Source organism: Lactuca serriola, chromosome 2, assembly GCF_051521515.1.
Source record: "Lactuca serriola cultivar US96UC23 chromosome 2, Lser_US96UC23_V15, whole genome shotgun sequence".
NCBI lineage: Eukaryota > Viridiplantae > Streptophyta > Magnoliopsida > Asterales > Asteraceae > Lactuca > Lactuca serriola.
Window position 1 is genome coordinate 130450887 of NC_136409.1, and position 144179 is coordinate 130595065.

General features: G+C 38.7%; 1 protein-coding gene across 2 annotated transcripts; it reads right to left on the bottom strand.

Annotated features, from left to right (window-relative positions):
* Positions 1-66375: 66375 nt before the first annotated feature.
* On the bottom strand, positions 66376-69399 carry LOC145086803 (BEL1-like homeodomain protein 1). 2 transcript variants are annotated; one of them, XM_079024641.1, is made up of 5 exons: positions 69219-69399; positions 68107-68970; positions 67641-68008; positions 67474-67534; positions 66376-67190 (listed from the first exon to the last, which is right to left on the bottom strand). In XM_079024641.1, the coding sequence occupies exons 2-5, from the start codon at positions 68884-68886 to the stop codon at positions 66567-66569; spliced, it is 1833 nt and encodes a 610-aa protein (XP_078880767.1). In that variant the 5' UTR covers positions 68887-68970; positions 69219-69399; the 3' UTR covers positions 66376-66566. The 2 variants fall into 2 exon arrangements, with proteins under 2 accessions (XP_078880767.1, XP_078880768.1); XM_079024642.1 differs by lacking the exon at positions 69219-69399 and adding an exon at positions 69072-69212.
* Between the last annotated feature and the right edge of the window lie 74780 nt (positions 69400-144179).

Genomic DNA, 144179 nt, shown 5'->3' on the forward strand with positions numbered 1-144179 from the left:
CCAATGTCATCCCCAAATTAGTGTGCCGGTTAACCACACACGCTCCCCTAACGTTTGACAAGGGTACGAAGTGTAATTCCATGGTTTAGCATACAACTTCACATTTTGCCTAAAGTAACTATGATTTGGGAATTTGAAAAAGCATTTAGTTACTTTGTACTTCATTATACTTATAATGGAAGGTTTATGTCCTATCCTACCCGTTCGGCTAACGACCCTCCACTAGTCAAGAGTGCGGTGGGTAAGAGTGGATACCCATTCAATCGCCATTTTATAGGCAATTTCCTTAAACACCCCTTATAGACCAGCTTCGTGAATGAGGCCTACTAACGGTAAGACTGACTGTTTACTCATATATAATATTAGACTTTTAATGTTATATATAGTATAGGGTGTATTTTACACTTTTAAAATACTAGGTGGTTTAATTTAGTAAAATTATACTTTTAATTTAATTAAATGTAAACCAAAACTTTATGGGTTTATTAAATCACTTTTAATTATACACTTTAATTAATTAATAAAACCATAAGGGTGTGATTTGAACTTTTCAAATTACTAGGGTTTTAGAATTTAACATTTGGAAATTAAACTTTTAATCAACTTTTAAATTCCAAAACTTGAGGGCAAGTTTTGAAACATTTCAAAATATTAGGGATCAAACAACAAATAATTCAAATTAAACAATTAGTTTCATAATTATCTATATTTGACCTAATCTTATTTTAGTCACTAGATAATTAACAAATAATTTGAAATAATCCATATTTATCATATAAACAACCAATATTTAAAAGATTTGAAATCATCTATTGTTTTGGCAAGGATAGACATATAATTAAGATAAAATTCGGATTTTAACTTCATAAAACAATTTAAGCATCAAATCCAAGTCAAAACAGCAGCTAAATCCCGAAATACCCTCTGCCTGACGAACTGACTCGCCGAGTCAGACCTGGACTCACCGAGTAGGGCCAACTCGCCGAGTCCAGATACTGACTCGCCGAGTTGTGTCGGGCAGAGGCAAAAAACTCGTTTTTTCAGTAAATAATTCAACATAGCATCACATACAATTGAAACCAATCAAGGCTCTGATACCACTGATGGATTTTATGCATAAGAACAATCCTATGTGCTCATACAAACCCTAATGCTTGGATCTAGGTTTCTCTATTGTACATGCTTTGAATCCAAGACTAATAAACTTAGATCTAACATATTATAAACTGAATTAGGGTTTAGAGAATTACCTTTGATTGTTATATAGCAATAACAATCAATTCCTTGCTTGGATTGGCCTTAGAAAGCTTAGTGCCTCAAGTGTTGCACCTCTAATGGAGTCACAAACACCATATACAACTTGGATGAAGAGGAGAAGAAGAGAGGCTGCCCAGAAACGACTAGAAACCCTAGAGAATCAGTTGTCCACGTTTTTGGGGCCTAAGGGGTCCTTTATATACTTGTGTGGGCTGCTAGGGTTTCAGTCAAAACCCTAATGGACAACTTAAACTCTAAGCAGCCCATGGAACCTTCTGGATAAGGCCATGGACGAAAATATGATGGGCTTCCATCATAATTTCGTTCACCCCTTGATCCTTTAGCATTCCTTAGCCCAATAACTCAATTATCCAATAATTGCAGTCCAGTCCCCTAAGTTTAATTAATCTCTTTTAGCGACAAAATTAATTATCAATTAATTCTTGACTAATATTAATTAAACAATATGATTTCTCCTTTAATATATTATTCTCATAATATATTAAAAAATCATATTTAAACCTTTCTCTCCTTAATTCATCCTACATATTGCTATGGTGAAGGCAACCCAAAAGGACCATGCTCATAATCGGGTCAAGTACATACCAAAATAGTTATGGACTTAGACACTAATCCAACAAGATGAGTGTGTTGTGCATGTATTTCTTCCTCACTAAATTGTATTGGAGGGCCTCTTATCACGTGTTCGCCATTATAGTCCGAAAATGTTCTCCATAGATGGTCAACATCTAAGAACCGACGATGACCAACATATACGATTTATTTGATACTCGTATGATAGAGTATCTTCATTGCAAGTTGGACAAGGTTTTTACCATTGTCCGCTCCAACCGGATAAACTACTACAAGCTGGAAAGTTATTGTCCATTACAACATCACTTTCATATTGAAGAATGTATATGTTGCTGCATCTTTAGTACGTATGCTAAAAATCCAAAACTGCCTCAACTCATCCACCAACATAATAAGGAACACATCATAGTCGTTCTTGGGTGCTTTGGGGTTGGGAATCAACAAGGTTAACTTGAAGGAGGACTCTTTCATGCATAACCATGGTAGAAAATTGTAAGTGGTGAGTATGAAGGGCCATGTACTATAAGGATTACACATGTTACCAAACAGATTAAAAACCATCAGCAGCAAGCCCTAAGCGTACGTTTCGGGGTATCCTCGAGAAGTTAGGATACTTCATATTGAATTTTTTCCATGAAGTACCATCAACGGGATGAAGCATCGTACCATCTTTGGATCATTCGGTACTGTTGCAGATCATATCTTTAGTTGTGTGTCTAGAACAGTACAAACGTTGTAGTATGGGGCTCATAGGAAAGAATCGTAACACCTTATAAGCTACCTTTTTACCCTTTTATTTTCATCAACCCACCGACCTTTATTACAAACTGAACATTTTTGCAACAACTTGTGTTCTTTCCAAAAAAGAAAGCAAACGTTTTTACATACGTGTATCGACTCATAACCCATGCCGATCTTTTTAAGTTTCCTTTTTGCTTCATAATGTGATGGGGGGGGACCATGTTTCCTTGAGGAAATGCAGTTTGCAACAACTCAATAAGTTGATCGAATGAACTATCAGTCCATTTGTTGATCACCTTGATATGCATCAGCTTTGCTAAAAAGTCAAGAGTCAAAAACAAACATCCATAATATAATTTTAACAGCTTTTGAGATCCAGCATCGACACCACTACCCTCTATATCTAGGTTCCCTTTGTCGCGGTTGGTATCATTTTCAATCACACCCGTATAACATCAGCAATAACATCGGCCATCTCGTTACTACGAGTATGTCTACGACAACCGGATGAACTGTATTTTCGTCGTGATACTTCCATATAATATAATGTGGACTAAAACCATGTTGAAGTATATGGAATTTTATTATGGCTAGTAGTATAAATTTACTGAAATTTCATTTGTTACATACGCATATGATTTGGCCTTTGTTATCGACATGCGGTTTGGACCTCTCAAGAAAAGATTCGAGCCCTTCTTGAAACAAGCTAGAGTTACGGTTTTCAATAGTAGTCCAAGTTTTATCAATAGACATGTTGCAAATGAAACATAAGTTAGGTTTTAGTGTTTACTCTACAAGAACTAAAATTAGGATTGGATATTTATAAGGATTGAGTGACCAATCAATCAGATGGATTAGAAAACCGAACAATGGAAGAGTATTCACAAGGGTAGGCTTCTAAACCTAGTTTTTGAATACCTTACCTCATATGCAACTGCTTATTTCATGCGTGACTGTTTAAGAAAAATTCGGCAACATTTCCCCTTAGCTCCTAAATATAGATAAAATTATATACCCGATAAGCAAAAAGAAAATAACAACCAAATATTTCTTAAAGAATCAATCATGTAATATATATTCACATCCTAAATGAGGTAAAGTAATCAAAACCAATCCCAAAACGGGGACAATCCGAAATTAATTTCTAAATCAATTTCGGGCGAGTATTTCTAGGCTTTTGATGATTTAAATGGAAGAGACTTAAACTAAAAAAAAAACTTACTTTTTTCTTTCAACATTGTACTTTAAAAAATTCAGTTATTAAATTATAACTTAGTAGATTTAGCTTCTTAATTTTTCATTTTCATTTTTTTATTATAGCATTGTACTTTAAATGATCGTATATATTTGTTATTTATACCATTTTTTTTTTCCATATCTTGATTTTTAATATCAACTTATTTTTGTTTTTATTTTTCTGTTATGACTAAATTAGAACTTAGTAGATTTAGCATCTTAATTTTTCATTTTTATTTTTTATTATAGCATTATACTTTAAACAATAGTATATATTTGTTATTTATATCATCTTTGTTTTCCATATTTTGATTATTAATATCAACTTATTTTTGTTTTTATTTTTCTATTATGACTAAATTATAACTTAGTAGATTTAGTGTCTTAATTTTTTTCATTTTTTTTATTATAGCATTGTACTTAAACGATAGTATATATTTGTTATTTATATCATTTTTTTCAATATTTTGATTTTAATATCAACTTATTTTTGTTTTTATTTTTCTATTATAACATTGTACCTTTTCATATTTATTTTATTTATATTATCTTAGTTATTTTGTTTATTATTATAGTATAATACTTTAAAAAACATTGTAAATTATAACATCTTTTTTTTCAATTATAACATCCTATCATAACATACATTATACACACATATATACAATATACACATATTTATCATAACATACAATATACACACATATAAATACATTTATACACATATTTTCACACATATTTTTTCATACTTACAAATATATTTCATATACAAATATATATTCATTTCACATACAAACACCTACATTTCATATACATACTTTTTCACATAAAAATACCTACATTTCGTATACACACATTTTTTTCATATATATATATATATATATATATATATATATATACACATATACATACATTTCACATAGAAATACATTTATACACACATTTCACATACACTTTCATACATACATACATATAAATTTTTTCATACATACACATTTGCATATACATTTTTACATACATATTCATACATTTCACATTCCTACATTAAAACCAGAAAAAACAAAAAACAAAAACCTGCAAAATAGGAGTTGGCGCCAGAAAATAGAAGTTGTCGCTAGAAATTGAAGTTAGTAACGACGACTGTGGTGTTGTGGTGGTGGTATTCACAGGAGATTCCCTTAAGAGCACCAACATAATGTAATTAGGGTAAAATATTGGTAAGAAAACAAGAGAAAGAGAAAAGGGAAGAGAAAACACACGTTACTGGAGGATTGTTGTCGTCAGAAAAAGTCGGAAATCGCTGGAAAACACCATAAATCACTAGAAAACGAAGGCCTAGAAGCAATCTATGGTTGGTGGTGGTTTATGTTGGTGTATTACTCCGGCAAATCGAACCACATAACAATGGTGAACGTTATCGTCAGAGTTTTGCGAGAGGGAGGAAAAGACATAGGAAATGGGTCGTCCGGGACGAAGGGGGATCAAAAGGGGCTTTACCTTTAGCAGCGACACCGGAGCAATAGCGGCAAATTGTTGGAGGGAAAAACACATGTCTTTCTGCTGTGATTATTAACCGTCCGATCCAAAAATAAACGAGCAGCCAAGATTACATTTGTGCGGATCACCATCAATAGCGACGACATGTTGTTGTATTTGGTGTCGCCTCTACTACCACCCATGAAATTAAATGATAACTGATAGATCAATATAACAGCGTACGTTGAAGATCAACTTCCGTGTGGCATGAGAGCAATGTCGGTGGAAGGTCATTAGCGATGATACCTATAGCAACGATGGTAACCTTTAGCGGTGACATTTTTTGATGTCGCCACTAAAGACTATAGTCACTATAGGTGTTGTCGCTAATGGGCTTATTTCTTGTTGTGAACAAGTTGGTTAGGATTTTCAATGTGTTTGATATGTTTAGTCAAATGGTTTGAGTTATGGAAGAAATGACAAACTAATTTAAATTGGTTAATCCATAAAAATATAATAATTATTTATTTAATATTTATAATTGTTTTAAGAGTAAATTATAGGTTTGGTATTTTTGTTGTACATCTATATATGTAATTTATTCTAAGTTTTAAATTTTGACATGACTTGTCTTTGTGGTTTTGAAAAGTTGCACATATGGTCTTTGAAACTAACTCCATGAATTTTTATCTGTTACATGCATGTAACATAACCATTATACCCTTCTTTTTATTTTCTTAGTTATATTGACATTATTGATAACTCAAGGATCATTTTTGTAAATTATTGAAAACGATACAAACAATCTTTTAGCTCATCAAAAGAAAATTCAACCTTCCATGCATTCTTTTATTATCCCTCTTGGCATCTCCATCGTCGTAGAACAACCATCATTGAATTTGCTAACAACGACCACCTCTTTTTTTATCATTGGAAATTATCCCTTTTTTGCCTCTAGCAACAATAGAAAGAAGGAGGTGATTGTTCTCTTGCCTCCGAGAGTACCATGAAAATCACTCCTCTCTCTTACCAACAAACGACATCCAATATGAGACTTTCCTTCTTTTATTTGCTAATTTTGATTTAATTTTAAAGGTATGATTTTAACATACTGGTGTTGATAGTGTGGCACGCTACTATTTTCATTCTACTTTAAGGTTAGGGTTTTCATTTTAGTTTAGAGATTTGAACTTGGTGATAATGGTGATGGTCATTTGGTGGTAAGTAGGTTTGGTGGCAACAATGGTTATGTCGTAATGGTTTTAATGGTAGTGATGGAGATTGTGGTTGTTTTCTAACGATATATGATTGGTGGTGATATGGATCATTTATGAAACATGGGAATTAACTATTTAATAAATTAAATGTTGGTTATAGTGTGAGACTTCCATGTGGAGGGACATTCTTGCAAAATGCTTAAACTTTTAAAGTTAGATCACTATTCGTCTCCTCCCTCTACATTCAAACGGTTTCATCCCTTTTCTTATCTACATGAGTGAATTTCTTTCTCTAATGGTTGGTGGTTGAAGCTTGATCTTCTTCTTGAAACAATAGTCAAATATGTGCATAATCTAGCTTCTTGAAGGTAACTCCTTTCCTATTTATCATTGATTTTCGTTCTAGGTCTCATGTAGATATTCAAACTCAAAATCCCTTCTCATACATAGAGATCAGATGAGTTTAGATGGTAACTTAATATCTAGATCCATTTCCAAGCTACAACTAACAAATAGTTGAGAGATTTGGTAATTTGGTGTTGTTTGATGGGTTTTCTTAATTCTATATTATAGAATCCGAATTTGATGATTAATTTGAGAATACATGGTGTTTTATGTTCAACTAATGTATCTAATTCATTATCCATGGTTGGTTTGCAAATCCTAGTCTTATGTGAGTCTAACTGTGTTTTGATGAATCCTTATACCAAATTCTTACTGATTCCTTGATTAGTTTCTCATCTCTAGTTATGTTATTCCACCATCAAATGATGATTTGCATTTCTATCTATGCATCTAAGTGTCATATTTGGTCTCTCCATAATTTTTTAGCTTCCTTAAAGTCTATGAGGGTTGTATCTCAATGTTGATAGATGATTAAGGTCCCAATACTATATTACCTAATATTTTCTAGTGTTTTAGGTTTCATTGATGGTACTAGTTCCTTTTTTGTTGAATTCCATTAATCAGATATAGTGATTTATTAAAAAATAAGTTTTAGGTGCTCATTCAACTTCTAGGATAAGTTTGAAAGATGCTTTGATGTTTGATTTTTGATAGTTGGTGTCTATTCCAATGAGATGAAGCACTTGTGGATCCTTTATTATGTTAATTTAACTGTTAGAACATGTATTTGAAGATCCTTCAGTCATTTGATTCATAATTGAGATCCATAGTGGAATGTATCATTTATACAACCTTTTTGGAAAATTCTACAGAAAATGAGTGGGAATAATAAATGACATCGGGCGTATCATCTTAAGCTATCCCATGGGTCGTGTCATTCATGATATGGGAATGTCAAAACGACATGGGTCGTTTCAAGTGTTTTGACTAGAGATTATACTTTTGTTGTTATCTTGAGTGTTGTTCATTCTTTTGGTATCCGTTTGTTTGAAAAAATCATATTAAGATAAATAAGGAGAAATTGGAAGTATTATGCGACCCTATATAGGTATTTTAATCTTTTGACTACTCTTAATGTTGACATTAGGTGTTTCTTCAGAAACAATAGAGTTTGGAGAAGAGTAGTTCAAGTAAATAAGAGTGTGATGTTGCTAAGCAACGGATTGAGGTGAGTACAACCATAATACATATTCCATATTACTGTACTTGAAAGTATTTTTTAAGTATTACTTATACTTCAATGATTTTGAATATTATGTGACCTTATGTCATATGTGTACATGGCATAAAAATCAGTATTGGAATATGTTGTTGTCTGGGATATGATATACAGTTTGGAAATATGATTTTGAAGCATCCTTCCTTATGTATTGCATGTAGGATGGGTTTCGAGAGTCCGTGTAACTTATGATTCACTTAAAGCGTGAAATTCCATGGATTTTCATAGGATCTTGAATCCCAGACTTCTTAGGCTTTCCAATCCTAGTATATTATTTTGACATGGACTTATAGGTGAAAACAAAGCTTAGGGTAGTAAGCTTGGACATTTAGAAGGCCATGTTTTTACGGTTCATCATTACCCTAGTAATGATATAAATGGAACATTCCCTTACATAATTAAACTAAAATTCATGATTTAAATGTTTTGGAACCAAATTCAACATTATGATTTGCAAATAATTAAATGATTTAAAAAAAATATTTTCTACTAGCTCGAACCACGGGGTGTTACAAATGGTATTGGTGATATCTAGTGGTTGATGGTGGTGGTGGTGATTGGTGGTTCTTTTAGTTAATAATTTCACTAAAAATAAGATAATAACAAAAAGAAGGGAAATTTTGTCGTTTAAAATGCATTTTATGGAGCATCTAAGACGTCGAAATCCTTATGGACCACACATGCAACTTTTGAATGAGTCATGTAAAAAATCCAACAGTTAGACTAAAACCTCATATAAGTGTAAAGCACATACTACAAAATTTTAAGTTACTCTTATAGATTACCCTAACACAAAGCAATACATGATTCGCTTAGTTTAGTATTGCATTCTCATTCGGTGGATTCATGGCGTATCTAACATTTCAAAATTTTCAACTAAAATTAGAAGTAAAACAAATCAAACTAATTTCATAAATAGTTTAGGAAAAACATCCATCAAATCAAAACCATGAATCTTGTCAAATGAATATCATAGTTGTGGGAAAAAAATAACAATAGAATGTGAATATAGGCAAGTCACACCCTTCACTTTGTCTCTAGAAGAATCAAAGAAACATTTAATTGCAAAGAGTGAGCACAAAACTTAGTGAGTTCCCAAAATACTACATATTACATTAAACATACAATGCATACTACTTGATGGATCACGAGATCACATCGTTCTGCCAGACTTACAATCTCAGATTGTTTTGTCAACACTTGAGGACTCATGGCATCACGTCGATCCGTAAGACTCTCAATCTCACACTTTTCCATCAACATACCATACAAGTCATGAGAATGAATCATACGACCAAACAATAAACAAATAAACACCATACTGGTCTAAGCACACATTTGTACTCTAACAGTACTCAGACAAGCTACCAAACAATCACACGTAATGTTACAGATAGTATATTGTGAAAACTCCCCTGAATTTGAGAGCTAAAAATCGAATTCTCGCATGCTTGAAGGAATCAACTACACGAACCACCAAAATCCAACACAGACGCTAATCGTTTGTCTAATATATAAGTTGTAACGCCCGAAGATTCGGGCTAATCAATTTAGAGATAATAAGCATTAAAAATGATTTTTCTGATTTAATATTATTTAGAATAAATAATGTTAACCAAAGTATAGTATATGTCACAAGGATTTCGTACATATAAAGAACGCTGAAATCCAACTTATAAAAAAGAAGTTATGACCCGTCGAAGTTTTGCGACAAAACCGGGACGACTCCGCGTAACATAAAAAGTGAATTTTTGACGAAATACTTTTTAGCCTTTTAAATCTAAATAAAATTCTCTGTATATGTTAAACCGAGAACGTACATAAAAAGAATATCCAAATCTAACTGCGTTTGAAGAAGTTATGATTTATCTAAGATTTATCGTAGCAACACACAGTTCGGAAATCAAATTTTAGATCGATCGATTTTTAGCCAACACGGCCTAAATAAGAATTGAAGATCTCACTAATAGGAGCTCAACGATATAAAGATAGTCAAAAACCGGCGTCGGATGACAAATTATAAATTTTTAACGGACTTTAACTATCTACGACAGTTCAAATCTAACTTTAAAAATAAAGCTAAAATTAGCCAACGGAGTCTAAACAAAAGCTGTAGATCCTGTCGATACCTACGTTTAGATATCAAGAATGTAAAAAACGGAGCAAGTATGCGAAAGTTAAGGATTTTAGAAGATAATTATTTTTTAGAGTAATCTCCGAGTGACACGCGACGCGATCTAAGCCACTGCTTCCTCACCATGTCTTGCCACTAGATGGTGACACATGGCATGGGAACACCCAGCGTTCAGCAAGGTAACCCTTAACATTCGTTCATCAGACAACCTACAAATGGTGGCACAAATCACTTCATTTCTCCAAACCTTTCTAAGCTTTCTCTCCTGAATGCCCCCAAACCCTCTAGGGTTTTCCCTAGCACCTCCTAGGTGTTAGAAGCGAGTCCCGGAGCACCGTAAAGCCCCGAGAAGAAGAGCTTTCGGCTCAGAAGTTCTGCCTGCTCAGAGCCCGATTCTTCACTAAATTCCCTTATGAGTGAGTTATGCTTACCATAATTTAAGTATAACCTATGTTAAATTCATTATCGTTATTATGAACCTATAAACAAGATTTATCAGTGATTCCAAGTCGTTGTACTGATTGGTTTACTTACGAGAATGATGTCTAGGCTATGATTTAGTGAGGTGTTTAAATTGGGCTTTCCAAACAGTATACTGCGTATACCAAACGGACCCTACCTCCAATATGATCCTACCTGGTTGTTCCTTACTAGATAGATCATGAAAGTGGAAGTTGTGTTATTGATGAATCTGGACTAATAATTAGTCGCAATAAATATTAGACTAAAAATCTAGTCATAATAATACTAGGTTTCGTCGAAGGAAAAATTTGTTAGAAGCGAAGCGCTACCCGAATTTTGAGTCATCACTTTAATAACCGAGTGCATAACTACTTTCATCTTATACATATATATGAAGTATTTAATATTAATACATGCTATACATGCCCATTATATGTATTCCTGATATCTATGCTAGATGAACGACTTATACATGTTTTACTTGATTAAAAATGTATATGTATTTTTATACCTATAGATATATTGGGTAAAGATGGGTAGATAAAATAGGTTATGGATGGTGAGAGATGATATAGAAGTTGAGAGGTGTAACATAATGAGAAGCCTTGACTTTAAAGTTGATCGAGTCGTCTAGTAGAGTATAGATGACGACCACAGACTATTCTAGACAGTCAAGTGGAACGCCAACAGGCTTGCAACCAGTATGTGTTTGTGAACGACTTATTCACCAGATGTAGTGTAAAAACTCTGGCAGCTATGGACTTAGTGCCTTATGAATGGACGTTGGAAGATATGGATTTAGTGCCTTATATATGAACATTGGTAGCTATGTACCTAGTGCCTAATAGATAACATCAGCATCTTTGGACTTAGTGCTTGTCAGATAAACCGTGATAGTGATGAACTTTGTGCCTATTCCTTAGGAAAACCCTTAGGAATAAATATTGAAGAATAGATAATTCTTATGGTATATCCTTAAGAATAAAGAAGATAACGGGGATGGGTAATCGGGTTAGTTATTGGACATGAAGTATATGAAGAAAAAATTAACTATATCATTGTGGGTTGAAAACCCTATGTACTCACCAGGTTTCCCAACCTAGGCCACTTAGTTTATTTGTATCACATGTATCAATGCGAAGATACATTACACTAAGAGATTAAAGGAGATGTAAATCATTAGTGTAAATGAATGTAAGGTTTGTTTATGCTTATGTTTATGTATTGACGATGACATCCTAATGTTTTAATATAAATAAAATACATTTCTTTGAAAATTCTTTGATAATATATTTATCATATTTTTTGGGACAAATTCCACAAGGAGTAAGGATTTATTTCTCGACTTGAACATAGAATGTTAAGCAATGATCATGAGGAGTGTGTCTATTATATTTTAGGTAGTACACTTGAATTGACACAAACACTAGCTTAATTTAGGATGAGATTCTTAAATTGCTTTTATGTGCTAAATGATTTATGCTATAAGATGTCATATATATATATTTTAGGATGTTATTGTTTGATCGGATCTATGGTCTATTTCCGACCGCATCTGGAAATTTTATGTGTTCAAATTTTTAAACATTTAATTATGGTAATAGAACTGGCATGTAACTTTTTGGAGTAATAAGGAGGATTAAATGTCTAAACCTTATCTATATACTAGTCCCGATACAGTGAACGCATGCTTCCGAGAACATAATGTCAAGGTGAAGACTCATAGTGAACTCTGTAAATGGAGGAAATGAGAAGGCTTACGATAGTGAATGACACCTATCGGAAGATATCGTAAGAGTGATATCTTGCCTTTAGAATGCATCTATTAAAATAATAAACATCTAGAGGAGTATGGTACATCCAAATATACACATTTGATTTGCGGGATGATAGAACGATTGGTGTAACTCTTGAAGTTGTCCTATTGTCCGGCATGTCCACCATCAACCAAGTTGAATCAGAATGGTTGTTGAAGATATGCATGGAAGAAGTCCTACTAGAGTCTAGGGAAAATTTTAGATTATTTGGACACATTCGTATGTGTTAAATTGTTTTGTGATTTTAGGAAATAAGAACTTGGGGACTACGAGACAATGCTTGGGACGAGTATGAGTAGGTGTGAAAGGTAGTAGAAGCCTATACTACTGGAAGCACAAGACTCACACTTGGATCAGGGAAAGTCATAAGATTAACAAGGCACTAGGAATTGATTGATCTGCTTTGTTCATATCTATCGTTATCATCGTTTTAGTAATTACTAAGAAGATGATTGTTATTTTGATCCTAGCGGTCATATCAAATGAAGTCCGACTAAGATAAGTGTGTTACATGATTTAGAGAACCAAGTTCGATGTAGCGTTTGACTTAAGCCAGAAGATTGAAGTGAAAGATAATCGAAGTGATCAATAGAAGTATCATGATCGCCGTGAAAGTAAAAAGCTTGTAGCTAGAAGTGTTATATGCTAGAATGTGATTATATCACATTAGAACATGAATGGAGGTACATTCCATTCTGGAATCTCACTCAAAAGACCTAAGTCTAAGCATTACTTCATTCGATGAGAGGTCATTAGAACATGACCCATCGGTCTGTTACGGTAATCGAAGTAAATAACATCTCTTAAATTAAGTCTATTTAAGAAAGAGCAGGAGTCTCCAAAAAGCATTAAGTATGTAAGTCGAAGGTTACGATTAAAAGTCCAACATAGTACGAAGAGCAGATGCAAGATGGAGCACCGTCAACAGTCAAGAAGTCCAAGAGATAGATACTCATTTGAAAGGACAAAAGAGTTATGATTATTACCTAAGATGAAAAGATAACTTCTTCAGTCATTATACAAGCCATGTTTTGTTAATGATTCTGGGACGTAATCATCCTTGGGAGGAGGTAATTATACGCTCGCAGATTGGGGCTAATCAATTTAGAGATAATCGCTGAAAAGGACTTTTTCATAGAAGATTATCTAGAATAAATATTATTAACCAAAGTATAGTATATGTCACAAGGATTCCGTACATATAAAGAACGTTGAAATCTGACTTATAACGAAGAAGTTATGACCCGTCGAAGTTATGCAACAAAACCGGCACAGCTCCGCATAACGTAGAAAGTGAATTTTTGACAAAATAATTTTTAGCCTTAGCAATCTAAATGAAATTGTTGGTATATGTTAAATCAAGAACGTACATAAAAAGAACGTCCAAATCAAACTTCGTTTAAAGAAGTTATGATTTTTCTAAGATTTAGCGTAGTAGTACATAGCCCGGAAATCGAATTTTAGATCGATCGATTCCTAGCCAACACAACCTAAATAAGAATTGAAGATCTCACTAATAGGATCTCAACGATATAAACACAGTCGAAAACAGACGTCGGATGACAAAGTTATGAATTTTTAACGGACTTTAACTGTCTAAGCCTGTTAAAATATAACTTTAAAAAATAAAATCTAAATTAGCCAACGGAGTCTAAATGAAAGCTGTAGATCTCGTCGATACCTGCACGTGGATATAAAGAATGTCAAAAATAGATCTCGTATGCAAGAGTTACAATTTTAGAAGATAATTAGTTTTCGGAGTAATGTGCGAGTGACACGTGGCGTGATCTGAGCCACTACTTTCTCACCATGGCTTGCCACCATGTGGTGACACGTGGCATGGGAACACCCAACATTCAGCAAGGGAATGCTCAGTGTTCGTCCATCAGACAAACTATAAATAGAGGCGCAAATAACTTCATTTCTCCACACCTTTCTAACATTTCTCTCCCAAATACCCCAAACATTCTAGGCGTTTCCCTAGCACCTCCTACGTGTTAGAAGCAGGTCCAAGAGCGTCGGAAATCCCCGAGAAGAAGAGTTTTCAACTAAGAAGTTCTGCCCGCGTAGAGCCCGGTTCTTTATTTAAACCCTGGTAGCGATGGACTTCATACATATTCCTTATTAATAAATATTGAAGAATAGAAGATGATTAAGGTAGATCCTTAAGAATAAAGAAGATAATGGGGATATGTAATCGGATTAATTTTAACACATGAAGTATATGAAGAAACAAATTACCTATATTATTGTGGGTTGAAAACCCTATGTACACACCAGGTTTCCCAACCTAACTCGCTCAGTTTATTTGTATCACAGGTATCAATGCGAATATACATTACACTGTGAGATTAAAGGAGATGTAAATCATTAGTGTAAATGAATGTAAGGTATGTTTATGCTTATCTTCTGTATTGACGATGACATCCCAATGTTTTAATATAAATAAAATAAATTTCTTCGAAAATCCTTTGATAATATATTTATCATATTTTTGGGGACAAATTCCACAATAATATTCTTCAAAAAGGATACTCTGATTTTAAAATAAGCACAAATGAAATTTTTAAAATGACCGTGAATTTGGGGATGTCACATAAGTCAATCAAAGTTAGACCAAAAGTTAAATTGGTCAAAATGTCAATGGAGAACGGTCAAAATGTCAAGGCGCTATAGACAAAATCCTAGTCGTGTCACAATCACTAGGCAACTAAATAGTCATGAAACTAGTTAAATTCTTGTGTCGTGGACCTTCCTTGATTGCGTCACACTTTTTAAAGTAGAATCCTTATTCCCGTTAAGCACTTAATCCCTTATAGACTTGGAATTTTCCAAAACATCACAATGAGTCAAAAAGATCAACTAAGACCACCTATAGACTTGGAATTTTCCAAAACTCCATTGGGATCATGATAGAGAGGGGCCAAAAAAACTCAAAACCTAGATCTAGCATGCAAAAGCCTTAACGATGGAACTTGAATACTTATAGAGCTTGAGAAAGTTACTATCTTGTAGAAAGTCTTGGGAGTTTTCCTCACTTGACAAAAAACACTAACCAACTTCTTGAAATCCCACTCTAAGGCAATATAATCTAGGAAAGCAAGGTATAGAGGCCAGGGTTTTCTATTTGAGGGTGGAGACTGATGAGGAGAGAAAACATTATATGTTAGCTCCCCTAAATATGATCCAAATCCCGAAACTAGCATTTATGTGTAAATAACGGAACTGGGTCCAAACACAAACATGGTCACATCGCGCTTAAGGATTTTGCTTGGCACTATGACCAAACCTTGGTCGTGTCGCAAACTTGCTCCCTAAAAAATCAGTCTTACTTAATTACTTCAAATTAAATAAACTGATATAATTCGTACCTAGGAAATTAGGCGGTACAATTTTCCCACACTTGAATTAGATTTTGTCCCTGAAATCAACCTGAAAGAAGAAATTTGGATAGCTATAAGCAAACTAGCATGTTGGAAACCGAATGCCTCTCGTTTGCGGTTCTAGGAAATGGGAATGTAGAAAATAGGAAATAGGGAGTTGTGAATCAATAATTGAATCCTCATTCTCCATAATCGAAGCATCATCTACAGCAGCGGAACGCCTGGAATGTGTAATCGACAATGCCTCATGAATAGGCATCAGACACTAATCCAAGTATCACCACTCTCGTTTATCCGTTCTTACTTGCTTTTGTTCTCATTTTTCGTCATTCCTACATAAATCAGAAAACTAATTTAGCTATTAAAGAATATTTTTCCCTACCTTTCTCCCCTTCCCATTCGACCTTCTCGGATTCTCACTTTCTTGAATTACCACAATCTCGCCTTCGGCCTTCCCCTGTGTTGATATTTGAAGTTAATCGATTATATCATTTGAGGTATGTGCTTCTGATTTTTATTTATTGTTTTGTTTCTGATTTCTGAATTGATTATGAGTTTCTACATTAATTTCTAGTTCATGTTTATAATTTCTGAAATGATTTAGACTTTTTGAATTGATTTATTGATCTATGCTTCTGATTTCTAAATGGATTAATAGTTTTCAAACTGATTTTTTATTTGTGTTTCTATTTTCTAAATCGATTAGGAGTTCTGAACTGATTTCTGATTTCTTTATGGATTCAGAGTTTCTTAATAGGTTTCTAATTTTAGAATGGATTAGGAGTTTTTGAATTGATTTTTGATTATTATTTTTAAAATTTCTAAATGGATTGGGAGCTTCTAAGCTAATATTTGATTTGTCTTTATGATATTTTGTTTGTATATCATATTTCAAAAGTCATTTTCACCTTACAAAATGAGACTTAATGCTCTAAGTTTTAGATTTTTACTCAATAAGCTAAAATGTTTGTAGATTTTTGTAAGTAATTGTACAATTAGACGCTTTAAGTTCCAAATTTATTGCATGTAACATCTTATTAACAAATTTTTTTACTGTTGCATCTGCAAAGAGAAAGTGCAGATAGAAGATTTAGACAACTAGAGTTCTTGAAGAATTATTTAAGGCTATCAATGTCATAAGAAATGTTAAATGGTTTCACAATACTATCTATATAGAAATATATATTAGATAAAATTGATCTTGATAATCTCATTAATGATTTTGTATCAAAAAAGCTAGAAATTTTTTTTCTTTATATTAGTTGTTTTTGTAGTCGTTGTGGCTATATTTTGTGTTTTTTATAATATTATTAATGATTTCTATATTGATTTGTCTATTTTCGATGTTTTATTATATTTTTGTCTTTATGGGGCCCCTTTTTTCTTCTCGCCCTAAGCCCAAAATATATTTGGATCAGCGTTGTCCTCTAGCAACTATAAACGAGAGGAAACTCTCTAGACACAATAAATGACCAGATAAGGACTGATATACCTTCGTCGCAACTTGCCCTTTCTTATGAGCACAATATCAATGATCCCAAAGATATGTTGACCCACCTCTACCCAAGAAATCAGGGTCCTATAATTTCTTACATATAACATCTCAAAGGGATGCATAAAACTACTTGAATGATAATTGTTGTTGTAGGAAAACTCGGACAAATGAAGATACATAACCCACACTCCACCAAAATTAATAGCACAAGCACTCAACATATCCTCTAATGTGTAAATTGTACTCTCACTCTATATGTCAGTCTGAGGATGATATGTCATGATAAAATGTTGCTAAGTTCCTAAATTCTCATGAAATCTCTTCCAAAACTTGGAGGTAAAGTTGACATCCATGTTCGAAACCATAGAAACTGGAACACCACGCCTAGAAATCATCTCCCTGAAATAGATATTACTAAGCTTGTTTAACGAATAACTCTCCTGAATTCCCATGAAGTTGACACTCTTGGTCAGTCTATCCATAATGACCCATATCGTATCCATATCTCGATGAGTCTTCTGTAACGTGGTGATAAAATACATGATGATGTGCACCCACTTCCACACTGGGATGCCAAGGCTTTCCATGAGGATTCTGGTGCTCATCCTTGACTTTTCGACAAGTCTAACATTTCTTAACATACCATGCCACATACCGCTCCATGTAGGGCCACAAATAATCCTCTCGTAGATCTCTATACCTCTATGTCATGCTTCGATGAATATAAAACTTGGAATTGTGCGCCTCGGTCATCAATAAATGTCAGGCCCCACCCGAATTAAGAACCTATACACGTTCATACAGAGTCAACAACCCCCAAATATCCTTGAAAAAAAGTAGAAATTTGACTGATGAGTTATTAATTAACTATTTGATCAATTAGATCTTTGTATCAGGTATGTGATGAACGTAAAAACAGTAAACAAAACACAAGTATGAATCAAGATGTGTCGAATGATTAGATTACTTGATCCTCAGCAGAGCTCGACTAAGAACTTCCGCTGTAGAGGATTCTAGGGTTACAAAACAAGAACGATAAATTTTTTTTGAACAATAAATCTCTAATCATTACTTATCATCTTACGTTCTAGGATGCATGCAAGCATCTATTTATACTAAACCCTACAAAACTCACGGATGGACAGGCCCATACCGGAGATACAAATCGGACTAGCTAACGAGCCCAATAGACGCAACACAAAACGACCTAACAATCTCCCCCTTTGCCTCAAATTGGAGTGAGACTACTTCCTCTTCTTGCTTGGGCCAGTAGCGGGAACCTTCTTTACTGTATTGAACAGACGTGTGATAAGTGCAAAGATTGTCTGTCTGAACCGAATGTACCATTGAATCATATCATCAAAGTACTTTACATCATCCGCTGTGTTCTGCTTGCATCGATGGATGATCCCTAAAACGTGTTCCAAACATGTAGTGGTGTAGAGATGTTTGTCTGCCAAGGCGAAAAGACATTTTTGTCCTTCATTCCTGGTAAACATGACGGAGTTTCTCTTTGGGTTAATCTTCCCTATCTGCATCATGTTGAGAACACTGGCAGAGCCAACAGGAGATATGGTAGGTTTCTTCTTGAACACGCTCACAATCTCCTGATCCATCAAAGAAACTTCCATGATATAGCATACAAGCATCCTCTTAAAGTGGTCGATGATCGGACCATATTCAGCTTCGTTTGTAAAAAGGATGTTGTGCAAGATAATCCAATCATGGGGATTAAGGTTGGGAAGAACTGCAAGTGAGATGGCATGTTCGGTCTTGGCAGATCCCCGTAGTACCTTGAACCGAACGTTGGTGAAGTTGCCTTCCCTGAACAGCTTTAGGACCCGAACATTGATGATTTTCTGAGTGCTCCAAGTCTGGTATTGGGGTTGAGCTGCCCTCAGATAAAATTCGACTAAGTCTCGATCAACCTGTGGATGAGGATGGGGGAACTCAGCAATGTTGTCAAAGGCATGAAAAACAAACGCCTTTTGGGTCAGAGGCATATCGAGCTGAGAGTCGACAGTGTTAGAACAATCTAAAGAGATCACAGGTTCTAGCCACAAGATACTTGGTGTTTCGATGGCTTCTTTAATCAGCTTCTCAAGAGTCCAAGGAGGAAAAAGAGTTTTCTTGCTCACGAGAAGGTCGTGGGCTTCTTTCTGTCTTCTTTCGGCTTCTTCAGCCTCTCTAGCCACACGAGCACTGATGTCAGCCTCTTTATCTCGACCCTGTCGCTTCAAAAGGTCGGCAATAGTCTCCTTATCATCTTCATCGTCACTCTCCTCAGCAATATTCTTGCCTTTGTCTTTCACACCGGAACCTAAGGCTTGGCCTACTGGAGGAGGTTCGGTTGTGTGAGTTGCTGAAGTAGGAGGTGGTTGAGACACTTGTTCTTTTTCTCCCCCTTGTTTCAGAATGGACACGAAATCAAGGAGCCCCTCAATTTTGTTGAGTAGAGAAAGGGCGGGAGCGAGCTTCTCTGCAAGGTCACGCCTGATAGAATAGTTAAGGATTGGATCATGTGCTTCAAGGATGTTTGAGATAGCAGAGTGGACATCCGAAACACACAATTTAACCACCTCTCTTTCAGATTGAAGAGACTCAATCTCCTGTTGACAGTTGGAGAGTTGAATACTTTTGACCTTCAGAGCGGTAGTTTTCTTTGCGAGATCATCCATTAGAGTGTTCTTGGCAGCTAAGTCTTCTTGAAGCTTGGAGATACGTTCCTCAATGGTTGTTTTGAAAGCTGAGTTGTCGTCATAGATGGTTTGACGAAGCCAAGCGAACGACTTCAGCTCTGATGCGACTGAGATAGCCAGCTAGTTGACAATGGGTTCCAGCTTTGTCGAGGTGGCTTCAACGGTTTCCTGTAAATATTTTAACAAGAAAGAAGCATCAGTGAATAGTTTATCGACTTTTTCGGTCGCTGCCTCACAAGCTTTGGTTGAGGCATTTATGGCTGCAGTGGCGGAATCAAGGGAAACTTGATGAGCTTTGGAAAAAGCCTCAACAATTTTCTGAATTGCAGCTTTAGATATAGAGGACTGAGATGTGGAAGACGAAGCGATGAGCGAATCTATTTTGTCATGTAGCTCCTTGAGATGCCTCTTTGTGACAAGAGCATCGTCATCGTCGTCACTTTGAACTTGAAACGGACTGTAATAGACCGAATCAAAATTCATATTCTCCCCGCCAAGAAGAGGTTCTTCTTCCTCTGATGCATGAGCAGGAGAAGATGGTGGTGGTGAAACTATAGGTTCGGTAGTAGTTGTAGTTTCGGGTTGGGTGGTGTGTTCGGTTGTTGGTGTGGGTTCGGGTGCTGAGTTGGATTTTGGTGCGTCAGTATGAACCCCCGTATCAGATACGTTGGTTCTAACATCTGCAGTGGTGGTGGTTGGTGCTTCGGTAAAGATTGGTGGTGGTATTGGGATGGAAGTAGGTGGTATTTGAGTGGTGGAGGTTATGGGGGGAATAGAAAAAGGAATTGTAACGGGTGGAGAAGAGATAGGAGAAATAGAAATATGTATCTCTGGGGTTGGTGAACGAGGTGGAGTGTTGCCATGTTGAGATCCATCCGAATCAGAACCCTCGTCCTCAGATTCGCTTGAGGATGAAGCGATAATCAGCTTTCGTCTCGGTTGGGTTTTTCTCCTCTTCTGTCGTGGAGACTGAGCAACCTTAGTGGTTTTCCTTTTCTTGGGAGATAGGCCTTTTGCTCCCTTTGCCACCTGTTTTCCCTTATCAGCCTTCTTGCCTCTAGGAGCAGGCTTGTCAGCGTCATGAATTGATTTCAGCATCTCTGGAGTAAGATCCCTCGAACCAGAACGTTTGAACTCCTTGTACGTTCTGATAATCCGGCTGTCAGCAGGAACATCACCATACATCGTTTCCGGGATAGACCCATTGAAGGGAAATTTCGAAGCATCCGAGACAATGATCTTCGTGGTATGGAAAGTACCAATCGAAGACATTGGAGCACCAGCGACAATGGGGACGTGGTACTTGTCCATCACCCATTTCATGACAATAGTCCAGAACCGGGCATAAGAAATCTCTGAGTGTCGAGAGGTGGAAGAGAGACTCTGAATGAGTTGTTGCCATAGGACCGACCCGTAGTCCATGTTGATGCCATTGTAGATCCCGTACATGATTGAGAGAAACAAACGACTTTCCCCATCGGATCCAACACTTCTTTCAGATAAGCCCTTGAAAAGCACAGTGAACATCCCATTCCACTGAGGGGGCAGGCACGACTTTTTGAATTTCGTGACTGTAGTAAGCACCTCAGTGTACCCCATGTTGTAGAACATGTTGAACGAATGACCCATTGGAATGGTTTCATGATTAACCATCGAAGAATCAGGTTCAAACCCTAACAGCGTACAAAACCTTTGTTTAGAAATCGACGCCTTATGCTCAAAGACATCGAAGAAAATCCTGTCGACGACCTTGTCGTAGTGAGCTGTAGCAAAAATTTGTGACAGGAACTCCATTGGAACAGCTTCAGCCCTAGTAAGAGCAGGAGCGATTGGCGAGAACTTCAGGCATTCAATGATGGGAAACATGAAAGCGTCATATGCCTGAGGAGTAAGATCAATGATCAAACTCTGCTGGGGACGAATGGGCAAGATGTGAGAAGTTGCATGAACAGATGAAGAATCCGCCATTGTTGAGATGAAAGTGGGAGAGATGATGAACAGTAGAGGTTTAGAGGATTTTCTTGCTCTCTGGGAATATAGGTGCAGTAAAGAGGTAAACGGTGGATCACATTGCCTTTTATACTGTGGGTAAAGGAGAGAAAAAAATCTTACCCAAATCTTCGATTGAAAAACGAAGGGTTTTTCGGAGGTGACTGACGCGTGACAGTTGGGTGTGCCAATGATCATGCAGGAGAGAGAGTGTCAGTCCCTAATCACACGCCTTCCCATCAGGCACCATTTGGAGATGAAATGGTTCCTATTCGCACGCTTTTCCCTGTTGCACCGTTTGAAATCAAATCGGTTGGATTCCCGCCTGAGTCATCATTTCGTCATCTTATCCCTTTAGAGATTAACGACATCTTTAAAGTAAAATCCCCACATGGATCAATATTAACCATAACCTTTTATAACAACCAATCCAATTAAAATTCCTTAGAATTAATGAAACCAGAATTTTGGAAAATCAAAAAGATTTTCGTGCTGAGTGTGTAAAAGAAAAAGAAACAAAGCAACACTTTTGAGGGATTATGTGATGTCAATAAAGACACGAAACAATGGATCCCGGGCACGAATCTCTTCCTTCAAAGTCAAGAGAGACTTTAGAGTGTTTGTGTGGTTTCCCGTTGAATAATGATCAGACACTTATTAAGAAGTGTTGAAAGGCTTCTTTTAATTAAGCTTATGGGGTGGCTTTCGCTTCGATTCATAATTCCTGATTCTTGATATAAGATAGAAATTGAACGAAGTACTTGTGAGACCAGTGTAGTCTGTTGAACAAGTAGGTTGGAGATAATTTAAGTAGCAAGTTAAACTAATATATGTGAAATCTCAAAAAAAATTAAAACTGGATCCCAAGGGAAGAAATGTTATTGGATTTAACAATTTCATAGGAATCACAAAAAAGAAAAATAGAGATTTCATGTTGTACCCCCATGGATAAGTTCGTCAATTCATTAGTGAAAGCTAGAGCAAGCTAATTGTTCACCATCAATGCATAGTAGGTATTGAATTGTGGGTTTCACTTAGCACGTAGTGACACGAAGCTAAGATCATGAACACAGAAATTCTGTAACCATAAACCTCAGTGGTAATGTCTGAGAGTCTCAAGGGTTATGTTTGTGAAGCGAATGTGATGGTGAAAAGTAATGTAGGTGGTGTAAAGAAACCAAAGTACCTCTGCTATAAAAATAGGGACTAAACAGAAAACTCTTATCTCATGTGAGAAGAGAGTTAGGTAGCTCATGATTAGAATAAATATGAGAGCCTAATTGGGAAGACAGGGTTTGTTTGTACCAAGTCAGTAAGGCTTTTATTCAGAATCAGATGGGGCTTTGGTCACATACAGCAGCATGCTTCTAGGGACACTTAGCTAGTGAAATAAGTCACCGACAATAAAAAAAATATTTTTGGAATGTTTGATCGAAATAAATAAGACATAAAAAAAATACTTTTGGAGTTTCTGAATTTAAAAAAAAATAAAAAAATATTTTTGGAATTTTTGATAAAAATAAATAAGACATAAAAAATGAATAGAAAAAAAATGTTGGAACCGAACTCGAGCGTTCGGTTTATTTCGGTTGAGAAAACTTTGGAACCGAACCTGAGCGTTCGGTCTATTTCGGGTGAGAAAATTTTTGTAACCGAACCCGAACGTTTGGTCTATTTTGGTTGCCAAAAAAATTAAGAATGAAAAAGAAAAGAATTTTGACAATAAGAAAAATGAATTTGGAAAAATAATACAAAAGATTTACAACCAAGGAAACTACCTTTGAGTGATAAACGAAGATCAGATGATGCAACCGAACCCGAGCGTTCGGTCTATTTCGGTACACTAGAGCAAGACCCGAACCCGAGCGTTCGGTCCATTTCGACATACAAGAAACCCGAACCCGAACGTTCGGTCTATTTCGCTTCTTACTTTTAATCTTGAGAGGTAATTTTTGGTACTGACTCCGATTCCATCATTCCTAGCCCTTGTGGAATTTTGTTGAAAGAAGCTTCAGGAAGAGCTTTGGTGAAGATGTCAGCCAGTTGATCAGTGGTTCGAACAAAATGAATTTCGACGTTCCCATCTTCCACATGATCCTTAATAAAGTGATACCTCAGTGCTATGTGGGATCTTAATTGCACTCTCGGAGTCGCAATATAGTGGGATCTTTTTCATATTGAGTCCATAGTCCCGGAGTTGGCTTTGGATCCAAATCACTTGAGATGTACAGGACGCAGCTGCGATGTATTCAGCTTCAGCTATAGACAGAGATACACAAGTCTGTTTCTTTCATTGCCAGCTAACCAACTTCCCGTCAAGGAATTGGCAGCCTCCAGTGGTGCTTTTCCTGTCTAGTCCACAACCTCCAAGGTATGCATCTGAGTAGGCTTGAACAAAGAAACCTGAGTTTGATGGATACCATAAGCCGAGAGAGGTAGTTCGTTTTAGATACCAGAGTATGTTCTTCACAGCAAGCATATGAGGTTCACGAGGATTCGCCTGAAATCTAGCACAGTAACAAACAGAAAACATTATATCAGGCCTGCTAGCAGTAAGGTACATTAAAGAATCGATCATCTGGCGATATAGCGTAATATCGATTGCTGGCTTATCCAAGGATGGAGTGAGCTTGGTGCCGAACGCCATTGGAACTTTAACCTTTGAGTCTCCCATCATGCCGAACTTAGCAAGGAGAGTCTTGGTGTAGGCTTCCTGGTTAATAAAGATGCCTTCGGGTCCTTGTCTAATATTTAAACCAAGAAAGAAATTAATCGGACCCATTGAGTTCATTTCAAATTTAGTCTCCATCAGCTTTCTGAATTCAGCTGTTAAGCTAGGATTCGTTGAGCCAAAGATGATATCATTGACGTAGATTTGAACAATCATAAGGTGGTTACCTTCCTTCTTACGAAAGAAGGTTGGGTCAACCGAACCTTGTTTGAATTTGGACATCTTTAAAAACTTGGTTAGCGTTTCATACCAGGCCCTAGGTGCTTGTTTCAGTCCGTATACCGCTTTGTCCAGAATATAGCAGTGATTGGAGTATTTTTCATTCACGAATCTCGGAGGTTGCTCCACGTACACCGTTTCTTCAAGTTCTCCATTTAGAAATGCACACTTTACGTCCATTTGGTAGACCTCAAAGCTCTTGTGTGCAGCATAGGCAAGAAATATTCGAACAGATTCCAGCCTAGCTACAGGAGCAAAAGTTTCCTCATAATCGATTCCTTCCTCCTGGTAGTATCCTTTCACAACTAGACGAGCTTTGTTTCTTATTACATTGCCTTCCTTGTCCATTTTATTTCTGAGGACCCATTTGAGACCAACAACCGAGGCATCTTTAGGAGTTGGAATGAGGCGCCAAACCTTATTTGTTTCGAACTCATTAAGTTCGTCTTGCATAGCTTGAACCCAATCAGAGTGATCAAGAGCAGTGTTCACTGTTTTTGGTTCAACTTTTGAGACGAAAGAGTTAAACATGCAGAACTCTACTTTTGAGAATAGAGATGCTTGCTTTGCCTTCAGTTAAGATCGGGTCAGGACCTTTTCGGAGACATTACCCACTACCTGTGAAACGGGATGATCTCTGGTCCACTTCACAAGAGGTGGGTAATTTGGATCATAGGATGGATCCAATTTAGCATTTATCATTTCTTCTAATTCGGATTGACTGTCATCGACATAAAACATATCGACATTCTCCCCCTCGACTGATGAGCTTTCAGGGGTATCTTGACTTTCCGGTGCTACAGGAGTTTCGGGTGCATTTGAGCTTTCGGTAGCTATAGTACCTTCGGGTGCAGTAGAACTTTCGGGAGCAGATGGAGAAGAGTTTTCCCCCTCAACTTGTGAACTCGGCTGTTTTGAAGAAGATGGATTCTCCCCCTCAACTAAAGCACCTTGCTGAGAAGGTTTATTTGGAACTGATTCTCCTTCACCCAGTCGTTTGGCAGCGTCATCGATAATTTACTTCAAATGGTCAGCTTTGTTGTCTGCTGCATTGGCTTCTGAGAGAGTAGCCTTCTCCGGTTCATCAAATAACTCCACAAATTGCTCAAACAAATTTGCGATCGAGGCTGTGACTTGGCCTGTTTGAGAGAAGATTTCTCCCACTGATTCTTCTGTGGCCTTCAGCTTCTTGGCATAGCTGTCATCGAAAGTCACATAATACGTTTCTTCAATTTTCCTCGGATGCTTGTTTAAAACCTTGTATGCTTTCGAAGTGAGAAAATATCCCAGAAAAATCCCTTCATCGGCTTTTACGTCGAACTTCTTACGATGTCTTTAGAATTGAAGATAAAGCATCGTGAGCCGAATACGTGGAAGAATTTGACGTTTGTCTTTCTGTTGTTGATGATCTCATAAGGAGTAAGAGTGAAATGCTTATTAAGATAGGACCTGTTCTGCGTAAAACATGATGCAGCAATAGCATCAGCGCAGAAATATAGAGGTAGAGAAGCGAAACTTAGCATGGTTCGGGCCGCCTCACACAAAGATCGGTTTCGTCTTTCGACAATCCCATTCTGTTGAGGGGTGTATGGAGCTGAGAAGTTGTGACTGGTTCCTTTTTCTGCTAAAATGTCTTCAAATTCTTTATTCTTGAACTCCAGCACATTGTCGCTTCTGATGTTGCGAACGACTTTCCTCAGCTGCACTTCAACCTGCTTGATAAACATCTTTAGCTTGAGAGTTGTCTCAAATTTGTGCTTCAGAAAGAACACCCATGTAAAACGTGAAAAGTCATCAACAATAACAAGAATATACTTGCTACCGCCAATGCTTTCGATAGAAGATGGACCACATAAGTTAATGTGAATTAACTCAAGTGGTTCAACGACTTTAGTGTTTATTATGGATGGGTGACTTTGACGACTCTGCTTCCCCATTTCACATGCAGCACACAAATGTTCTCGATCAAACTTGAGCAATGGAAGACCCCGAACATGACCTCCTGTGACAAGTTTGTTGATATCCTTGAAATTGAGATGGGAGAGCCTTCGGTGTCACAGCCAGCTTTCGTCAGAATGTGCTTTGGATAACAGACAGATAGCTGGATTTCCTTTGATAGGTTTGAGATTGAGAGGAAACATTTCGCCTTTGCGCTCTGATTTGAGAATCACTCTTTTTGTTTTCTTCTCTATTATCTCCGAACCCTCATCGTCAAATGAAACTTTAAGACCGGTACCTCCAACAAGCTGAGGTACACTGATGAGGTTATGTTGTAGTCCTTCAACGTATGAAACTTTTCTAATCGTGAAGTCTCCATTTGTTATCATCCCATAACCTTTTATTGTGCCATATGAGTTGTTCCCGAACTTGACATTCCCGCCGTTTGGAAGAGATCGAAATTCCCTCAGCTCTTCCTTCCTTCCTGTCATGTGACGTGAGCAGCCACTGTCAATATACCATTCTTCGTCGAACTGCTCGTCACTGATAACCTGCAAAAATCAAGCAGATTTAGGAACCCAAAGTTTCTTGGGTCCACATGAGCCTTTCACAGGAACAGGAATAGTAAGAGAAATGTCAACAAGATATGTTCTTTTTATTAAAGTTGTTTCATCTTTCTTCTTAATAGTGAAAACTTTAATTTTGTTGGGATTTGTTACAGTCGGTTTGGATTCAGGTTCAGGCCTTTGGGCCTTGGAATGCTTTTGATCATTCTTGACTGAGGAAACCTTCGATTTTCCTTTCAAATCTGTTGAAGATTTTGAATTTTGAGTTTGAACAGAATTGGATTTAGAATGGGGTTGAGAAGAATTAGAATGAGAGAATTTAGACTGAGAAGTTTTCTTGACTTGACGTTCTAGGTGACCCTTTAGGTTTTGGTCATTAGTGGGACCGAACCTTGAACCTTGGTAGCTTTTGCTCTCGGAACCGAACCTATGCATTCGGTAGTTGGTGTTCTCTGAACCGAACCTTTCCCTTCGGTTGTTATTACTTTCTTGCAGTCTGACTGCTCTTCTCTCTGACTTTCTGTCATGATCAGAAAAATGGGCGTTTTGAGATCGCCAGAACTGTTTTCGCTATGAGAGATTCTTTTTGTATCTCAGATTCCTTTGCTGCTTTTGATCCTTTACTTGCTTCGGCTGTCGGTGGATGTTGGCTTTTTGCTTTTGCTTTTTGTCAGCTGGTTCACTTTGAACAGATGATGTTTCGCTTGAAGGAGTGACTTCTTCTACAGGAACTTCTTTTGCACCACTGGTACTTGGCACATCGAAGTTGTCAGGCTTGTTTAGTGGCTCTGGCACATATCTGCCTTTGGTTTTCCAGGACGTTCGCTCTGACAGACCAATGGTTTCGTCTGCATTATCTATAGGAGCGGACCAGAAAAACTCATCACAACCATCTGCATTATCTTCGTTTACTATGGCGGTGAGTTCGGATGTCTGATGTTCGGTTACTCCTGTGACCTTATACACCTGATTTGGTGTTGTTCTCACCTTTTGGGGCACCCCGGCCTTTTCTTCAAGAATTGGGGACTTATTTTGGGATAAACGAGCGAACTTCACAAAATTTTCGGAAATAAGATTTTTGTGGTTTTCGGGTTTGCTCTTGACAAACTCAGAACAGTTGACTTCATCCCTACAGAAATTTCACTCATATCATCATCCTCATTGAGCTTAGACGCGTTTTCAACATCAATTTTATTTTCTGAGCTCAAGTTGGCATTCAATGAGTCAAACTTTTGTATGGTATCGGTCCTTAGTTTCAGTTTATCGTTTTCATCCAAAAGGTTTTTCAACATGTCCTTATGGTCCTTGGACTTTGTAAAAGATTCGATTTTGTCCAGACCATACATATAAGTCGGATTCACATCATCAGACGAAACTACACTTTCATAATTATATGCTTCAGCGTCGATTTCATCTTCCTTAAATTCAAGGAAGGGCAAAATCATGCGATGAATTTTCTGCCTTATTTCACAGTTCAGATGAAGTTGAGTGATGTTAGCATAAAGACATTTAGCAATTAAACAAAAGACATTTCTTTGTTTCAAAAGTTTTAAATTGTCTCTTTGCAAATAAATGTTTTCATCTTTGGATTTAATCAGCTCCGACTCCTTCAGCTCTATCCACATCCTCCGTTCCTCACTCTTGGAAGACACCCTGCTTATTTGGTCAGTTAGGTTAGAATTGGTGACCTGTGTTTGAGTAAAACTGCTATCTAGATTTGAGATTCTTGAATTTAAGCTTTTTAATTCTTTTTCATACGAATTTTGTGGGACTTTAAATGAAACAAAAACGGATTGTACCTTCTTGATCAATTCATCTAGCTCATTGATCTGCACGCTGAGAGGTTTTGCTGTGAAGCATAGGTCCTCTCGCTCCTTGGATTCTTCATTCCCACCATCCGTATTGTATCCCCTAAGTTGAGATACATCTGTCACCATCAAACACTTCCCACCGCTTTCTTCACCTCTTGCAACGTATGCCTTTCCATGAGATGGCTTCCTGACCTCATCATCCTCTGAGTCGATTGACCAGACCTGCACGCCACCGAACTCATCATTCGCTGCCGAACCCTGCCCAATTAAAGCACTCATTGAAGGGTTAGCAGTAGCTTTCTTTCTCTTGATCTCTTCCAGCTTTTTCATCAACAAGGCCTCTTCATCTTTTTCCTCATCCTTCTCTGCCATTTTCTTTAGAACGCAGTCTTTGGCATAGTGGTTCTTTCCTCCACAGTAGTAGCAGTTCACACGTGAATCTCCTTCAACTTTCGCTTCTTTCTTTGGTTCCTCTGTCTTCGGTTCCTCTCTAACCTTTTCAGAACTATAGCTTCCCTACCAATTCCGGTTCTTATTGGTAGGGAACCTTTTCTTAATGAACCTCTTTGGATTCGACACCATCATTGCATAGTCTTCAGAAGTAAGATCATAATCTTCTAAGTTGAGATCTTCATCTTCTACCACACTTTTGCTTTTGGACAAGAGGGCCAAGGACCCTAAACTGGAGACCACATTTTTCTCTTGCAAAACAATCTTTTCTTGGGATTTCAAAATCCCCACTAGCTTTGCCAACGAATAAGATTTAAATTGCTCATGAGCTTTAATAGTGGACACAACCGCTCTCCACTCGGATCTAAGTGTTGGGTTTTGAGCATTCTAACACTCCTAAGTGTACATGCAACCCTAAATACCTTGGATCTATGTTTTCTCTATTATACATGCAAATAAGAATATCCAAGGTATTATCCTAATCTAGCATACAAACACAATGACTATAGCAAGATAGAATACATACCTCTTTGGAGAAGAAAGTCTTCATGAAGCTTGAGTGTCTAGTGCCCCAAGTGTGACACCTCAAATGGAATCACAATCATCAAAACACTTGGAATGACTTGAGAGAATTCTACACTCATCAAAATCGGCTAGCCCTTTTACTTCACACACTAGTGTGATTCTAGTTGCCAATTTTGCCAAGAATAATATCTTTATATAGTGTTACAATTAGGGCAAACCCTAATTGTCATGACTTTCCATTTCCTTGGATCCATGGGTTCAAATACACCATGGAGCATCCATGAACCATCCTATGGGTTTTAGCCCAACTTGATTATCCATGGAGCATTAGCCCACTATACAAGTATGGATGATTTACACAATCAACCCATATATATTTAATTAGTCTTCTTTTGATCACTTAATTAATCCTAGATTAATTCTTGATCAATACTAATTAAATAATCTTATTATTCTTATTATTAATATACTAGAACTTATAATATATTAATAACCATAAGTGTCTTATTTCTCTCATCCAAGTGCATGATGGTATGCAACCCAAATGGACCATGCCGGGTCGGGTCAAGTCTTACCAAATATAGTTATGGACTTAGACATTAATCCAACACTAAGGCCATTCAAAAAGGTTACTTTTTGTTCAATCAGCTTCCTTTCTATATCGTGTTTGATCATCTTGCTAAAAAGATTATTGAAGCGATCGAACGTCTGAGTAACAGTTTCATCAGAATTCTGCTTAAATTCACCAAACTCAGACAAAAGCAAGGTCTGAATAGAATGCTCCAAATCTTGATCTGTAGAATATAGCTCTCGCGGCCTATCCCATATTTCTTTAGCAGTGCTGCATGAACTCACTAGCCTGACTGTATCTGATTGCAGAGCGAATCGAATCAGTCTCAATGCTTTAATGTTGCATTGAAACTTTTCCTTTTCGTCTTGAGCAACATCCTTTACGTCCTTTAACAGATCATTGTACTCTTTCTTAGTTTTAATGATTTTTGACGTTCCAGAGTGAGCAAATGGTCCAGAAAAAATTGCTTCCCAAATAAGGTATCCATTGTCTTCCGATCCGATGACATAATCTTCAAAGTGATGTGCCCAGACTTCGTAATCCTGGGTGTAAAGAATAGGAATCTTCGTCGTCGATCCAATGTTGTTAGAGATGTTGATGGGATTAGATTGTGACTCGTCCATGCTTGATCATTTTTAACTCGATCCTCAGCAGAGCTCGACTAAGAACTTCCGTTGTAGAGGATTCTAGGGTTACAAAACAAGAACGATAAATTTGTTGAACAATAAATCTCTAATCGTTACTAATCGTCCTCTTTGTTTAAGATGCATGCAAGCACCTATTTATACTAAACCCTACAAAACTCACGGATGGACAGACCCATACCGGAGATACATATTGGACTAGCTAACAAGCCCAATAGACGCAACATAAAATACGACCCAACATTGACCCATAATCATCTCTTTCTCTCCCTCTCTCTCTGTCTCCCCCTCTTTCTCTGGTTATCAACCATGATCACCTCAGTCTGAGACTCTCTGATACTCTCTAGAAAAGGTACAACCGTTGTCATCCTCGAACATAACCCACAAAGAAATACACCAATCTTGTTCCGACGCAATGAATCAGCTACCATATTTTCTTTACCCAGAATGGTAAAGTATCTCACAATTGTAATCATTCACCACATCTAACCATCGCCATTATCTTATATTTAGACTCTAGTTATCCATCAAGTAATTCATAGCCTTGTGTTATGTGTATATGTTACACTTCACACTATAAATATAATGCCTATAGATCTTGAGAGAAAAAAGTACTACTCCCATCTCTAAATTGTGTATGAAGTAATTAGCCTAATGAGGCTTCAACTATGTCGAGGCATACTCAACCACTCGGCCTTACTGCATCAGCACTAGACCAAATCCCAAAATAGATTCATCGCAGTAAAGAACCATATCCTCAATCCCCTCAAATAATGTCAAAAACGAAGCCTTAGATAACCTCTATCTCATAGTATCAAAATCCAATGGCTGCTCATCACCCCATCTATAAGTATTTCTCTTCTTGATTAACCGAGTGAGGGGAACTACAATCTTGGAGAAATCCTAGATGAATCTTCGATAATACCCGACCAAACCAAGAAAACTACGAACTTAGAAGGAGTCATTTGGACCTCACACTACACCATTACCTAAACCTTGGTCGGATCGACTATATTACTATTATGATTGATGGGGTGTCCCAAGAACTAAAAATCTCACAACAACAAATCATACTTAGAGAACTTAAAATAGAGTCTCTCCTTCCTCATAACCACTAACAACTCCCTAAAATGATATGTATGATCTTCCTTTGTCTCCGAGAAGACCAAAATATCATCAATAAACATAATCACTAACTCAGACATGGGTTTATAAACAAGATTCATCATATCCACGAATTCAGTTGATGTATTATTAAGCCCAAGTGGCATCAACACAAAGTTGTAATAGCCATACCTATTCCTGAAGGTCGTCTTTAGTGTTGGATTAGTGTCTAAGTCCATAACTATGTTTGGTATGTACTTGACCAGGTTATGCATGGTTCTTTTGGGTTGCCTTTACCAAAGCAACTTGACAAGATGATTTATCGAGAGAGAAAGAGAGAGAGAGAGAGAGAGAGAGAGAGAGAGGATATTATGGTTTATTAATATATAATATGAATAATATATTAAAAGAGAAATCATATTAGTTATTTAATATTAATCAAGAATTAATTAGGAAATTAATTTTGTGATTAAAATAGATTAATTAAAATAAGGCGATTGGTATTGCCAATTATAAGATAATTGGATTTGGGCTGTGAATCCCAATGCAAATGAGTGGGACGAAATTAGAGTGGAAGCCCACTATGATTTCGTCCAAGGGCCGTATTCCAGAATGTTCCTGGGACTGCTTAAGGCCTAAGCTATCCAATTAGGGTTTTGACTGAAACCCTAGTAGCTCAGCTATTTAAGGACCCCTAGGGCTTCATTTTTCGGCTACTAGAAGAAACCCTAGAGTTCCTATAGCTGAAATTGTGCCTCCTCTCCCTCTGTTCTAGATAATCTTCTCTCCTTGGTGTTTATGAGCCATTAGAGGTATTACAATTGTGATACTAAGCTCTTGAAGATTGAAGATTCTTGCTACTATCAAAAGGTAATCGTCTAAACTTGTATTAGTTTTAGATTTTGATTTTATAGTATGCTAGATTAGGATTCGCAAGCTTTGGGTAACTTACACGAACAATAGAGAAACCTAGATCCAAAGCTTTAGGGTTTTGCATGTGGACATAGGAACGTTCTTTTGCTCAAAACCCATCAGTGGTATCAGAACCTTTCTTGGTTTCTATTGTATTTGATGCATTGTTTGTTTGTGCTTTGCTTAAAATCAAAATTTTTTGCCCTCTGCCTGATAGACTCATCGAGTCCCAAGTTGAATTCGACAAGTCCAATTGGGGACTTGGCTATTCGGGCTGTCAGACAGATGGATTTTTGGGATTTTGGCTTATTTTGACTTGGGATAATTACCAAAATTGTTTTTAATTAATAAAATCCGAATTTTATTGATTCCAAGTGATTATATTAGTCAAAATAAAAGATTTTTTAGCATTTAGTTAGACAATTATTGACTTATTTGATAAACTCTAATTATTTGAATTATTTGATCAATTATCTTGCATGAAATTGGATTAGGTCAAAATTACATAATCACCAAGTTAATTGTTTAATTGTATTATTTGATTTTGATCTAAATAGTTTTAAAATGTTTCAAAACTTGCCCTTGTGTTTTGGAATTTAAATTATTGATTAAAAGTTTAATTTTGAAATAATTAAATTCCAAACCCTAGAATTTTACAAGTTTAAAATTCACCCCTATACTATTATAATATTATAAGAATAATTATTATATATATAAGATAAATGCTAGTCTTACCATTAGTAGGCCTCATTCACGAAGCCAAACTATAAGGGGGTATAAGGTTATGGCCTATAAAATGGGCGTTTAATGGGTGTCCACTCTCACCCATCGCTTCCTTGATTAGTGGAGGGTCGTTAGCTGAACGAATAGGATTGGGCAATTAATTCCTCATTAAAATTATAATGATTAATAAAGTAACTAAATGTTTTTATAATATTCCTAATCTTAGTTACTTTAGGAAAAATGTGAATTTGGTGCTATTCCATGAAATTACACTTTGTACCCTTGCTAAGACGTTAGTGGAGCATGTGTGGTTAATCGGCACACTAATTTGGCTCTAAGAAAAGGTGGAAAAGGGTGACTCGATGTTTTTCATAGACCAATGGAGTGTGTGTGGATAACCGGCACATTGATTAGGTGACTGTAACATTGGGGGCACCATGTACGTTTGCATGGTTATTCACACCTAGTTTGTGATCCTCGGTATCCCAGTCACAAACTTGAAGGACATATCGAGATTTAAACATGTCATTGAAAAGTTCAATGAATCTCAAAAGATCTAGGAGTTTTCAATATACTTAAAACTCAATTCCTTTTGTTTTTCATGGTGGAAATTAGTGCATCGTCATTCACTTACCTTCAAATTATTTGTTGATTAGATTACGGCATCCCTCTTCTAAGTTGCAAATAATGTTGTTGGATCCTAGCCCTAATTTCTCATTTGGGTGTTTAATTGGGGATTCTTATCTAGTCAAACTTTGTCTGTTTTCCTTTTCAGATGTCCAATTCGAACAACAACAACACTTCAGGCTCAACCTCATCCGGCTCATTCTCACTCATGAAATTGTTTGGTAGGGTGATCTTCGATGGGACAAATTTAAATGATGGTATCCGGAATGTCCGAATGGTTACCCACTACGAGGAAAACGAGTATATCCTCGACAAGGAGCTGAAGGAGGTGAACGTCAACACTGCTACTCCCGAGGAGATCGCTACCTTCGAGGCCCACGAGCGAGATGTTACGAAAGTTCATTGCATGATGCTCGCGACTATGACTGTAGAACTCCAAAAGTCCTACAAGGACTAATATCCATATAAGATTCACTAGGATTTTCTAGACCAGTACCACCAAAGTGCCAGGCACGAAAGGTACGAGACCATCACTTCGATGATCACGACCAAGATGAGGGACGGAGAGTCTATCACTGCTCATTTACAAAAAATGCAGAGATATGTTGACTGCCTGCTGAAGTTAAATGTTAACTTCGATGAAGAGTTGGCAATTGATATCATTCTTCACTCACTGCCACCCTGCTTCAACCAATTTTGCATGAACTACCACATGAACAAAGAGGAGGTCATCTTGAGCAAGCTTCAAGGCTTGTTGAGGACTACTGAGAAAAAACTCAAGGATAAATCCGTTGCATTGGAAACGAAGTTGCAGAATGCTACTACTACCATGAGAAGGGGCATTGGAAACGAAGTTTCCTAAAATATCTGCAATATATCAAGGATGGGAAGATCAAGCTGTCCTTCGCAGGTATTTATACTATTCAATTTAATAACTCATCGCATGCTATTTCTTGGGTTCTTGATACAGGATGTGGTTTTCACATTTGTTCTGATTTGCAGGGCCTAAGAAGAAATAGGGATGTGTAGCATGGGAAGATAAACTTGATCATGGGGAACAGAAGGTCGTCGCCTGTCACCAAGATTGGAGTTTATTCTTTAGTGCTTAGTAGTGGGTTAGAACTGGAGTTGAATAATCGTTGCTATTCACCAGAAATGGCAAGAAACATCATTTATTTTCATGGTTTGTATGAACAAGGATTTAGATTTTCGTTTGATAATGAAAAAGGTTATATTAATGCTTTTCTTAATGGTTTTTTCTATTTTGAAGCATTGCCTTGTAATGGAATATATGAAGTTGTGATAGTTGTAGACAACTTAGGAAATGATGTATTGCACACCGACTCTTCCAATAGTTAAAGCATGCTTGTGGCATTGTCGTCTTGGACATGTCAATAAGAAATGCATAGCCCAACGCCAAAAGGATTGAGTGTTGGGGTCATTCGACCTTAGGGACGATGACGTGTGCGAGTCTTGTTTACTTGGAAGGATGACCAAGTCACCCTTCACTGCTACTTGTAAAAGGGGTGAGGGTTTATTGGATCTCATACACATTGATGTGTGTCGACCCTTTAGATCCACCACAATGGATGCAAGCCGCTTCTATGTGACTTTCACCGATGATTATAGCGGATATAGGTATATCTACTTAATCAAGCACAAGTCATAAACCTTTGAAAAGTTCAAAAAGTTTAAGCAGGAAGTGGAGAATGAGCTGGGCAGGAAAATCAAGATGCTTCGATCGGATCGAGGTGGAGAGTACCATAATCTTGAATTCCATGACTACCTCAAGGAATGTGGAATCGTTTCGCAACTAACGCCACCTAGGACACCGCAGTTGAATGGTGTGGCTGAGATGTGTAATCAAACCTTGCTAGACATGGTTCGTTCCATGATGAATCGTGTTTCACTACCTATCTCATTCTGGGGGTATGCCTTAGAGATTGCCGCCCATATCCTTAACCTATTCTCTACAAAGAAAGTTGCCAAAACACCTCATGAGATGTGGACAAGGAAAGCTCCCACATTGGCACATATCAAGGTTTGGGATTGCGAGGCTTTCGTAAGTCGAGAGACTCACGACAAGCTCGAGCCTCGTAGTGAGCGGTGTATTTTCATCGGCTATCCGCAGAAGTCCTTTGGATATCTCTTCTATAGACCGAGTGACAATGTTGTCTTCGTTGCGAGGAGAGGGGTTTTCCGAGAGCGAGAACTCATAAGGAAATGGGGCAGTGGGAGGCAAATAGATCTTGAAGAGCTTCAAGAATCTAACGATGAAGGAACCTCAAGCACTGGTGCTCAACTTGAGGAAGAAGATCTTGTTGAACCGATTGACGAATCCTTACCACTTAGACGTTCCATTAGAGTTAGTGTTTCGCCTGTGTTGTAACATCCCAAAATTCAAGGCCAAAATTTTCGTTTTAAATAAATTATAACATAAAAACCATCGTTATAAAAACATTCATAATGATATCTCATGTCACAACCAATGTCTCCATAATCCACAACATGTCACCATAAAACCATTTTTTGTCAAAAGTGAAATAAATCAGAGTACATTCCCAGGTAACTCCATGCGGAAAATATGTGTGTGTGTGTGTGATGACCTGTTACACCGCCGGCTCCTTCCCCTTAGACGAAGAGGTAGCTGAAACCAAAACTGAAACGGTAAGCACAAAGCTTAGTGAGTTCCCCCATCATACCTATAGCACATAATCATCGGTATCTTTCAACCGATAATCCGGAGCTACCCTCCCATTCTGTATCTTTCAACTGGTAGTCGGGAGCTACCTTCCCCTTCGGTATCTTTCAACTGGTAACCGGGAACTATCCTCCCCTTCAGTATCTTTCAACCGGTAACTGGGAGCTACTCCCCCTTTCGGTATCTTTCAACCGGTATCCGGGAACTAACCTCCCCTTCGGTATCTTTCAACCGGTATCTAGGGACTATTTCACCCCTATCCCTATCACATATTACAGGTCATAAACATATTGGTTCCGTACTAACATACATAAGCATACTGAGTCACATAATGACATATCATAATCATACTACTATACATGCAAGGGTTCTATCCACCCCTTCGGTATCTTTCAACCGGTATGCGTCCTCTGAATCTTTCAACCAGTAACTAGGGATAGCGTGCCATACTACTACTGAACACATTCTTAGCACATATATAGCAATCAGACAATTATCACAAAGATAACCATCTCAACCATAATCACATATTGTTGAGCCGACACTGGTGCCTTAGACCCACCTCTACTCGAAGGTAACTCACCTCATAAGGCTGACTGCTGAAAAGCTGGTCGACAGATGTCTAACCGCTGCTCTGGTGATCCTTCGGCTATAATTCCCATAAAACATTTAGTCAGACACTGATAACTGTTCTTAGGGTAAAATGACAATTTTACCCTTGACCAAGTCAAAGTCAAAGTCAAATCCAACTTCCAGTTGACCTGACTCGCCGAGTTGGACCTCCAGCTCGTCGACTCCCTACCCTTCATCTGTCGTTCCTCACGTCTCTACTCGTCGATTTTATCAATGACTCGATGAGTTCTTCTTCTAAAACAACCTCGAATGAACCTTCATCCGTCTTGCCGAGTTGCATGAACAACTCGTCGAGTTCATCCTTGTCCTACAAACAAGTCCTGACCTTGACTCGCCGAGTTGTATGATCAACTCGTCAAGTTCATCTTCAACAGTTGGGAGATTGCCTTGGACTTGCCGAGTCTGCTCATGCACTAGTCGAGTCCTATGAACTCCAGGTCTATGGCTAAGTCCAATGCGTTGGGTCACTCCCCCAGACCGTTCTAACGACATTGTAACACTCACTGTGTTCCTTTGAACCCTAACAGAAAATGGAAGTCAAGCCTCGGACTCGCCGAGTCCCCAGAACAACTCGTCGAGTTGAGGTTGTCTAAGTCTCATTTTTTGATTTCTGATGTACAACACTTGTCCAAATGATAGATCTAGGCTCCTCAGATCGATGTAGCACGTAAGGTTATGAACTTTAGGTTCATGCATGGAATTATGAGCTAAAAATACCCTAAAAGAGCTATTGAGTTACATGAGGCTTTCCATTCTGCCTTCTAACCCTTTAATGAGCCTAGATCTGAAACCTTAACCCCCACCATGCTTACAATCATGGTTGGTCACTAAGAATGACTTATAAAAGCCCTAAATCTCCCCCAAAAATGGATCTAATACAAGAAGGAGTAAGGTGACGACTTTATACCTTCCAAGGACTGTAGATGATGCACAAATTTGACTCCTCTGGCCAATCTCTTGGTTCCTCAAGCTTCTCCTTCCTACTTGCCACCACAAACCACCAAGAATCACTAAAAAGGCCTTAGATCTTCACCAAGGACGATTAAGGTTTGATGTGAGGGAGTTCTGAGAGCATAAGGGGTGAGGGAGGCTGAATAAGACGTTTAAATAGGGTGCAAACCCTTGGATTAGGGTTTTGTCCAATCAAAGTCTACTCGTCGAATAGTGCCGCCTACTCGACGAGTCCGCCACTTAACCCCCGGGTCCAAGTCGCTACTTCTCGACGAGTTGGGCCATCAACTCACCGAATCTTAGTCCAAATTATGAAAAATACTTGAATAAAATACATACCAAGAACCGGGTGCTACAAATCTCCCCCACTTATTTTAGACTTCATCCTCGAAGTCTGCTGCTTGATCCTGGAAAATCTCCAGATAATGCTCCCCCGTCTCATCCACCGGCTCCCACGTCCACTCTGAGCCCTTCTGGTGCTGCCATTGCACCTTCACCAGCTTGACCTTTTTGGTCCTCAGATCCTTTGACTTTCGGTTGAGGATTGCCACAGGCCGCTCAATGTAGTTCAGGCTGTCATCAACCTGAATATCCTCTAGGGGCACCACTGCCAAGTCATCTACCAGACACTTCCGTAGCTGGGAGACGTGGAAAGTGCTCTGAATCTGACTGAGTTCGGCCGACAAATCTAGCTGATATTCCACCCTGCCCACCCGGGCTATAACCCTGAAGGGTCCAATGTACCTGGGGCCCAACTTGCCCCGCTTCCTGAATCGAATGACGCCTTTCCAAGGCGACACGTTCAGGAGAACCATATCCCCGACCTGGAATTCAAGGTCTGAACGACGCTTGTCAGCATAGCTTTTTTTTCGACTCTGTGCAGTCTGGAGCCTGCTCCTGACCTGTTGGATCCTTTATGTCGTCTTGAGCACCACTTCGGTGCTCCTCATGACCCTCTGGCCTGCGTCACCCCAACATATCGGGGTCCTGCACTTCCTCCCATATAACATCTCAAAGGGAGGACGATCGATACTCGCGTGGTAACTGTTGTTGTAGGAGAATTCAGCCAATGGGAGGTAAGTATCCCAGCTTCCACCGAACTCTAGCACACATGCCTGCAATATATCCTCTAGAGTCTGAATGGTCCGCTCGCTCTGACCATCCATCTTCGGATGAAAAGTGGTGCTAAAGTGGAGACGAGTACCCAACTCATCGTGGAATTTCTTCCAAAACCTGGAAGTAAACCGCACGTCCCTGTCCGAAATCACTGACACTGGCACCCCGTGCCATGCCACCACCTCTCCAACATAGATGCCGACCAGCTTCTCGGCCGATATACTCTCCTGGATCGGTATAAAATGGGCGCTTTTGGTCAGCCGATCCACAATGACCCATATGGAATCCACTCCCCGCGTGGTCCTGGGAAGTTTGGTGATGAAGTCCATGGTGATATCTTCCCATTTCCACATAGGAATATCCAACGGCTGCATCTTACTGTGTGGCCTCTGATGTTTAGCCTTGACCTTCCTGCAGGTCAAGCATCGCACCAGATACCATGCAACGTCCTGCTTCATGCAGGGCCACCAATAGTCAAGACGAAGATCCCTATATATCTTCGTCACCCCGGGATGGACAGAAAACCTGGATTTGTGCGCCTCCTACATCAATGTCTGACGCACGCCTCCATGATAGGGTACCCACACCCTATGATGGAGGGTCAGCAACCCTCGGCTATCATAGTCGAAGGAGGAGGCCTGACCCACAATGCGCTCATTCATCCCATGTTCCTCCTTCATAGCCTCCTATTGGGCCTCTTGGATTTGCTCCAACAGTGGAGTCACCATGGTCATCCACAGATATCTCTAATCAGTGTTGCCTTGCGGCTGAGCGCATCAGCCACCACATTGGCCTTTCCTGAGTGGTAAAGGATCTCACAATCATAATCCTTCACGACATCTAACCACCGACGCTGCCTCAAGTTTAGATTCGGCTGGTCCATGAGATACCTCAAGCTCTTGTGGTTTGTGTAAATGGTACAATGAACCCCATAGAGGTAATGATGCCAAATCTTGAGCGCAAAAACAACCGCCTCCAGCTCCAAATCATGCTTCGAGTAGTTCTCCTTGTGAGGCTTCAGCTGCCTCGAAGCGTAAGCAATAACACGCCTTATTTGCATCAATACTGCGCCCAAACCCGAGATGGACGCATTGCAGTACACTACAAAATCCTCCATGCCCTCCGGAAGGGCTAAGATTGGTGCCTTGCAGAATCTCCGTCTCAATGTCTCAAACGCAGCCTGCTACTCGGGCCCCCAGCGAAAGACCACGGCTTTCCTTGTCAGCCTGGTCAGGGGTAAGGCTATCTTTGAGAAGTCCTGGATGAATCTCCGACAGTAGCCTGCCAGCCCAAGGAAGCTCCGAATCTCAGAAGGAGACCTCGCAACCTCCCACCTCATCACGGCCTCCGCCTTGGCCGGATCCACTGAAATCCCATCATGATTGACAAGGTGCCCAAGAAACTGCACCTCGCGCAACAAAAACTCACACTTGGAGAACTTAGCATACAAGTTCTCCCTCCTCAAGGTGTCCAAAACCTCCTGCAAATGCTTCTCATGATGCTCTCACGTCTTGGAGTAAACCAAAATATCATCGATGAAAACTATCACAAACCGATCCAACATCGGTCTGCACACGCAGTTCATGAGATCCATGAATGTGGCAGGAGAATTGGGGAGCCCGAAAGGCATCACCACGAACTCATAGTGACCATAGCGCGTCTGCAACCCTGTCTTCTGCACATCCTCCTCTCTAACCCTCATTTGATGATATCCTGAACGCAGATCAATCTTAGAGAACCAAGACGCTCCCTGTAGTTGGTCAAAGAGGTCATCAATCCTTAGGAGTGGGTAACGGTTCTTCACCGTTACCTTATTTAGCTCCCAAAAATCTATACACATCTGATGCGACTTGTCCTTCTTATTCACAAATAGAATCGGGGCTTCCCGGGGTAAACTGCTTGGTCTGATGAATCTCTTGTCTAACAGCTCCTGCAGCTGTGTAGACAACTCCTACATCTTAGGAGGAGCCAACTGATACGGTTCCTTGGCTATCGGAGCCGCACCAAGGACGAGGTTGATCCTGAACTCCACTTGCCTCTCCAGAGGTATCCCAGGCAACTCCTCGGGGAATACATTTGCAAACTCCCATACCACGGGCACATCGCCCACCATCGCCTTACCCACCTCTAGGGTATCCGTAACATAGGCGACAAATCCTGCGCAACCCTGCTGGAGGTAGCGCCTCGCTCTCGCTGCTGAACATAAAGTTGGTCCTTGTTGTCGCCTCTCGCCCTAGATCACCAGCTCTCCCCCCTTTGGATCCTAATCTGCACCAACTACTGAGTATAGTCGATCACTGCCCCATTGGGGCTTAGCCAATCCACACCAATAATAAGCTTGTTCCCCTATAAAGGTATGGGAACTAAGTCTACCAGGTAACGTTCCTCGAACAACCTCAATACACAATCCTGGTAGACCTCTGATGCTCGCACTGACCGGTCATCCGTAATCTCAACCTCTAGAGGGCAGTCTAGCATGCCCGAAGACTCGGGAAACTTCTTGCTAAGCGCAAGAGAAACAAACAATCGGGTAGAACTCGAGTCAAACAACACCTGAACCGGGATACCGTTCACGTGGAACGATCCAAAACAAATCATACACATAACATATCAAAATCACAGCGACATAATCATAAAGAAGTAAGAGAAGAAACCATACCTGTCACCGCATCGGGTGCAACGCATGCCTCCTCGGTTGTCAGCTGAAATGCTCGGCTCCATACCACTGGAGCCTCGACCTTGGCCTTTCGGACAACTGTAATCGGCGTTGTTGCTGAGGTTGGTGCCACTACAATTAGTCTAGGGCAATTGGCCTTCTTGTGGCCCCTCTGATTTCAATGAAAGCAAATCAGGTCCTTCATCTGCACTGTGGGGGCGGGGGTAGTACAATCCCTACCAAAATGCCCAACCTTGCAGCACTTATAGAAGCCGGAACCCAACCCAGTACGACAAGCTCCCTCGTGTGACCGACCGCATTATCCACAGCGGTACCTAGAGTCAAATCCCTTGGGTTTCTTCCCCGAAACCCATGTAACCTGCCCATTCTCAGCCTTCCTCTTCCTGAGGTGCTCCAAATCGATCTCCCTCTCCCACGTCCTGGCAGTCATAGAGTCCAAGGCTGGGCATGCCGACAAGCTGACATGCTCCTGGATGTCGGCTCTCAACATGTCGTGATAGCGGGTCCTCCTCATATCCTCATCTCCTGCATACTGGGGAACCAAAAGAGCCCTCTCCCGGAACTTGGCGGTGATCTCCACCACAGTCTCCGTAGTCTGTCTGATGTCCAAAAACTCCCTGGCCAGCTGCTGAAGCTCTACAGCTGGCGCAAACTCCACCCTAAATCTGGTCACAAAGTCTGACCAGATCATACCCTCGACGGCTGGGGCTCCCAAGGAGTCACCAAACAACTCCCACCAATCTCTAGCACTATCTCTCAGACATCCCGCAACAAAACGGACCTTCGACCCTTCCCGGTAGAAGCTCGTCAACTGTGCAAACTCAATGTCTGCAATCCATCTCCTGGCAGCAATGGGATCTTTCACCCTATGAAAATCCAGCGCACCACTCCCTATGAAGTCCTTGAAGGAAAGTGTGTGCGTACTCGCCTGGCCAGACACCAAATCACTCCTGAATGCTCATAGGTGACCCTCCATCAGCTCGATGATCCCCTCCTTGATCGACCCAAAAATGAACGGGGTCGACTCAAGGATGCCTCTCGTAATCTCAGACGCGATGAACTCGTGCAATCCGTCATCAACCTGCTCGGATCCCGCGCCCGAGCCCGATCCCGATCTTGACCCAGATCCTGAGCCTCCTGCTCCATGTCATGTGACCACCATATTGAGAATAAACACATAAATTTCAGGATCAAAACACACCCTGAGAGGTCTCACACATTATCTAAGATTCCTGGTTCCATCTCGGCCCTCCTTGACTCTAGTACGGATCCTCTGCTTTCAGTAGTACGGGCCTATACTACCTTCTAAATCTATCCGTACTTTCCTCAAGGATTGATTCAACTTCACTAAGTCCCTTAACCAATATCTCTTTCCAACTATTCTCATCCTAGGCTTCCCTAGGGCACTTTCCGACCTATTCTCCGCCATCAGCTGCACCAGGAGTCCTTACCACCCTCCCCTAACTAGGTTGCGGATACTGTTCCATATCCGCTCACTAGTCAGTTGAAGTTAGCCAGGACCCCTCTAACACAAAGCAAGCAGCATTCATGCATCGATTAACCATATCAAGCATTACCTACTAGGCCATCCTACTGCTGACTAGGTAGTCCTAGCGTACAACTCATACAACATGCATATAAGGCATCCATCCTAGATCCTCAGCCCTAATCTAGCATGCAATTCTCGAAACATATATCAGGCATAAAAGGCATCCTCCTAAATCCTTAGCCCTAATCTAGCATGCAGTTCTCAGAGTCATATATCATATAACATAAAATAATAAGTATGGGTATCTTGGGGAAAACTTACTTGAGCTCGGCCGGTTGCAAGCATCACACACTTTGTTCTTTCTCAAACTCTTTTTCTTCAATTTAGAAAACCATTTTTTTTTAAAAAAATCCTTTAGCCCCACCATTTCAGTCCAGAAACCCCCGAGGGTGTGTCCGAATCCTTCAAACCAAGGCTCTGATACCAATTTGTAACATCCCAAAATTCAAGGCCAAAAATTTCGTTTTAAATAAATTATATCATAAAAACCATCGTTATAAAAACATTCATAATGATATCCCATGTCACAACCAATGTCTCCATAATCCAAAACATCTCACCACAAAACCATTTTTTTTGTCAAAAGTGAAATAAATCAGAGTACATTCCTAGGTAACTCCATGCGGAAAACGTGTGTGTGTGTGTGATGCGCTGCTACACCGCCGGCTCCTTCCCCTTAGACTAAGAGGTACCTGAAACCAAAACTGAAATTGTAAGCACAAAGCTTAGTGAGTGTAACGCCCGTGTTTCTGGGCTAGCCATTTTCAGCAATGTAATAGTCTAGGTTAACCTTTGTAACCCAAATTTGAAATAATAAGAACGTATTATTTGAGTATTATGTGTTTCGTGCTTAATTTCTTAATTATGTGATATGATGAATTAAGAATAAAATGAGGGTCAAAATTTACGTGTAAAATAAACTTGATATCATTGGATAATGTTGTAGTAGTTGAAACGAGGTTTCCGAATATATATATATATATATATATATATATATATATATATATATATATAGAACGCCCAAATCTGACTCCGTATGGGGAAGTTATGATTTTCTGAAGTTTCGACTTGGCAGTATGCAGCCCGAATACTCGATTTGAGATCGAGCGGTTTTAGCCGAAACAATCTAAACAAAAATCGAAGATCTCGTTGTTAGTAGTGAAACGATGAAAAGTTAGGCGAGAACGGACGTCGGACGAAGAAGTTATGAATTTATAACGAATTTTTTCTGTCCCGGCCTACTAAAAATAAATAATAAAAATAAAGTCAAAATTAGCCGACGGAGTCTAAACGAAAGTTGTTGGAGCGTAGTCTCACCTACGCGTGGATATAAAGAAGGTCGAAAACGGAGTTCGTATGGTGAAGATATGAATTTTTGAAGTTTATTAAATATTTAATATTTAAATTTAATTCTAAATGTTGGTATTATCCGGAGAAGAGTCACCGGACTCATCCGAAGTACGCCCGGCGTACTGGTGTACGCCCTGCATACCACTCGAGTGTTCTGAGTTCGTATGCGATGACGTAGAGGAGCCGATGACGCAAGCGATGACGGCAACCGAGGCATTACGCCCCACGTACCCCGAAGTTAAGCCCATCGTACTTCTGAGGATCAGACCCTATAAAAGGGGATGCGAAGGCAGCTTCTTCCCTTTTACAACTTCTTCCTTTTTCTCTCATATTTTTCCTCGTTTAGCGTGCCATTTATACCCCAAAGCCCCGGTAATATTCCCGAGCCCCGAAGCAAGATCCGAAGCCCCGAGAATCCCGAAGAGCGTTATTCCCGAGCCGAAGCTCTGCCCGCGAGGAGCCCGGTTTTTGTGAAGATCTTCCAGATCTACTGAGAAACACTACTTCTGCAAGCCGTAGTGCTGCCCGATCATCTTCTGATCAGGTGAGTGTGTAGTCATTTTCTTCCAACGCAATATTATGAAGTATTTTATATAAAATACGTGCTATGTGTATATATTTTGTTGTTATATGTGTGAATCTATATTCACTTTCTTCTATCTCATAGATCTGATTTATTCTCTATGAAATACGTGTTATGTGTGTGTGCCTCATCTGTTATGTGGAATATGTATTGATTAAAGCATGCTATACAGGTTTTTAAACTATGTATAAAAATGTATATTTTTGTCTACTAATATGTTGGGTAGAACATGGGTAGATAGTTGGTGTGTAATAAACAGATGAGAGGCCTCGGTGTTGTTGGTGTTATTCTAGTCATTCAGCAGAGTATGGATCACGACCACAGACTATTCTATACTGTCTTGTGGAACACTAGCAGGCTCATAACCTGTAGGTGTTGTGAACGACGTGTTCATCGGTGTACTCTATCCCCCTCATGGTTGCCTTTAGGATACTTATTGCTAAGGAAGCCCCTTTGCAGTAATGTCCATCCCGATGAAAAATCCTAGATTAGGTCCCTTATAATAGATGTTGTTTTAGGGACGTAATGTGAGGATAACGGGAATGGGTAATCGGGTTTATTGTTGATTGTTAAATTAAATATTTATTGTGGGTTGAAAACCCTATATGCTCATCAGGCTCCCAAGCCTGATCCACTTAGTTTATTTGTATTACAGGAAGTGGCGCAAGAGCTTGAGATGGACAAATCATCAAGTTGTTTTGTTTACAAGTCTGTATAAATATATATTTGTTGAATGACTTGTAATGCTATCGTTTATGCTTTATGATCTGTATCGGAACATGACATCCTGACTTTTGATTATGAAATGAAATTATATTTGTTTATGAAATGTTTTGATAAATATCTATTTTATCATGTTTTGTTTTTGGGAACAAATTCCACATGTCTTTTAAAATTAAAAGGATTTACTCTGAAAATGTTTAAAAAGCATAAATGAAACCGGTCTTTTCTGGCCGAGATTTTGGGGATGTCACAGTTGGTATCAGAGCATTAGTTTAAGCGAACTAGGAATTTGTAGGATTTCTAGACTTAAACTTAGGATGCTAAGTGGAGATTGTGAGATGTGTGTCTGATAAATTTTAGACACGAGCACTAGTTTATTTTAGGAAAGTTACCTAAAATGCTTTTATGTGCTAAATGTTATATGTTGCCATATATGATATTATTTGTTCGGATCTACGGTTTGTTGCCAACCGGATCTGAAGGTTTATGTGTTTAGGATTCTAAGCGTATGTATACGATATTAGAACTAGCATGTAATCGTTTGGAGTACTAAGGATAAATTGAAATCTTATCGTGAAAGAGGATCTAGTTTCACCTTATTCGGTGTATAGATCAAAAATGGTGAGAACAAGAAGCGGAGTTGGAAATGCTGATGAAAACAGGAATCAACCGCCTGTAATTCAACAAGTACCTATTGTAGCTGCTGCACCTGAGCCGATAACAATGGCTGGTGTACAAATCATGATTCACACGATGTTAGATCGTCAGATGGAAGAAACAAGATGTCTGCTTAGGCAGAATCGTGAAGAACCGTCAATTCAAGCAGAAGAGCCCGAGGAGAATGGAGGGCAGTCCGAAGGGGAAAACTTTAGTGGGATCATTGGTCAAGACAACCCACCGGTGGTTAGAAGCAACAACCAGTATGGAGGAAATGATGGTCGTGGGTGCAAGTATAAGGATTTCATGGCATCCAAACCACCATGTCTATCCGGAAGCCCGACGCTAGTGCAAGTTATGGACTGGGTCTCCGAAATGGAGACTATGTTTGAAAGTTGCGAATGTAGCAACAGGCAGAAGACCGCTCTTGCGATCCCTCTGCTAAAATCTGGGGTGTTGAGTTGGTGGAAGCTGTTAGCTGACTCTACGCCCAAGGGAGAAGCAAGCAAAATGTCTTGGGAAGACTTTGTGGAACAACTAAAAATGCAATACTGCTCCAAGCAGGATCTTCTGGAAATCAGTAATGAGTTTCAGAATTTGAAGATAGGGAAATTGAGTGTTACTGAATACGCTGCAAGTTTCACAGAAAAGATGAAGTTTATCCCGTATTTGGTACCTACAGAACTCTCTAAGGTCAACAAGTTTTCCCTTGGACTACCGGCGGACTATGGTCCAATGGTTAAGCAAGCGACCACATTGAAAGCCACCATCTAGGCTGCTAGAAATGTTGAGACCCAGATCAGGGAAAAAGGTCTGGAAAGGTCTGAGGTGGGTGAAAAGAGGAAAATCGATGGATCTTCAGGGTCCAGCAAGAAAAGTAAATTCTCAAAATCTGGTTCGAGAGGAAGTGGAGGAAAGGTAGAGGCGAAATAGTGCGACAAGTGTAAGAAGAACCATCATGGGAAGTGTGGCGAGGAAACCACATGCTTCAAATGTGGAAAGCCAGGGCATTATGCCAACGACTGCACCCTCACCAAGAATGTTTGTTATGGTTGCGGTGAGGAGGGGCACATCTCAAGGGATTGTCCGAAGAAGAAGGAAGCAGCAAGACCCAACATTCCGCCAAAACCGAAGGCGAGAGCATTCCAGATGACACTGGAAGCTGCTAAAGATGAAGCTGATGTCGCTTCAGGTACCTTTCTCGTTAACAAATTGCCTGCCCAAAATTTATTTGATTCTGGAGCCAACTACTCCTTTATATCGCATGAATTTGGTAGAAAACTAGCTTTGCCTGTTGATAGACTAGATAATGCCTTATTAGTCGAACTAGCTAGTGGCAAGTTTGTACCTGTTATCCATCGTATGAAAATCATCTTAATTGATCTGAATGGGAATAAGTTCCACGAGGAATTATTGCTTATAGAACTTAATGGTTTCGACATCGTTTTGGGAATGGATTGGCTTAGCGCCAATGATGCCGAAATTTTATGCAAGAAGAAAATAGTGAAAGTGAAACCGCTTGGGAAGGAATCATTTATGGTGTACGGAGATAAATGCACAGTAAATTCTGGAATCATTTCTCTAATGAAAGCCAGAAAATGTTTGTCCAAGGGGTGTACATCATACTTAGCATTCGTGATCGATGCTAAGAAGGAAAAGAAGGTGATGCAGAATATTCCCGTTGTGTGTGATTATCCGGAAGTATTTCCCGAAGATCTTCCTAGATTACCGCCCGATCGGCAAGTAGAATTTCGTATCGACTTGTTGCCCGGAACAACGCCAATTGCAAAAGCACCTTATCGATTAGCACCGACGGATATGAAGGAGCTGATGATGCAACTTCAGGAGTTATTGGACAAGAGTTTCATTAGACCTAGTTCATCACCCTGGGGAGCTCCGGTGTTATTCATAAAGAAAAAAGATGGAAGCATGAGAATGTGCATTGATTATAGAGAGCTGAATAAGGCAACAATAAAGAATAGATATCCGTTGCCAAGGATTTATGACCTATTCGATCCACTACAAGGTTGAAGTTATTTTTCAAAGATCGACCTAAGGTCAGGATATCAATAGCTAAAGGTAAAAGAGCAGGATATCAAGAAAACTGCATTCAGAACGTGATATGGACACTATGAGTTCTTGGTTATGTCGTTTGGACTGACCAATGCCCCGGCAACATTCATGGATTTAATGAACAGAGTTTGTAACCCGTTCCTTGATAAATCTGTGATAGTGTTCATAGATGATATTCTGATTTACTCAAAGAGCCAAGAGGAGCATGGCAGACACTTGCGAGAAGTGTTGGAAGTCTTGAAGAAGGAGAAGCTGTATGTGAAGTTCTCTAAATGTGATTTTTAGATTCGTGAAGTCCAATTCTTGGGTCACGTGGTCAACCAAGAAGGGATAATGGTTGATCCAGCGAATATCGAAGCTGTGATGAAGTGGGAACAACCGAAAAGTCCCACGGAGATCCGAAGCTTTTTAGGAATAGCTGGATATTACCGAAGGTTTATCCAAGGCTTTTCTTCGATCGCTAGTCCATTAACAGCTTTGACCCACAAAGGAGCTACTTATTCTTGGAGTGATAAGCATAAAGAAGCATTCGAGAAGCTAAAGAAGAAACTATGCGAGGCACCGATACTTTCTCTACCCGATGGAGTTGAAGACTTTGTTGTTTATAGCGATGCGTTTGGGGTTGGATTGGATTGTGTACTGACCCAAAGAGATAAGGTGATCACGTATGCATCTCGACAGCTAAAAGAGCATGAGAAGAACTACCCGACTCATGATTTGGAGTTGGCAGCGGTAGTTTTCGCTCTGAAAATATGGAGGCATTACCTCTATGGCACGAAGTGCAAACTTTTCACTGATCATAAGAGTCTCCAATATCTCTTTAATCAAAAGGAATTGAATATGAGACAACGACGCTGGCTAGAATTACTTAAAGACTACGACTGTGAGATACTTTACCACCCTGGTAAAGCAAATGTTGTTGTTGATGCTCTCAGTCGGAAAGTCAATCTTGAAAGGAAAAGGCCAAGAGCGTTGAGAATTGAAGTTGTCTCGACTATTTTGGAAAGTATAAAGAAAGCTCAAGAAGAAGCTTCTGAGAAAAATGACTGAAAGGAGGAACATTTGGGCAAAACATTGGTGTTCAGTATAAATAGTCATGGACTAAAGGTGTTCCAAGAACAAATTTGGATACCTAAGACAGGAGGAGTCAGAGATCTTCTGATGGAAGAAGCTCACAAAACCATGTAATCCATTCATCCCGGTAGCACAAAAATGTATAGGGACCTGAAACCCTATTATTGGTGGCCGACAATGAAGCTTGACATTGTGAAGTATGTGACGGAGTGTGCGACCTGTGCGAGAGTCAATTAACAACATCAGAAACCATACGGGAGTTTAGAACCTTTACCTGTGCCTATGGGTAAGTGGGAAGACATTGCTATGGATTTTGTCACTAAACTGCCCAGAACAGAAAGTGGTCACGACATGATTTGGGTGGTCGTTGATCAATTCACTTAGAGTGCGCATTTCATAGCAGCTAATGAGAAATGGTCTATGGAAAAGCTTGCGAATTCTTACGTAAAGAAAATTGTGAGGCTTCCCGGTGTTCCGCTAACGATTGTGTCGGGTCGTGATAGTCGTTTCACCTCACGATTTTGGAAAAGTCTACAAGAGGAATTGGGTACCAAGTTGTGTTTAAGTACAGCTTACCATCCGCAGACTGATGGTCAGAGCGAACGGAAGATACAAACACTTGAAGATAAGCTAAGAGCATGTACCCTGGAATTCCTAGGTAATTGGGATGAGCATTTACCTTTGGTAGAATTTTCCTATAATAATAGTTTTCACTCGAGCATTAACATGGAACGTTATCAAGCTTTGTACGGACAGAAGTGTCGTACGCCGTCTTGTTGGCTTGAGGCTGGGGAAAAGCAGTTTATGGGACCGGAGATAGTCCATCAAACTGCTGAAAAGTTGAAAATAATTAGGGAGAGAATGTTAGCAGCTCAAGATCGTCAAAAGAGCTATGATAACAAAAAGCGAAGGCCGATGACTTTTGAAGTTAGAGATTCGGTTTTGCTTAAATTCTCGCCATGGAAGGGACTTATAAGATTTGGTAAAAGGGGAAAATTGAGTCCAAGGTTTGTTGGACCGTTTAAAGTTCTTCAGAGAATTGGGAACCAAGCTTACAAGCTCGAACTACCAGAAGAACTGAATGGAATTCATAACACTTTTCATGTGTGTTACTTGAGGAAGTTCACGGGAGAAGTTCCTGACATAATTCCACTTTCGGAGTTAAGAATCGATGATAACAAAAGGTTGATTGAAGAACCAGAGGCAATCGTTGACCGAAAGACTAAGAAGTTGCGACGAAAGATAGTTGAGTTAGTGCTTGTCCGATGGAAACACGCGAATGGGCCAAATCTCACCTGGGAGACGGAGAGTGACATGATGAGTCGCTACCCGCATTTGTTTGCTGATGTGTGATTTTGGGGACGGAATCATCCTACGGTGGGGAGAATTGTAACGCTCGTGTTTCTGGGCTTACCATTTTCAGCAATGTAATAGTCTAGGTTAACCTTTGTAACCCAAATTTGAAATAATAAGAACGTATTATTTGATTATTATGTGTTTCGTGCTTAATTGCTTAATTATGTGATATGATGAATTAACAATAAAATGAGCGTCAAAATTTAAGTGTAAAATAAACTTGATATCATTGGATAATGTTGTAGTAGTTGAAATGAGGTTTCCGAATATATATAGAACGCCCAAATCTGACTTTGTATGAGGAACTTATGATTTTCGGAAGTTTCGACTTGGCACTATGCAGCCCGAATACTCGATTTGAGATCGAGCGGTTTTTAGCTGAAACAATCTAAACGAGAATCGAAGATCTCGTTGTTAGTAGTGAAACGATGAAAAGTTAGGCGAGAACGGACGTCGGACGAAGAAGTTATGAATTTATAACGAAGTTTTTCTGTCCCGGCCTACTAAAAATAAATAATAAAAATAAAGTCAAAATTAGTCGACATAGTCTAAACGAAAGTTGTAGAGCGTAGTCTCACCTACGCGTGGATATAAAGAACGTCGAAAACGTACTTCGTATGGTGAATATATGAATTTTTGAAGTTTATTAAATATTTAATATTTAAATTTAATTCTAAATGTTGGTATTATCCGGAGAGGAGTCACCGGACTCATCCGAAGTACGCCCAGCGTACTGGTGTACGCCCGGCGTATCAATCGAGACATTACGCCCCGCGTACCCCGAAGTTACGCCCAGCGTACTTCCGAGGATCAGACCCTATAAGAGGGGATACGAAGGCAACTTCTTCCCTTTTACAACTTCTTCCTTTTTCTCTCATCTTTTGCCTCGTTTAGCGTGCCATTTATACCCCGAAGCCCCGATAATATTCCCGATCCCCGAAGCAAGATCCGAAGCCCCGAGGATCCCGAAGAGCGTTATTCCCGAGCCGAAGCTTTGCCCGCGAGGAGCCCGGTTTTTGTGAAGATCTTCCAGATCTACGGAGAAACACTACTTCTGCAAGCCGTAGTGTTGCCCGATCATCTTCTGATCAGGTGAGTGTGTAGTCATTTTCTTCCAATGCAATATTATGAAGTATTTTATATAAAATACGTGCTACGTGTATATATTTTGTTGTTATATGTGTGAATCTATATTCACTTTCTTCTATCTCATAGATCTGATTTATTCTCTATGAAATACGTGTTATGTGTGTGTGCCTCATCTGTTATGTGGAATATGTATTGATTAAAGCATGCTATACAGGTTTTTAAACTATGTATAAAAATGTATATTTCTGTCTACTAATATGTTGGGTAGAACATGGGTAGATAGTTGGTGTCTAATAAACAGATGTGAGGCCTCGGTGTTGTTGGTGTTATTCTAGTCATTCAGCAGAGTATGGATGACGACCACGGACTATTCTAGACTGTCCTGTGGAACACTAGCAGACTCATAACATGTAGGTGTTGTGAACGACGTGTTCATCGGTGTACTCTATCCCCCTCTTGGTTTCCTTTAGGATACTTATTGCTAAGGAAGCCCCTTTGCAGTAATGTCCATCCCGATGAAAAATCCTAGATTAGGTCCCTTATAATAGATGTTGTTTTAGGGACGTAATGTGAGGATAACGGGAATGCGTAATCGGGTTTATTGTTGATTGTTAAATTAAATATTTATTGTGGGTTGAAAACCCTATATGCTCATCAGGCTCCCAAGCCTGATCCACTCAGTTTATTTGTATTACAGGAAGTGGCGCAAGAGCTTGAGATGGACAAATCATCAAGTTGTTTTGTTTACAAGTCTGTATATGTATATATTTGTTGAATGACTTGTAATGCTATCGTTTATGCTTTATGATCTGTATCGGAACATGACATCCTGACTTTTGATTATGAAATGAAATTATATTTCTTTATGAAATGTTTTGATAAATATCTATTTTATCATGTTTTGTTTTTGGGAACAAATTCCGCATCTCTTTTAAAATTAAAAGGATTTACTCTGAAAATGTTTAAAAAACATAAATGAAACCGGTCTTTTCTGGCCGAGATTTTGGGGATGTCATAGTGAGTTCCCCATCATACCCATAGTATATAATCATCGGTATCTTTCAACCAGTAACCGGGAGTTACCCTCCCCTTCGGTATCTTTCAACCAGTAGCCGGGAGCTAACCTCCCCTTCGGTATCTTTCAACCGGTAACTAGGAACTACCCTCTCCTTCGGTATCTTTCTACCGGTAACTGGGAGCTACTCCCCCCTTCGGTATCTTTCAACTGGTATCTGAGAACTAATCTCCCCTTCGGTATCTTTCAACCGTTATCTAGGGACTATTTCACCCCTATCCCTATCACATATTACATGTAACGCCTGTAGATCCGGACTAGTCAATTTAGAGATAATAGGGGTCGAAACCGACTTTTCGACAAAATATTATTTAGAATAAATAATCTTAACCAAGTTCTAAAATATGTCTCAAGGGTTCCGTACATATAAAGAACACCGAAATCCGAGTTATAACGAAAAAGTTATGGCCCGTCGAAGTTTTACGACAAAACCGACACGACACCGGGAAGCGTAAATAGTAAATTTACGATCGAGCGACTTTTAGCCTTAGAAATGTAAACTAAAGTTTTAGTATACGTTAAACCGAGAACATCCATAAAAAGAACGCCTAAATCTGACTTCGTATGAGGAAGTTATGATTTTTCTAAGATTCGGCTTAGCAGTGCACGACCCGAAACTCGATTTTTAGTTTGAGCGATTTTTGGCTTACGCAACCTTAATGAGAGTTGAATATCTCATTAATAGGAACTCAACGGTAAAAAGATAGACCAAAACGGAGTCCGTATGAAGGAGTTACGAATTCTTTGCGGTCAATTAACAGTCTAAACTCCTCCTACTATTAAATTTAAGATCGGCCAAGAATTAGCCGACGGAGTCTAAATAAAAGTTGTAGATCTTGTTTTTACCTACGCGTGGATATAAATAAAATTGAAAATGGAGCTTGTATGAGAAAGTTATGAATTTTTGAAAATCGGCTGATTTCCACCCTATGTGCGATGCCACGTGTCAGCACCAGGCTGTGCCTGGCTGTAGCCAGCCTGGATCACGACGTGAGAACCTTAAAACTCACGACGTGAGTGACCCTCCAGCCCCCTATAAATAAGAGTTGAAGCCCTCTTCATTCCTGACACCTCCCATAACTTCCCCCTCTCTCTAGAACTTCTCTCTAGCCCCGAAACCCCCGAAAAGCCTAGGGAACCTCCCTAGCACGAGGCGGAAGCCCCGGAGCGCCCGACGGCTCCGAGAAGAAGAGCTTTTCGGCTCAGGAAATCTGCTCCAGCGGAGCCCGGTTTTGAGAAAAAAATGGCTGTAAGTGAGCTACGCCTAACCTATCTTTAGTATAACTTATGTTTTAACATTGTAATGTTATTAGGACCTTAAAATAATTATTTGGGCTATTATTATGAGTTATATAAGAGTGTTGCTTAATGCTTATATAATAGTAATAATAGCTATACTATAAATTAGTCGCGGTTAACGTTAAACTCAACCCTAGTGGTATTGATACTAGGTTTTGTCAAGGGAAATTATTTTTGACATAACGAAGCGTTGTTCAAGTGCAGAGTCACCACCTTATCAAGTGAGTGCATGGTCCCTTTCATCTTACACATAGATATGAAGTATTCTATATAAATTATGTGCTATTTGTGCGTATTATCTGAGTACTTGCTGTCTATGCTAGTTGAACGATTTTATACATGTTTTAAAGAATTTAAACTGTATATGTATTTTATATCTACAAAAATGTTGGGGTAAAACATGGGTAGATGTAATAGATGGAATATAAGTTGGACGATGAGTTGAGACGTGTTATAGACCACGAGGTGAGGATGAGAGGTGAACGATGTGAGAAGCCTTTTCCCAAACGATGGCCTCGTCATTTAGCAGAGTATGGATGACAACCACGGACTATTCTAGATAGTCCAGTGGAACACTAGCAGGTTCGCAACCTGTAGGTGTTGTGAACGACGTGTTCACCCGGTGTACTCTAAACCTTGGTGATCATGTAGACTTGATGCCTAAACCCTGGCGATCATGCAGACTTGATGCCTAAACCCTGGTGATCATGCAAACTTGGTGCCAAAACCCTGGGGACTATGCAGACTTAGTGCCTGTTGTATAAATTCTGGCGACTATGCAGACTTAGTGCCTAAACCCCGGTGACGATGGACTTCGTGCCGATTCCTTAGGATGATCCTCAGGAATGTATAAACGATGAATGGCTGATTCTTAGGGTAGAGCATTAAGAGTAAAGAAGATAATGGAGATGGGTAATTGGGTTGATTGTTTGATTGTTTGAACATAATAATTATATTATTGTGGGTTGAAAACCCTATCTACTCACCAGGTTTCCCAACCTGACCCACTCAGATTATTTATGTTACAGGTGTTGTTATGAAGTCACATTACACTGAGAGATTAAAGAGATGTAGATCACTAGTAAGTTCTGTTTATGCTTATGTTTCTCTATTGACGATGACATCCCAATGTTTTAAAAGTGAATAAAAATATATTTCTTTAGAAATGCTTTGATAACGCGATTATCATGTTTTTCTGGGAACAAATTCCGCAACATTTTTATGAAAAGAGATACTCTGATTTTTATAAAGCATAAACAAAATCGTTCTTTTCTGGCCGTGAAAATAGAGATGTCACATTATAGGTGATAAACATATTGGTTCCATACTAACATACATAAGCATATTGAGTCACATAATGACATATCATAATCATATTACTATACAAGGAAGGGTTCTATCCACCCCTTCGGTATCTTTCAACCGGTATGCATCCTCGGTATCTTTCAACCAGTAACCAGGGCTAGCGCGCGCTACTACTACTGCACACATTCTCAGCACATATATAACAATCAGACAATTATCATAAAGATAACCATCTCAACCATAATCACATACTGGTGGGCCGCCATTGGTGCCTTAGACCCATCCCTATCGGATGGTAACTCACCTCGTAAGGCTGACTTCTGAAAAGCTGATCGACAGATGTTTGACTGCTGCTCCGGTGATCCTTCGGCTATAATTCCCATAAAACATTTAGTCAGACACTGATAACTGTTCTTACGGTAAAATGACTATTTTACCCTTGACCAAGTCAAAGTCAAAGTCAAATCCAACTTCCAGTTGACCTGACTTGCCTAGTTGGGCCTCCTGCTCGTCGATTCCCTACCCTTCATCTGTCCTTCCTCACGCCTCTACTCGTCGAGTTTATCAATGACTCAATGAGTTCTTCTTCTAAAACAACCTCGAATGAACCTTCATCCGGCTCGTCGAGTTGCATGAACAACTCGTCGAGTTCATCCTTGTCCTAAAAACAAGTCCTGACCTTGACTCGCCGAGTTGTATGATCAACTCGTCAAGTTCATCTTCAACAGTTAGGAGATTGCCTTGGACTCGCCGAGTCTGCTCATGCACTCGTCGAGTCCTATGAACTCCAGGTATATGGCTAAGTCCAATGCATTGGTTCACTCCCCCGGACCCTTCTAAGGACATTCTAACACTCACTGGGTTCCTTTGAACCCTAACAGAAAATGGAAGTCAAGCCTCGGACTCGTCGAGTCCCAAGAACAACTCGCCGAGTCGAGGATGTCTAAGTCTCATTGCTTGATTTCTGATGTACAACACTTGTCCAAATGATAGATCTAGGCTCCTCAGATCGATCTAGAACGTAAAGTTACAAACTTTACATGCATGCATGGGATTATGAGCTAAAAAGACCCTAAAAGAGCTCTTGAGTTACATGAGGCTTTCCATGGGTGCAAAGGCAGTCCCTTTCTACCTTCTAACCCTTTAATGAGCCTAGATCTGACACCTTAACCCCCACCATGCTTGCAATCATGGTTGGTCACCAATAATGGCTTATAAAAGCCCTAAATCTGCCAAAAAGGGATCTAACACAAGAAGGGGCAAGGTAACGCCTTTATACCTTCCAAGGACTGTAGATGATGCACAAGTTTAACGCCTTTATACCTTCCAAGGACTGTAGATGAATCACTAAAAAGGCCTTAGATCTTCACCAAGGATGATTAGGGTTTGATGTGAGGGAGTTCTGAGAGCATAAGGGGTGAGGGAGGCTGAATAAGACGTTTAAATAGGGTGCAAACCCTTGGATTAGGGTTTTGTCCAGTCAGAGTCTATTCGTCGAGTCATGTTTCCGACTCGACAAGTCCGCCACTTAACCCTCGGGTCCAAGTCGCTACTTCTCGACGAGTTGGGCCATCAACTCGCTGAGTCTTAGTCCAAATTATGAAAAATACTTGAATGAAATACATACTAGGAACCGGGTGCTACATGTCTTGTATGGTTTTCATATAAGAAGTGAGGGTAATACGTTTATTATTGGTAGTACACTAATAAATTTGGATGAACCTAATAGCTACAAGGAAGCCATCACAGGTCCGGAGTCTGCGAAATGGAAAGAGGCTATGGACAGCGAGATTCGGTCCATGTATGACAACCAAGTTTGGAATTTTTTTGACAATATGCCAGGTCGTAAGACGGTCAGGTGCAAGTGGATCTTCAAGAAGAAGATCGACATGGATGGGAAGGTACATACTTATAAGGTGCAATTGGTTGCGAAGGGCTTTACTCAAACTCCCTGAGTTGACTGTGATGAGACCATCTCACCGGTTGCGAAGATAAAGTCTATTAGGGAGATGCTAGCCATTGCTGCATTTCATGACTATGAAATATGGCAGATAGATGTCAAAAGCATTTTCCTTAATGGGAAGTTGGCTGAGGATGTTTACAAAAGTCAACTAGAGGGTTTTTTCGATGCGAAGCACCCTAATAGAGTGTGTAAGCTTGAGAAATCCATTTATAGATTGAAACAAGTGCCTCGAAGATGGAATCTTTGTTTCGATGAGAAAGTCAAATAGTTTGGTTTTCTGCGAAGCGAGGATGAGTCGTGTTTATATGTCAAAGCCAGTGGAAGTATAGTTAGCTTCCTCGTATTGTATGTTGATGACATACTATGATAGGAAACGACATCCCGACCCTGCAGGAGGTTAAATCCTAGCTTGGGAAGTGTTTCGCAATGAAGGACCACGGAGAGGCTGCCTATATTCAGGAAATAAGGATAGTGAGAAACAGAAGTAAAAGACTAATAGGACTTAGTCAGAATACTTACTTGGACAAGGTACTAAAGCGTTTTAGTATGGAGAATTCCAAGAAAGGGGAGTTACCGATCCAAAGCAATGCCAAGTTGAGTAAGACTCAAAGCCCGCGTACCAAAGTCGAGATAGCAGAGATGAGCCGAGTACCTTATGCTTCCGTAGTTGGCTCGATCATGTATAATATGCCTTGCACATGCCCTAATGTGGTCTTCTCTTTGAGCATGGTCAGCAAATATCAAAGGAACCCTAGCAGAGTACATTGGACCGCAGTCAAGAATATTCTTAAGTACCTTCGGAGGACCAAGGAATGGTTTCTAGTCCTCGGTGGGAGTGATGACTTAAGGGTGCGAGGGTATAGTGATGCCAGTTTTCAGACCGACCGGGACAACTATCGTTCTCAGTCGGGCTGGGTCTCTACCCTGAATAGAGGAGCAGTGACTTGGAGAAGTTCCAAGCAATAGATCGCAGTTGATTCAACGTGTGAATCAGAGTATATAACGGAGAGCGAAGCGTCAAAGGAAGCGATATGGTTGAAGAACTTCATCGGCGACCTTGGAGTTGTGTCAGCCATAAAGGAGCATATGGAGATTTTCTACGATAATGAAGGAGCGGTTTCCTTGACCAAGGAATCGAGGGATCATAGCAGCTCCTGACATATCGACAGGAAATATCACTTTATTGGACATCGGGTGGAAGAGGGAATCCTCTTGGTAAAGAGGGTATCATCATAGGATAACCCAATAGATCCCCTTACGAAGGGAACGAGTAGGGTTAAGCACTTGCAGCACACTAGGAATATTGGGCGGAAGGACGATATTAGTTTAGATTAGATACCTTCGAAACGTGTAATAGATAAATTGTAATTAACATTTGATGATTAAATAAAGGTGTATTATTTATGAGTAAAGTTACTGTTTTGTGTTAATTATTTACCTATTGTTTCACTTTGCATGTTTTGACTTACTGAATAATAAGATTATTCGAACAATCCATAGTCACTCATACTTTGGAAGTAGGTATGAAAGAAGGCTGTCATGAATTGGTTTGTAGACTGTCTAAAGTGTATTAGACATAACAAAAGTTTGCTGCAACGTTCATGAGTGCTTATGAATAAGATTTGAGCATTGGATTAAACCCACGCTTGTTGGTATCACTTCATGGAATTTATCACGAGTGATCGCAAGACGATAATATCATATAGTCTTTAAGCCTAGATATATGGTTTATTGTTTGGAAGGTGGTTGTGCATTGATAATGCGTAAACGGATATGTAACTTGATGTTATAAAACGCATTGTTGTGCATGATTTAATGAGTGAAAAGTAATTGCATATAAGTTGAAGTTTATCTGTTCATTTTATCCTAAGAGGGTAAAAACGATATCTAGGCCCCTCGATGATTTGGTTTGACTTATGTGTCGGGCACAGTCAGAACTGGATTTATGTGTTTAATTAAGTTCTATGTCAGACAGATCAGAGATCAAGAAACATACTACTGGACAATAAGTATGACTATGTTCCATGTAATTGTCCACATGTTATCTAGAATAGAGGACTATACGATCCTTTATCTAAATGACAGGTTACTGATAATATCAGATTTCGACAGCGTCTTTGAGAGCTACGATTGCTAATCGGATCCTGAAGTCGTACTTGCATTTATAGTTATTATACTTATCCAAGTGAGAGACTATTGGATTAGTGTCTAAGTCCATAACTATATTTGGTATGTACTTGACCCAGTTGTACATGGTCCTTTTGGGTTGCCTTTACCAAAGCAACTTGACAAGATGATTTATGGAGAGAGAGAATATTATGGTTTATTAATATATTATATGAATAATATATTAAAAGAGAAATCATATTAGTTAGTTAATATTAATCAAGAATTAATTAGGAAATTAATTTTGTGATTCAAAGAGATTAACTGAACTAATGGGAATGGTATTACCAATTATAAGATAATTAGATTTGGGTTGTGGATCCCTATGGAAATGAGGGGGACGAAATTAGAGTGGAAGCCCGCTATGATTTCATCCAAGGGCCCTATTCCAGAATGTTCCTTGGACTGCTTAAGGCCTAAGCTATCCAATTAGGGTTTTGACTGAAACCCTAGCAACTAAGCTATTTAAGGACCCCTAGGGCTTAAGTTTTCGGCTACCATAAGAAATTCTAGAGTTCCTATAGCCGAAATTGTGCCTCCTCTCCCTCTCTTCTACATCATCTTCTTGCCTTGGTGTTTGTGAGCCATTAGAGGTATTAGAATTGTGATACTAGGCTCTTAAAGATTGAAGATTCTTGCTACTATCAAAAGGTAATCATCTAAACTTGTATTAGTTGTACATTTCAATTTTATAGTATGCTAGATTAGGGTTTGCAAGCTTTGGATAACTAGCATGTACAATAGAGAAACCTAGATCCAAAGCTTTAGGGTTTTGCATGTGCACATAGGAATGTTCTTTTGCTCAAAACCCATCATTTAGTACATCCTCTTCTACCACTATCATCTGATGATAAATGGCATGAAGATCAATCTTGGAGAACCATGATGCTCCATGTGACTGGTCAAACAAGTCGTTGATCCTCAGCAATGGATAACAATTCTTCACCGTGAGTTTATTAAGCTCTTTATAACCAATGCACATCTCGTATGACCCATACTTCTTATTAGCAAAGAAAACTGGCGATCCCTAAGGCGAATGGTTGGGCAGAATAAAATCTTCGTCTAACAGCTCTTGAAGTTGAGAGGACAACTCTTGCATATTTGGATGTGCAAGTCAAAATGTACCTTGGTTATCAGAGATGCACATGGAATCAAATAAACCCTAAATTCAACTTGTTTCTTAGGAAGAATGTATGACAAATATTTAGGAAGAAACTCATGTAGTACCTTGGTGATATTCATCTTCTTGTCCTCTCGGGTGTCGATCACATAAGACTAAAATCTGGTGCACGCCTGCTGTAAATACCTTCTATCTCTCAAAGTTGAATAAAAAGTCACTCTACCCCTCGCACCCTCTCCTGGATGGTTATCTCTTCCCTACTTGGGGTTCTAACTATCACCTGCTACCGACCACAATCAATGAGAGCCTTGAACTGACTCAATTGGTCGATCCTAAACATTATGTTGATCTCACCTATAAGAACAGGGATAAGATCTATAAGAAACCTCACTCTAAAGATCTCTAACGTGCCACCCTTGAAGACCCTCGAAGTTGAACTTGTCCTATCATCAGTTACCTCAACCATGAGCAGGTGGTCTAATGCTCCTATAGAAATATCAAAATCCTCACTAAACATAAGTGATACAAAAGAACGACTCACCCCAGGTTTAAATAATAATAAAAAAAAGAACAAAGTTGACTGGAATACGGTGTACCTAACAACACACATAATAATGAGATTATATATATACATATATATATATATATATATATATATATATATATATATATATATATATATATATATATAGAATAACGTAAATCAACAATTGATACATAATGATGACAACATTTGGCATAGTTCTCTCCTCTTCCGTTAAGAGTTGATAAGTTATGCCCTTAGCCCTCCAGGCCTTCGTCTTTCCCAAGCGGTCATCAATAATCCTCAGAGTAACAAGTGATAGATCCTGCATCGCTCCTATCTCCAATCTAAGGTAGTCGACCTTATTGTGTCCAATCTAATCACACTGGCAACACACTCTCAAATCTTGCTTATAGTCATCGTTATAATGTCCTTTTTTGCCACACTTATGGCACCCAAATGAATGGAATGCACTATCCGGTGCCTTAACACACTTACCACATCGTGTGTGGCCCTTCTTCCATCCTCGTTGCAAATTGGTAGTCTTGAGTTTCTTCATTTTCGGTTGAGTCTAAACCTATACCTGCATGTTCTTCCTCTATTGAGTCTCAAGCTCTATCTCCTTGATTTGGTCGTAGCCACTATATTTGTAATTGTCTAACACCTAGAACAAGTATGAACGCGGGAATCAGTATCCTCAACATGACAGAATACCGACATATTTTCATCTTCTCGGTAGCATCGTACTCTGGGCAGAACAATTTCCTCTCCATAAACTTGTTGGTGTTATTCGTAACCGTCTTAAGGGTCGGTTCGAGAGCCAAGTACTTTCGAGCCAAATGCTCAATCTCCACCGGAGGAACATACTCCCACTAAACATAGAAGTGAACTGCTCCTATCTTAAAGCATCCAGACTAGCCATGGAAAAGTTTGAATCACCAATCCCACCAAACCTTCATCGCATGGTGTAAAAATTTCGTCACAAACCTAACCCTGGCCTCCTTCAGACGACAACAAGTACGAAAATCTCCCTCAACCTTAGAAATCCAATGCATTTCGGAATCAGGTCCTTCCATCCTTCAGACATGGGAGGCTGCCGAGCTAAGAAAATATGGTATATCACGATCCTACCCCTTGGCTGACCAGCACGAGCAACAGTTACATGTATCTCGTTAAACATAGCAATCGACTATGTCTTGATCCTTCCGAACATCTTAAGGATCAACTCAAATACTGCCCCTGATACCTCAAAGGCCACCAAATCGCACATATTTGAATCACTCGGACCCGATCCATCGAGGCCACTTACGCCCGAATAAGAACCACTCCTTCCCCGATTTCATAAATAGTTTAGGAAAAACATCCATCAAATTAAAATCATAAATTGTTTCAAATGTATATCAGTGATATGAAAAAAAAACATAAGGATCGAATGCAAATACTGTCAAATCACACCCTTTCCTTTGTTACTAGAAGAACGTGCAAAACATTTATTTGTAAAGAGTAAGAACAAAGCCTAGTGAATTCCCCAAATACTACATATTCCATTAAACATACAATACATACCACCTAATGGCTCACGACATCACATCGTTTTGCCAGAATCACATTCTCACATTGTTCCATCAACACCTGAAAACTCACGGCTTTACGTCGATCTGTTAGATTGATAGTCTCACAGTGTTTCGTTAATATAGCATACATATTTGTACTCTAACAATACTCAGATAACCTACCAAACAATGACTTGTAATGTTGCATATAGTATAGTGAGAAAATTCACATGAATTTGAGAGCTAAAAATCACACACTCGCATCCTCAAAGGAATAAGATACACAAACCACCTAAATCAAATAGAGGTCAATCCCCAGTGTAATATTCAAGTCCAAAATATTGACAAAAAGTCAAATTGGTAAAAAAAGTCAATGGTCAACGATTAACTTGTCAAACTCAACAGTTAACAGATCAACGCTCCACGACCTAGCTCTTGGTCGCTTCGGGATCACTAGGTGAAAAATATTCTCGAACCTAGTTCAATTCTCACATTTTGACCCTTCCTTGGTCTCGTCGCGCTTTTCGAGACATGATCCTTCTTTCCATTTAGCACTTAATCCCTTAATTCCAAAGCTCATATTTTCTAGAATACCTCGAAATATGGTCTTAATGGATAAAGCTCCAACTTTATCCATTTGCATGTCTCTAACACAACCAAGCTAAACCAAGGTCTAAAATGGGTCCAAAATGTCACAATCTTCATGCATGGTTCAAATGGAAAGATAAGCATGCATTCAAAACACCCTAATGGGTCTAGAAGATCAACGAGGGACCAAACAACCTCAAAACCTAGATCTATCATGCAAAATCTCTAACGATTGGAACTTGAAAACTTATAAAGCTTGAGAAAGTTACTAGATGCTAGAAAATCTTTGGAGTTTGCTTCACTTGACATAAAATACAAACTAACTTCTTGAAATCTCACTCTAAGTCACAAAAATCCAACAAAGCAAGGTATGGAGCCTAGAGTTTTCTCTATTAGGGTGCAAATAGTGGCGTCACGGCGCGACCACACATGCTTGCATTGCGCTTAAGGATTTAGCTTTATGCCGTGACAAAAGCTTGGTCACGGCAAAAAGTTACGCCCTACAAAAATCCTCATTTCTTAATTACTTGAAATTAAATAAATTGATATAAATAATACCCCGAAAAGGAGGAATTACAATATTAAATCGTAAATAACCCCCTAGTCCTTCATAGGTCACGATCTCAACTTAACCATAATATTAGTCTCTCACTCGAACGGTCATTCACTAAACACGTTTCAACATACAACCACCATTAAGAGGCAAGACTTCAGGAAATAACAACTTTAAAATATAAATGGGTCTATCCAAGTGTAACCAGTTTATTAAATAGATTGTCTTTGGAAAAATAAATGACAATCGATTTGACCAATTATTTAACAGATTGTTTCAAAATTTCAACCTGTGTCAATTAGGTTGACATTTTTCCTAATTTGTTTTAATAAACCGGTTAAACTGATCCATCTGATCCATGTCGCATTTGACACCTTTATTTATACGTTATTAACCCTTTTTTTTCATTCACATTATTATTATCCACTAAAGTATTATGCGTGAAAACTTCATTATATTTTATGCACTCCTAAAATCATCATATAATATTCAATCTTTTGACCCAATCATCTTGCTCTCTGTTAGAAGATACTCGCACTCGGACATCAACTTTAAAGAAATTCAATGCACCAAAAAAAAAAAAAAAAAAAAAAAAAAAAAAAAAAAAGATAGCCTGACTTGGTATGTAACCCGAAAGAATGTTGTCTAAATCCGTCAGTGGTCCTAAAAAAGATTAAAGAGCCATTTGATAGACCAAAAATTAGGTAAAGTTTGAAGGGTCTACTTCATCATCATTATTACTCCAATAATAAATTATAAATTATAAATATTGATTTTGTATACCCCCATCAAAAGATACAACTAGTTTTACATACGTACATTATGCATACAATATACCAATCCATTCTATCCAAAATTAATATACATCCCATATAATCTAGAAACCCTAATCTATATCTATATATAACTCCAATTCCAATATTGAATCTTCTTTTTTGATTTCATTAAGTAACAAAATCGGGCAGAGGTTGTGCTCCAAACCTTTTTTGATTTTGAATGTTGATGGTCTCATAAATTGTGGTTGAGTGTGAAGAAGATTGTTGATTCATGGGTTCGAATTCATTCGTTTCGGCTAATTCCATTCCACTAATGTTTTCATTAGGGAGACCTAAAGTCAAAGAGACTGCATTTCCCGAATATGGTGATTGGAATTGGTGATTACCAAACCGCTCGATTTCTCCGACAGGGTACCCACCTAGGCCCCCCATGAAGTCAGTCGGATTTCCCATAAAACCTACATTCGTTCGCGGCTTCTTGCTATTGAATTGTGTGATTCCGTCCATTTGTGAAGAGAAACCAGACTGGTTTTGGAAGTTGATTCCGGTGGGAGAAACAGATATTGATGGTGGAGGAGGTTGGTTGAAGTTTCTTTTCGAATTTTCCGGTGAAACACTTTTTGAGTTTTCTTGTCTTGATAACGAATTTTCGTTTTCGTCACTTTGTTCGCTTTTACTCCCTTTGTTTTCTTTGAGTCTGTTTTGTTCTTGTTCTTTCGTTTCTTCCAAGTACATCTCCTCAACCATTGGCTTCCATAGCCTCACTCGAGCATTTATAAACCAATTCGAAACCTGAAATCAATCCCAAAACTCCAAATTATAAAAGACGAAAATATAATTCAAATGACAAATATCAAAAACCCATTATATTTTAAGCATTTTCACAGTACAATCCTTAACCGTTCACTCTTCATTCCAATTTAACTATTTTGACCTAATAATAAAAAATTACTTCCACTAAAGTTTATTTTGGAAAATTACTAAAACTTATGATTTTATTCGACAAAAGAATACATATTAAAACACAAACCTTTCCATAATATAATAATTTTTCTTATAATTTTTCGAAATATACCTGACTCCTAGTAAGCCCGGTTTGTTTTGCAAGCATATGCTTGTCTGAATCCTTAGGATATCTGAAAAAAAAATTTATATCACATTACAAATTACAAATTAATAAAACAATAACATAAAAAAATAAAAAAATAAAATAAAAAAATAATTTTCATAATTAATTCTTACGGATGGAGGAAATGTTCAAACAGCCAAGCACGAAGAACAGAAACAGAACGTTCAGGCAATCCTCTTTGGGGTCTCCATGCGTTGTGTTGAATCATTCCCAATTGTTGCAAAGCTCTTTGTTGTCGAATCTGATTATCTACAAATTTCAGACGTGATCCACCTTCAATCTTATTGTCTTCTTCACCTAAATTCCTGCTAGCAGTTTTAATTTGCCCCATGATCGCATCTTTCAAGCATCTGAATTGCTTCGAAATTGTTTGAAGCGCTAATGCTGTGTAAGTTTTCGCAGATCCGATTCCAGATGCTTGTTCAAACCATGAGATCACAATCTGCATCTGGTTATGGTATTGTCTGTACCTCTGTTCCACCTTCAAAAAAAACCCAGAAATTAAAGTTTCTTCAATTGAAAATGGAAACTGAATTGAGTTCATAGAGTTTGATCTTTGATTGAATTCATTATAATTACCTCATCAAGCATGTTTACGAGTTTCGCTTTCTTCATTTGAACTTCTTGTCTTTCTGCGGTGGTAAGTTCAGCTCCATCGACACGTTTGCTGCTGGTTTCATCTCCGCTGGTTTGCGCCGGTGATCCGCCACCGCCGGTGGTGATGAGGTTCTTGGTGGAATGATCGGAGTTCTTGAAAACTCCTTTACCCACGTTCACAACTTCTTCAAGAAGCTCATGAGTTGCTTTTAAGTATTTGGAATTCAAGAGTACACTCTGCATACTGTTAACTCCGTTCGAAACCCCAGATGCTGATGGTGTCGATCCACCACCACCACCGTCTCCACCACCACCAGCGCCGCCGCCTGGAATTACTCTTCCTTCTCCCCTCGGAGAAGCAGTAGGTACTCCGGTACCCTGAGACCCGAATCCGGATTGCTGAGACGAGAGTGTTAACGATAAACCTTGTTGGAATCTTGCGACCTCATGCGGTGGCGCCGCCAGCTCCGCCGGAGAATACATGTTGTACTGGACTCGTGGCATGAAGGTGTGGAGAGCAGAGATGTCGTGTTGGGAGTGAATAGAACCCGATGGTTGTGACGAAAGAGGGATCCCTACAAATTGTTGTGTCTGCGATGGGTGTTGGTGAAGATTGTTTAGAAACATGAAATTCCCAGCCGGAGGTTGTGGTGGTGGTTGGTGGTGGTCGGAATAGTTTACATAACCAGGGTTCATCAAAACCAGCGTCTGCAACCCATCTCCGCCTTGAATTTCCGAATTCCCACTGTAATAACTCGCCATCGATCTCTCTTCACCTTCTATACATCAACAAACTTCTTCAAAAACTCAAATCGATTTCAATTCACAGCCTCCATTCTTCACCATCTGAAAAAAAAAACCCGATCAAATTACATCCCATGAATTCAATCAACATAATCCAACCTCCATGGTTGCTTTTCTAGAGAGAAACGAGTTCATGCAGTTACCAAACTCAGTCGACAAGTGACAACTCTCTCTTTCTCTCTCTAAATATATATATTTACAGTCGACTGTGTGTATGTGTGTGTGTGTTTTTCTCTCTCTGTATATATTTTATATGTATGATATTGAAGGGAAGGAATTAGAAGAGGTACCTGCGAATGGATCAAAGAAGGGTGTGTGTGTGGGTTGTTGATTTGACCTTTCTTTTCAAATCATTTGATATACAGCAGCTTTGATGATGATGATGATGATACTCTCTCTCTAAACAAAGATAAACTTTTTAGAGAGAGAAAGATGGAGATGTGTGATTAAACAAACAACAAATGGGTTATATCAAAGTTATCTGTGTCAGAAGATACAAACATCTGAAAAACGAGGAAACGTCTTCTTCTACTGACCAAAACCACTTTCTTTTTCTTATTTTTTTTTTCAGTTAATTTTATGCTTATATTATTATTAAGCTACCCTATTTAAATTTAAAAGAAATTAAATATCTTCTTCCTACCAAGTGTCACGTATTTATATAATTGAGAATATTTTAGAAAACTTGTTATATTTTATAGGGTTAGGAAGATAAATAGAAGGAAATTTAATTTTTTAAAATTTAAATATGTAATATTGTTAAAAGTTGTTGTGTGTTTGTTTATTTTTTGGATTTAAATATTATATTGCATGATATGTATTTAATAAAATTACGTCGTAGAACTAAAATGGTTTTTATTGTCACGGTTTATTAGGTTATACATATAACATATATGTAAATAAAAAGTAATATTAATTTTTTTCAGAAAGTTATATAATGTCAATGTATAAGAAATAATATTAGTCTTAACTCTTAACACGTATTTAATCGGAAATAAGGCTTCCAGTGGAACAGCGTTTTGAAAATAAGTGGTTTTTATGCATCGAAATAAAATATATTAGTTAAGAAAAAATATAATATATTATTATTTATTTATTGGTCTTTAAATCAATAAAAATATATAATTTTAATATGTGGTCATAATAATTGGTATGTAAAGATGTGGAAAGAAGAAAAAGAAGATGATGATGATGATGAATGACAAGGGTTGAGTCGGGGTGGGGGTCCTTTTTTGTCTTTTTATCTTTTGATATTTTCTTGATTTTATTTGAATTTTAAGATTATTTTATTTTCTCATTTGTCAAGTTTCGTGTGGTTGTATGGTAGAGTTTGATGATAAAGCAATTAAATTCTGAAGGAACACTGGGCCAACTACCAAAACAGCTCCCCCTACTTTAATGATATCAAAATTTTAAATTATTAACATTTTCGTATTTATTTACTTTCAGGATTATTTTTAGGTTTATATTTTGTATTCATTTTGGATAACATATCTCTCTTTCTTTTCTTTTTTAAACGAAAAATAACATTAAAAAACACCAATGAGTTCCTTTTGAAATCGATTAACCTCCACATTGAATCTATTGTGTACCTCCCATCTTGATTTATTGTGAATTAAAAAAAAATTGTTGCTAGTAGGAACCTCCATGTTGCCTATGGCCAAATAAAGTTGTAAGAATTCTATGAGAGCAGCCTCGTTTCTCAGAGCTTGTTTCCAACGCCATGAGAATCCACTGGAAGAAATTCTTTCTTCAATCAAGCAACATTTCCCTTCCTCAAAAGTGTAGAGAATTGGGAATCGAGCTTAGAGAATGAGATTTCCACACCAAATATCTTTCCAAAATAGTATGTTAATTCTGAGGTCTGGAACTAGTATGAAACAGTTATTGTGATTGATGCTAATGGTATCTAGATTATTTATGGCTTTGTAAATGTTGCTCGAAACTCCTTGTGAAGATTTTCGAGCTATGTATGATACAAGTTTCCTCCTTAGGTTATGAATGCTCATGATTACTTTTTTCCACAAACTTTCCTCACTATTATATAATCTACACCACTATTTTGTTAGTAAAGCCAAATTTTGTGCCTTAAGCAATCCTACCCCAAGACCACCATGTTTTTCGTCTGCAATAACTTTTTGCCAATCCAGCCAATGAATTTTCACATTCTAATCATCTACGCCTCAATGGAACCGTTATCTGATTCTTTTCAAGGGAATCATTGATTCCTTCTGGTGCTTTAAGCAATGCCAAGAAATATGTAGGAAGGCTACCAAGAATAGATGTAATCAAGGTGAGCCTACCGCCAAATGATAATGTGCTTGCTCTCCAAACAGATAACTTAGATTTGAACTTGTCGACGATAGGTTTCCAATGCTTTTTGACATGCATATTGGCTCCCATTGGCACACCAAGATATGTGAAGGGGAAGTTTCCTTCACAACATCCAGGAATTAAAGCCATATGATGTAGATCACTACTTGGAATACCGACTCCGAACAATCTTCATTTCATAAAATTCACTTTGAGTCCTGAAACAATATGAAAACATTTCAGAATACAAGACAGGTTTTTGATGTTGTCGACACTCAGTTCTCCTACAAAAATCGCATGGTCGGTGTAGAATAAATGAGAAATGCAAGCACCATCATATGTGAAGGTTCGTTGGATCGGATACAAAAGAATAGAAGAACAATTATTATCACAAAGATGGTTTTTCATTAAGAAAAGTGTCCTGACAAAGAGAACGGTGCACAAAGCGGTCACAAAGACGATCACCAAGATTGCATTAGGGCTTGACCCTAATGAATGACTATATACGATTACAGTAAATGAAAATCCCTTCATTTTAGGGATTTAATATAATCTACGTATAGTTTGATCCTAATCACTAAGATTACGGATCAAATATATATTCTATAAATACAAAACTATCTTTAATTACAAAGAATCTAATCGAATAATATACAAAAGATCGCAATGTTGCTAAGACTAAGTAGATGATGGAGCTGATGTTGACGATCGCGCTTATGTCGGCGTTGGCGTTGATTCTTTCGTTGGTGTTGGCACTGATACATACGCTGGTGGACAGTGTGTGAATAATGTTTGACTCATTAGATCATGTGGTAAGGAAGAGCATTTCCTATGTATGCTCTTTCTCTTACATCAAGACTTATAATCCTCTTTTCATCATCGTCATACCTTGTCTTTGGCTTTTGCTTTTTCGGATCTGTTGCCACATTCTCAACCATAGGTTGATACATGGGAACATATGGACCATGTTCGACGATATTGAGCATGTGTCCTTGGTCTCGACAACAACCATGTCTTTCGTTTTCCATAAGGCGAAGTTGTGTTCATCAAATGGAGAGATTTTGTTTGCTGCAGAAGACCGATAGTTTCATTTTATTTACTTCTTTTTATAGTTTATTTTAGCAGATTTCATTCACATTTTAGTTAATTTCCATGCATATTTTCTTTTTGGCTATTTTACGACCACTTTTAGGATCTTTGGGTAGCAATTGGACTTGGAGGACGACGAGGATTTTGGGCTTGATGGCTATGGAGGTGATGCATGGAGTGGGATTGTCAATTACTTGAAGGCTTGGAAGAATTAAATTTTAGATTTGCAAGATGCGGGAGAATTTTCTAGCATGCGAGAATTGATGGTTGGGCGACTACAAGGGCTATGAGTGATTTGGAGAAGACAAATTGGGCTCAAATTGAAGAAATCTTGAAGAAAAATGGGCTAGAAATTGATCGGGCTCAAACTGGGCCAGTGGTTAAGTTGTGGAGGCCCAACACTTGAAGAAGGCCAAAACCTCGCCACTCTTACACGAACCGCGTAAGATACCCACGCGGCCCGCATAAGATACCCACGCAGACCGCATGGGTTGGGCATTTTGGAATTTTACTTGAAGCTCTATATTAGGAAGCTTGGTGTGCCACTTTAGCATTCTCTTAGACATCTGAAATTTGAACAATCCATTGGAGATTTTGGAGCTTTCGGAAGGCCAAGAACCCTTAAGAACTTCATCATTTTTGCTCTTAATCATGTTAAATGTTTGGTAGAATCTCTTCTAACTTTGTTTTCTTGTGTTTCACCATGTTAGGCTAAACCAAAAATTGGTTGACTTTGGTGAAATCTTTTGACTAGTTGTTGAATGTTGAAGATTCCATAAACTTGTTCTTGAATCTTTATTGAATGTTTTGTATTTTAACATATTATCACTACTTATATGTTTTTATTCATGAGTTTAAATGTGATCCAAGGAAGGAAGGAAAAGCTTGAAGGATCAAGAGGAGGCTTGAAGGATTCGGTTTTGAGCATCATTTGCAGACTTCAGAAGGTATAAAGTCTATACCTTGCTTACGCTTTTGATAGATCCCATTTTGGGAAGTTTTAGGGCTTTTCTAAGCTATTTTGGTCACTAACCATGATTGCGAGCATGGTTTGAGGGTGATGTTTTGGATCTAGGTCCTTAAAGGGGTTACAAGGCAGAAAGGAGTGGCTTTTGCACTTAAGGAAGGCCACACGCATTGTGACAACTTGTTTTAGGACCTTTTGAGCTTAAAGTCCCATGCAAACACGTAATGGTTGTAACTTTCCGTGCTAGATCGATTGTAGAAGCATAGATCTACATTTTGATCAAGTGTTGTACATCAGAAAGCGAAGATTCAGTGAGTGCTTGTGACCAACTCGGCGAGTCCGTTCTTGGACTCGACGAGTCCTAGGTTCTATCCCATATCAGTTGAGGGTCATAAGGACCCAGCTGAGTGTGGAAATGTTTTCAGGGGTGACCCAACATTCTGGACTAAGCCATTGTCCTGGAAATTCATGGGACTCGGCGAGTGCATGAACAGACTCGGCGAGTCCAAGGCAATCTTCTTAAGGATGAAGATGAACTTGACGAGTTGTTCATACAACTCGGTGAGTTGGATGAGGATTCAGTCGATGATCATTTAAAAGGAAAACTCATCGAGTCATCGTCTAACTCGACGAGTAGAGACAGGTATGAGGTCTAATGGAAGGATAGGGACTCGGCAAGTTGGCGAGCCAACTCGGCGAGTCAAGTCAACTAGAAGATGACTTTGACTTTGACTTGGTCAGGGGTAAAATGGTCATTTTACCATGAGAGTAGATATCAGTTTCTGACTAAGTGTTTTGTGGGAATTATAGCCGGAGGATTTCCGAAGCAGCAGCGGCAGCAGTCAGAGGATTCCTGCACAGTTCAGAAGCTACTACGAGGTGAGTTACCTTCCAGTAGCAGTGGGTCTACGACTACAATGCCGGCCCACCAGTAGGGATTGTATGCTAGATGTTTGTCTTTGTGATATTCATTTGTGTTATTACTACCTGATATGTTATATACTAGCGTGATATGGTAGATGATAGTGATAGAGTTCGGTTGTTAGGACCGAAGGGTAGGTTAGGCGCCCCAGATATGCCTAACAGTATGTTACGACATGTTTAGTTGCTATCATGATATGTTACATGAGATAGAGGTAGTAGGAGGGGGAAGAGTCCCCGAGATTTGGTTGTTAGGACCGAAGGGTAGGTCGGACACCCCAGATATGTCTGACAATAGATTATACTATGATATATGTGATAATAGTAGTAGGGGGTGAAATAGTCGCCGAGGTTCGTTTGTTAGGACCGAAGGGTAGTCAGCACCCCAGAATGGCTCGACATGGGTAGGGGAGCGCCCCAAAATGGCTTGACAGGGGTAGGACGGCACCCCAGAATGGCCGCATGGGTAGGTCGGCACCCCATAATGGCCGTATCGGGTAGGTCGGGCACCCCAGAAATGCTTGGCAGTATGTATGTTATGTGATTGTATGGTATGTGGTACGATGGGGGAACTCACTAAGCTTTGTGGTTACAGTTTTCAGTTTTGGTTTCAGGTACCTCTTTAGCGAAGGGGAAGGAGTTGGCGCGGTAGTGGCACATCATAGGCACACACATTGGTTTCTGCATTATGAGATGTCCTGGGATTGTACTCCGACATTATTATTATTTCCATGTGTTGGTTTTTCAAACACGAAATAGGTTTTGTGAAATGATATGATCGGATGATGTTTTACTACAAATGTTTTACAAACCACCTAATTTAGATGAAATTTTTGGGTGTGAAAATTGGGTCGTTACAAGTTGGTATCAGAGCCCTTGTTTGAGGGATTCGGACACACCCTCGGGGGTGTCTAAACTCAAATCAAGGGATTAAAAGATTTTGAAAAAGGAAATGTTTTCTAAAAGTTAAGTAAAGAGTTTTTGAGAAAGAACGAAGTATGTGATGTGCGCGACCAACCGAGCTCAAGTAAGTATTCCCCAAAGTACCCATACAAGTTTATGTTACGTTTATCAGTTTCAGTAGAACAGCATGCTAGAATAGGACTAAGGATCTAGGAGTGATGCCTTATGTGCCTGCTTTATGTGCTTCAGCTTATGAGAGTTGCATGCTAGAATTGAGTAGACAACAGTAGGATAGCCTGTCTAGGTTATGCCTGATAGTATGAGCTTAGCATTATATGCTAGTGTAGTTCCTGTTATGAGGATAGAGTTACTTGAGATTGTTCCCTTTTGTCCGAATGTTGTTTGCTTTGTGCTATGTGGGCTTTGAGTGATGGGAGTTAGCTGTTAGGTGAATACGTTAAAGTCACATGTGATCAGGGGTGAATAATCTCAGAGTGTTGGATTTGGCCTTATTGCGTAGCTCTTGTTTGAGTCCTAACCGTTGTAGGGATGAGTCCCTTACTCGAAGGATTATCCGAGCCTCATTGCATGTGATTGTATCCAGGTGATGGCTAATTGGCATTACAAAGAGACCTTCAACAGCTGAGGACTGGGTTGGGTGGAGACAAGGGTTTCCAGGTGATGGCTAATTGACGATCTCTTTGACCAGCTACAGGGAGCATCTTCGTTCTCCAAGATTGACCTGCGTTCATGATATCATCAGATGAGGGTCAGAGAGGAGAATGTGCAGAAGACTGCGTTTCGGACGCGCTATGGCCACTACGAGTTTGTGGTGATGCCCTTCGGGCTCACCAATGCTCCTGCCGCGTTCATGGACCTCATGAAGCGCGTGTGTAGACCGATGTTAGACCAGTCAGTGATAGTGTTTATTGATGATATCTTGGTTTATTCCAAGACGTAGGAGGAGCGCGAGGAGCACCTGCGGGAGGTGCTGGAGACTTTGAGGAGGGAGAGCTTGTATGCCAAGTTCTCTAAATGTGATTTTTGGTTGCACGAGGTGCAGTTTCTTGGGCACCTTGTCAACCAGAATGGGATTTCGGTAGACCCGGCCAAGGTGGAGGCCGTAATGAGATGGGAGGTTCCGAAGTCTCCATCTGAGATTCAGATTTTCCTGGGATTAGCGGGCTATTATCGTAGATTCATCCAGGATTTCTCCAAGGTAGCCGTACCATTGACCAGGCTAACAAGGAAGGCCGTGGTCTTTCGTTGGGGGCCTGAGCAGCAGGCGGCGTTTGATACACTGAGACAGAGATTGTGCGAGGTGCCAATCTTAGCCTTACCAGAGGGCATGGAGGATTTTTCTGTGTACTGCGATGCGTCCATCTAAGGTTTGGGCGTGGTATTGATGAAGAGAGGGCATGTCATCGCCTACGTGTCGAGGCAGCTGAAGCCTCACGAGGCGAACTACCCGATGCATGACTTGGAGCTGGGGGCCGTTGTGTTCGCCCTCAAGATTTGGCGTCATTACCTCTATGGGGTTCGTTGTACCGTTTACACGAACCATAAGAGTTTGAGGTACCTCATGGATCAGCCGAATTTAAACATGAGGCGGGGTCGGTGGATGGACGTGGTAAAGGATTACGATTGCGAGATCCTTTATCACCCGAGTAAGGCCAATATGGTGGCCGATGTGCTTAGCCGCAAGGCGGCGCCGATCAGGGATATCTGTATGCGGATGATAGTGGTGACTCCGCTATTGGAGCAAATTCAGGAGGCCCAGCAGGAGGCCATGAAGGAGGAACATCAGAAGAGTGAGCACATAGTGGTTCAGGTTTCCTCCTTCGACTATGACAGCAGGGGATTATTGACACTACACCGCAGGGTGTGGGTGCCATACCTCGGAGGAGTGCGCCAGATCTTGATGGAGGAGGCGCGCAAATCCCGATTCTCCGTTCATCCCGGGGCGACGAAGATGTATAGGGATCTTCGTCTGGACTATTGGTGGCCCTGCATGAAGCGGGATGTGGCATGGTACGTGGAGCGGTGCTTGACCTGCAGGAAGGTCAAGGCCGAGCATCAGAGACCACACGAGAAGATGCAGCCGTTGGGTATCCCGTTGTGGAAATGGGAGGATATTATGATGGATTTTATAATGAAGCTTCTCAGGACCGCGCGAGGAGTGGATTCGATATGGGTCATTGTCGATCGATTGACCAAGAGTGCCCACTTTATCCCGATTCAGGAGAGCATCTCGGCTGAGAAATTAACCGATATCTATATCAGAGAGGTGGTTGCCCGATACGGAGTGCCAGTTTCGGAGATTTTGGATAGGGATGTGCGGTTCACATCCAGGTTTTGGAAGAAATTCCATGGCGAGTTGGGTACTCGTCTGCATTTCAGCACCACCTTTCACCCGCAGACGGATGGCCAGAGCGAGCGGACCAGCTAGACTCTGGAGGACATGATGTGGGCATGTGTTTTAGACTTCGGAGGTAGCTGGGATACCTACCTTCCGTTGGCGGAGTTCTCATATAACAATAGCTATCATGCGACCATCGACTGTCCTCCCTTCGAGATGTTGTATGGGAGGAGGTGCAGGACGCCGATATGCTGGGGCGAGGTTGGACAGAGGGTCATGGGGAGCACAGAGGTAGTGCTCAAGACGATAGAGAAGATTCAGCATGTCCGGAGTAGGCTTCAGACTGCTCAGAGTCGGCAGAAAAGTTATGCCGATAAGCGTCGATCAGACCTGGAGTTCCAGGTTGGAGATATGGTTCTCCTGAAAGTGTCGCCTTGGAAAGGCGTCATTCGATTCAGGAAGCGGGGAAAGTTGGGCCCAAGGTATATTGGACCGTTCAGGGTTATAGCCCGGGTGGGAAAGGTGGCCTATAGGCTGGATTTGCCAGCCGAACTCAGTCAGATACACACCACTTTCCATGTTTCTCAGCTGCGAAAGTGCCTGGTGACGACTCGGAAGTAGTACCCTTAGAGGACATTCAGGTTGATGGCAGCCTGAATTACATCGAGCGGCCTATAGCGATCCTTGACTGGAAATTGAAGGATCTGAGGAACAAAAGAGTTGAACTCGTGAAGGTGCAATGACAGCACAGGAAGGGGCCGGAGTAGACTTGGGAGCCCGTAGATGAGATGATGGAGCACTACCTCGAGGTGTTTCAGGATCGAGCGGCAGATTTCGAGGACGAAGTCTAAAATAAGTGGGGGATATTTGTAGCACCTAGTTCATGGTATGTGTTCTTTTTAATAAATTTTTAAATATTCTGCATTTGGTCTTGGACTCGGCGAGTTGAAGGACCAACTCGCTGAGTAGAGGCGGGATGAGGCGCCGAGTTTAAGTTGTGGACTCGGCGAGTCGAGTCGCGGACTCGGCGAGTAGACCCTGTTTGGGCAAAAACCCTAATCCGAGGGTTTGCACCCTATTTAATCACATTAACTCGGCATCCTTAGCCCCATTTGCTCCCAGAAGACCCCCATAGCAAACCCTAGCCGTTTTTGAAGCAATCTAAGGCATTTTGGAGTGATTTTGGTTCTTTTGTGATCCATGGAAGGAAGGAAAAGCTTGAAGGATCAAGAGGAGGCTTGAAGGATTTGATTTTGAGCATCATTTGCAGACTTCAGAAGGTATACAGTCTATTCCTTGCTTGCTCTTTTGATAGATCCCATTTTGGGAAGTTTTAGGGGTTTTCTAAGGCATTTTGGTCACCAACCATGATTTCAAGCATGGTTTGAGGGTGATGTTTCGGATCTAGGTCCTTAGAGGGGTTACAAGGCAGAAAGGAGTGGCTTTTGCACTCAAGGAAAGCCCCATGCATTGTGAGAGCTTGTTTTAGGACCTTTTGAGCTTAAAGTCCCATGCAAACACGTAAAGGTTGTAACTTTATGTGCTAGATCGATTGTAGAAGCATAGATCTACATTTTGATCAACTGTTGTACATCAGAAAGAGAAGATTCAGTGAGTGGTTGTGATCAACTCGGCGAGTTCGTTCTTGGACTCGACGAGTCCTAGGTTCTGTTCCATATCAGTTGAGGATCATAAGGACCCAGTTGAGTGTGGAAAGGTTTTACGGGGGTCCCAAGGGGTGACCCCATGTTCTGGACTAAGCCATTGTCCTAGAAATTCATGGGACTCGGCGAGTGCATGAACAGACTCGGCGAGTCCAAGGCAATCTTCTTAAGGATGAAGATGAACTCGATGAGTTGTTCATACAACTCGGCGAGTCCAGGACAGGACCTGTGTATCAGTTGATGATGAACTTGACGAGTTGTTCATACAACTCGGCGAGTTAGATGAGGATTCAGTCGATGAGCATTTAGAAGGAAAACTCGTCGAGTCATCGCCTAACTCGACAAGTAGAGACAGGTATGAGGTCTAACGGAAGGATAGGGACTCGACGAGTTGGCGAGCCAACTCGGCGAGTCAGGTCAACTAGAAGTTGACTTTGACTTTGACTTGGTCAGGGGTAAAATGGTCATTTTACCCTGAGAGTAGATGTCAGTTTCTGACTAAGTGTTTTGTGGGAATTATAGCCGGAGGATTTCCGGAGCAGCAGCGGCAGCAGTTAGAGGATTCCCGCACAGTTCAGAAGCTACTACGAGGTGAGTTACCTTCTAGTAGTGGTGGGTCTACGGCCACAATGCCGGCCCACCAGTAGGGATCGTATGCTAGATGATTGTCTTTGTGATATTCATCTGTGTTATTACTACCTGATATGTTATATACTAGCGTGATATGGTATGTGATAGTGATAGAGTTCAGTTGTTAGGACCGAAGGGTAGGTTAGGCACCCTAGATATGCCTAACAGTATGTTATGGCATGTTTAGCTGCTAGCATGATATGTTATATGAGATAGAGGTAGTAGGATGGGGAAGAGTCCCCGAGATTCGGTTGTTAGGACCGAAGGGTAGGTCGGACACCCCAGATATGTCTGACAATAGATTATGCTATGATATATGTGATAGTAGTAGTAGGGGGTGAAATAGTCCCTGAGGTTCGGTTGTTAGGACCGAAGGGTAGTCAGCACCCCAGAATGGCTCGACATGGGTAAGTCAGCGCCCCAGAATGGCTTGACACGGGTAGGACGGCACCCTAGAATGGCCGCATGGGTAGGTCGGTACCCCAGAATGGCCGTACCGGGTAGGTCGAGCACCCCAAAAATGTCTGGCAGTATGTATGTTATGTGATTGTATGGTATGTAGTACGATGGGGGAACTCACTAAGCTTCATGCTTACAGTTTTCAGATTTGGTTTCAGGTAGCTCTTCAGCGAAGGGGAAGGAGCTGGCGCGGTAGTGGCACATCATACACACACATTGGTTTCCACATTATGAGATGTTCTGGGATTGTACTATGACATTATTATTATTTCCATGTGTTGGTTTTTCAGACACGAAATATGTTTTGTAAAGTGATATGATCGGATGATGTTTTACAACAAATGTTTTACATGCCACTTAATTTAAATGAAATTTTTGGGCGTGAAAATTGGGTCGTTACCCCCCCCCCCCTCCCCCGATTTTTAATTTATTGTTATTTTACAAGTATTTTTACAAAGAGATTTTCATAGAGTTATAAAATTGAACCAATCTCCATGGATACGATCCCTTTACCACTATACACTATTTTAGTGTACAAGATTTAGGGTTATTAATTTTTTTGGTCTTGACAACCACCAAATACATTGGATTATATGTGGCAGACATGATAACTTGAATGTATTGAAAACCCGCTCTGATACCAATTTAGGGTTTGTATGATTGGATACAAACAAGTGTAAACACATAGAATAAACAAAAGAACATATGAACAATGATTATCACAAAGATGGTTTTTCAATAAGAAAAGTTTTCTCACAAAGAGAGCGGTGCACAAAGCAGTCACAAAGATGATCACCAAGATTGCATTAGGGTTTCGACCTAATGCATAACTATATACGATTAAAATAAACAGAAATACCTTTATTTTAGGGATGTAATCTAATCTACATATAGTTTGATCCTAATCACTAAGATTACGGATCAGATATATATATATATATATATATATATATATATATATATGTGTGTGTGTGTGTGTGTGTATATATATATATATATATATATATATATTCTATAAATACAAAATTATCTTTAATTACAAAGTATCTTACCAACTAATATACAAAAGATCACGCAGTCGCTAGGACTATGTAGACGCTGGCATTGACATTGACGTTGGCGCTTATGCTAGCATTGGTGTTGGTGGTTACCTTGGCGCTGGCGCTGGTAGACAACATGTAAATAATGTTTGTCTCATCCGATCATAAGGTGTGACCTTACAATATGGAATTTTTATTCGTTGAAATAGTGAGTTCTCACATGTACTCTTGATAGCCACGTTTAATCCATCCATAGTGTAGATGAAGAGAAAATGAGAAAGGGGGTAGCCCTGCCGAACACCTTTAGATACTTGAAATTCCTTAGTTGAAGACCCATTTACTCATACTAATGCCCTAGATGAAGAGAGATATTCATGGATCCAAAACCTCCGCTTTAGTTTAAAACCTAATTGCTCCATTGTTGAATCCAAATAGTTCTAGTTAATCATGTCAAAAGCTTTCTTCTAAATAAACTTTAAATAGAAAGAACTTATTTTTAGAAAACTTGGCCTACGAAAATATCATTCATAACAAGTGGCCCATCAAGAATATATCTCCCTTCGACATAAGTTGATTGTACTTTATCCACTACCGTTCCAATCACCTACATAAGCCAATTGGGAAGAGTCTTGGATAAAATTTTATACATGCATCCAATGAGACATATGGGTATGTAATATCTAAGTGTGAATGGATCCTTAACCTTTAGGATCAATATGATGAAAGTCAAATTGCACCCCTAGCAAGAGAGCCATATTTTTCAAAATCTTTCACAAAATTAAAAATATCCCCTTTCATGATATCGCACTTATCTTTGATGAGTCTAAATGTGAGGCCATCGGGCCTGGGAGATTTATCTCCCCCACATCCCCAAACCGGATTTTTAACTTCATCCAAAGTGATCGATGTTTCTAGGAACTCTTTCATATCAGGGGCTAGGGATTTGAATTTTGAATTAACAAATTTTGGTTTATCAGGCCATTTCTCTTTGCTTATGGAAGCAAAAAGGCATAAACATCCTTTTGATGTTGATGGGGTTAAAGGTCGATGTCCATTTATTGTTAACCCATGCAACCTACTCTTTCTGTTCTTATTCTTCAGGTACTCGTGAAAGAACTTCGACTTTTCATCACCGTCTATAAATCCATTTGATTTTTACTTTTTGCTGAAGGTTTGCCTTTTCAATTTGCTCCAACTCTAATATTTTCACATTATTTTCTCTCCACATAATATGTTAAACATTAGTGACAATATAGTATTTAACCTCCTTCTCAATCTCTTCAATTTTCTTCCTTAATAACGACACAACACCAAATGACTTTTTAACATCCTCCATTTTCCAAATTTTGATTTGGCCCTTCACAAATTTGATTATCGCCATGAGTAATCTATCTAGATTTCGAAAACTACGAAATAACTCCAACACAGTTCCAAAGAAGTCATGATCCGAGTTAACTTTAGGATGAGCAATGACAACTGATTGTGGTTGGATGTCAACGAAGTTTGAAAAAATAAGAAACCAAGCGATCGTGATGAACTTCAAACCATTATCCCTACTAAACGTGAATTTCTTACCCCGTCCATTTTGAAATCCGTCAAGCCATCTTCGTAATAAACAACTTAAAGTCGTTGGGCATGTACTTGCAAAATGTAGAGTTGATTCTTTCATACCTATTGTGGACTACAATGAAATCTACAAGTAAAATCCATGTTCCATGACGTCTGTTCTTCAATTCAACCAATTGAGTCAACAAATTCTTTTTTTAAGTTGTGGATTAAGGTCCATAGACATTAACCAGAGTAGTAATGCCTAGGAAGCCATTCTAGTGCCCAAATATTGCTAAATAATGTTTAGAATACATAATATTTGATTTATTGATAGTAACATGATCCTTTCTAAGTAAACCATCAGATTTGCCAACATAGTTGACTGAAGCACATTCAAAATGTGAGTTACCCCAGCAGCCAACGATATCAATATTACTAGAATCAGCCATATGCGTTTCCTGAATCCTGACGAAATCAATCTTGTGTCTGAATTTGAGCTTCCTAAACCTCTATACCATGTGAGATTCACTAACACCCCTGATCTTGAGACTTAGGATGTTCATGATAGAATAGAGCTCGTACCTTCACCAAAGACTTGAACTTCCAAGAAAGCATATAAGAGTTCTTTGTTGCTTTTATCAATCTGAAAGCCATCTTTTGTAAGGTCGAACCTTATAATTTGATGTAACATTCCGTTTAAAATAACATAGAATAAGTATATAAATAAATAGTACATAAAAGCTTCGAGATGTATTTTTATATTTTATTTCTTAGCCCTATGTCGTATTAATTAGTGGGGTGTATGTTTTGGGGTGTTAAAAATTATATTGTGAATATTGAGGGTTAAATTTTAACTTTTGGACTTGAATTGTAATGAATTCTAAAGGCTGTGGTTTTTTTGGTAAATTATAGATTTAAGTTGAAAAGAATTTGAGAGGGAGGGACTGAAAATGATCATTGGGCGTAAGTTGTATAAGGACGGGGGCTTAACCCGTCACCCTACTCTTAGCATCTATTTAAGGAACATAGCCTCAAAGGTAACCCTAACCCTAGAACTATCCTTCGGCTGCACCATCTTTCCATCCAGCCGTCACCACCCCTCTTTCTTAGCATTTCGATCAACGAAGACCACCAAGCGACCTCCACCGTCGACCTTCTTCCCCCCTACGACAGAAGAGCTTGGGATTGATGAGGATTGGAGGGTAAACCTTTGTGTGATACTGCTTCATCGACGAATCTTCACAGCCGATGTTGGCAACTCTTTTGCCGCCGATGTGAGAGAACCACAAGATTGACGTCGTCACTATTGTTATTCTCGTTTGGGATCACATATTCTTCTCCTTTCTCCATTTCCTTATGTTGTTGCGCACCTTCCATCGTTCCAGTGACTATTTCGCCTTGTTTATCCTCTCTGGCCACCGCCAGCCACCGCAAGGGTGGATAAGTTGGGTATAAGTTTAATGTTGGATGCTCGTGTTTTGTGTGAGTTATTGTGTTTATGTGTGTGTTGAATGGTAGGAAATTGTATGAGCATTTCTTGTCTGGAGAATTGAAGTAAACACACCACCACCACCATGAGGTGGTGGTTGCCACTTCCTACTGCCGCTACCACCACCACCCGCCAACTTTGGTGGCTATGTGCGTATGTGTGTATTGGATGGATGTTTTTTGTGTACCAAATTTCTTTGAAAATGTTTTGGGTTAAAAATTATAAACCACCACCATTAAAAATGGTTGTTGCCGCCTCCTACCGCCATGGACAACCGCCAACCACCACTACCTGAGGTGGAAGTGGGTGGTACCCGACCTATTAAGCACTTAATTATCTAAGCAATTAACTTTAATCTGAGTGGCATGATTTTGGGTTTGGAAACCCTAATTAGGGTTTAGAAAACCCTAATGTCAAGAAACCCTTGTTTTTGGAGTTGGTCCGGACCCACGTTAAAACTGTTAATTAAATTCGAAATTATACTTAATAATGCCCCTAAAATTAACTTAATGCAATTTTAGGCTTAATGGATAAGTCCTTAATGGTTTAAGTGTTCCTACTTAACCCTAATCGTGTTTGGGCTTTAAGTTGGGCCTTTCTTTTGGGCTTAGGTGTTTGGGTTCTTGATGGGCCATCTGAGAACAAGTGTATAGACTAGGAAAATTGGTTGGGCTTTATGGTAAGGCCCATGTAAGGGGTTTGGGCCCAATTTGGAAAATTGGGCCATATTTGGGCCTTGGTTGATTATTCAGCTTTTGGGCATTCAGAGTGTGAGTTTGGGCCTTGGTCTTGGACCAAGCTAGGTTAGGGGTAAAATGGTCTTTTTACCCCATATATGGATTTATGGTCATTCTTGGAACCCAATTGTTAATTGGGCTTTGTTTTGATGATTGATAGTTCAGGGATCTGTCAGCCAACAGCCATGGATCGTCTGTGTGATTCGGCAATGCGAGGTGAGTCTCCTCACTGTATTTAGTGGGTCAAAGGCACCAATGTCGGCCCATGGTTTGTTATTCTTAGTATGCTTGTTGTCTACGTGAATCTTGCATGTATTATGTATTTTATATTTACCAAGTAGAGCGCGATGCCAGGCGGGGCCTAATGAGTATATTGTATGATAGTTATTTGTAAATGTTTTTATGATTACTAGGTATGACCTGATGACGGGCGGGCCCTAAAGACTAGTCTGTATGTTATTTATCTCTATGATAAGGCATACGTTGTGTGTTTATATGTTTATATTGGGCGAGGCCTAATGATTAACAGATTTGTATACAGAGTAGGGCCCGATGACAGGGTGGGGCCCATTATGTGTTTTGTTATGTATGGTATGTGGTATCTTGGGGAACTCACTAAGTTTTGTGCTTACGATTTTCAGTTTATGTTTCAAGTACGTCGGTTTTTAAAAGGAAGAGCTCGGGATGAGTGCATAGCACAAACCATATGTTTTCGCATTATGTGGTTTACTTTGATTTGATAATGTTTTGATAATTCTGGAGCACTTTGATTTCATGGAAATGATATGTGTTAATGCTTTAGAAATTTAAGAACGAAGTTTTGATGCCATTATTTTGGGGATGTTTCATTTGATGAGTCAATTACACGTTGACCATCAGTTTTAGCGCCAACGCCAACACCAGTGCCATCTGTAGTTTATGAACCTCACCAATATCAGTGTGTGATCACTAGTAGTAGTGTATTTGATGGGTTTGAGCCATAAGAACATTCCTATGTGTACATACAAACCCTAATGCTTGGATCTAGGTTTCTCTAACTGAACATGCAATGTATCCAAGACTTGGTGATAGATCTAGTATAATAACACAAGGAAAAACAGATCTGAAGGATTACCTTAAGTTTCTTGCTTGAATCTTCTTGTCCTTGAAGCTTAGAGTCACAAATTTCACTCCTCTAATGGCTTACAAACACCAACTTAGAAAGAGGATGATTAGAGAGAGATGGGAGAGGGCAGGAAGTCGGCCAGGTTTTCTTCAAAGGCAAGAGTGCCGATTTCCTTGACCCCATGGGTCTATTTATACTTGTGAGGCTCTTAGGGTTTCACCCTTAAACCCTAATTGGATAACTTAATCCCTAAGCAATCCAATCTCCTTATGATAAGCCTTGGACGATTTCTACGCCTATCCAAACCTCAAAACCGTCCACCCCTTATCCATGAGGGATTATAGCCCAAAGTACAACTATCATACAATTGACAGTTTATGCCTTTTTATTTAATTAATCTCTTTAAGTCACCAAATTAATCCCTCATTAATTTATGACTTATATTAACGAAATAACAATATTATTATTCCTTATATTATTCTCATAATATATTAATAATATTTTCTTCTCTCATTATAAATCATCCTGTCAAGTTGTTGTGGTGAAGGCAACCCAAAAGGACCATGCACAATCGGGTTAAATACTTGCCTAATATAGTTGCAGCCTTAGACACTATTCCAACAGTCTCCCACTTGGATAAGTCTAGTAACTATATACACAAGCATAATCCGATTAGCAATCGTAGCTCTCAAAGACGCTGTCAAACTCTGATCTTATCAATCTTGTCCTTTAGATAAGGGATCGTACAGTCCTCTGTTTAGACATCATGCGGACAATTTAATGGAACCAATTTATCCAGCAGTTGGTTTCTCAATCTCAGATTTATTTGACATAGAACTTAATTGAACACATCAATTCAGTTCTGACCGGGCCCGACACATAAGTCAAATCAAATCATCGAGCGGCCGAGATATCGATTTTACCCTCTTAGGATAAAAGTAATAGAAAAAGGGCCTTTTACGTCGCTCATTGCGCATCGTAAAACGCTCAGACGACGCGCAAATGCACGTCAAGGAAGGCGCTGTCATAAAGAGAGACGACGCGTATTTACGACGCGCATTTATGACGCGCATTTACGACGCGTGGTTATGACAAGCAATGCGTATCAAGGAAGGCCCTGTTATAAAGGAAGACGACACACATTTGCGTGTCATAACCTTATGACGCGCGTGTTTATGACACGCAATGCGTATCAAGGAAGCCCCTGTCAAGAAAGGTCATGTCATAAATGAAGACGACACACATTTTTGCATATCGTAATTTTAATTTTTTTTTAAAAAAAAATTATTTATAGATTTACTGATTTTCAAATTAAATTTGCATTTCATGTCTCATAATAGAAAATAAAATACCATATACAAAAAATACAATACATTGCACAAAAATTAATGTCATACAAATAATCATTCTAATAGTAGAGAAATCTAATACGTCAAATAATCATTCCAATAGTAGACAAATGTAACATTTCAATAGTTTTTATATAATTAACTAAATTATTAGCCAAATTTCCTAAAATACCAACATACTTTTCTATGAAGAGCATTAACACTATTCTTTTCCATCAAAAACTTCAAAACCTGCATAATTAAATTAATGTGTAATCAACTACAGGTTAATAAGGTAGGTTTAACCAAAAGAGTTACTGTTACCTATCAAATGGAAGTGGTTGGCCTCCTTACATATGTAGAATATCTCCAAGTTCTTGATGTGTCTTTTGCTAATCCATACTGCAACTAACAATATTATTCATGACAAAAATATCAAATTTCATAAATAGTATACAATGATTTTATTATATTGGGAAAAAGATTACATAAACTAACTGATCAGAACAGTGCCAAGGTTGTAAATTGCTCTGTGGAAGTCAAATTGCAACTGTATTGTTGCACGAAACTTCATAGGTGGTTATAAATGTGGTTAATAACAATCCATTCATGGTGAAAAATTATAAGAAAAAAGGTGAAGTTTTTATAATATTTGTTTACCTTACTGATTGCACTTCTTACTATAGTCTGTTTTTCACGGGCAGGAACAATTGCACTTAATTCCTGTGACACCCATTATTGATGTTAATCAATGTACATAAATAAAACATATAAAATGTTTAGGAGTATATTTGAAAGTTTTAAAGGAAGCACTTGTAAAGCAAGTCCCCAGTTGTTAAGAGCCTGAATTTAATTTCATCACAAAGTGATAAACAAGAAGCAGGGAATTTACAAATGAAATAGAGCTACTTCTCTCTTTTTTTTTAAAGTTACATGTGGACTGTTCCAGTTTAGTTTGATAGCTATTTCATAATTCTTTGTTGCTTGTTTCCATAGTTCTTCAGCTTCGTTTGTGCGTCCATGGAGTTTGGCTCTATCAGATATGGCAATAGCCCAATTATAATAAGCCTGTAGTTTCCCCTTCACTGCAACCTGTACCATCTTTCGCCAGATGTCAGTATCTACACGAGCATCGGTTGTTATAACCTGAAAATTGACAATTTTTTTGAATCAATTAAATTTTTTTACAAAACATTTTGTAGTAATAAATTAATAATATAACAATATTAGTACATACACCAAGAAGTGTTCCCATGTTTGGGTAATAAATGAAATAAAAAGCTATATGAGCAACCACAACTGAACACATCCCGTGATGGAATCCGAGATTCCAATTCCTTTGGATTCAGTTGGAATCCATAAACCAAACATATCCCATAATGGAATTCAGATTGGTTTGTAAACTTATTCAAGAAAACAGAAAGTAGAAAAAGATGTGTTTGTGAGGACAATTTAGTCATTTAATGAAAAAAAAGTATGGAATTCAATTCTTAGCACCTATTTCCAGTAATGGAATTCAAGATCCAATTCCTTTAGATTCCGTTGGAATCCATGAACCAAACACGCCCTAAGATCATCTTAAACGATAAATTTCAAGACGGGTTTGTTTTTGGGGACAAAAAAAAATAAAAAAAAGTATAATATTGTAATAGGAAGAAATGTAGGGAAAGATGCTATAATAAAAAAATCAACAAAAGTATTACGTTTGAAATACCTTAGACTTATACCCAAACTCCACAAGGTAATTTTGCACTTGAAAGATCTCAACAAATCGTTGCTTGACTTCCAACTTCTTGTCCACAGAAGAGACCACTCTGACAACAAGTGCTTCTGCTCCAGGAACCTGATAATAAAGAAAATATAAGATGCATACTTTATTGTTCATTCACAATGTATGGTATGGAGTTTTCTTTTCTTTTTTTTGGGGGGATTATAACATTACCTCATAATAATTTTTCCCATAGAACCTTGCACGCTCTAGTCTCTCCTACTTCAGCTTTCAAAACAACCTGCTCTCTATGTGATCACTGAGTATGGTTCGAGGTAAATCTTTTGCTCCAAGTACAAAACTCTGTGGTAGAGGCATCCGGTCTCCTCTTTCAACTTCTTCCATATAACAATTTTTACAAGTATAATCTTCTTGCCCCCCATCATTTCTTCGACCATTAAATAGCGCACATATTTGATGCTACCAGGCTTCACACCTGTCACATTGAACCCACTACAGTGCACAACCCCAAAAAAACTATGTAATATATACATTAAATAACATTAAGTGGGAACCAACTAACCAACTAACATAATACATACCAAATTACTAAAACACCCTTGTTCGCTAACTACCAACATTAAAGGTGTAACGGAATAAGAAAGTGAAGCTAACAAAACATTTGAAAACAAAGAAAACACAAAGTAGGAGGTACAAGCTACTGACACTTGACAATATTTTTAAGAAAACAACATATGTGTAAAGCTTCTATAATTGAAAATAACTGCAACACATGGGAAACATGTCTAAGTAATATCAATTGATCTTCCAATAGCTCCTCTTTTGTAGACCTACATGAACCAAAATTATAGTTTAACTCCTAAGACTTAAAACATACAAGGCTAAAAGACACATGAACACTACAAAATTGGACTTGACAAACTTTCTAAAGCTATTTTCAATGACAAGGTTTCTTATGTCATTTTCCCTTTCTTAGCTTAGTTATATAGTGCTTTCTTTTATTTTATTTTATTTAGGGTTAATATAACATAAAATTAATTCAAATTATGACTATATAAATATACAGATAATGCTAGAATAGTTAATATCTAATCTGACCCTTGTATACGTCCGCATTCGCTGAATTGGTTGTGGTGGAGCCCAAACACCACTGTTCAATAAACCACCATTGTTTATGGTTGAATTAATGGAGTTGAAAGCCATATGTGGAACTCCAAACCTTCCCGCGTATGCATCAATATAATTGGATCTTCCAAATGTTCCTCTCTTGTAGACCTACATGAAACCAAATAAAAGTTTAATTCCTAAGAGTCGCAGTATATGAAAAAAGATGGAGAAGAAAGACTATCAATAATCAACATCAAACTATTACGAACAATCATGAACACTAATTAATATTATGAAGTCTAGAACATGTTAGCAATGCAAGACAAAATGTCTAAAAGTCATGTTTCTAGAAGTTGAAAACGAAACCTGAAACATTGAATTAGTGGACCTAGTTTTGAAGTAAGATGTGTTATCAGCTATCAAACATAGAAACCCAAATTTGCTTCTCAATTTCTCCTAATTTACACTCAATACACTGGAGTTTAAACCTAAGATTTACTCCAAATGTTGCTCAAATAGTCAAATTTCAACATGGTTTTAACTAATCATTAAATGCGAAGCTTGCAACAAACACACTCAGATTCAGGATTATAATCATACCCAATCATTTAATTCAGATATAATAACCTGCTGAACTTCATGTTCATCACGGGCCAATACAGTCTTCTGGGGAGCAATCGGATCCTGAGTCAGACATTGAAGGAAACGCCTCACGGGAGAAGATGAGAAGATCCCATTGAAACCTGCATAGTTTTTGAGTTAGGGTTTTCACAGGAGAAGATGAGAAGATCCAAAATCGAAATCAAAGCTATGAATAGAGGAGAGATTAAAGAAATAGAAGAACAAAAACATTAGGAAGAGAGAATAAACATAGCATATCTTAGTCGGGCTAGGGTATGGAAATTTGAGCAGTCTCTGACGAGGTCACATGAGCCCGAGGTCGCCGGAGGAAAATACCCCTATGGTCGTTGAAGGAGAAGTGAGCAAAGATGTTGCCGACGAGGTGAGGCGAGATCATCGATCGATTGTTGCAGAGGCCAGAGAGCACCAAGTGTTTTCGTTCTTGAAAAAAAGCCCTAGTCCCTGCGATTTTATGGAATTTAGTAGTATTATCCTTACTTGTCTTCTTCTTTTCTTCTTAAATCTTAATAACAATCTCTATGAAATTGCAGGTTGGCTTTTTAGGTTAGAGAGAGAGAGAGAGGAAGACGAGGAGGAGCGGGTTTTAATTTTTCACATGGAATAGGCGGGGTTTTAATTTTTGGGGATTTCATTTCCCCCTTTCAAGAACGCGCGTTTTGAGCAAAACATAAAGCGACATTCACAGAGGGCGCACATTTTAGATAAAGTGCCCTCCGTGTTTTTATTTTTTTTACATGAGACACTAATCTAAGGGCACGCAATAATGCGTGACATAAATCCTTAAATTTTTTGAAGAGACGACACTTTTTTAATATCACTCCCTTTTGCGTAACATAAATCACTGAGTGTCGTGGTTTGCGCGTCGTTAAAGGGTCTTTTTCTTGTAGTGTAACAGATAAACTTTGACTTATATGCATTTACTTATTCATTAATCAATTATACACAAGAATGCGTTTTATAACATCAATTTACTGATGCGGTTTCACATTATCAATGTACAACCAATTAACAAATAACAAATCATATATCTAGGTTTTAAGACCATATGATATTATCGTCTTGCGACCAACCTTTTCGTCAGAGTCCATAAGGTGATTCCAGCAAGCGCGGGTTTGTTTCAATGCTCAAAACTAGTTTATAAGCACTCATGAACGTTGAAGCAAACTTTTGCTATGTCTAACACCATTTAGACAATATACACACCAATTCATAACAATCTTCATTCATACCTACTTCCAACATATGAACGATTGTGGACTGTTTGAATAATTCGATTATTCTAAATAAACTCAATTATTCTGGAAGTCAAAACATGCAAAGTGAAACAATAGTTAAACAATTAACATACGACAGTAGCTTTACTTATAAATAATACTCCTTTATTTAATCATCAAATGTTAATTACATTTATCTATTACAAGTTTCTAAAAGTATCTAATCCAATCTAATATCATCTCTCAGTCCAATACTCCTAGCATGCTGCAAATGCTTAACCCTACTCAGTCCCTTCGTAAGCGGATCTGCTGGGTTATCTTCTGATGATATCCTCTTAACCACGAGCTGTCCTTATTCTACACGATGTCTAATAAAGTGATACTTTCTGTCGATATGACGAGATCTACCATGATCCCTTGGTTCCTTGGTCAAGGCAACCGCTCCTTCATTATCACAGAAAATTTCCGTAGGCTCCTTTATGGCAGGCACAACTCCAAGATCACCAATGAAGTTCTTCAACCATACTGCCTCTTTCGACGCTTCGCTCACTGCAATGTACTCTGATTCGCACGTTAAATCAGCTATGGTTTTGTGCTTGGAACTTTTCCAAGTCACTGCTCCTCCATTTAGGGTAAAGACCCAGCCCAACTGCGAACGATAGTTGTCCCTGTCGGTCTGAAAGCTGGAGTCACTATACTCTCGAACCTTCAAGTCATCACTCCCCCCGAGGACTAAAAACCATTCCTTGGTCCTCCGAAGGTACTTAAGAATATTCTTGGCCGCAATCCAATGGGCTCTGCCAGGGTTACCTTGATATCTACTAACCATGCTCAAATCAAAGGCTACATCAGGGCGAGTACAAGTCATAGCATACATGATTGAGCCAACTGCGGAAGCGTATGGTACTCAGCTCATTTCTGCTATTTCGGCTTCGGTACTCGGACTTTGAGTCTTACTCAACTTGGCATTACTTTGTATCGGTAATTCTCCCTTCTTCGAATTTTCCATACTAAAATGTTTTAGTACTTTATCTAAGTAAGTGTTCTAACTAAGTCCTATTAGTCTCTTACTTCGTTCTCTCACTATCCTTATTCCCAAAATATAGGAAGCCTCTCCGAGGTCCTTCATAGCGAAGCACTTCCCGAGCCAGGACTTAACCTCCTGTAGTGTCGGGATGTCGTTTCCTATGAGCAATATGTCATCGACATACAGAACGAGGAAGCTTACTATACTCCCACTAGCTTTGACATATACACCCGATTCATCTTCACTTCGTACAAATCCAAACTCTTTAACTTTCTCATCGAAGCAAAGATTCCATCTGCGAGACGCTTGCTTAAGTCCATAAATGGACTTCTCAAGCTTACACACTCTATTTGGATGCTTCAGATCAACAAAACCCTCTGGCTGAGCCATGTAAACATCCTCAGCCAACATCCCATTAAGGAAAGCGGTCTTGACATCCATTTGCCAAATCGCATAATCATGAAATGCGGCAATAGCTAGCAACACTCTAATAGACTTTATCTTCGCAACTGGTTAGAAGGTCTCATCATAGTCAACTCCGGGAGTTTGAGTAAAGCCCTTCGCAACCAATCGCGCCTTATATGTGTGTACGTTTCCATCCACGTTGGTCTTCTTCTTGAAGATCCATTTGCACCCAACGGTCTTACATCCGGGCACATTATCAACCAAATTCCAAACTTGGTTGTCATACATGAATTGGATCTCACTGTCCATTTCCTCTTTCCATTTCATAGACTCCGGGCCTGCCATGGCTTCCTTATAGCTATTAGGTTCATCTAGATTTATTAGTGTATCATCACTAATATACGTGTCCCCTTCGGTAGTAACATGAAAAACATAAAACTGGGGTTGAACTCTAACTCTTTCGGAACGTGTAAGAGGTAAGGACTCGTCAATCGGTTCAACCGGAGTTTCCTCCTCGGGTTGGGTGCCAGCAGTAGAGGTTCCTTCATCAATCGATTCTTGAATCTCTTCAAGATCGATTTGCCTCCCATTATCTCCTTGGCTTATGAGTTCTCGCTCTTGGAAAACTCCTCTCCTCGCAACGAAGACAACATTATCCTTCGGTCTATAGAAGAGATATCCAAAGGATTTCTGCGGGTAGCCGATGAAAATACATCGCTCACTACGAGGTTCGAGCTTGTCGTGAAATCTCGTCTTACGAAAGCCTCGCAACCCCAAACCTTTATGTGTGCTAATGAGGGAGCTTTCCCTGTCCACATCTCGTGAGGTGTTTTGGCAACCTTCTTAGTAGGGACTCGGTTAAGGATATGGGCGGCAGTCTCTAAAGCATAACCCCAGAACGAGATAGGTAGTGAAGCATGACTCATCATAGAGCGGACCATGTCTAACAAGGTACGATTATGCCTTTCTGCCACACCATTCAACTGCGGTGTCCTAGGTGGCGTCAATTGTGAAACTATTCCACACTCCTTGAGATAGTCGTAGAATTCAAGACTTAGGTACTCTCCTCCTCGATCGGATCGAAGCATCTTGATTTTCCTGCCCAACTGATTCTCCATTTCATTTTTGAACTCTTTGAATTTTTCAAACGTTTATGACTTTTGCTTGATTAAGTAGATATACTCATATCTACTATAGTCATCGGTGAAAGTCACATAGAAGCGGTTTCCATCCTTTGTGGTTGATCTAAAGGGTCCACATACATCGATATGTATGAGGTCCAATAAACCTTCACCCCGTTCATACGTGCTAGTGAAGGGTGACTTGGTCATCTTTGCAAGTAAACAAGACTCGCATGTGTCATCTTCCCTAAGGTCGAATGACTCCAACACTCCATCCTTTTGGAGTTGGGTATGCGCTTCTTGTTGACATGTCCAAGACGACAATGCCACAAGGATGCTTTATCCATACTATTGGAAGAATCCATGCATAAAACATCATTTCCTAGGTTATCTACAATCATAATAGTTTCATAAATTCCATTACATGGCATTGCTTCAAAATATAAGACACCATTTAGATAAGCATAAATTGAACCATTCTCATTATTAAAAGAAAATCTAAATCCTTGTCTAAACAAACCATGAAACGAAGTGATGTTTCTTGCCATTTCTGGCGAGTAGCAAGAATTATTCAAATCTAAACATAATCCATTACTAAGAAGTAAAGAATACACTCCAATCTTGGTCACAGGCGACGATCTTCTGTTCCCCATGATTAGATTTATTCTTCCAAGCTCCACATCCCTATTTCTTCTTAGTCCCTGCAATTCAGAACAAGTGTGGTAACCACACCTGGTATCGAGGACCCAATAAATAGCATGAGATGAATCATTAGATTTAATTGTGTATATACCTGCGAAAGCCGGCTTGATCTTTCCTTCCCTGATGGCTTGCAGGTATTCTGGGCGGCTTCTCTTCCAATGCCCTATTTTGTGGCAATGGTGGTACTCTGCCTCCTTTGGGTTAGGGTTAGGCTTAGCAGGATCAACTTTGGTCCCACTAGAGGAGGAACCATCTTGGGACTTTCCCTTGCGGTGGCTCTTAGACGGAGCCTTCCTCTTCTTGCCTCTTCCCTGCCTAATGGCCAAAACAGGAGCAGTGGGTGGATTGGGAGTGGGTGCAACAGACATGTCCTTGAGGTTTCTCTCAGCAACCCTAAGGAGACCTTGGAGCTTACTTAGGGTGACCTTTTCCTTGTTCATGTGGTAGGTCATCCTAAATTGGTTGTAACACGGAGGCAAGGAGTGAAGGACCATGCCGATAGCCAAGTCTTCTCCAAAGTCGACATTCAACATGCGAAGACAATCGACATACCTTTGCATCTTTTGCAGGTGTACGGTTAGAGATTCACCATGTGGCATTTTAGCGGAGATCATGTTAGTGAAGATCTCGTAACGTTCCTGCCTCGCGTTTTGGTGGTATCTCTCCAACAAGTCTTGGTGCATTTCGTACGGATACATGTCCTCATAGAACTTTTGGAATTCGGCGTTCATTGTGGCTATCATGATGCAATGAACCTTCGTCGCATCATGTTCATGAGTCTCAAAAGCAGTCATTTCAGCCGGAGTAGCGATTTCTGGGTTGATCTTCTCGAGCTTCTCATCAAGGACATACTCCTTGTCCTCGTAGCGAGCAATCGTGCGAATGTATCTTATCCATTCGGTAAAGTTTGTTCCATCAAAAGTCACCTTTTGGCAAAGGCTCATCAATGTGAATGAGCTAGCAGCATCGTTGTTCTCGTTCGACATCTACAATTAGAAAGGACAAAGATTGATTAGAATTTAAAATCCCTAATTATCAGCCAATAAGAAAAATTAGGGCTAGGATCCAACAACATTATTTACATATTAGAAAAGGGATGCCGTAATCCAACATGCAAACAATTTGAAGGTAAGTGAATGACGATTCACTAATTCTCCACCATGAAAACCTAACTTTAAGTTCTAAATGTATTGAGAACTCCTAGGTTTCGATGAGATTCATTGAACTTTTCAATGGCATGTTTAAATCTCGATATGCCCCTCTCGTTTGTGACTGGGATACCGAGGATCACAAAGTGGGTGTGAATAACCATGCTAATCTACACGGTGCCTTCATTGTAATAATCACCTGTTCGATGTGCCAGTAAACCATACACGCTCCATCAAACTATGATAAACAATGAATCACCCTTTGCCACCTTTTCTTAGAACCAATTAGTGTGCCGGTAAACCACACACGCTCCACTAACTTCTTAGCAAGGGTGCAAAGTGTAGTTTCATGGGATTGCATCAATTCACTTTTCCTAAAGTAACTAGGATTGGGAATTTAAAAAAACATGTAGTTACTTTATATTTAATATTATATTTTTAATGAGGAGATAGAGTTGCCCTATCCTACCCGTTCGGCTAACGACCCTCCACCGATCAAGCAAGCGGTGGGTGAGAGTGTACACCCATTAATCGCCATTTTATAGGCAGCAACCTTATAGACCGGCTTCGTGAATGAGGCCTACTAACGGTAAGACTAGCATTTTAATTATACATATACATATATATATATATATATATATATATATATATATATATATATATATATATTAATCTTGTAATATTATATTAGTATAGGGTTGAATTTTAAACTTGTAAAATTCTAGGGTTTGAAATTTAAATTGTCTAAATTAAACTTTTAATCACAAAATATAAATTTCAAAACTTGAGGACAAGTTTTAAACTTTTCAAAACATAAGGGATCAAATAACAAATAATCCAAATTAACATTTTAATCACATAATTATCCATATTGGATTTATTTAATTATTTCTTGCACAACAATTTACCAATTTAATTAAAATAATCAATCAATTATCACATAAGGAAATTATTATTCAATTTATTGGTAAATATCTTTAATTAGGTCAAGGATATACTCAAATATATGTTAAAATCGGATTTATATTGACCCATTAAGATAAAGGCAAGTTTCCATATGATAAACAACAAGAAATCCCGAACTTAGCTCCTTCTGACGCTTGAACTCGCCGAGTACCACAATGGACTCGCCGAGTTCATCAGGCATAAGACAAAAATCGAATTTTGCAATCAACAATCAAGCAACCAATGCATCCATTCAATAGAAACCAATCAAGGCTCTGATACCACTGATGGGTTTGAGACATAAGAACATTCCTGTGTACACATACAAACCCTAATGCTTGGATCTAGCTTTCTCTAACTGATCATGCAATGTATCCAAGACTTTGATGATAGATCTAGTATAATAACACAAGGAAAAACAGATCTGAAGGATTACCTTAAGTTTCTTGCTTGAATCTTCTTGTCCTTGAAGCTTAGAGTCACAAATGTCACTCCTCTAATGGCTTACAAACACCAACTTAGAAAGAGGATGATTAGAGAGAGATGGGAGAGGGCAGGAAGTCGGCCAGGTTTTCTTCAAAGGCAAGAGTGCCGATTTCCTTGACCCCATGGGTCTATTTATACTTGTGAGGCTCTTAGGGTTTCACCCTTAAACCCTAATTGGATAACTTAAGCCCTAAGCAATCCAATCTCCTTATGATAAGCCTTGGACGATTTCTAGGCCTATCCAAACCTCAAAACCGTCCACCCCTTATCCATGAGGGATTATAGCCCAAAGTACAACTATCATACAATTGACAGTTTATGCCCTTTTATTTAATTAATCTCTTTAAGTCACCAAATTAATTCCTCATTAATTTATGACTTATATTAACCAAATAACAATATTATTATTCCTTATATTATTCTCATAATATATTAATAATATTTTCTTCTCTCATTATAAATCATCCTGTCAAGTTGCTATGGTGAAGGCAACCCAAAAGGACCATGCACAATCGGGTCAAATAGTTGCCTAATATAGTTGCAGCTTTAGACACTATTCCAACAGTATTAACTATGTATTCCATAATTATATTAACAATATCTATCAGTTAATTGTTCCTTAATCTTAGCTACTAGGATGAGCCTCTTTACTTAGGTTAGAATCAATCCCGTAAACGTCGGGATTGATTGTCACTAGTGTTACTATATATTTGTGTAATTGGGTTGTTCTAATTGTAACCCTAATCTCTGTTTTGTGCCAGTTGTCTTTGTGCGGATCACTTTTTAGTGAAAACATCATTGTGATATCTTTATTCTGAGTTCTTTCTTGTTTGTATCCAATCAAGTGAACCTTCAAGTGGTATCAGAGCAAGTTTTTTGATACATTCAAGATATCATGTGTTCTTCATCTCAATACCATCCCAAATCCTCAATAGCAAACAAAATTCTATTGTTCAATGAAAATAATTTTCCAATGTGGGAGACCAAAGCTTTGACTGTTCTTGAAACTATGGAGTATATCATGCTCGACATTGTTAATAGTGGTCCCCATATCGCCATGTACCAACCTATGGTTAATAATTATCCTGCTGGTGGAATGAATTAAATGTTGGATTAGTGTCTAAGCCCATAACCATATTTGGTAAGTACTTGACCCGGTTGTGCATGGTCCTTTTGGGTTGCCTTCACCAAAGCAACTTGACTAGAGAAATAATAGAAAGAGGTTATTATGGTTTATTAATATATTATAAGAATAATATATTAAAAGAGAGATCATATTTGTTTAGTTAATATTGGTTAAGAATTAATTTTCTGATCAGAAGAATTTAACTGAACTAAGGGGACTGAACTTAATTATGTTATAGTTGCAAAGTAGGGCAAAGGATGCCCTATATGATAGGGTGGACGAATTCAAGGGGATAAGGCCTTAGAATTTGTCCATGATAAGGCTTCTGGACTTATCCTTTGGATCACTTGGCATAGGAAAATCGGCCACTTGATCCTAGAGGTTCCTAGAGCCGATTTTCTGCCTCTCCTCTCTCTCTCTCTCTCTCTCTCTCTCTCTCTCTCTCTCTTTCTCTCTTACATCTCCATTTGCTCTTGGTGTTTGTGATCCATTAGAGGTACTACACTTGTGGTACTTTCTTTCAAAGACAATAAGATTCAAGATTTAAGTTGTTATTGCAACATAACAACAAAAGGTATGTATTCCCTTCTACTTCATGAATTTCAAAATTCCTAGGAGCATGCTAGGGTTCTTTATGTGTTCATAATGTTGTGTAGCTAATAGTGAAAACATAGATCCATATCTAGGGTTGCATGCACACATGGGATTATTTGTATAAAACCCATCGGTGGTATCAAAGCTTTTGGTTTTTTGTTTTCGGTTTAGGTCATTTTTGGTCATTTAACTTTTGATTTTTTCCTCATTTGGTCACTTAACTATTTTTAAGTTTTAAAAGGTCATCAAACTTTTTATTTTGTGCTCATTTATTCACTTAACTTTTGATTTGGTCACATTTAGTCACCCGACTTTTAGATTTGTGCTCATTTAGCCACCTAACTTTTAAAATTGTGCTCATTTAGTCATTAAACTTTTAAAAAAATTTAAAAGTTTAGTGACTAAATGAGAACAATTTTAAAAGTTTGGTGACTAAATGTGACCAAATCAAAAGTTAAGTGACTAAATGAGCACAAAGCCAAAAGTTTGGTGACCATTTAAAACATAATAAGAGTTAAGTGACCAAATGAGCACAAAACCCAAAGTTAAGTGACCAAAAATGACCTAAACCCTTTTGTTTTTCAATTAGCATTATACAAATGTATGAATTTGACACTTTAGGGTTTATGGCCAATAAACCCTAGGAGGCATGATTTTCGAAATTAGGGTTCTTGAACCCTGGATTTCAAAATTTGATAAGGGTTTTCCAAACCCTTTCCTAAGCCCCCAAGATTTCGAACTCTAGGGTTTGCCAACCCTAGGGTTTTCGAATTTGGCCTCCTCCCCAAGATTAGATCCTAAATATTTGGGATTAGGATAATGTCGTTTCTTGTAATTATATTTTAATTGTTTAAATATGGTAATTAAAGATTTTGAGTTATCCCATCCCATATTTTCGAATTTTAGGGGATTTAAGGGATTAGATTAAATTAATTGTTTAATTTAAAAGATAATCCTTCAAGATTTGATACTTAAAATTAATTGTTTAATTTTTAGGATAATTATTAAATCAAGAGTTTTAATATTTAAATTTTTAAAATTTAAAAGTTTTAAATTTCGAAAATTTTATATTGAAATCAAAACCTTAGTATTTTGAAATGTTTAAAAAACACCCTATACTATTATAATATTACAAGATTAATATATATATATATATATATATATATATATATATATATATATATATATATATATATATATATATAATTAAAATGATAGTCTTACCGTTAGTAGGCCTCATTCATGAAGCCGATCTATAAAGGGGGTATAAGGTTATGACCTATAAAATGGCCGTTTAATGGGTGTCCACTCTCACCCACCACTTCCTTGATTGGTGGAGGGTCGTTAGCCGAATGAGTATGATAGGGCAAACCCTTGCTCATTAAAAATATAATGAATTATAAAAGTAACTAAATTCTTTTACAACAATTCCTAATCTTAGTTACGTTAGGAAAAGTGAATTGGTGCAATTCCATGAAATTACACTTTGCACCCTTGCTAAGACGTTAGTGGAGCGCGTGTGGTTAACCAGAACACTATTTGGACTCTAAGCATAGGTGGCAAAGGGTGACTCATTGTTTGTCATAGTTCGATGGAGCGTGTGTGGCTAACCGGCACATCGAATAGGTGACTGTAACAATGAGGGCACCATGTACATTTGCATGGTTATTCACACCCGCTTTGTGATCCTCGACATCCCAGTCACAAACTAGAGGGGCACATCGAGATTTAAACATGCCATTGAAAAATTCGATGAATCTCATAGGAATCTAGGAGTTTTCAATACATTTAAAACTTAATCTCCTTTTCGTTTTTCATGGTAGAGAATTAGTGAATCGTCATTCACTTACCTTCAATTTATTTGCATGTTAGATTACGATATCCCTCTTCTAATTTGTAAATAATGTTGTTGGATCCTAGCCCTAATTTCTCGTTTGGGTGTTTAATTGGGGATTCATTTCTAATCAAACTTTGTCTTTTTCTATTCCAGATGTCGAGCGTCAAAAAGAATGCTTCCGGCTCGAACTCCTCCGGCTCGTTCTCACTCATGAATTTGTGTAGGAGAGTGATCTTTGACGGGTCCAATTTCAATGATTGGATCCGCCACATCCGAATGGTCACTGGCTACGAGGATAAAGGGTATGTCCTTAATGAGCAGGTGCAGGAAATCAACCTCAACACTGCCACTGCTGAAGAAATCGCTGCCTTTGAGGCCCATGAGCGTGATGCAATGAAAGTCCATTGCATCATGCTAGTGACCATGACTGCAGAAATCCAAAAGTCATATGAGGACATGTATCCCTATGAAATGCTTCAAGACTTGCTGGACCGGTACCACCAGAGTGCTAGGCAAGAAAGGTAGGAGATCATCACTTCGATGATCACTGCCAAAATGGGTAATGGAGAGTCTCTTACCGACCATCTACAAAAGATGCAGAGATATGTTGATCGCATGCTGAAGTTAAATGTTAACTTCGATGAAGAGCTGGCAAATGATGTCATCCTTCACTTCTTGCCTCCCTGCTACAACCAGTTCTGCATGACCTACCACATGAATAAGGAAGAGGTCACGTTGAGCAAACTTCAAGACTTGCTAAGGACTACCGAGAGCAATCTCAAGGATAAGTCTGTTGCACCGACTCCTACTCCCACTGCAGTGCCTGTCTTGGCAATAAGTCCAGGGAACGGTAAGAAGTGGAAGGCACCCTCAAAGAGCCACCACAAAGGAAAGTCCCAAGATGGCACCTCTTCTAGTGGAACCAAAGTTGGTTCTACTAAGCCCTACTCCAACCCTAAGGAGGCAGAGTTCCACCACTGCCACAAGATAGGGCATTGGAAGAGAACCTGACCAGAATACCTGCAAGCCATCAAGGAGGGGAAGATCAAGCCATATTTCGTAGGTATTTACACAATTAAATCTAATGATTCATCGCATGGTATTTCATGGGTTCTTGATACAGGATGTGGTACATATGTTCTGATTTGCAGGCACTAAGAAGAAATATGGACGTGGAGCACGGAAGGATAAATCTAATCATGGGAAACAGAAGATCATTGCCTATCAGCAAGATTGAAGTTTATTCCTTAGTGCTTAGTAATGGATTAGGTTTAAATTTAAATAATTGTTTCTATTCGCAAGATATGGCAAGAAACATCATTTCATTTCACGGTTTATATAGACAAGGTTTTAGATATTCATTTGATAATGAAAAAGGTTCTATTTATGCTTATCTTAATGGTGTTTTATATTTTGAAGTATTGCCTTGTAATGGAATATATAAAACTGTGATGGTTGTTGATAACTTAGGAAATGATGTGTTGTGTGTGGATTCTTCCAATAGTATGCGTAAATCATGCTTATGGCATTGTCGTCTTGGACATGTCAACAAGAAACGCATAGCCCAACTCCAAAAGGATGGAGTGTTGGAGTCATTCGACCTTAGGGACGATGACGTGTGCGAGTCTTGTTTACTTGGAAAGATGACCAAGTCACCCTTCACTAGCACTTGTGAGAGGGGTGAGGGTTTATTGGATCTCATACACACCGATGTGTGTGGGCCCTTTAGATCCACCACAAGGGATGCGAACCGCTTCTATGTGACTTTCACCGACAATTATAGCAGCTATGGGTATATCTACTTAATCAAGCACAAGTCGGAAACCTTTGAAAAGTTCAAAGAGTTTAAACAAGAAGTGGAGAATCAATTGGGCAGGAAAATCAAGATGCTTCGATCCGATCAAGGAGGAGAGTACCTAAGTCTTGAATTCCACGACTACCTCAAGGAATGCAGAATAGTTTCGCAATTGACACCACCTAGGACACCGCAATTGAGTGGTGTGGCTGAGAGGCGTAATCGAACCTTGCTAGACATGGTTTGTTCCATGATGAGTCGTGCTTCACTACCTATCTCATTCTGGGGGTATGCTTTAGATACTGCCGCCTATATCCTTAACTTAGTCCATATGAAGAAGGTTTCCAAAACACCTCATGAGATGTGGACAGGGAAGGCTCCCTTGTTAGCACATATCAAGGTTTGGGGTTGCAAGGCTTTCGTAAGACGAGAGACTCACGACAAGCTCGAACCTCATAGTGAGCAATGTATTTTCATCGGCTACCCGCAGAAGTTCTTTGGATATCTCTTCTATAGACCGAGTGACAATGTTGTCTTCATTGCGAGGAGAAGGGTTTCCGAGAGAGAGAACTCATAAGCCAAGGTGTGACAATCCGAAATTTCCATTCTGAACAAACCATTTGAAGCCAATAGAAGTAGAACAGTTACAGTGAAGTAGACTTCGAGTATAAGTTTGGCAGTGTTCAGGATTTACACTTAAGGAGATATATAGAGAGTGGATGCACTAGAGTTTTGTGCAACACTGTTATTCCAATACTCTAGGATATTAGAGTTCATTCCGGGAATAAAAATATTTTCTGCCAAAAATCCCAGGACTATATATAGAAAACTGAACCATATTGGTTCATTAGTTACATTTCCATTTAGAGAAAAGTCAAAATTCTCTCTCACGTATCTTCGGGTTTTTATCCCAAATTGTGAGTACTTCGATCTAGTTATATTATATAGCTTAGATTGTGTTTAGAAACATCAAAATCGGACCAAAACCCCAATATTTGGGAGTTTACCGCCCAAGAACACTTGGGTAGTAAACTCCATTTTAAAGGCCAAAAGAGTCCCAATGACCCTCAAAGCCTTAGAACTCAAACTAGAAGCCTTCATTACAATGTTTAGTCCAAAAAACAATTAAGAATCAAAGGTGAAAGTGAGTTCACGGCCAACGAAGTTCTTGGGCCGTGAACTCCATTTTAGGTTGCCAAAATGCCCTAAATGCCTTCATTGAGCCAAGAGACTAGCATAGAACATTACCTTAGTGTGTCTAGGACTCAAAACAATCAAAATACCAACACTTATGGGTGTTCACGGCCGCAAACACATGGCCAAATGGTTCATGGGCCGAAAACACAAGTTAGGGGTGTTTTGATGCCACAAACACTTCCTACGGCTTAGGCTTGAATTTAGACATAACCCTAAAGTGTTTATAACCAAGAAAACATAAGGAATCACAAGTATCAAGGAGTTTATGGCCAAGACAAGTTCTTGGGCCGTAAATCCCTATAAAGGGGTCAAATGACACCCAAATTCCTTCCTTGTGCCTAGAACCCAACATAGATCATATCCTTGATAATATAGGGACTTGAAAGCACCATAAACCTTCCCCCAAAAGAGATTACGACCGTAATCTCCATGGGATATGGTCCCACGGCCGTAAACCCCTATAAAGGGGGTAAATGCCACCCAAACACTTGATTAAGCCTTGAAACAATTCACCAAACTAGTTGTATAAATGATAGGCTTCACTTAGAGACCTTGTTGATAGTTGATGGCCAGGAGTTTACTCCCCTGGGCCGTAAACTCCAAAGCATATGGTCATTTGACCATAAACTCCCATAAGAGGCTTTGCACTCCTTTGTTGCAACCCATTTGCCTCCTAGCACTTGACCAAAAGTGTTTTCCTCAAATTAAAATGCTTATACTTGTATAATTAGGGTTTTAATCACTAATTATTTATATACATATGTCTTCATATGTAATTAGGATCATTGTGTGTGTCTAAAGTCTTCGCTTGACACCAAGCACTTGTCCGATCCTTCCTTACGATAACAGTTCGTTCAATTCCAATCACTTATTGCAGGTGAGTTCATACCCCTTAATCAATGTTTTAACTATTTTTAAATGTTTTATGGGGGTGGGGGATACGAGTAGAATCATGCCACTTATTATATCAATCACATGTGATTAATAAGCCGCATTCAAATGATTGGCTACTCATTAGCCGTTTTACCAAACAGTTTCCTTCAAATGTTTTTCATAAACACTTTATGTGTTTAAAAACTCCTTATTACACTGTACATTTTACTCAGTATATTACATTTCAAACTTATTTACAATTGTGTTTCAAACAAATGTTCTTTATACTAAACTGCTTTATCAAACCCATGCCTTCAAAACCATTTTATAGATCGACATCAAGTCGATCTTTTCTTAGAAAATATTTATGTTCAAAGGTTTTACAAAACTTATTTATGCTTTTATATTATAAATTTCATGCCTCTATATGTATAGTTATATAAGAAATGTTTAAAAGACTTAGGAAGGCTATCCACCCTATTTCCTTTTCACGTTTGAGATGTGGTCTGGTGGGATATCGGGTACTCGTTCGAAGGTCGTTTAAATATTAGTTATATAACATGTGTACATATATAGTCATAAAGGTCCTTCTAGTTCATCCCATGCCCTTCGGTAGCAAGGGTATACATCCATGTCCATACGCACCAGTTAGATTACTAATAAACTACCATAGGGGTGGTTTAGGAAGATACTAGAACTATTACTAGAACACAATATCATACTATGAGTCAGTTCATTCATGAGTCAATACTTACTACTATGAGAACATATACAACTATACTAGAGAAGAACATATACAACTATACTAGAGAAGAACATATACAACTATACTAGGAAGAGAACATATCCAACGATACTAGAACAAGTAACATTACATTACATATACATGAATACGTTAACAATTGTGATCCACTGTATCGGAGCATGCCTTAATTGTCATGGCCCAAGTTGTAGCCAGAATTGTCTTGGAGGGAGAGCGTGAGTTTGCGTATAGATCTATACTGGATTGACTATCCTACACCTTGCTGCTAGCTACAGCCAGACCTGCAGGTTTGCGGGTGCCAAACGTCATTCCGTTTTACGACAATTTGTATGTCGTTGTTACCAATCGATAGTATGCTGCAATTAATCACATGATGCCTTAATATAAATCCGGTTTAAGGTAGTTAGTACAGCAGTAGTTCCTATAAACACCTTACTAAACCACAGCCTAGACATCATCCCCGTAAGTAGATCAATCAATATAACAACTTGGAATCGGTGATATATCATGTTTATAAATTCATAATAACGATACTATATTTATATATAAGTTATATTTAAATTATTGTTGGAGTATCTCACTTACAACGACTTTTTATTAAAAACCGAGATTCACTAGAGTAGCGTTTCCTAGCCGAAAGCTCTTCTTTTCGGAGCCGTCGGGAGCTTCGGGGCTTCCTTCTCGTGCTAGGGCGTTACCCTAGGCTTTGGGGGTTTCGGGGGTTAGAGAGAGGTTCTAAGGAGAGAAAGGGAAGTTGGAAGGTGTGAGAAGAATGCTTCACCCGACACCTCTATTAATAGGCTGGCTGGCAGCCCAACTCATCAAGTAGGAGGACCTACTCATCGAGTCCATGGCCAGGTGTCACCATCTGGTGGCTAGCCTTGGGGAGGAAGCAACAGCCAGGATTTTGCCATGTCACTTGATTTCGCACAGCTCATTCCCCACTTATAAAAATAAGAACTCTCGCATACGAGCTCCGTTTTTGACGTTCTTTATATCTACGCATAGGTAAAAACAAGATATACAACTTTTCCTTTGACTCCGTTGGCTAATTCTCCACCAATTTTAAATTTAACAGAAAGAGGAGATTATACAATAAAATCACTACGTAAAATTCACGACTTTTACATACGGGCTATGCACTGCTATGCCAAATCTTAGAAAAATCATAACTTCCGCATACGAAGTCATATTTGGGCGTTCTTTTTATGTATGTTCTGGGTTTAACATATAATACAAATTTTATTTAGATCTATAAGGCTAAACAATAGTTTATCAAATAATCACTTTTTTTACGATTCCAGGTTTCGTGCCGGTTTTGCCGTAAAACTTTGACAAGTCATAACTTCTTTGTTATAACTCAGATTTCGACGTTCATTATATGTATAGAACCCTTGTGACATATACTATAATTTGGTTAAGATTATTTATTCTAAATAATCTTCTATCAAAAAGTCATTTTTGACTCTTATCGTCTCTAAATTGACTAGCCTGAAGTTGTGGACGTTACAATTATCTTCCCCTTAGGATGATTACGTCCCAGACTCATCAACAAAACGGGGCTTGTATAATGACTCCATATGCTATCTCTTCATCCTAGGTAATAATAGTAACTTCTATATTCCTTTGAATCAGTATCTATCTCTTAGACTTATTGGCTGCAAGCAGTACTCGATCGTGCACCCACTCTCTATCTCACGTTAGTCTTCTAGTCATGACCTTTGAGTCACAATCTCAATTCCTTATTGGATACTCCTTATTCTTAACAAACTTAAGATAAGTTCTTTGATTACTACCATGGACCAGTCGGTCATGATCTAATGACCTCTCATCGTATGATGCAACGCTGAGACTCAGGTCTTTTAGAGTCAAATTCCAGAACAGACTATACCTTCCTTCATGTTCTAATGTGATATAATCACATTCTTGTATAAAGCACTTATAGCTACAATCTTCCTACCTTCACAACAGATGCGATACTTCTATTGATCACTTTGATTATCTTTCACTTCAATCTTCAAACTCGATATCTTGGTACTTTGAACCACATAACATATTCATCTTAGCCGGACTCGATTTGATATGACCACTAGGGTCGGATTAACAATCATCTTCTTAGTCATTACTAAAACGATGGTAACGATAGACATGAACAAAACAGAATCAATTACTAGTGCCTTGGTAACCTTGTGACTTTCTCTGATCCAAGCATGAGTCATGTGCTTCCGGTAGTATAGGCCTCTACTACCATTCACACCTACTCCTACTCGTCCCAACTATTGTCTCGTAGTTTTCCAAGTTACTATCATGAAAGCAATTTTAACACATACAAATGTGTCCAAACAATCATAAATTTTCCCTATACTCTACTAGGACTTCTTCCATGCGTATCTTCAATCATTAATTCTATTTTAACTCGGTTGCTGGTGGAAACGCCATACAATGGGACAACTTCAGAAACTACAACAATCGTTCCATCATCTCGCCAATCGAAGGTGTACTTCAGATGTATCGTACTGCTCTAAATGTACTGTTAGTTTATCAGACATATTCTAAAGGCAAGATACCACTCTTATGATATCTTCTGATTGGCATCATTCGCTATCATAAGCGTTTTCATTTCCTCCATTTACTCAATTCTCTACGAGTCTTCACCATGATGTTATGTTCACGGAAGCATGCGTTTAGTGCATCGAGACGAGAATATAGGTAGAGAAGATTTAGACGTGTAATCCTCCTTATTACTCCGAAAAGTTACATGGCAATTCTAATACTGTAATTAAACGTTTAGAAATCTAAACACATCAAGTTTCCAGATCCGGTCGACAACATACCATAGAACCGATCATATAATGCATATCATAAATCATTTAGCACATAAAAGCATTTTAGGCATTTCCCTAAATAAGCTAGTGCTTGTGTCTATTCAGGTGTACTAACATAGATATATTAGACACACTCCTCACGGTCATCTCTTAGCATTATAAGTTTAAGTCTAGAAATAAATCCTTATTCCTAGTTTACTTAAACTAATGCTCTGATACCAACTGTTACATCCCCATTTTCACGGCCAGAAAAGACTGATTTTGTTTATGCTTTATAAAAATATGAGTAACTCTTTTAATAAAAGTTTTGCGGAATTTGTTCCCAGAAAAACATGATAAATACGTTATCAAAGCATTTCCGAAGAAATGTACTTTATTCGTTTTAAAACATTTGGGATGTCATCTTCAATACAGAAACATAAGCATAAACATAACTTTCATTTATTTACACTAGTGATCTATATCTTTTTAATATCATAATGTAATGTAACTTCATATTGACACCTATAATACAAATAAGCTTGAGTGGGTCGGGTTGGGAAACCTGGTGAGTACTTAGGGGTTTCAATCCCACAATGTTATATCATATATATAATTTAGAACTCACAAAATATACAATTTCCCCATATTTATAATCAACTCTTACCCCACCCTGTCAATCCTCACAACGAAACTATCCATACTCTCAGACCATAAATTTTACCTCTTACTCTCATATCTAATCCATGTTCTCGGATCAATAATTGTGCCCATTCCATACTCTCGGATTAGGGACAAGTGTCTACATCTAAATCCATACTCTAGGATGAATGACAGATAACTATGTCCCATCCATACTCTCGGACTATGGACAACTGGCTATGTCTTAATCCATACTACCGGATTAATGACATTTAACTATGTCCAATCCATACTCTCGGACTAGGGATAATGACTATATCTAATCCATGCTCCTGAATCAATGACATATATTAAAGTTCTATTCTCTAAGTATAACTCAGTCATACTTGTAAGAAGATACTACCCAATATTCCTCATAATTAATTTAGGTTTACTCTTTATCCTAAATCATCATATATAATCAAGTATTTCAAGAAACATCAAATAAGTCTCACATAAACATATATTTAATACTTCAATCAATACTTGTATTAAAATCATGTTCATGAAAGGGACTATGCACTTACTTGTTAAAGTGATGATTCCAAACTCGGGTAGCACTCCGCTTCTAACGATTCTATTTTCCTTCGATGGCATTATTATTGCTAAATTTTAGTCTAATCTTTATTGAAACTAATTATTAGTCTAGATTCATCATTAAATCAAAGTCTACTTCATGATATATCAAGTAAGGAACAACCAGGTAGGATCATATCGGAGGTAGGGTCCATTTGGTATACGAAGTATACTGTTTGGAAATCCCACTTTAAACACCTCACTAAATGACAGCCTAGACATCATGGTCATAAGTAGATCAATCAGTATACCAACTTGCAATCATTGATAAATCATTTTTATAAATTAATAATAACTATATTATATTTATATATAAGATATATTTAAAGTATGGTAGGCGTATCTCACTTACAACGACTTTTTATTAGAACCAGGATTCGCTGGAGTAGCGTTTCTGAGCCAACATCTCTTCTTTTCATAGCCGTCGGGAGCTCTGGGGCTTCCTTCTCATGCTAGAGAGTTACCCTAGGGTTTTGGGGTTTGGGAGGTTAGAGATAGTTTCTAGAGAGAGTAAGAGAATTTGGAAGGTGGGAGAAGAATGCTTCACCTGAATCCTCTATTTATAGGATGGATGGAAACCGAACTCGTTGAGTAGGAGAACCTACTGATCGATTCCATGGCCAGGTGTCACCATCTGGTGGCTAGCCTTGGGGAGGAAACAACGTCCAGTATTTCGCCACATCACCCGATTTCGCATAGCTCATTCCCGACTTATAAAAATAAGAAATCTCACATACGAGCTCCGTTTTTGACGGTCTTTATATCCACACATAGGTAAAAACAAGATCTACAACTTTCCTTTTGACACTGTCGGCTAGTACTTGACCAATTTTATGTTTAACAGGAATAGGAGATTATATTGTAAAAATGACTACGTAAAATTCATAACTACTACATACAGACTCCGTTTTCGTCTGTAATTTTATCGTTGAGCTCCTATTAATGAGATCTTCAATTCTCATTTAGTGTGCGTTGGCCAAAAACTGCTCAATCTAAAATTCGAATTCTGGGTTGTGCACTGTTATGGCAAATCTTAGAAAAATCTTAACTTCCTCATACGAAGTTAGATTTGGGCGTTCTTTTTATATATGTTCTCGGTTTAACGTATACTATAACTTTGATCTATATCTCTAAGGCTAAAAAGTATTTTATAAAAAATCCCTTTTTTACGATTCCTAATGTCGTGTCGGTTTTGCCGTAAAACTTCGACAGGTCATAACTTCTTTGTTATAACTCAGATTTCGGCGTTATTTATATGTACAGAACCCTTGTGACATATATTATAAGTTGGTTAATATTATTTATTCTAAATATTATTCTATTAAAAACTCATTTTTGACGCTTATCGTCTCTAAAATGACTAGTCCGAAGCTGCGGGTGTTACAAGGTATATCTCTGACCTCCTGAAGAAATTTGGTTTCTCTGAGAGTAAACCAGAAAAGACCCCGATCTCACCATATGTGACTGTATCCACCGATCCAACTATCACTGACATTAATATAGCAATGTATAGAGTAATGAAGGGCCCTTTGTTCTATCTTACTACCAGTCACCCGGATATTATGTTTGCCACCATATTGTGTGCCTGCTATCCGACCAATTCAAAAGAATCTCAAATCCTCGTTGTTAAAAGAATCTTTTGTTATCTAAAACATACATGAAATCTTGGGCTATGGTATCCACATGACTCAGAATTCAAGCTGGTTGGTTATATTGAGTCTGATCATGGTAGAGGTGGTAACGATCGAAGGAGTACTTCAGGAGGATCTCAATTGCTAGGAAATCGACTTGTGACCTTGTCAAGCAAGAAGTAGATGTCAGTGGCTTGCTTGATCGCTGAAGCATAATTGGTTTTTGTTGGAAGGTGTTGCGCTCAGATTCTTTGGATTCAAAATCATCTTCAACATTATGGATTCTCATTCACCATGATTGTTATTTTTTTGTGACAATACCAACACTATATTGTTGATTTAGAATCTGGATAAGCATTCCAAGAATAAGCACATCGACATCCGTCATCTCTTCATCCGTGATATCATTCAGAAAAAGCAATGTTGAAATGTTATACATTCCAACCATTGATAAATTGGTCGATATATTTACCAAGGCACTGGATGAGAAGATAATGAACAAGTTGATTGCTGTAATCGACATGCTTTCAATGACATGAAATCCATTTTCTTGTTTGGAAGATACTTTTTGTGTTTTTAACATCTTCTAATGAATTGCAAGTATGAAACTTTTGACCATCCTCTGTCTCTGGAAGCATGTTGCATATGTGCCTAAATCTCTCTAAGTATCTCATCAACGAGACCATCTACTGAGATGACATTGCATCACCTACCCATATTATTGTTATACCTTGACATATTTTTCAACATGAGATTCCCTAGTCCATATTAGTAATTTATTTACAAGGCTTGGGTGGTTATTTTATTGGTTAAAAATATCTTCCCTGACCTTGTCCCAAGAAGCATGCTTGTCATACGCATCAAGTCTTATGTCATGCTGAAACATTGATATTAGTAAGTGGCTTACCTTGATTACATTTTCATCATTGTAAGAGATACTTGCTAGGTCCTTTATTGACAAATGGTTACTTCAATTCTTCTAAAAATAGAGTTTAAGGATTCATTGTATTATACCATACACTGATAAAAGTTCGAAACTCTATGCCAATTGTTAGCTATGTACCACACGCCCCAATCCTTTCTCACCCTATTTTTATTCTTAAAACATTTGTAATTCAGACTAAGATGCCAGACGCTGATGAGAATTTAGAAATCTATGATGATGGGTATATCTTGTTCAAGGGTATATCACACGTACCTACCCACTCTTTTCGTTTTCTTCTAATAAAAAAATTAATGATTCAGTGTATAAGACCATACACTAATGAGACTTCACAATACTATGTCAATGATCTATTGTATCACAACATACTGTCATGAGACATCAGTAACCTATCCACTATTTGGATGAAAATCATGATACGTTGATATCTTCCACTGCATCTCGTGATACGTTGATTCATTGTGCTACAATATGTGATACGTTGTTTTTGAACGGTAACTCGGTAACTCTTGATAGAAGAAAGTTATTTATCTAAGGGGAGCAAATATCATCATTTTCACTCCTCCAAGTTCTCCTCTAGGGTGTTCTCCACTTACTAATGATGCCAAAAAGGGGAGAATGATAAAGAAAATGTAGTACATGCTAACCATTTTCTATGGACTGAAGACGTTGATGATCAACATGATACTGATAGTGGAGAAGGATTTCTTTGGATTTCATGTCACGATTGTGCCTCTGAACATTATTTATCCATAAGCTAATCCTGAGGTGAAGATTCCTCAAGGTGTTGATAGTGATGGAAGACCACCTCCTCAGGGGGGTTCATGACGCTGGTGAAGATTCATCTTCTCCTCCCATCAAGAAATGGAAGGTCACGATCAATCTTGACACTTTAGCCAGGGACTGGAGATTTCCAGTTGAGGAAGTCCAACAAATTCTCGCTAAGCATATTGCCTCTAAGAAACAGGAGAATGATGAATGTTATTCCTCTAAGCTTACATTGAAGTATGCTTTTGTTGATGGAGGCATCAATGTACAACTGTCAAGTCTCCAACTATTTAATAATTTGGTTGCTAAACGTAAAAGGATCTCGGAGGTAAATGATCATATTGACCAAAGGAAATTTGAGAACGTTCTAGCTTAAGGAATTAAAACCGATCCTATTATCAATGTGAGGTGTAGTACACCCAAAGATCAAACACTAAAGGTCCACCCGATCATAACGAAAGTTGAGTATTAATACAAGAAATTATGTTTGGTCATGAATTGGTCAAATATGTGATAGTTTCGTTTTATTTACTTCTTTTTATAGTTTATTTTAGCATATTTCATTCACATTTCCATGAATATTTTCTTTTTTGTTATTTTATGACTACTTTCGAGTGCTTTCTTGTTTCGTGAGTATAATTGCTGATTTTAAGGAGACTAATAGAGCGGGATCTTTGGGAAGCAATCGGACTTGGAGGACGATGAGGATTTTGGGCTTGATGGTTATGGAGGTGATGCATAGAGCGGGCTTGTCAATTACTTGAAGGCTTGGAAGAATTAAATTTTAGATTTTCAAGATGCGGGAGAATTTTCTAGCATGTGAGAATTGATGATTGGGCGACTACGGGGGCTACAAGTGATTTGGAGAATACAAATTGGGCTCAAATTGAAGAAATCTTGAAAAAAATAGGCTAGAAATAGATCGGGCTCAAACTGGGCCAATGGTTAAGCTGTGGAGGCCCAACACCTGAAGAAGGCTTAAACCCAGCCACTCTTACGCGACCCGCGTAAGATACCCATGCGGCCCGCATGGGTTCCTACTGTGGCATTTTCAAAATTTTACTTGAAGCTCTATATTGGAAAGTTTGGTGTGCCACTTTAGTCTCCTCTTGGAAATCTGACATTTAAAATCCTCTGGAGATTTTGGAGCTCTTGGAAGGCAAAAAACCCTCAAGAACTTCATTATTTTTGCTCTCAATCTTGTTGAATGTTTTGTACAATCTCTTCTAACTTTGTTTTCTTGTGTTTAGGCGTGTTAGGCTAAAACAAAAATTGGTTGACTTTGGTGAAATCTTTTGACTAGTTGTTGAATGTTGAAGATTCCATAAACTTGTTCTTGAATATTTATGGAATGGTTTGTATTTTAACATATTATCACTACTTATATGTGTTTATTCATTAGTTTAAATGTGTTTGTGGTGATTAGTTCGCTAATTTCTTGATTAAGTAAAAGATCCTCAAATTAGCAAGAAACATATCATTTTTGTGTTAGTTTTGCTTCACACAATCATAAAAAGATTTCCTCCAACATGGTAGTAAAAGCATTTGACTCCTCTTCGATTTGGTGACTTTTTGGTTCTTAATGCTAGTTGATTTTCACTAATTACATGCTTAATGGAAATTATGACTTTGACTAAGGAAATTTTATGAGTTACTCTAACTATTTTAATTACTAAGAAAAGGCTAAGTAATCTCAAGCTTCTTGGATTGTTATAGCCAAATTAATGATTTAAAACAAGTATTGTATCATTGGATTCTAATGATATGTTCATCAAAAAGTCAAAGTAAGGAAACCTTTAGTCGACCATCTTTCCCTTAATGATTCTACATCAAACTCTTGTTTTTGTTGAAATTGTCTATTTAAATCTTAGTTTAATCGTAGTTTATTTCAAGTATTTCAAAAGACCACCCCCCCCCTTTTAATTTATTATTATTTTACAAGTATTTTTACAAAGAGATTTTCATAGATCTATAGAATTGAACCTATCTCTGTGGATACGATCGCTTTACCACTATACACTATTTTAGTGTACAAGATTTAGGATTATTAGTTTTTTGGCTTCGACAACCACCAAATTTTGGCACCGTTGTCGGGGATTTTTTTATTTATAATCAATTTGTTTCTCTACGCCCAGATCTTAATTTACATGTGCTTTGATTTATAATCCGGAGATTGAAAAAGAAGCAAGGTATTTGGCAAAGGAAAAGAGAATAGAACGTGGTCAAACTTCAAACCCTCATGGGGATCCGGAGGTTGAAACCGCTTCATCAATTGATACGGAATCCGATTCTAGCCGCAACCCTCGCCAAGAAATTGCCGAAACACCACCCCTACAACAAAATCCTTGCATCATAAACCTAATTGCAATGGGGGTAGCGGAGAAGCTCTTGAAAGACCCTTGAGGCAAATGATGGAAATTGATGTTACACAAACTCCAACTGGTATCAATTACCCCGTTTTGGAAGGTGGTTTGGAATTGAAGTCAAGTCTAGTTCATCACCTTCTAACTTTTCATGGATTAGAGAATGAAACCCTCATAAGCACTTGAAGATGTTCCACATTATTTGCGCTAGTATGAAGCCACAAGGGTCAACCGATGAACAAATCAAATTAAGGACATTCCCCTTTTCATTGGCTGATAGATTAAATAATTGGTTATTCTATATTCCCCTGGGGTCAATCAACTCATGGACCAACATGGAAAGAGCGTTTCTTGACAAGTTATATCCCGCTTCAAGAGTCTCAAGTCTTAGAAATGAGATTTTTGGAATCTGCCGTGGTCAAAATGACACTTTCCATGATTATTGGGAAAGGTTTAACAATTTATGCTATAGTTGTTCACAACATCAAATTCTGGAACAACTCCTCATTCAAGACTTCTATGAGGGATTGTTGCCAATGGAGGGATGACTAGTTGATGCCTCAAGTGGTGGAGATGTCTTTAGCAAAACTCCACAACAAACAAGACAACTCTTCAACACCATAGCTGCAAATTCACAACATTTTGGCCCACGCCAAGATATGAAGAGAGAAACTCAACAAAAAGTCAACGAAGTGGGGACGTCGAATCTAGAGTATCAAATAAGAGATTTAACACCCTTTGTCCAAAAGGGAGCCATGGGACAAACTCCACAACTTATAGTTTGTGGAATATGTGCAACAATGGGACATCATATGAATATGTGTCCCATTCTGCAAGAAGAAGTGGAACACATGAATGCCACGTGAGAATTCCAAAATTACCACAACAAACCATACGGTTACCAAAGTGTATATAATTCTAGTTGGAAACTAAATCCCAATATGAGCTACAACCCAAGATCATTGACTCAAAATGCATTGGTTAGAACCTCCTACCTACCACAACAACCTCACTACCAACATCCACAACCACACTATCAACCCAAACCGGACCCTCCACATAATCACCAACAACCTCCTCAATCCCAACTGAGTAGCTCCGGAATGTGTCTTGAAGACTTTATCAAATCCTTAGCCGCTAGTACCCAACAATTCCAAAAAGAGACAAGGACTAGTATCTCCAACCTTGAAGCACAAATGGGAGATATAGTTACATCTATAATAAGTTGGATTCCCGTGTCAAATTACCTTCTCAACGAAAAGAACCCAAATGTCAATGTAGTTTCTTTGAAGAGTGGTAAACAAACCGGAGAGAGTAGTACCAAGAAGAATTCAACGGAAGATGAGGAAGAAATAGAGATCACGCCCATTGAGGATCCTATAGTAAAGAATGATGCACAAGCTAGAGTTCCAAAGAAGACTATTCCTCTGGTGACACCAATAGCCACTCAACCGTCATTCCCCTCTCGACTTGCAACTTCAAGAAGAACATGGAGGAGAAAGAAATTTTGGACACCTTCCGAAAGGTGGAAGTGAACAATCCATTACTTGATGTAATCAAGAAAATCCATAGATATGGAAAATTCTTGAAGGAACATTTTACCAACAAGAGAAAATTGATGGGGAATGCAAAGATTTCGATGAACGAGAATAAATATGTGGTCTGACAAAGGAAACTCCCACGCAAGTGCAAAGATTCAGGAATGTTTACGGTTCACTGCAAGATTGGGGATGTCTATTTTAGTAGTTCCATGCTTGATCTTGGTGCTTCTATCAATGTCATGCCCTACTCGGTATATGAATCATTGAATATGAATCCTTTAAGTGAAACCGGTGTCATAATTTGTCTTGCGGAAAAATCAAGTGTCTTTCCTAGGGGTTTTTTAGAAGATGTTTTGGTACAAGTGAACCAATTGGTCTTCCCAATGGATTTCTACGTGGTTGATCAAGAAGAACAAGTTTCCTCCAAATCGGCTCTAAGTTTACATGGGAGAGCGTTTTTGAAGATGGCTAGGACAAAAATCGATGTGTATGCGGGAAGTTTTACAATGGAGTTTGATTGTGAAACCATAAGTTTTAATATCTACGATGCCATGAGATATCCTAGTGATGTTTCAACTTTGTACTTTATTGATGTTGTTGAACCAATAACCCAAGAAGTGTTCGAGTTGTCTAACGGTGATATGTTAGAAATAATCCTAAGCAAGGGGTTTGATTGTGGGAAACTAGCCGAACAATTAAAGCTTTATTATTTGGAGATGAGAAGTTGGTGAAAATATTAGAGGTGAAGAAATCTACCAGATTTCATGTCAAGCAAATCGAGTTGCCCCAAACCCATAAAAATTTGCCACCATCCCTTGTTCAACCCCTAGAATTGGAATTAAAGGTCCTACCTCAACATTTGAAGTATGCTTACTTGGGAAAAAAGCAGACTCTTCCTGTTATCATATCTACTCACCTAACTGAGTTTGAAGAAGAGCAACTCCTCAAGGTGTTGAAGGAACCTATAGAAGCAATGGGTTGGATAATTGCATATATTAAAGGATTGAGCCCCTACACTTGCATGCACAATATTTTAATGGAGGCTGAATGCAAGCCATGTCGGGATGCACAAAGAAGGTTTAATCTGCAAATGATGGAAGTTGTCAGGAAAGAGATATTGAAGCTTCTTGATCTGGGGATGATTTATCCAATCTCGGATACCAAGTGGGTGAGCCCGGTGAAATTAGTACCGAAGAAGACGGAAATCACGATGGTCTAGAACAATAAAGGTATGATGGTCCCCAATTACGTGCAAAATGGGTGAAGAGTATGTATTTACTAATGCAAAGTCAATGCAAGCAATAGAGGATCATTTCCCATTTCCTTTCCTTCACCAAATCTTAGAAAGGATGGTCGGGAAATCACATTATTGTTGTCTAGATGGGTATTCTGGTTTTCACCAAATCCTGGTGGCATCGGAAGACAAAGAGAAGACAACTTTTACATGTCTATTTGGCACTTTTGCATACCAGAGAATGCCATTTGGATTGTGTAATGCCCCGGCTACTTTCCAACGCTGCAGGGTTAGTATTTTCTCGGAATATGTTGAAAACATAACTGAAGTTTTTAAGAATCAGTTTACAGTATCTGGCAACTCTTTTCAAGAATGTTTCACCAATCTCACCAAAATTTTGAAAAGATGCATTGAAACAATCTCACCTTAAATTTTGAGAAATGACATTTTAAGGTGAGTCAAGGTCTTATTTTGGGTTACATTGTGTCAAAGAAAGAAAATGAGGTAGATAAGGCTAAAATTGATGTTATTCCAAGCTTACCCTAACCGACTTGTGTTTGGGAAGTTCGTTCCTTTTTGGGCCATGCAGGTTTCTACCGAAGATTCATTAAGGATTTTGCAAAGATAACAAGACCAATGTGCCAAGTCTTGCAAAACGATGTTGATTTCGAGTTTATTGAGTCGTTTCAAGAAGCTTTTGACAAGCTCAAGGAGTTTCTTACATCCGCTCTCATAATGCAAGCTCCAAATTGGGATCTCCCATTTCAAATCATGTGTGATGCAAGCAACCATGCTATAGGCGTCCTTTTGGGTCAAAAGAATGGAAGAGCCTCCCATGTGATCTACTATGTATAAAGAACACTAGACAATGCTCAAAGCAACTACTCTACCACGAAAAAAGAGTTGTTGGCCATAGTGTTTGCTTTGGAGAAATTTAGGCAATATCTACTTGGCACCAAAGTCATAGTGTATTCGGATCATGCAGCTCTCAAGTACTTGATGACAAAGAAAGATGCAAAGCCAAGACTCATCCGGTGGAGCTTATTATTGCAATAATTTGATTTGGAAATTCGGGATAAGATTGGATGCGAGAATCTTGTTGCCGGCCACCTAAGCCAGATCACTTCAAACGAAGCTCCTCTCCCGTTGCGGGACGACTTTCCGGATGAGCATCTCTTTTCCCTTATTCAATCTACACCTTGGTATGCCGATATTGTTAACTTTTTGTTCATGAAAAGGTATCTCGACACATTCACACATGCTCAAAAAGATAAATTGAAAAGTGATGCAAAATACTATGTGTGAGATGAACCTTATTTGTGGAAACAGTGTCCCGATCAAATTATTAGGCAATGTTTACCCCAATAAGAACATCAATTTATTTTGCAATTTTGTTCTGAATTTGCTTGTGGGGGACACGTCGGACCTAACAGAACTTTGAGAAAAGTTCTCAAGTGTGAACTATTTTGGCCAACCATGTCACGTGATTGTTATTTGTTTTGCAAAATTATGAACGGTGCCAAAGGACGGCGAACATTTCACATAAGAACCAAATGCCACAAAATCCAATCATTGTTTGTGAATTTTTTTGACGTATGGGGGATTGATTTTATGGGCCCATTTACCGTCTCATTTGGCAACGTTTACATTTTGCTCACAGTTGACTATGTCTCCAAATGGGGTGAGGCCAAAGCCACAAGATCAGATGATGCCAAAATGGTTATCGAGTTTTTAAAATCTAATATCTTTCTCAGATTTGGTGTGCCTAGGGCTTTGATTAGTGACAGAGAGACTCATTTTTTCAACCAGATGATCGAGGCTTTATTGAGAAAGTACAATGTGACCCACTATGTATCTACCGCTTACCACCCCTAAACAAACGATCAGGCCGAGGTTTTAAATCGTGAAGTGAAATACATCCTTGAGAAAACAGTGAATCCGACAAGAAAGGATTGGAGTTTAAGGCTTGAGGATGCCTTATGGGCCTACCAGACCGCTTGAAATACCCTGGTAGGGATGTCTCCATTTAGGTTGGTTTTTGGAAAGCCATGTCATCTTTCCATGGAATTAGAGCACTGTGCATTTTGGGCGGTCAAATAATGCAATTTCAATGTTGATGAGGTGTGAAGACATAGGAAGCTTCAAATCTAAGTGTTTTAAGAATTGAGAAATAACTCTTATGAAAACTCAAGGATTTATTTTGAGAAAACGAAGCTTTTCCATGATAAGTCCATCGCCCGAAAGCATTTTGAACCGGGGCATAGGGTCTTACTTTACCATTCATGATTGAAGTTATTTCCAGGCAAGTTAAGATCAAGGTGGATTGGCCCTTTTGTTGTGATCAAGACTTTTGACCATGGAGCAGTCGAAATTCAAAGCGAAAAGACGGGACAAGTTTCCAAAGTTAATGGGGAATGTTTGAAGCCATTTTATGAAGGTTTCAATGCTAATGCTCTTGAAATGATCTATTTGGATGTCCCGATGTGTTGAAGCAAGCGAGGAAGATGTCTCGCCAAAGACGTTAAAGAAGGGCATTTTTGTAAAGTATTGTGCTTTAATCCTTCTCCAATTCAATAAATTGTTTTAAAAAGCGTTTTGGGGATTTTGAAAAATAAAATTGTTGAAAGGTTTCACCTTCCATCCACGTTTGTTCCAAACTTTTGTCAAATTTTTGAAATTGGGCCTTACAAGGACTATTTTTGGCTAAAAAAATCAAGTTTTTGGAAAATCTCAATTTTTTGAAATGCAGGAATCCCGCGAAACCCGGATTTCTACCTGTCGGAATCCCGCGAAACCACTGCCACTCTTCACCATTTTTCATCCTCCTCAAACCCCACCCAAAAACCGGTCCGATCTGTGGTCAGAATTCCGGGCGCCACCACCACCCACTACCACCCACCACCACCTTCTTTCGCATTTTCCGGCCATCTCCGGCCACTATTGGAGATTCCGAGCACGCTGTTTTGTTTCTCTTCTCAAGGGCTTTAGAACCATACCAATCTTCCCCCAAATAATCACCAAAGAATTTTCGCCCGATTCCACGTGCCGCCACTCTAGTCGCCGAAAAATCATCTTGAGGCACGTTTTTAGGGTCGTTCTAGCACTTCCAGCGTAAAACACAGAGAAAAATCATAAGCTTGGGGTGTGCTTTGAAGATTCTTTTTGGCGGTTCTAATTCCGCTTCTACAATTCATCTCGGGTATAAGAAAATTGGGTACATTAATTCCTTTATCTTAAATTTTTGCATATTGAATACCCATTTCATGTTGGAATTGTGTTGTCATCCATGTGGTATTTAGTGTGAATTGTGAATCCATATTTTCAAATTCTTGTCCGGTGCCACAATGTCTAAGCACACAAAAGCTATAACTGGACCTCGTTCATCTAAGATTGGGTGGAAAAGCAAATCCAATAACCCCCGTTTCGTTTGTTGAATCGCGAGCACCGTAAAACATATGAATTCCTCATTTCCAACAAGCAAAAATTCAAATAAAAAAAGTTCCTCCATAGAGAGTCCTCTGAAGCTCTCGGAGTGCTCAAGGGACTTCAAGCACTATTTGACAACATTGGTTGGGGTCAATTCCTTCATAATCGTGTAGCCACCTACGTTGAGCCGACCATGGAATTCCTTTCCACATTCCACGCGGATGACGAGACGAAGACCGACACTTTCTAAATGCTAGGCGAAAATAGATCATTGCCATTTCGGGTCGTCAACACTGTAATGGGTACCCCGGTGGACCATACTTACTCCGAACAGGATCCTCGGCCCATAACCTTTAACGAACACCATTTTTGGCAACAAATCACCCACAAACCACGACATTCATCATCTTCCTCCAAGACTTCCTCAATCATTCATCCATGTTTACGTCTGGCCCACTAAGTTCTTACATGCACCATTTTTGCTCGCTCCGAAGTGGGTCAAATTTCCAAAGATGAATTATTTTTTTCTTTGGTGCATGACTCGTGAAAATGGACCCAACCCGAACTTTGCAACATTCTTTTTCGCTATATGTTTCAACACCACCACCATGGACACCGGGGACACTTTCATTGGAGGCTTGATCACACTCATTGAATCTAGACCCCCATGTCTACTTCATTTCTCCACCCTTCCATTTGAAAAAGTGACCGACCGCTCTCGTCTCAACATCAATGCGCTTCGATAAATGCTCATCATTCACGAATCACTCGGTGGTCACATATAGAATCTTGATAATCATCCATACCTCATTCTCCTTCATGAGTATGTTGGGTCTTTTGAACCAACCGACCCCGATGAATGGATCATTCCATTCGATTACCCCCTGCCTGTTGATCAAGAAGATGACCATTTCAGCCTCCACAACATTTTGACCAGCCCCAACATCAGCCGCAACCGCAGAGGGGACACGAGATCCCATCATATTTCCCCCCACATTCTTTGACCAATTCACCACAATGTTCTCCATCGTTCAGCACATAGACACTCAGACGCAAGAGAACACGCGACCCATCCAAGATATGTTAGCCTGCATTGATAGGCTGGAGCGGTCATTCCCACCCACTTCCCGTCAGGTCCAGGATATGTGGGACTAACATTACCGCCACAAAAACTTTCCGCCGCTCGACCCTCCGATTTAGGTCATTTCTGCCATTTACTTAAGCATTGAGGACAATGCTTCTTCTTAAACTTGCGGTGGGGCATTTCCCTTTTCCTTTTATTTTTTTCATGCATTTTTAGTTAGGTTGCATATCATTTTAGTATTAGGCTAATTTGCATTAATTTTTTTCTTTTATTTTATACAATTCCAAAAGGATTTTATTTTCTTCTTTTCCACTTTTTATTTATGCATAACATTTAGCTTAGGGCATTATCATTCATGCATTTTGCTGTTTGTTTATTCTCACCTTCTTTGGAAGCCATGGAGCAGGTTCATAGTTATTGTATCATTATTGGTCCAGGATCTTGTTGCTATCTCACCCATGGAACCAGGACCACTAGCTGCAGTTTGGGACTTCATACTTGGGACCAACTACTAGAGCTTAAAGGGGTAAGTGATCATGGACATGTAGTTTCATGAAGAATTAAGCATGCAATACTAACAAATGTAGGATATACTATAACAATGGATGTTCTTAGCCTTGCGGTCCATATCGCCCAAAGGCTCACACTTGATCATGTTTGAACCGTTAGGATGAAGCACTGATGCTTGTCCCGGAGTAGAATCCATATCCGGTCTCTTTACATGATCATATTCTTTTTGCGATTTTCTTAGGATTCTATAGAGTCTTTTAGTCCACATTTGGAAATTTCCATTATTTTTGAAAAATCACAAGTTTTAAAAGGAGCTTACGTCTCTATGCTCCACACATGGTCATTTTCACACTTTTTGTTCCACTTACATACTTTTGGGAACCAAATTTTGAGTCAAAAAAGTTTTCTTGATAAAAAGGAAAAATTCAATATGTTAGTGCATTACCTTCAAGTTAATGTTATTAAAAAATCCAAATTGTGATTATCTTAGATAGGTGAGCATTTCAATTATTGAACAAATTTTCCTACATTTTGGTCACCCAACGTTTGATATTCATTTATATAGGTTTGCTTTATTGTATATAGATCGAGTTGTTTTTGTTTCACAAATTGGTGATGTTCGAGAGACTGTCGATTCGGATACTTCGGGAGGTTAGGCCCATCACGAAGTGAACTGATTCCTACAATGGTGCCTGAGAAATGAAATCCAATCACGCTTTAGAATGGCTGACAGACATGAGAGCACACAACTTTCATGATAAGAGTTTACATTTAAAAAAAGAGCTCAATATGAGCCTGCCCATTTGATTTCTCCCCACTACATATTTTCTTCATTGTATGCATGTTCCATTGGAGTTGCAACTGACCATCCCTCCTTACTCATCTAAAGGAGTTGTTCTGGCTGTGGTTTCTGGTTCCATTGTCATCGGATGAAAAACTCGTGAGATACTAGAAAGATTAATTTTGACCATGTTGACTAACGGTGATCGGGTTCCGCGGTTCTATCCATTATTTTTTTTTCTTAGGATAGTTCATCCTGATTTCATTTTAGTCTTGTCTTACTCGAGGACAAGTAAGGTTTCAGCTTTGGGTGATTTGATGGTTTCGTTTTATTAACTTCTTTTTATAGTTTATTTTAGCATATTTCATTCACATTTTAGTTCATTTCGATGCATATTTTCTTTATTGTTATTTTATGACCATTTCGGGGTACTTTCTAGTTTTGTGAGTATAATTGCAGATTTTAAGGAGACTAGTGGAGTGGGATCTTTGGGAAGCAATTGGACTTTGAGGATGATGAGGATTTTTAGCTTGATGCATGGAGTGGGCTTGTCAGTTACTTGAAGGCTTGGAAAAATTAAATTTTAGATTTGCAAGATGCGGGAGAATTTTCTAGCATGCGAGAATTGATGATTGGGCAACTACAAGGGCTATGACTGATTTGGAAAAGACAAATTGGGCTCAAATTTAAGAAATCTTGAAGAAAAATAGGCTATAAACTGATCGGGCTCAAACTGGGCTAATGGTTAAGCTGTGGAGGCCCAACACATGATGAAGGCTAAAACCCCGCCACTCTTACGTGGCCTGCGTAAGATACCCATGCGGCCCGCGTGGGTTCCTTCTGGGGCATTTTCAGAAATTTCATTGAAGCTCTATGTTGGGAAGGTTGGTGTTCCACTTTAGCATACTCTTGCACATCCGAAATATGAACAATCCTCTAAAGATTTTGGAGCTTTTGGAAGGCCAAGAACCCTCAAGAATTTCATCATTTTTGCTTTTAATCTTTTTTAATGTTTGGTACATTCTCTTTTAACATTTTTTTCTTGTGTTTAGCCAGCTGGATAAGGTGTCTAAGTCCATAACTATATTTGGTATCTACTTGAACCGATTTGGCATGGTCCATTTGGGTTGCACGACATCGGAACAATTTGGATAGACTTTTGTGAAAAGAGGATATTGATGGTTTATTAATATATTATAATTTCTAATATATTAATATGAATTATTTAATTAGTATTGATCAAGAATTAGTTTGGAATTACTTTTGTGATCAAAAGAGACTAATTAAATAAATGGAATTGATTTTATAAATCGTTCCTTCTTATATAGTAGGCTTATGATCCATAGTTCTTCATGATGGGCTAAACCCATGTGGTTACCCATGGATACTCCATGGAGGTTAAAACCCTTGAATCATAAGGAATGTGGTGTAACCCTAATATGCACACTATATAAAGAAGCCTCATACTTGTAAAATCGAGACATAAGAGATACTAGTGAGGGCTAGCCAATTTTGGTGCATAGTAATCTTCTCTCAAGTTATTCCAATTGTTGGTGGTGTTGTGTGAAGCATTTGAGGCATCACATTTGGGGTGCTCGGCTCACAAAGTCTTTAGGAATCCAAGCTACAAGAAAGGTATGTCATTCTACTAGTTATTACATTACATATACCCCAATCATATGCTAGTTAGGATGAAACCTTGGAAAAAAGAAAGTTTGTATGTATAATAGATAAAACATAGATCCAAGGTTTCTAGGGTTGCATGCACACCCTAGGACTATTAGAATGCTCAAAACCCATCAGTGGTATTAGAGCCAGGGCTTGTTTTCAATTATACTTGATGCAAATTGCTGAAAAAATCGGTTTTCAACTCACTGTTTAGTGAACTCGCCGAGTACATTGGGGACTCGACGAGTCCATGTGAAAATTCATCCAACTCGTCGACTTGGTTCATGCACTCGACGAGTTGGAGGCCATGAGTGCAGAATTTCGTGTTTTAATGCTGGAATTGGACTAGGATTACTACCCTAAACTATTTTTAGATTGTTAAACATGTTTTTGATGAGGTAATGATTGTGCTTATCCAATTGTAATGATAATTGTCAAAGTTTCATGTTTTATATTAAGTTCATATGATTCTTGAAGGATGTTGATATGAATTACGCATGCCTATGAGTTTTGTTAAATCATAGAAATTATTTGACATGCTTGTTAGTTTAATTGTTGATCTAAATGCATTTTAATGGACTCCATAACTTATCCTCAAGTTATGGAATTCCAAGAGTCTTTTTCATTAAAATCATTAAAAATCATAAGTTCTAGAAATGAAAGGTTTTGAGTAGTTTCAAAACTTTCCCTCAAGTTTTGGAATTTGTAAAGTCACTTTAGAAAACTTTAATTCTAAACCCTAGAATTTTTAAAATTTAAAATTCAACCCTTATACTTTATAATATTATAAGTTAATAATTTATATGTGTATAAGATCAAGTTATTCTTACCATTAGTAGGCCTCATTCACGAAGTTGGTCTATAAGGGGGGATATAATGTTGTTGCCTATAAAATGGCAGCTTAATGGGTGTCCACTCTCACCCACCGCTTCCTTGACTGGTGGAGGGTCGTTAGCCGAACGGATAGGACAAAGACTAAAATTCCCCTTAAAAGTATAATGATAAATTCAAAGTAACTAAACCTTTTATAAATTCCTAAACTATGTTACTTTAGGAAAATGTGAAAGTGATGCTAAGCCATGAATATACACTTGCACCTTGCTAAAGTCGTTAGTGGAGCGTGTGTGGTTAACCGAAACACTAACTTGGACTTAACGTTTTCATATGGAAAACACGATGAAGGGAGAACTACTGATACAGAGTAATACCAAGTTGAGTAAGACTCAAAGTCCGAGTACCGAAGCCGAGATAGCTGAGATAAGCCAAGTACCTTACGCTTCCGCAGTTGGCTCGATCATGTACGCCATGACTTGTACTCGACTCGATGTGGCCTTTGCTTTGAGCATGGTCAGGAGATATCAAGTGAATCCTGGTAGAGTGCATTGGATTGCAGTCAAGAACATCCTTAAGTACCTTCGGAGGACCAAGGAATGGTTTCTAGTCCTTGGAGGGAGTGATGACTTGATGGTGCGAGGTTATAGTGACACCAGTTTCCAGACCGACAGAGACAACTACCGTTCGCAGTCGGGATGGGTCTTTACCCTTAATGGAGGAGCAGTAACGTGGAAAAGTTCCAAACAGGAAACAATAGCTGATTCAACGTGCGAATCAGAGTACATTGCAGCGAGCGAAGCGTCAAAGGAGGCAATATGGTTGAAGAACTTCATTGGCGATCTTGGAGTTGTGCCTGCCATAAAGGAGCCCATGGAAATTTTCTGTGATAATGAAGGAGCGGTTGCCTTGAACAAGGAACCGAGGGATCATGGTAGATCTCGGCTTATCAACAGAAAATATCACTTTATTAGGCATCGAGCAGAAGAAGGACACCTCGTAGTTAAGAGGATATCATCAGAAGATAACCCAGTAGATCCGCTTACGAAGGGACTGAGCAGGGTTAATCACTTGCAGCATGCTAGGAGTATTCGGCTGAAGGATGATATTAGTTTATATTAGATAGTATTAGAAACATGTAATAGATAAATGTAATTGACATTTGATGATTAAATAAAGGAATATTATTTATAAGTATTGTTACTGTCTTCTGTTAATTGTTTAGCTATTGTTTCACTTTGCATGTTTTGACTTCCAGAATAATTGAGTTTATTAAAAATAATCGAATTATTCAAACTGTCCACAATCGTTCATATGTTGGAAGTAGGTATGAATGAAGATTGTCGTGAATTGGTGTGTAGATTGTCTAAATGGTATTAGACATAGCAAAGATTTGTTGCAACGTTCATGAGTGCTTATGAACAAGTTTTGAGCATTGGAATAAACCCGCGCTTGTTGGAATCACTTTGGAGTGATTGCAAGACGATAATATCATATGGTCTTAAAACCTAGATATATGGTTTATTATTTACTAATTGGTTGTACATTGATAAGGTGAAACCGCATCAGTAAATTGATGTCATAAAACGCATTATTGTGTATAGTTGGTTAGTTGATAAGTAAATGCATATAAGTTGAAGTTTATCTGTTACTTTTATCCTAAGAGGGTAAAAGCGATATCACGGCCGCTCGATGATTTGATTTGACTTATGTGCTGGGCCCGATTAGGACTGAATTGATGTGTTCAATATGTTCTATGTCAAGTAAATCTGAGATCGAGAAAATAGTTGTTGGACAATGAGTATCGTCTGCACGATATCAAGACAGAGGACTATACGATCCCTTATCTAAAGGACAGCTTACTGATATGATCAGAGTTGACAGCGTCTTTGAGAGCTACGATTGCTAATCGGATTGTGTTTGCATTTATAGTTACTAGACTTATCCAAGTGGGAGATTGTTGGATTAGTGTCTAAGGATGTAACTATATTTGGTAAGTACTTGACCCGATTATGCATGGTCCTTTTGGGTTGCCTTCACCATAGCAACTTGACAAGATGATTTGTTAAGAGAGAAGAGATATTATTGTTAATATATTATGAGAATAATATATTAAAGGAATAATATTGTTATTTGATTAATATAAGTTATATATTAATTAAGAATTAATTTGATAACTTAAAGAGGTTAATTGAATAAAGGGGCATAAACAGTCAAATGTGTGATAATTGTGTTTTGGGCTATGTATCCTTATGGGTAATGGGGTGGACGAAATTTAGGGTTATGGAACCTCAAATTCGTCCAAGCCTAGAATCTAGAAGGATATTGGATTGCTTAGGGCCTAAGTTATTCAATTAGGGTTAAAGGTGAAACCCTAGTATCCCATAGTATAAATAGATCCCTAGGGTGAGGGAAATCGGCACCGATGCAAGGCAAGGAACCCTAGCACCGATTTCTCACCGTCTCTCCTCTCTCTCTCAATATCATCCTCTTGCTAGTTGGTGTTTGTAAGCCATTAGAGGAGTGACAATTGTGACTCTAAACTTTAAGGAGAAGAAGTATCAAGCAAGTAATCTAAGGTATTATTCTAGATCCAATTACATATGATTTGATTCAATTGTTTTCATTAGATCTAGTATTGTAAGTCTTGGATTCAATGCATGTTTAATTAGAGAAACCTAGATCCAAGCATTAGGGTTTGCATGTTCCCATAGGAAAGTTCTTATGGCTCTAACCCATCACCAGCCTCATCCACGCCACATGCTTCCAAGAAGTACTCGGGAAATCTCCCCATGTGCGGCAAATGCAACTTCCATCATCACGGGGAGTGCAGAGAAATGAGTTGCGCAAGGTGCAACTGGAAGGGCCACATAGCGAAGTATTGTAGGACTCAGCTTCAACCGAACCAGATGACAAACAATAACAACAACAACAACAACAACAACAACAACAACAACAACAACAACAACAACAACAACAATAAAAACAACAAAAACAACACCAATGTTGTAGCCAGCTATACCTGTTACGGATGTGGGAAAACCGGGCATTTCAGGCGATATTGCCCCAACACGAACAATCAAGTGGCAGGAGCAACAGAAAGAGTGCTGACAATGGGTCAGGGTGAAGCAGTGCAGGACCCAGCCGTCGTCACCCGTATGTTCCTACTTAACGACTCGTATGCATTCATCTTATTTGACAGTGGGGCAGAACGAAGTTTCGTTAGTAAAAAATTCAAACACTTGCTAAATCAACAACCCAGAAGCTCAACAAAGCCTTTACGGTGGAAATGGCTAATGGGAAAACGAAAACAACCAAAGATATCTATATAGGATGTATGTTAACACTAAACAACTACTCTTTCCAAATAAACTTGATGCCAGTACATATTAGGAGTTTTAATGTGATCATCGGTATGGATTGGTTAAGCCCCCATCATGCCGATATTATGTGTCATGAGAAGGTCGTTTGCCTTCATCTTCCTAATCACGAAACCCTAATAATATATCGAGATAAACCGAGTGCAAACCTTCACCTTATCTCGAGTATCAAGGCACAAAAGTGTCTACAAATAAGAACTAGGCATTCCTTGCTCATGTGGTGGATAAAACAAAACAGGAAGTGAGCATTCACAACATCCCATCGGCGTGTGATTTCCCGGACGTGTTTACAGAAGATCTTCCTGGAATACCCCTAGAACGAAAAACTGAATTCTGAATCGACCTAGTGCCTAGAGCTACTCCAATCGCCAAATCAACCAATAAATTGGCTCCTACAGAAATGCAATAATTATCAAGCCAACTAAGCGAACTCCTGAATAAAGGATTCATCAGACCCAACTTCTCACCATGGGGAGCTACGGTTCTTTTCGTTAAAAAGAAAGACGGATCCTTCAGGATGTGCATCGACTATAGGGATTTAAATAAACTCACCATCAAAAACCGGTATCCACTTCCACGAATCGATGATCTATTTGAACAGCTCCAAGGAGCTAGTTACTTTTCAAAGATAGATCTGAGATCTGGTTATCATCAACTCAAATTCCAAGAAGAGGACATTCCTAAGACTATTTTCCGAATTCGTTACGGTCATTACGAATTCGTCGTAATGCCCTTCAGTCTAACGAATGCCCCCACCTCATTTATGGACCACATGAATCGAGTATGTCGCCCATTCCTTGATATTTTTGTAATCGTTTTCATCGATGATATTCTCGTGTACTCTCGAAGTGAAGAAGATTATAGCCAACACCTCTGACAAATTTTAGAAACCCTGCGAGTTAAGAAGTTGTATGCGAAACTCTCAAAGTGCAAAGTCTGTCTCCGCAGCGTAAACTTTCTAGGTCATGTAGTCAGCCAGGAAGGAATACATGTGGATCCCTCTAAGATCAAAGCAATCAAAAACTGGGCAATTCTGGCAACGCCAACAGAAATTCGCCAATTCTTTGGTGTCGCAGGCTACTACCGAAGATTCATTCATAAATTTTCCAAGATATCGAAACCCCTCACCACATTGACTCAGAAAGGCATATCTTTCAACTGGACCGAGAAGCAAGAAATTGCCTTCCAATCCTTGAATTAAGCCCTCTGTAGTGCTCCAGTGCTATCCTTACCGGAGGGAATCGAAGACTTCATAGTTTACTGTGATGCCTTGAATGAAGGATTAGGTTGTGTCCTCACGCAACGAGAGAATGTAATTGCTTATGCATCCAAACAACTGAAAACTCATGAAGTAAATTATACCACGCATGATCTCGAACTAGGAGCGGTGGTCAACTACTAGAAAAACAACCTTTTATGACGCGCAATGTGTGTCGTAAAACGCTCAGACGACTCGCAAATGCGTGTCAAGAAAGGCCCTGTCATAACGAGAGACGACACGCTTTTGCGCGTCGTTTCTAGAAGACGCGCATTTACGACACGCATTTACAACGCATATTTATGACACACAATGCGTATCATTAAAACCTCTGTCAAGAAAGGCCATGTCATAAATGAAGATGACACACATTTTTGCGTATCGTTATTTTACTTTTTTGTAAAAAAAATTATTTATAGATTTACTAATTTTCAAATTAAATTTGCATTTCATGTCTCATAATAGAAAAAAATACAATATCCAAAAAATACAATCCATTGCACAAAAGTAATGTCATACAAATAACCATTCCAATAATAGGCAAATGTAATTGAGAGAGAAACAACAAAGTTAAAACATTCATATTTTCTTTATAAAATCAAACATTCATATAAACAGATTTCATTCTTCTAAATTCTAACTCAAGAAGGCCCATCTTTCTCAATCCCAAAAGGTGCCTCTAAATGCCAAATCATTGATAAGGACTTTTTACAAACACTTAGCGTGCAAATTAAAGGCCACATGAAACCCACGTCACTTGTTGCACTAGGGATTTGAAGAATTCACTGCAAGCCATCATAAAGAGGGTAAATCTGTCTTTTTTCACTTTCATGAACAACAATCACAAAAATGTTGCAGATACTTACATGGGAAACTCTAATTGAATTCTGAGTAGCACCTTTAGCAATGTACTCTATAGTGAATTTGGATGACATTTCATCATACCTAGAAACAATTCAAACCAGAATAAGACCATGAAAAACAAGGTAATATCCATGTCCCATGATAAAGTAAGATAAGAACACTTACATGGACAAATGCTTGTCTTCAACAAGAATGGCATTATTTAATTAGACATCATATGTACAATTTCAAACAAACAAGGATTAGAGTGAAATAAACATTGAACTGTGGTGTAACTTAACAAACAATCAAATCTGGATTTGTATTTGCATGATATTTTAAATGGATTTAAGGTACTTAAGAAAACAAATCAAAAATAATATTTGATGAGAGTGATTACCAAAAAGTTTAGTAGTCAGCTTTAAGGTCTCATTTCCTCACCAAAACTGTACAAATGGTAAAAGCCATTCCATTAGTAAACTATAACACCCATTCATTGAATGATATCACATATAGCTTTTGATTCCTTGGTAGGTACCATATATAAGCCATTCAGCTGCAAGAGTCAAACATGGTCAAAAGATTACAACACAGTTTGACTAATTTAAAGGAATAATGTAAGAAGTAAATAACATTGGAAAATCTAGGGGAAACCTGAGTGGACTTCCAACTGTAGGTTGTGACATATGAATGATGCATGTGATAGTTTACAAAGGGACAAAAAAACCTAAACGGTGTTAGTTTGATGAAAAAGTATCAAGATTTACAAAAAATAAGAAAATTATCAAACAACCATGTTTTCCTTTAATACTTATTTAGACATAGGAATAAAATGGTAATTATTTATCATTTAGCTCATCATTCATAAATCAGAATACCAATCAAACTGTCTGGCTATCATTTGCCATACCTGCACAGTCTAAATAAGTGACTAAGTAACACATAATCAACCCTAATAGTGGATCATAGAAGTATAATAGATATGGTTATTTCTTAATTTCTTAGCGCATGTTATGTATCCTAATATTTGTTTCCTTATGTGATTAACCCAATCAATCCCTTGTGTATCCCTTTTTCTACACCAACAAAATCCTTATTAACTTATAGATATTAAATAGCACATCAGATAGATATAAATATTAAAATAAATATGAAGGGGTAATTATGAAAAACTTACGACATCAGCTACTGGAAGAACCTCATCCATTGATGATGCGCGTTTCCATGTGACAAGTTCTTCGCCACTGGCTTTCAAGAATTGACCATAAGGTGTAACAAACTTCTCTAGACGTGTCGCTTGGTAAAGATCATAATAAATTAAGTTCATCTTGAATCCTTCAATCTGATAATTAACCAAATTTTTTTCTTTTTCAAGTTTAGTTTAATCACAAAACGATAAGATTGTAAATTCCAACCCTTACCACCATTCTAGCGTATGCAGATCCAATACGAACTGCTCCAATCACACCAATAGTTTATCCTTTAAGCAAATTCCCCACAAACCTACAACAAATTAATAAAGAGTAATTGTTTAAACAATTCAATAAAGGAGAAAACGTTTTGGTTTTGGTGAAGGGTAAATATGAGATTTTACAGATGTGGAAGCCATCGATCATATAGGCCAGCTCTCATGAACCCATCAGCTTCAATTATCCTTCTTGAAGCAACAAGTGAAAGTGATGCTACTAACTCTGCTGTGGTCTCTGTAAGTCCACCCTATGCATAAATCATAATTTTTGAAGTTTCAATTCTAATTGTTGGTTTTCTGAAAATAATAAAAACTTATAATTATATTATTGATATGATTATGAAGTATGAATCATACAACAAAATCCGAACCCTAAAACGATTGATAATCATCGAGGCACACAAAAAAACTAAACAATCAGACATAGTTGTAGGAAGTGAGGTAAACTTGTTTGACAGAAATTGGGAAAGCAACATCCCGGAAATTAGCATCAATTGCAACAACAATTGTTGGAATAAAAAAAAAACCCAACTAAAAAACAACTCACTTGGGAATCGACATCAGGGGATTCGACCAACAACTCCACAATTGATTTTTGAGGAGTAACTTCACTGATTTATCCAACCGGAGAACCGATTTTTAAATTGAAGAGAAAACTTCACTGTCGGAAAGGAGGAACTCCACTGGCTAGGTCTCGCTAGAAAGTGCCGAAGAGGAGGGGCTCCACCGGCTGGGTGTCGCTGGAAAGCGTTGGACGGTGGGACGGGGTTGGACGGAGCTCAGAGGTGGGAGACGCCAGCGCCAAGAGAAATGTCGGAGGTGGGAGAACTTATCGACGTCGATAATTAAGAAGAAGAGAAAGAGTTTTTCGAAGTGAGAAGGAGAGAAAGGGATGTCAAAGAGAGAAGGAGCTGTAGAGGAAGGCGGACAGGGCAAGTACTTGAATTCTTTAGAGGGAACCAATCGGATATCACTTTTCCGGTAGCGATCTCCTCCACAGGTATGTGATGGTGCGAGTTTGCTGTGGGAGAAAAGATGAGAGTATATTAGGGTTTTATTGGGGTATTTGAGTTAGGGAGAGAAGAACCGTGGAAAGAAGGTAATAACATGACGGGCCTTTCAAACTTTTCGGAATTTCGTTTCCCCCAAAAGAATTGACCCCGCGTTTCATTTAAAAAGTATAAAGCGACATACTTAGAGGACACACATTTGATGTTATGTGCCCTCCGTGTTTTTTTTTCAATGTGACACTTATTGTAGGACGTGCAAAAATGCGTGCCCTAAATCGTTCTAATTTTTGGAGAGCCGACACTATTTTTAGGGCACACACTATTGCGTATCATAAAATAGCATGTGTCATGGTTCGCGCGTCGTAAAAGGCTGTTTTTCTAGTAGTGGTCTTCGCCTTGAAAATTTGGAGGGACTACCTATATGGTACCAAGTGCACCATCTTTACAGACCACAAGAGCCTCCAACACATTCTAAATCAAAAGGAATTGAACATGATGCAACGAAGATGGGTTGAGTTGTTAAATGATTATGAGTGTGAGATCAAATACCATCCAGGCAAGGCTAACGTAGTAGCCGATGCCCTGAGCCGGAAGGAGTATTCAAGTCGTCGTGTGAAGACCCTATCAATCACCATCAAATCTCATCAAGCCACACAGATCAATGAACCCCAATTGGACGCATTGAATCCATAGAATGTCACTAGTGAATCACTACGAGGAATGGAGAAGGAGCTCGAAGTTAAAGACGACGAAACTCACTACTTCATGAATAGAATCTGTGTTCCCAAAGTTAGGGGATTCAAAGAAGTAATCATGCAGGAAGCCAACAAGACGCGATATTCTATTCACCCGTGGTCAGATAAGATGTATTTAGATATCAAGCGACTATATTGATTGCCTAACATGAAGGAAGAATAGCCACTTTTGTGGGAAAGTGCCTTACTTGCGCCAATGTGAAAGTGGAATAACAAAAGCCCTCATGACTACTGCAACAAACAGTGATACCCGAGTGGAAATGGGTAAGGATTACTATAGACTTCGTGACCAAAATGCCAAAGACAGTAGATAGATTGGACGCTATCTGGGTAATCGTTGATAGATTAACAAAATCCGCCCATTTCATGCCAATAAAAGAATCCTACAAGATGGAAAAGTTGGCCCGAATCTACCTCAAGGAGGTTGTGAGACTCCATGGAGTACCAGTATCTATTATCTCGGATAGATATAGCAGATTCACTTCAAGATTCTGGTAATCTCTTTAGAAGGCAATAGGAACACAACTAGATATGACTACTGTCTACCACCTACAGACGAATGGTCAGAGTGAGCGTACCATCCAGACACTCGAGGATATGCTCCGAGCTTGCGTCATTGACGTCGGCAACTCATGGGATACCCACTTGCCTCTGATCGAATTCTCATATAACAAAAACTATCACACGAGCATCAAGGTTGGTCCCTTCGAAGCACTCTACGGTCACAAATGCAGATCGCCCCTATGCTGGGCTAAGGTGGGTGACACTCAATTAGCAAAAGGACAATCGCCAGCCAGTGCTCTTACTGGACCCGAAATCATCCGTGAGACGACCGAAAAGATAGTCTAAATCAAAGCCCGACTTCAAGCATCGCGAGACCGACAGAAGAGTTATGCTGACAAACGGCGAAAGCCATTAGAATTTCAAGTCGGGGATCAAGTGTTGTTAAATGTCTCTCCTTGGAAAGGAACGATTCGCTTTGGGAAACGAGGAAAATTGAACCCGCGATACATTGGACCGTTCGAGATTCTTTCCAGAATCGGTTCAGTGGCTTATAAGCTGCAGCTACCTGTCGAGCTCAACAACGTACACCCAGCATTCCATGTCTCAAATCTGAAAAATTGTCTATCAGATGAAACCCTTGTCGTTCCTTTGGAAGAGATTCAAATAAACGAGAATCTCCTGTTCGTCAAAGAACCAGTCGAGATTATGGATAGGGAGGTGAAGCGTACAAAGCAAAGTCACATCCCGATTATGAAGGTTCGATGGAGCGCAAAACGTGGACCGAAATTCACGTGGGAACGAGAAGACCAGATGAAGCAGAAGTACCCTCACTTATTCTTTCCTTCACAAACGAAGTTTTCAAAAGAAATTCGGGACGAAATTCCCTCCAACGGGGGATGATGTCACAACTAGCATTTTAGCTAGAAAATTCTATTTCTGTGTAACCATTCAACTATTGTAAATAATATACTCTAAGTAAATCTCACTCAATGCTCATTTAGATTCACCATTCATCTTCATCAAAGAGTCTGAAGGCCTAAGAACCATGGTTTAAGTCCATATTGGACTAGGATTTCCTTATTGGGCCTAATGGACCAATAAGCATCCAATTCAACCATTTTGGGCTTGGAAACCCTATTTAGATTCTAATTGGACCCACCTCCATAAAACTTAGCATTTTGGGCCATCTTTGTTCCAAAATAAATTAGCTTACCCTTAATGGGCCTTATTAGGCAATTAATGAATTAATTTGCCCTAATGGGCCATAAACTCCCTTTTTCCAAAATGGGCCATGAGCTATCCAATGAGCCCATTGGGCCAAAAAGTAATCATTGGGCGGCATGATCTCGAGTAAAGGCAAGTCAAGTCCCAAACTACTCCAGCCTTTCTCCTAGCCCAAGAATCATCTGCCCAACACCATCAAAAATGAAAAATGAAATGGAAGAGGGGGAGTTAACTTTGGAGGTGCCACCTCCATATTACTCACCATGTACCAAGGCATGGTCTCTCATATTCCCATGCAAGTCACCTCACTACCTCTCTCCCCTCTCTTTTTGATATATCGGCCGAGAGGCAAACACACACACACACACACTTTTTGAAACACTTTCTCAATCACTCTCAAGAATCATTCTCCTTCTTCCTCCAAAATCTCGAGAATTTTCTTGTGTTTCAAGTGGGTTTTCACAAGAATAGCATCATTTCATGGTAAGTTTTTACATATCCAAGTTATATAACTCCTTTCTCATGTTAGATCACTTCTCCTAAACCTTTTTGGTGATCATACTCCTAGAAAACCCTCATAAGCTCGAGATCTACATCAAAGGTGTTGTTGGGGCCAAAAATCTCTTCCACTTCTTCTTCAAAACCAAAACATGAAAGCAAAGGTGAGTTCATACCCCCTTTTTTTTGGTTTTTACATGATTTTTGGAGGAGATTGCAAGTAAAATGTGTAGATCTATGTGTTGTATGCATGTCTTGTGTGATTTCTTAGTTTATGTTGTAAAAACATGTTAGATCTTGGCAAATCACGACATCTTAAGTAACATAGAGTTAAGATCCATGAACTAAGACACCTTATACATCAAACTATCAAGTTAAAAGTGTTATATGTTTAAGATACAAAAATTTAAGACAAAAACTTTATCAAGGGTTAAAATTTTCAAGAAAACAAAAGATAAGGGAAAAAAGTAACATATATGTTTTTATCGGGACCAAACAGGTCCTACATGTATAGAAAGGGATTTGTATGTTAATCATACCTTAAAGAGGGCCAAACATGCAACTTTGAGCTTATTGGGCCAAACTTTTGGGCTTCACGGTTTTGAGCCTAACTTGCGAAAAAAATGAACTTTTTGGGATTTGAAAATTTTATTTGAACAAAATTTGGGTCATAAGTGTAAGTAAATCAAATTTAGGGGTGAAAATAACATTTATTTTCAAATTGGACCAAAAATGTAAATTTTACCAAAATTGGGCCGAAAGTGTAAATTTTTACAAACAAAGGGCTGAAAATGCACTTTTCTGCAAAACTATGTCTTAAATGTCAAAATATATATTTTTGGACTAAAACCGTGAATTTCTATACATTTGGGACGAAATTCCAAATTTTTACAAATTATGGACTAAAGTGTCATTTTTACAAAACTTTGGGCCTTAATTGAAAATTTGAGGCTTTGTACCAAAAATGTTGTTTTAAGAAAAAGGAGACCTTTTATAATAATTTTGGTAAACCACAAGGTAAAATAAACAACAAAACAATACGAATGGACGGAATACATCGATAATAATTTTATTGGGCCTAGTATTCATTTTATGTGGCCAATGGGCCCTAAGGGCCTAATCAAGTGTATATTGAGCCCAATATTTCCATGATATGTTTATTGGGCCTTGCGACCCATTCACATGTCAATTTGGGCTTGAATTATGGGTCACATGTTTATTGGGCCTTTGTGGTCCATTTACATGCCTATTGGGCCCAAATTACCCACTTACATGTTTTTGGGCCTTTGTGACCCATTTACATGCTAATTGGGCTTGGACTGAGATTCACATGCTTAGTAAATCATAACGATACCTTCACATAACTATTGAACTTTGTATACTTATAAATGTACCATGGTAGGATAACGCATAACATACACGTAAACATTAAACATAGTACGAAAGATTGAGAATCAAGTGACACGTGTCGGTTGGCACCTTGAGTGTACAGTCGTAGCTTGTAGTTATAATCAGAGTCTCCTAGAGGGAGAGCGAGAGTTTGTGTATAGATCTATACGGGGTGACCCCCACGCCTTAGTTGTTTGCTACAGCTAGACTAGGCCAGTCTAGGGCGACAAAACCTTGAGCAAATCCCGACATTTGGAAAAATGTCAAGACAAGCAACCTAGTCTTTACCATGTATGATTATACCGGATCATGTAAGGATTCTATACCAAAAGTTAATACTTCGAAGATATTCTTTTCGATGGTGGCAATACAAAATAACATATTTAACGATACAAGAAACTCGGCGTTATATACTTGATTTTCACATCATTTTCAGACATTTTATAGAAAATATCGGATTTTCTGGGGGAAATATTAATATACAATTATCACTTACATACAACACAAAGAAATCTGCACTACATTCATATACGTCAAAACTATGAAATTCACATATGCATTATATACTTGATTTTCACATCATTTTCAGAAATTTTACAGAAAATATCGGATTTTCTGGGTTTTTATGAAAGATACAAAGACTTTTACTCAAACATACTTATGAACTCACCAACATTATATATATTGACCGTTTTCAAAATAACTTGTATTCTCAGGTAATCGTTACGCTGGAAGATTTGCAAGTGTGTATGGTTTTGTTTTATGTAATATCACTTATCGTACTTTTAACAATTGAACATATGTATTTTTAACATTGTACTTGATGTGAACAATGCCGGTTGTAATATGTAATCTTGGTGATTAATGTGTTATGTTTCATGTATATTCATTGTGATGATTATTCAACTGTTAGTCGCACGAGCTTACGGACGCTTCCGCCATCTTGTTCGGGGGTGTGACAATGTGGAATTGTTTCACAATTGAAACCTCATAGGACATCACAGCTGAATGGTGTGGCTGATAGGTGTAATCGAACCTTGTTAGACATGGTTCGTTCCAGGATGAGTCAAGCTACGTTACCAATCTCATTCTGGGGGTATGCCTTAGAGACTGCCACCCATATCCTTAATCTAGTCCCTACAAAGAAGGTTGCCAAAACACCTCACGAGATGTGGACTGGGAAAGTTCCCACTTTAGACCACATAAAGATTTGGGATTACGAGGCTTTCATGAGGTGCGAGACTCACGACAAGCTCGAACCTCGAAGTGAGCAGTGTATTTTCATCGGCTACCATAGAAATCCTTTGGTTATCTCTTCTACAGACCAAGTGAAAATGTTGTGTTTGTGGAGAGGAAAGGAGTTTTTCGTGAGAGAGAATTCATATGCCAAGGAAACAGCTGGAGGAAAATTTACCTTAAAGAACTTCAAGAGTCAAGTGGTGAAGGAACCTCAAACACTAGCAATCAAGATGAGGAGGAAACCACTGTTAAGTCGATTGATGAGTCCGTACCTCTGAGGCGTTCCACTAGAGTTGGGACCACACCTAATTTTTATTATGGTTTCCATATTACTACAGAAGGTGATGCATTTATCAGTGATAGTACACTGGTAAATTTGGATGAACCTAACAACTTTGAGGAAGCCATGGTAGGCCCTGAATCTACCAAATGGAAAGAGGCTATCGACAGCGAGATTCAGTCCATGTATGACAATCAAGTTTGGAACTTGGTTGACAATGTATCGGGTCGTAAGACAGTCGTGTGCAAATGGATCTTCAAGAAGAAGACCTACATGGATGGGAAGTTACACACTTATGAAACACAACTGGTTGCGAAGGGCTTTAATCAAACTCTTGGAGTTGACTATGATGAGACCTTCTCACCAGTAGCAAAGATTAAGTCTATTAGGGTTATGCTAGCCATAGCTACATTTCATGATTATGAAATATGGAAAATGGATGTCAAAACCGCTTTCCTTAATGGAAAGTTGGCTAAGGATGTTTACATGAGTCAGCCAGAGGGTTTTGTTGATGCAAAGTACACTAATAGAGTGTGTAAGCTTGAGAAATCCATCTATGGATTAAAACAAGCATGTCGTATGTGGAAATTCTGTTTCGATGAGAAAGTCAAAGAGTTTGGCTTTTCGAGGAGCGAGGATGAGTCTTGTGTATATGTTATGGCTAGTGGGAGTATAGTTAGCTTTTCGGTATTGTATGTGGATGACATACTACTCATAGGAATAACATCCCAACCTTGCAGGAGGTTAAGTCGTAGCTTGGGAAGTGTTTCGCTATGATGGACCTTGGAGAAGCTGCCTATATCATAAGGAAAAGGATATTGAGAGATAGGAGTAAAACACTGATTAGACTTAGTCAAAGTACCTAGTTGGATAAGGTGCTTAAAAGATTCAATATGCAGGATTCCAAGAAAGGTGATTTACCGATCCAGAATAACGCCAAACTGAGTAAGACTCAGAGCCCGAGTATAGAGGCTGAGATAGCTAAAATGAGTCGAGTACCATATGCTTCCGCTGTAGGCTCGATCATGTATGCTATGACTTGTACTCACCCTGATGTGGCCTTTGCTTTGAGCATGGTTAGGAGATATCAAGGGAACCCTGGCAAGGTTTAATGGACTGCAGTGAAGAACATTCTCAAGTACCTGTGGAGGACTAAGGATTGGGTCCTTACCCTTGGTGGGAGTGATGCCTTGAGAGTAGTGGGGTATAGTGATGCCAAATTTCAGACAGACAGGGATAATTTTCGCTCTCAGTGAAGCTGGGTCTTTACCCTAAATGGAGGAGCAGTTACTTGGAAAAGTTCCAAGCAGGAGATAGTAGCTGATTCAACTTGAAAATCAGAGTATATAGAAGTAAGCAAGGCGGCGAAGGAGGAAATATGGCTGAAGAACTCCATTGGATACCTTGGAGTTGTACCAGCTATAAAAGAGCCTATGGATATTTTCTGTGATAACGAGAGTGTAGTTGCCCTAGCCAAGGAACCGAGGGATCACAGCAGATCTAGGCATATCGACAGAAAATACCACTTCATTAGACGTCGAATAAAAGAAGGACTCCTCGTGGTAAAGAAGGTATCATCGGATGAGAACCCAACAGATCCCCTCACAAAGGGATTGTGTAGGGTTAAGCCTTTACAACATGCAAGGCACATTGGGCTGAAGGATGATATTAGTTTTATTAATTAGATAGCTTTCGGAACTTATAATAGTTGAAATGTAATTGCCATTTGATGTTTAAATAAAAGTTGTTTTTATTTACTAGTATGGTATTGTTTTATATGAATCATTTACTATTGTTTGAGTTTGCATGTTTTGACTCCAGAATAATTATATTATTCAAACTATCCACAATCGATCATACTTTGGAAGTAGGTATTGAAATAAGACTGTCATGAATTGGGTTTGTAGATTTGTTTGAATTGCATTAGACATAGCAATTGTTGCTGCAACATGCATGAGTGCTCATAAGTTCTGAGTATTGGATTCAACCCACACTCACTTGTATCACTTCATGGAATTTGTCTCAAGTGATTTGAAGACGGTAATATCATATAAGTCTCCAAACCAAGAGATATGAGTTATTGACTATGAGTTGGTTGTACATTGATAGTACGAAAACGCATCAGTAACTTGATGTTATAAAACATGTTGTTGTGTACAATTTGATTGAATAGTTAGTACAAGCAGATGAGTCAAAGTTTATCTATTCCTTTTAGTCCTTTGAGGACTAAAAGCGATATCTTGGGTCCCTCGATGATTTTTTTGACTTATGTGTCGGGCCCGATCAGAACTGGATTGATGTATTCGATTATGTTCTATGTCAAAAAAATAGGAAATCAGGGAACAAACTGCTACACAATAAGTACGATGTTGTTCCATGTATTTTTCTGGCTGATATCTTGAACAAAGGATTATATGATCACTTATCTAAAATGGCAAAACTTCATTCCGCGAGACTTTGAAAGAGCTATGATTGCTGGTCGGATCTTGAAGTCGTATTTGCAGCTATAGTTATTAGACTTATCCAAGTGGGAGACTATTGGATAAGGTGTCTAAGTCCATAAGTATATTTGGTATGTAGTTGACCCGATTTGTCGTGGTCCATTAGGGTTGCATTGCATCAGAACAATATGAATAGACTTTTGTGAAAAGAGGATATTTATGGTTTATTAATATATTATTAGTTCTAATATATTAATATGAATTATTTAATTAGTATTGATCAAAAATTAGTTTGGAATTAATTTCGTGATCAAAAGAGACTAATTATATAAATGGGGATTCTTTGATAAATCATTCATTCTTATATGGTGGGCTTATGATCCATAGTTCTTCATGACGGGCTAAACCCATGTGGTTACCCATGGATACTCCATGGAGGTTAAAAACCATGGATCATGAGGAATGTGGAAAGACATGAGTTACATGATGTAACCCTAATATCCACACTATATAAAGAAACCTCATACTGTAAAACTGGGACTTAAGAGACACTATTGAGGGCTAGCCGATTTTGGTGCATAGTAATCTTCTCTCAAGTTCTTCCAATTGTTGGGGGTGTTGTGTGAAGCCTTTGGGGCATCACATGTGGGGTGCTAAGCTGACAAAGTCTTAAGGAATCCAAGCTAAAAGAAAGGTATGTCATTCTACTAGTTTTTATATTACATATACCCCAATCATATGCTAGTTAGGATGAAACCTTGGAAAAAAGAAAGTTTGCATGTATAATAGAGAAAACATAGATCCAAGGTTTCTAAGGTTGCATGCACACCATAGGAGTGTTACAATGCTCAAAACCCA

Bases quoted from the DNA above. Each gene is read 5' to 3' on its own strand.
- LOC145086803 (XM_079024641.1), bottom strand. From the start codon at position 68,886: ATGGCGAGTTATTACAGTGGGAATTCGGAAATTCAAGGCGGAGATGGG. The intron at 68,009-68,106 runs GTAATTATAATG...TTTTTTTTGAAG, and splicing joins TCGTAAACATGCTTGATGAG to GTGGAACAGAGGTACAGACA. The intron at 67,191-67,473 runs GTATATTTCGAA...GATTGATTTCAG, and splicing joins CCGGGCTTACTAGGAGTCAG to GTTTCGAATTGGTTTATAAA.